A 124,080-nucleotide genomic window follows, 5' to 3' on the forward strand; every position below is an offset into this window, starting at 1 on the left:
CGGTTGTTAAGTAAGGGGAGATAACTTCAGAGTGGCGCGAAGGGCGTCTGGTCAGAGTTATTTATCAAAGATTAATTTTCATATCTGAAATGTAAGACAGATTCTTTTTATTTGTTCTAGCTCACAAAATATTCGTTTTGTTGCTGCGGGAACAAATTTTGCATTCACACGGTATATCGTTGCATGACATGATGGGAAATCTTGTATTTTCACATCGGAAAATATAGGAATATCTGTTTCACATGTAAACATATAGGAATTTTTCACATGTAAAAATATAAGAATGGAAAAAATATGAAAATTATTTTGCGAATAAGTCTTTCTATTTTACACTTAGCTATATAATAAGTTGAACTATGAGGATCATCAAACATATTACATACTCTGTGTAGGGCTATGGAGTTAAAACTAGTAAATTGTCAACAAGTCGCAACAGTATCTTAGATAATACCATTTATCAAACACATGGTCAACAAAGACATATGAAAGCTCTTCCGCTCTTCCACGTCCACTACATACCTATCGAACCCCACCCCACCCAAAGGGTTTGTGTCATAAGGAAGCAGCGACATACAAGTCATCATTTAACGTGTATACAAGTTTGCTCTTCACGCTGTCACATTATTTTAGGTTCACATGAAAGGAATCATTGTTGATTTTATAATGTTCTTTTTGTCTGTGACCGATCCGGTGACCTAAGTGGTTAGGGGCTCCGTCTCCGATGCGGGAGCTCACTGGTTCGAACCCTGGCCGAGTCATACGAAAGATTTATAAAAATAGTAATAGTAACTGCCTCGCTTGGCGCTCAGCATTAAAAGGTCAGTATTAGGACTGGTCAGTCTGGTGTCAGGAAAATGTGACAAGGGAGGACATCATGTTACGTATCTGCTGCTGCTAGACACCACTAAAAACTGCCACACTGCAGACATCGTAGCGATATCACTCAAACATTGTCAAAGCTACGTTAAAAATCCAAATCACACACCCCAAATCCAAACCTTTTGTGTCAACTTAACATTATACAATGCAACTTGTTTCAATCCAACACTGTGATGACTCCAAAAATACCATGACAATCTCACAAATTAGCATTGCGGGTTTAAAATCCGCCTCGGCTCCAGAGCCGTTCCCTTGGCAAGGCAATGGATTCTGATTGCCTCGGTACAAAATATCACTTTCATCAGTCTATCAAGCTTTTGGAAATGACGATACAATGTTAAGATCTCTTTGGATGGTAAATGGGAGTTATTTTTAATAGGAAGAGGCATTGGAAGTGACAGACAGGAGTTGCCTGGTTCTGGGAAGTATGTTGTGTGTATCTGTGTATGAGAGAGAGAGAGAGAGAGAGAGAGAGAGAGAGAGAGAGAGAGAGAGAGAGAGAGAGGAGAGAGAGAGAGAGAGAGAGAACAAAACATAATCTGATATTATCATACCATTTAGTCCGGTGGAACAAAGCCGTCAGAGACAGATATGAAACAATTGGAATTTAAGTTAAAATTTATAGCCTATAATTTCATAAAAGAGGATTGAGTATAGATCTAAAATATAATTTATATATAATTCTAAAATGTTCCTTCAAAGATTAAACCACCGTGAACAAAATATATTCCTTCATTACATTTTCTATACATACTGCATGTGTGTTGTTTGTGAGGGAAGAAACTGCATGGTAAATGGTTTCACTAACAAAAAATAAAAATTCGCAGATAGAATAGACACGAAATAGCATAAGACCAGATTAAATTTGACCAGGTTAAATCTTCATTGATATTTTAGGCATATCTTTAATTTAAAATGTCTTCATATTTTAAGCCATATCTTTAATTTAAAATGTTGTCTTCATATTTTTAGCCATATCTTTAATTTAAAATATTGTCTTCATATTTTAGCCATATCTTTAATTTTAAATCTTTTCTTCATTTTTTTAGCCATATATTTAATTTAAAATCTTGTCTTCATATTAAGATGCCAAGAATAAGTCAAGCTATGCTCATCCATTGAAATCACAGAAATCTTATTTGCGGTCTTAACTGGAATAAGTCTTTCCGGAAAATCAGAACCAGATCAACTTAATGATGTTTCAATATATATTTAAGTATATTATTAAGTAGGGCTAACCCCAAATAAGGATTCTGTTCTATTTGGGAGTTTATTAATACTCAGTGTTTTGGTCCGGAAATAATTTAATATTTTAATCAAGTTGCGTTTTGTTGGTGCAAGTGCCGAAACAAAAGTAAATATATACGTAGCATTTACGTCCGACTTCTTCAACTGAAACTTAATCTCATGGACTTGGAATCCAACTGATGCTGACTCAGCAAAAGAAATTCGCGTCCCAGCTGTAATATAACTTCACATTTTATTCAAAATTCTTGGAAAGGAGGCAGTTTAAATATACCTTCTTTCATTCTTGGAATAATTGACTAGTACACAGAATAAAAATACATAAAACCCTTCCTCGAATGCTTGGTGAGCACACAGTCCTTGAGTTGACATCTGACATAAAGGAAGTATATAGACAGCAAAAATGCGAAGTGATCAACGGTTTGAAAATGTAGGCAAGTGACTAAAGAATGGTATTTAAAGTTCAAAGGACTTCACACTTCCGGAATAGGGTCATCTGGACAAATAATCAAGGTAGGCTTGATATTTATCTACGACTTAACACAAGTTTAATTATACACTACTTAGCTTACACAGTTTTAGTATACTGGGTTCAATGATTTTATTTTATTTTTCTCATTGTTTTATGAGAATGAATGCATGAGCACTAATCGCAAAGACGACGACGGGGGTGATGGAATAAAGGGCTTTACAGAATAGCTACGTACCATTTCCTAACGTTCGGGGTGGTTTAAGGTTCTTTGTGAATTTATGTAAGTATTCGGCATTCAATTCGATCTTTTTTTAAGATGAAAAAGTAATAAAATTTGTGTGTATTCCAAAGAGTATAAAATTGCCCTTGATTATTTTTAAAATTTGATCACATCTCGTTGAAGTTGTATATCAACAGTACTCCTACGACTTTTAAAGGTCCATGCATATTGGGTTTTGTCTTGAAACGTCTTTAAATTTCACAACTGCAAATTATTGTTTTCCTTCAAAGATTCATGTTGTGGTGGGTGGGGGGTGGGGGGTCGCGGTGTTCTTTTTATGTAAGGGGTTGGTTAAAGACAGGCATTTTGTTCTGCCGGAGGTCTTGTATATTGTTTACGAAAAAATTAAAACGCATTTAACTTTTCCCGAACTGCCTTGAATTTAACAGGAAAACACAGTTCGACAACGTATTTGTTTGTGTCACGTTTCCTCTAACAGTTCGTAAATTGGCTATAGTTTTGTTTTTATTTCCGAACCGAGCTATTAATATATAAATTGCTTTAAGCAAAAGCTCTAATTGTAGGTACACACAAAACACTGACCTTGCTCATTTCAGTTAAATCATAGCAGACCACGATTCATGAACTGGTTGTTTATAGCAACGTCAATCAAAAGACACTCACATTCAGACTCTTCCTCTATATTTGACACAGGAACCTTGTCAAACTTAGTCTTTGGGAAAGAGCATCGCACTCACACTGGACGCCCTCTACAATCAACGCTTTCAAGTCGGACTAAGGCAGCCGCCGTTACACTCAATCCGAAACGATATTAAGAGAAATGAACTCTCTCTTCAAAATTTGGAATTCTGCAATAAGCCGTTAAGAAAATAGCAAGAGCTGTAAGATAATGTTCGTGAGACTCAAGTCAGATATATGATTCATAAATTATCAGATGGGGGGGGGGTGACCAGCAAAAACTGACGTCTTGTATCTTTCATCTAGAAATTAATAATTACTCTAGTGACTTGACTAGAACATTACTGTATGAAAAGTACATGAAACAAGTGTTTGCTTTCTGCATAAGGGTTGTGTTTTTGTGAGTATGAGAGAGAGTGAGAGAGAAAGAGAGACAGATATAGTGGACATACATACATACATACATACAAAATTCCTTCACTTATTCCTGTACTTATTAATTCATTCACTGAATATGAGAAAATAAATACAAAAATACAAGAAAAGATTTTTGATGTCATACAAGTTCAATGCATCAGTTATGTGGAATCAAATATTTCGTTTAATCACACATTTTATTTACATGTATATTTTTTTACGTAAATCAAACTGTCAGGAATAATGCTTGTTAATGTAAATAATATTTTTATATCTGATATTTCATTCAGATATCAAACATTGTAATCCACACACGAAAATTTCACATTTAAAAACTCATTTATACTAAATTTTACGTACAGTCGTACGGGGAGCTTCAAATGATTCTTTGAAATATCAGAGTACTGTCTTCCCCATAATACAACTGTGCATTAAAATACTTTTCAAATGCTGCATTGGAGGCCCTGAGTGGCCGAGTGGTCTAAAGCGCTCTCCGTTACGGATCACTGCCATCACACCTATGTCTGCGTCGGTTCGAGTATCGGATTCGGCTAATATGGGTATGTGAGAAAGCTTGCCAGTAGCTTCTCGTGGGTCGGTGATTCTTTCCGGGGTTTTCCCGGTTTTTTCCTCCACCATTAATACTGGCCGCCATGTATAGCCTTTCGTGTGCTGAAACATGGCGTTAACCCCTACAACAACAACAACAACAAATGCTGCATTGAATTTCTTCTTCACGAAAATCTCTTTGTTTACAAACATTTAGTTGCGCGTGCTTTTCTGACGCTTATTGGCGAATTAACTTAAATATTCGCAGCATGACCAATATTCTTTACATTATAATTTTTGATTTGTTGAAAGACAAACTTCCCTACATACAACTAATGTGACTGAAAAGTCAGTTACATTTGCAAGCTTTCTAGACAGTTGAGACTGGTTACAAACCTTATCAAAAACATGTTTCTAGACAGGTGAGACTGGTTACAAACCTTATCAAAAACATGTTTCTAGACAGTTGAGACTGGTTACAAACCTTATTAAAAACACTGTTTCTAGACAGGTGAGACTGGTTACAAACATGATCAAAGACAACTTTTTCTTCCGTACTTTGCACTTTAAGCTTATGCGTCTTTTTACCCAAACATTCAGTATTAAAGAACATCACTAATTACACACAGCAACAAAAAAAAAGGTTTTTAAGTTATAGTACATGTATCCGATGAAAGGTGTACACAGGAAATGGTTTAATAGCAACATACATACAAATGTGTCATTTATATCTCACTATTTATTCATTTCAACAGTGCACCCAAATTCGAACGTATTAGACCCAGATATACCCTTGTAGATTGCATCGACAGATCCAGGTCTAAAATTATTCATTTGAAATGAAAGAAAGGCAAACAGCGTACTTCCTACTCTGCCGACACATTGTGCGACAAGTCATCATGGGCTATGCTATTAGCAGTTGGTGTGCTATACACCAGACATACGGTTAATAAAAACACTACTATAAATCGACGATACCGTGAGTAGTTGTCTTTTCTTGTTTTCTTTTCCTGCAGTACAGCTACCTCGCATGTAAACATTGAATGTTTCACAAATATATTTATAAAATTATAAACCAATGCACAAGTATTTTATCCTTTACTTATACAGTCTTTCCTTGCATAACATTTCAACAACCACAGAACATACTGTGATACGAAAAACAACAGATATTGTAAAAGTACATAATGTGCGTTGTTTCTCTCTCTCTCTCTCTCTCTCTCTCTCTCAGACAATAAATATATTAAAGCATCTAACATAATTAAATAAATTCTAGATACAGACTAATAACATAGCAATCGTTAAATGAGCAATTTGTTCAGTGTGATAAATGCATAACAATTTATGCAAACCTTCAAATTAAATCAAGAAAGCACCGTTGCGAAAATCGAACAAACCGTAGGTTGTTTATCAATTTGAAAAACTTTAATTACTTTTGAAACAAAGGTAAATTTCTGACAGGATATTCCACAACTTTATTGACACCATATTTGTTATTCAATGTATTATTTTGAGACACAAAATAAAAAGAAAATATTGTGAATATTAGTTGTGGACACATTTTAAATTTCACAATTAATCAATGAATGGATCTTAGGTACTATCTCTTATGATCCGTTACAAAATGTAAAATATTAATGTTGATACCTCCACGAACGATGATAACGACGTCACTATAATATGTATGCTTTGCAAGGGAGACAATATGCTGAGCTTGTAGATACGGCAACAAATAAAAAAGAGAAATAGACGAAGTTTTGAGTTTCGGTTAGATTTAGTTCCCCTACAAAAGAGTGTTTGTCATTGTTTGGGTCATCGTTTCATGCATGTAGCAATTGTGTTCCATTTGACAAGACTGGACAAAGTGCATCTTGCCTGCAGTCAGTAAAATATTTGAAAAATAGTATGTTATTTTGTCAATACAACTAGGTTTATGTGTCTGTGATACTTTTCAAAAAGACATTGCTGCCTTTCCTAACTTTGGTGGAACATGAATTCAAGAGACAAAATTACAAGATATTATTACGTCATCTGAAAACTCACAACTCAAAGATAGGATAATATCATATGCAGCACACTCTATGAGCATTTTTACAAATAAGTGTGTGTGTGTGTGTGTGTTGAAATAATTTCCCAGTTGTTGTTTTCTTACCGTTAAGAGTACTTGTATACTTGTGTGCATTGCCCTGACAAAAACAACATGGTAATTCCGACAGCAACAACAAATTGTTGCAATACCATTGTGATGCTGAAGTTTATACAGCTGGCTAATATGCTGAAGTCTGCAGTTTGCTGATCGGTAAAACTTAATCCGGAGTCGATAGGCTGCCGTTATATCACTATGGTATCATTTTACATTTTAACTGAAAAGAAAATGTGATTGAACGCGAAGAGGTGAGAAACGCGATATGCTCGTCTTTTTCATCCTCTTTATCTTCGAGGTATCCTTTTGAATGAGCGCATAAATCAACCTGAGAGGACAGCGACAATGTCATTGGGGACAAACGGTGTGTGGAACACAACTTTTGTCGAGTGTTGATTTCCACCCTTTGAAATAGAAGTTCTTTGAGGCTGTACCATCCGAGAAAGTTTTGGTATATTCAGGGAAATGATGTTTATACATTACAATTTGAATCATGTTCTACGGATTTTTATAGCTGTAGAGAATACCAGCCTGGCAAAATAGACGAGTAAAGATAAGGCGCCTTTGATGTTCGTTGGTAAATCCAGATTAATTTGCTTTTCTTCACGTTCTTGACTTGGAAAACCTTTTGCTGCATATACAATGACAAGACATATCAACAATAAATAAAAATACATACGATCATACCTCTTCTTGCATAATATAACCTGTGTGCTTGATCGGATAGCTGTGTCTTTAAACCTGTGCCATCTTGGAAATTTGGCTTATTTTGTCATTTTCGTCGTTTAGCGTCAACATATTAATTAATTTCGACTAAACACAATATATTGACCCGATTTAACCCTGCTTCGACTGGCCTCATATGTAAACTGAACTACTTTTTAATAATTACCACATTGTGCTTTGATACCTTATTTACAAAGTAAATGTAAAGGACATACGCTAGATACTCAACGATTAACTTTCTCTCAAAAGAAGCTGGTCATTTCAGGCGTAACAGCGTAAACTTTTCAGTGTGATTCGCAGATATTAAACAACAAAAGATTTTTGTATGGCATACATTTGTACTAAGACACCGTCGGGGATGCAATGAATGGCGCCTGTATACTGTATAATGCAAGTGTAAAAAGTCTATGTTTTGTACCTATGCAACTTTGGGTTTAATTCCGACACAAGTGTGATTGGTCGCCGTGAATACGACACTACGCCAACATCTAAGCTGTTGAGAGATCCTGATATCTGCATAACTGACCTAGCTGTACAACTGTTGCAAAACTTCACGCAGTGTAAAGGTCAAGAAATAACTATCTGGAATTTCCATGGTATATTCACGTCTGCTGCACTTAATAGCGTTTTAAGGTGGTGGGACCCACTTAAGCAATATCGACAAGGGGGACACTGCCCCTCACCCTCATAAATCAGTTTCAGTTCACCACATTTGCTCCAATAATAATCCGGCCTTTGCTGCATTTCTTTATATATCTTATGCTAAATTTGTTCCGAATTATTATATCTTCTGAAGATAAATTTAATGATTTGTCCCATAAGAGATTTTTGTTAGAATACACGAAAAATGTTTTTCCTACGTATTTCCTGTACAGTAATTGGTCCATATAAATACTGATCCCTTTCAGCTTCCACCATTTTGCATGTTTCGTCATATTCAGCTGTGTTAGGTTTAATCCTGCAACTGTCGCCCTGATGTGTTGGTCCGAGTTGTTCTTGGTTTGAGTTGTGTCTTGTTCATGGTCCGAGTTGTTCTTTATATGTATATTTCGAAGTCGATAAACTGAAAATTAAATGTGATTATAAATAACATTTTACCACATCGTGTCACAAAATTAGCTTTTTTTTAAATTCTTTCTTGCCCATAATGACATGACTTCATTTTTACTTAACCGCAAAAATCTCATTGTGTAGATGACCAAAATACACATTTCAGTCTGAGAATCCATATCGAAAAAAGAAACGTTTATTGTACAATAGAAAAATAATATCACAGTAGAAGGTACACGTTTATAGTTTGCAATGGTTCAACTGAGTCGAGGCACCGTTCTTTTAAACTGGATAATTTTGTACATATCTGCATTTACTTTAGTTATTCTAATATACTCCCCGAGGGCGGAACAATTTCCAAAGGGGAGATGGGGTTGATTACCCTACATCACTGTTTGACTGAAAACGTTCGTACATTAAGTTGTTTCGATTTTTCGAACAGTTGTTGGATTATTCATGTACTTATTTTAGTTATTTGGAAGTACGATAATTGATATATACAGATCTATCAAACTCTTTATAACGTAGGAAAGTTTGTTTTGGGGAAAAAATTGGGGTGGGTATTAGAAGAGAGGCCTATATTAAAATAAATACTGTACGTTTATGGTCTAAAAATTGGTTTGGCCGCACCACCAGTACCACCCTCATTAACCGAGACCCCTGTCATCTAGGCGTTCGTTTCTCAGATAGCTATTTACACCTACAGTTAAATTTAAGTTAACGGTGTTGGTGTACGTTGTATTAGCAGCTCCAATCGGTTTATATAATTTTTAGTACAGGAACAAACTTAGCAGATAACGAATCAAATATGAAGAACTTATTTCTTATGATCAGTGAAATTATTAAGAAGAAATAAAATGTGTCATTGGTTTGTTGCAAACCATTGAAAATGCTCGCATGGTCAAGGTAAATCCAGACCTTCTTGACAAACGTTATATCTGTATAAGAATTCACATTCCTTTAAATCTATAAAATACATACCAAAGTGCTTCTCACAAATGCAAAGGTTTGGCTCTTTTTTCCTTGGTCTGGTTGGAACGGAAGGTGACGGATCAGGTGCACTAAGGCTATGAAGTTTTCCGTTCACACACTCGTAGACGTCGGTGTAATACAGGAAGTTTGCTAAAATAAAAAGAGGGGTGTGGATACAATTATCAATTTAGCTTCAACAATAATATATATATATATATATATATATATATATATATATATATATATATATATATATATATATATATATATATATATATATATATATTCTTTTCCTACATGTTCCCGCGTTTAACTAAATTATTCATGACCCCACTCCCGATTAGCCACGTAGGCGAAACCCCCCATCCCCAAGAGGTAAATCAAACATTCTAAGACGATCGTGTACATCTACTCCCTCAACTCCTCCCACCGTCGCGACCCAACCATCAATACCTTTTAATTTTATATTTGTCTAATCATAACAAAAACGTGGGATGAGTTGAAGAAAAAGTTTATTCCAACGCACACATTCACATACTGACGGTATTGCACAGCTCCTGATTTTCGCTAAAATGCAGATATTTTATTGACATGTCGGGTTTGTGAGGAAAATGTTCCGCCCACTGATAGACATATGGGCATGAGGAACGCTCTACTTACTGATATCTCGGATTAAAAGAATGTTCCGCCCACTAATTGGCTTGACGTATTGGAGGACAAAGCTCCACCCACAAAATCGACATTGTATTTGACGGACATATATTCGAGAATGTTATAACTGACATACCCAGCTTAAAGATTATATCGGGCAGCGATACGTAGAAATATATCATACGATGGTTGATTGACAGACACATGTTTCACCAAACCGGTTAAGTCACACGGTAACATATCGTATTTTAACAGAATGGGATTCATCAGGTACGCTGTATCGCAGAGACTAAACATTGGTTCCTTCAATTTAAAAATCATTCAGAAATGATATATTGTTGGCGGGAAGAATTTCGTTTTTATTCTTGATCTAAATGGCTAACATCTTTCAAAGTGTGCACAGTCTCTGTTCCACTTTTGGTATCATTAATCTGCTACCATTATCTTAAAGTTTGTAGGCATTTTACAAAATTCTAACAATTTTATGATGTATATTTTATTTTCTTGTCCTTCGTATTCATATTTATCTGGAAAGGATTTTAACTCATGAAATGTTTCGTTAATTTCTTGAGCTTTCAATATTTCGAACTTTACATTTTGTTATCGTAATGTAACCACTGTTGTGCTTACATTTCCTAAAGGGCTTCTGCATACATACGTACTTACCTGGAATTAATATTAAGTATCATTTTTTTTTGCCTGTAAAAATTCCTTTATTCCATCGGGTTTAAAACGCTATCAGCCTAAAACAATGAAGACCTACACTACCATTCACATAATGTCATCACTGGTGGAGATTAACAGATCTTAATTATTTTTGCGTAACTCACTGACTAAAATTTGAAAATGTTATGAAACCCAAAGCTAGTTTTATGATGTTCGCAGTTATGGAGACATTATACTTGCAGTTGCAACTTACAGCAGCAGTCACGTTTTCGTTTCTCGACATCGACTCTTGGATGTACCTTTTTGTTGCAGCATACCTTATCCCGACCGTATACTTCGAAAGCCCCCAGACTCCCACACAACCGTGAACCTGAAAAATATAAATATAATTGCAATTCATTTATTACATTTCCTCGGGGAGGAGGGTGTTCGTTTGAGACGTGTGTGTGTGTGTGTGTCTGTGTGTGTGTGTGTGTGTGTCTGTCTGTGTGTGTGTGTGTTTTAATATTTTCCTAAATTCGAATACTAGCACGATACATTGTAGCAATAGTAAAAGTACTATCAGTATTATTTGCCACATTCATTCGAAGTGAGACAAGGATATAAGTGTGATAATAAATAGAAACTGATATTCGCATAAACCCCTCAAAACATAATAGTGATTTTTAAAACTTTCATTTCATTTGAGAGAAATATTTTTCCCACGTAACTGCAATCAGTAACACTACAGATATGAAGATATAGTCGATAGCAGTGTAATATCATCAATAGCAGTGTAATAGCATCAATAGCAGTGTAACAGCATCAATAGCAGTGTAATAGCATCAATAGCAGTGTAATAGCGATTACAAAGGGCAAGTTGATGGCATTATTGTGAAAGTGGACTAATTTGCCTGATTCAAATGTACGGGATATACCCGAAACTTATGTGTAATGTCAATAGATACAGCATCAATGCTCTACGTAAGGAAAAATGCCTTTTAATTTCATTTACATAGCTCAGATAAGAAATTTGTAATAGCTTTTGCGTGCTAATATTAAAACTCTAATGTATTCATTTGACAGCGAAGGTTGAAAATCTGTCTTACATTTTCTTGGTTTTACGTAACACTACAATTAACGAAACCTTTATTGATAATTTGAAACAAACAAGGCGATGTTGTTAACTTAGTTCCAATGGCGAAATGGTCTGGGTGGAAAGACTTCATTAGGACTGGCTTCATTATCGAAAAGGGGAGAAGAATGCACTTATATTCTTTAAATGTTAGGTTTTTCGCATCGTGTTTAAGCTAGGTTGCTCCTTTCCCTCGCCTCCCACGCTGCTGTTGGGTGTTGCAATTACTTGGATTTGTGAGAAGCGAATGTAAAGAAAATCAACGGTATACGTTTATTTTGTAAATTTAAAGACTTGATCTCAGAGATAAAAAATTATGCAAACCTTAATTTACGAGCAAGACTGTCAGACGAACGGACGGAACGGACGGACTAACGGATATAAAAGTTTTCTTACAAAACACATGGAAATGATTGTACTTACCCTTTACATCACTGAGTGTGCTTATCAAAATAAGTACGACAATACGAACTACATCCAAACGGCTCATTGTTGTCTTATTTCTCAGTTGATATTAGTGGTCATTAGTCGGTCCTTATATATCCTAGTTTCAATATATACGCTATTATTTTCATTGCACACGTATTGACTTGGAATTCTGTACACCATATAAATATACCTGTACAGATTACACTCCCTTTTCATGGTAACAGGGTGAATATTTTCAACGTGAAACTTCAGCATTTTTGGACTAAAAATAGCCAAAGAATTTCCATAGAGCAGTAAAAATAGTATCAATAGCTGCCACTAAAAATAGAAAACAATGTCATTCCTCTTTGGTTTGACTTTTATAACTCATGAACGTTTTCATTTTGTCGCTTTGATGACTATCCTCGAAAGATTGAAAGAATTAAACAAAAAATATACGTATTTTATAATTTAGAGAGGTGAGGAAAACAACTACGTATTTTTATTCGTTTGTTAAATATTATCTCTTTTGTGATATATTTGTTTTGTTTATAATGTCCGTGGATAGATCTTTTCGTAAAATCCAGTACTGTCTATGCTACAATTTTGATAACGCTATCTTATTAGGGCATCTTCTGATAGCTAGCTTGACATAGACAAGTCACAAAATGACACATGCCGTAAATTTGATATTCGATGCAATACTAGATCATTATCTGTAATTATGTATATAGCAGGAGTAGTGAATGGGGATGATATATGGACAATGGGAAAATACATTACAAGACCCCTCTGGGATGATATACGGACAAGACTTTTGAGATCATCCTGGGACGATATACGGACAATGGGAATTTAACATGGGGAATATTGGGACTATATACGGACAAGCTGATTTGTTGTATAGCGATAATAGGAATGGAACACGTGAGGTGACGTCCCGGTGCTGGACATTGGTAACAATAAGGCAAGGGTTTGATCTGAAAAAGCGCTACTGTAGGTAACGACAAGTACAGTAGAGACATAAAGATAGACACGTTCACATACCATACACATACATAGATTAGTGAATATCAATCAATCACACAAACACTATACAACCAACTAAATAAAATTAGGCAAGACAATACCTTTGGAGGCAAACATAAAATATAAAATCGACTAAAAGAAATGTTTAGGCATAAGAGCAAATCAAAACTTTTCGAGTCAATGGAGTGGCCCTGAAAAGGTTTTTTGTGGGTTTTTTTGTGGTCTTGTTCTTCTAATTTATTCTTTCCTCCCCCGTCCTCTTAGTTTTGTAATTGCTGTTGTCTTCTCTTTTTCATTTTTTAATTCTCCTGTTTTTCCTTCTCATCTTCCTCTTTATTCCTTTCATTTTCTTCTTCCTTTTCTTTTTCGTTATTCCACTTTCTCATTCTCTGTATAACCTCTTGATCCTCTTTCTCCTGCTTTTCTTCTTTAAACATTGGTCTCATTTGTTCTTCAGCCTTTTTTAAATTGTACAATTCCAATTTTAAGCTGTGTGGACAACAGGCCATATTCTCGATTCTCTCTTGTAGCACATCTACCATGCCCATCGTATCCCCCACTTCCTGTAATTTCAACATCTTATCCATATGGTTGTTGGCCACATTCGTCTTTGGTTATTCCGTGTAGAATGGTGCGAATCAGTCAATCAGTCAATAAGAATTGAAGTAGCTTACGCAAACTAAGTGCTTTTGCGACTGTTTCAATCCTGATAGGCAAGATTTGTAATTGGTCGGGGCCATAGTAATGGTGCCATAACGACTCTGCTTTTATATGCGAATGTCGCATTTTTATTTGCTATTGAGCCCGGGCAAGGGAAGGGAGGAAAGAAACCCTCGGGGTGCGACAAAAGCCATCGGAAAGCCTACAATGCCAAGACCTAATTGATCAACTTTAGTCCAGTTATTCGAGTGCACAATAAAGATATTCCAACAAAATGTGGGCCCTTTGTGTAATTAACCAAATCCTACGAGTCTTAAAATTTTCTTTTTTATCATTTGTATTAGTTTGAATTTTGTGTACGCAGTGTACTTGGATTTTCTAATTGTTACCAATCAGCTAGATGTTAGTCACCGGTATTTCTTATGGGGGGAGGGTTGGGGGGGGGGGGTCACGCAGTATTTTTCAGGTTTCTAATCGTTAATTTTGAAGGTGGTATGGAAAGGATCGTATCTGGTCAGTGTGGATAGAGCTATTTCCTAAAGAGGTCTTTAATACCCAAAAGAATAACCTCATATATTATTCAGGCAGTTATGAAAGTCGTTCTTTCTTCATCCTTGGTTGTTCATCTGTCTATGGTTATGGCATCGTCCGAAGATAGATTGTTCTCGTTCGACTTCCTTGTCACTTCAGGCCTGATGATTTACGACTTTTTGTTGACTGCTGTTGTGTTCTCGTTGTTGGTTATGTTAATGCCTTATGATTTTCTAATACTTGCATTGACTGCATGATGTTTATTTGAATACCATTTGTGCCTCATATTATTGTGTGTGTGTGTGTGTGTGTGTGTGTGTGTGTGTGTGTGTGTTTTAAATTATTTTTTGTTGTTGTAAGCAATTAGTCTAAGATCATTGCTGGGTGATCATTACTTAAATTTAACGAGTGGGTGTGTTAATAGATTATTGTCTGCTTGTAACTAATTTATTTTAGTTCCGCCTTGTGCGGGGAGGGGGGGGGCCTGATGACTGGGCTTTGATCACCTTACAATGCTTAAGTGTCGAGCTTGTGTTTTGCTCAGACTGATGTTAGTGTGAGAGTGGTTAGGGTTTGTTAGATACATGCATGGATCTCAAGGAAGAGGGAGAAGAGAGATGGAAAAAAATCCCCTTCTTCTCTTTCCTCCTCTCCCACTCCTCTCTCTCTCTCTCTCTCATAACTTTTCAGTGCCTTCCCTTCTTGTTGTATTTTTATTAATTATTATTTACTATTGTATTGTTGCGTTTATTATTTATAATTGATTTTGATGTGTGGATGTGTTTTCTCCCCTGTGTTTCCGGGCACGGGGTGAGCGACGCCCCAACCCCAATGGGCTTGCGCTTAAACTATCAGCGTCGAGGTCTTGTGTGGCTGCTCTGGCCCCAGGGATCTAGCGCGGCATTCATCCTCATATGTCTAATCATTGGTTGTTGTCAGATTTTGTTATATTTGTCAATTTGTTTTAAGAACCATATTATGTTTTATACGTAGTTTCTATGTTGACATTACGTTTGATATCTAGGAAGGCCGGGTCCTTAAGAGGGTATCTGATCCTTTTTTGGTATGCCTGAAAATCAATTCTCTAGGTGTGGTATTTCGGGCACTTATTGATGACTTGTTACAGGGTCTCTGTTGCACTGAAATGTGGATAGTTCGTTTCTCTATTTGGTTCTTTGATTAGGTGTTTCCCCAAGTTGTCTTTTAGGGTTTTCCCGGTTCTTATCCCGTTAACAATCTCGAGATTAGAACTTTCCAGGTTTTTTGGTAATTTCTTGAGCTTTAAATATTTCGAACTTTACATTTTGTTGTTTCTTTATGTAACCACTGCTGTGCTGACATGTCGTAAAGGGCTTCTGCATACATACGTATTTACCTGGAATTAATATTAAGTATCATTTTTTTGCCTGTAAAAATTCCTTTATTCCATCGGGTTTAGAACGCTCTCAGCCCAGAAAACGTGATGTTTCTAGTGACCTTTTAATTTTTGCCACTGATAAAGGTGTCTGCCTTTGGTGGTGTTATTCCAAAGTTGTTTTTATTTGTTCTGTGATTTTGGTTTTGATTCGGCTATATATCTCGTGTACGATGTAATTTATGGGCTCTATTGTGTTATTCATGAGCCTGGACTTTGCGTTTAGGTCTGCTTTGTCATTTCCTGGTAAGTTGATACGTGAAGGGACCAGGACGAATCGCCTGTATGTTGCTTGGATTCTATTTCCCTAATGGTTTGTAGTGCTTCTTCAAATAGGTTCCCTCTGCTTTTAGAGATGCCCGATTCAAGGGATATGAGCGCACTTAGGGAATCGGTTATGATAACAAATTGGTCTCTCAGATAGCTATGTACACCGACAACTAAATTTAAGTTAACGGTGTTAGTGTACGTTGTATTAGCAACTCCAATCGGTTTATATAATTTTTAGTACAGGAATAAACTTAGCAGATAACGAATCAAATATGAAGACATTATATCTTATGATGAATGAAAGTATAGAGAAGAAAGACAATGTGTCATTGGTTTGTTGCAAACCATTGAAAATGCTCGTATGGTCACGGTAAATCCTGACCTTCTTGACAAACGTTATCTCTGTATAAGAGTTCACATTCCTTTAAATATATAAAATGCATACCAAAGTGCTTCTCAGACATTCTAAGGTTTGGCTCATTTTTCCTTGGTCTGGTTGGAACGGAAGGTAACGGATCAGGTGCATTAAGGCTATGTAGTTTCCCGTCCACACACTCGTAGACATCTGTATAGTACAGGACGTTTACTAAAAAAAAGAGACGATTGTGGGTACAATTATCGATTCGGCTTCAAAACATATACGTATATACATGATATTTTCCTTAATAAAGTCGATAGGACATGTTCCCGCGTTTAACTCAGTTATTCATGACCCCACTCCCGAATACCCACGTAGGCAAAACTCCCCATCCCCAGGAGGTAAATCAAACATTCTAAGACAATCGTGTGCATCCACTCCCTCAACTCCTCCCGCCGTTGCGACCCAACCATCAATACCTTCTAATTTTATATTCCATAGTGTTTGTCTATTCATAACAAAAACGAAGGATGAGTTGAAGAAAAAGCTTATTCCCACGCACACATTTACATAATGACGGTATTGCACAGCTCCTGATTTTTGCTAAAGTGCAGATATTTTATTGACATGTCGGGTTTGTAAGGAATATGTTCCGCCGACTGATAGACATATCGGCATGAAGAATGCTCTCCTTACTCATTAGATATATCGGATTAAGAGAATGTTCCGCCCACTAATTGGCTTGACGTATTGGCGGACAAAACTCCACCCACAAATCGACATTGTATTTGACTGACACATGCTCGAGAATGTTATACCCAGCTTAAAGATTATATCTGGCAGCGATACGTAGAAATATGTCATATGATGGCTGATTGACAGACACATGTCTCACCAAACCGCTTTAGTCACACGGTAACATATCGTATTTTAACAGAATGGGATTCATTAGGTACGCTGTATCGCAGAGATTAAACATTGGTTCCTTCAATTTAAAAATCATTCAGAAATGATATATAGTTGACGGGAAGAATTTAGTTTTATTCTTCATCTACATGGCTAACATATTTCAAAGTGTGCACGGTCTCTGTTCCACTTTTGGTATCATTAATCTGCTACCATTATCTTAAAGTTTGTAGGCATTTTACAAAATTCTAACAATTTTATGGTGTCTATTTTATCTTCTTGTCCTTCGTCCTCACATTTATTTGGAAAGGATTTTAACTCATGAAATTTTTCGTTAATTTCTTGAGTTTCAATATTTCGAACTTTACATTTTGTTGTCGCTATGTAACCACTGATGTGCTGACATGTCGTAAAGGGCTTCTGCATACATCCGTACTTACCTGGAATTAATATTAAGTATCATTTTTTTGCCTGTAAAAATTGCTTTATTCCATTGGGTTTAGAACGCTCTCAGCCTAAAACAGTGAAGACCTACACTGCCATTCACATAATGTTATCACTGGTGGAGGTTAAGAGATCGTAATTTGTTTTTAATACTCACTGATTAAAGTTTGAAAATGTTATGAAATCAAAAACTAGTTTTATGATGTTCGTAGTTATGGAGACATTATACTTGCAGTTGCAACTTACAGCAGCAGTCACGTTTTCGTTTGTCGACATCGACTCTTGGATATACCGTTTTGTTGCAGCATACCTTATCCCGACCGTATACTTCGAAAGCCCCCAGATTCCCACACAACCGTGAACCTGAAAAATATAAATATAATTGCAATTCATTTATTACATTTCCTCTGAGAGGAGGGTGTTCGTTTGAGACGTGTGTGTGTGTGTGTGTCTGTGTGTGTGTGTGTGTGTGTCTGTCTGTCTGTGTGTGTGTGTTTTAATATTTTCCTAAATTCGAATACTAGCACGATACATTGTAGCAATAGTAAAAGTACTATCAGTATTATTTGCCACATTCATTCGAAGTGAGACAAGGATATAAGTGTGATAATAAATAGAAACTGATATTCGCATAAACCCCTCAAAACATAATAGTGATTTTTAAAACTTTCATTTCATTTGAGAAAGAAAAGATTCACCACGTAACTGCAATCAGTAACACTACAGACATGAAGCTATAGTCCATATCAGTGTTATATCATCAATAGCAGTGTAATAGCATCAATAGCAGTGTAATAGCATCAATAGCAGTGTAATAGCATCAATAGCAGTGTAACAGCATCAATAGCAGTGTAACAGCATCAATAGCATTGTAATAGCATCAATAGCAGTGTAATAGCGATTACAAAGGGCAAGTTGATGGCATTATTGTGAAAGTGGACTAATTTGCCTGATTCAAATGTACGGGATATACCCGAAACTTACGTGTAATGTCAAAAGATACAACATCAATGCTCTACACAAGGAAAAATGCCTTTTAATTTCATTTATATAGCTCAGATAAGAAATTTGTAATAGCTTTTGCGTGCTAATATTAAAACTCTAATGTATCCATTTGACAGCGCAGGTTGAAGATCTGTCATACATTTTCTTGATTTTATGTAACACTACAATTAACGAAACCTTTATTGATAATTTGAAACAAACAAGGCGATGTTGTTAACTTAGTTCCAATGGTGAAATGGTCTGAGTGGAAAGACTTCATTAGGCCTGGCTTCATTATCGAAAAGGGGAGAAAAATGCACTTATGTTCTTTAAATGTTAGGTTTATCGCATATTGTTTAGGCTAGGTTGCTCCTTTCCCTCACCTCCCACCCGCTGTTGGGTGTTGCAATTACTGGATTTGTTAGAAGTTAATGTAAAGAAAATCAACGGTATATATTTATTTTGTAAATTTAAGGACTTGATCTCAGAGATAGAAAAATTATGCAAACCTTAATTTACGAGACAGACAGTAAGACGAACGGACGGACTAACGGATATAAAAGTTATCTTACAAAACACATGGAAGTGATTCTACTTACCCTTTACATCAATGAGTGTGCTTATCAAAATCAGTACCACATTACGAACTATATCCAAACGGCTCATTGTTGTCTTATTTCTAGGTTGATATTAGTGGTCATTAGTCGGTCCTAATATATCCTAGTTTCAATATATATATTATATTATTTTCAGTGCACACGTATTGACTTGGAATCCTGCACACCATACAAATATACCATGTAAATATACCTGTACACATTACACTCCCTTTGCATGGTTACAGAGTGAATATTTTCAACTTGAAACTTCAGCATTTTTGGACTAAAAATAGCCAAAGAATTTCCATAGAGCAGTAAAAATAGTATCAATAGCTGCCACTAAAAATAGAAAACAATGTCATTCCTCTTTGATTTGACTTTTATAGCTCGTGAACGTTTTCATTTCACCGCTTCGATGACTATCCTCGAAAGATTGAAAGAATTAAACAAAAAATATACGTATTTTATAATTTGGAGAGGTGAGGAAAACAACTACGTATTTTTATTCATTGTTAAATATTATCTCTTAGGTGATATATTCGTTTTATTTATAATGTCCGTGGATATATCTTTTCGTAAAATCCAGTACTGTCTATGCTACAATTTTGATAACGCTATCTTATTAGGGCATCTTCTGATAGGTAGCGTGACATAGACAAGTCACAAACTGACATATGCCGTAAATTTGATATTCGATGCAATACTAGAACATTATCTGTAATTATGTATATAGCAGGAGTTGTGAATGGGGACGATATATGGACAATGGGAAAATACATTACAAGACCCCTCTGGGACGATATACGCACAAGACTTTTGAGATCATACTGGGACGATATACGGACATTTTTTGTATACCAATACTAGGAATGGAACACGTGGGGTGACGTCCCGGTGCTGGACATTGGTAACAATAAGGCACGGGTTTGATCTGAATAAGCGCTACTGTAGGTAACGACAAGTACAGTAGAGACATAAAGATAGACACGTTCACATACCATACACATACATAGATTAGTGAATATCAATCAATCACACAAACACTATACAACCGACTTAAAAAAAATTAGTCAAGATAATATCTTTGGAGGCAAACATAAAATATAAAATCGACTAAAACAAATGTTTAGGCATGAGAGCAAATCAAAACTTTTCGAGGCAATGGAGTGGCCCTGAAAAGTTTTCTTGCGAGTTTTTTTTTTGTTTTTTGTCTTGTTCTTTTAATTTATTTTTTCCTCTCCCATCTTCATAGTTTTCTAATTGCTGTTTTATTCTCTTTCACATTCTTTTTATTCTCCTGTTTTTCCTTCTCATCTTCCTCTTTATTCCTTTCATTTTCTTCTTCCTTTTCTTTTTCGTTATTCCACTTTCTCATTCTCTACATATCCTCTTGATCCTCTTTCTCCTCCTTTTCTTCTTTAATCATTGGTCTCATTTGTTCTTCAGCCTTTTTTAAATTGTACAATTCCAATTTTAAACTGTGTGGACAACAGTCCATATTCTCGATTCCCTCTTGTAGCACATCTACCATGCCCATCGTATCCCCCACTTCCTGTAATTTCAACATCTCATCCGTATTGTTGTTGGCCACCTTCTTCTTTGGTTATTCCGTGTAGAATGGTGCGAATTAATCAGTCAGTCAATGCGAATTACAGTAGCTTACGCAAACTAAGTGCTTTTGCGACTGTTTGAATCCTGATGGGCAAGATTTGTAAATGGTCGGGGCCATAGTAATGGTGCCATAACGACTCTGCTTTTATATGCGAATGTCGCATTTTTATTTGCTATTGAGCCCGAGCAAGGGAAGGGAGGAAAGACACCTTCGGGGTGAGACAAACGCCATCGGAAAGCCTACAATGCCAAGACCTAATTGATCAACTTTAGTCCAGTTATTATATTGCAAAATAAAGATATACCAACAAAATGCAGGTCAGTTGTGTAATTAACCAAATCCTACGAGTCTTAAAATTTTCTTTTTTATCATTTGTATTAGTCTGAATTTTGTGTACGCAGTGTACTTTGATTTTTCTAATTGTTACCAATCAGCTAGATGTTAGTCACCGGTATTTCCTATATTGGGAGGGTTGGGGCTTGGGGGAGGGTCACGCAGTATTTTTCAGGTTTCTAATCGTTAATTTAGAAGGCGGTATGGAAAGGATCGTATCTGGTCAGTGTGGATAGAGCTATTCCCGAAAGAGGTCTTTAATACCCAAAGGAAGAACCTCATACATTATTCAGGCAGTTATGAAAGTCGTTCTTTCTTCATCCTCGGTTGTTCATTTGTCTCGGGTTGTGGCATCGCCCGAAGATTATTCTCGTTCGACTTTCTTGTTCGTTCGACTTCCTTGTCACTTCAGGCCGATGATTTGCTACTTTTTGTTGACTGATGTTGTGTTCTCGTTGTTGGTTGTGTGATGCCACTATGATTTTATTACACTTGCATGTGCCTCATTATTTTTTGTGTTTTTTAAATTATTTTTTGTTGTTGTGAGCAATTAGTCTGAGATAATTGCTGGGTGATCATTACTTAATTGTAATGTGTGGTGTGTTAATAGATATTGTCTGTAGGTAATTTATTTTAGTTCCGCCTTGTGCGGTAGTGGGGGCCTGATGACTGGGCTTTGATCACCCTACAATGCTTAAGCTTGGAAGGGGGGAGACAGTGTCGTCCTGGTGTTTCGCTCAGACCGATGTTAGTGTGAGAGTGGTTAGGGTTTGTTAGATGCATGCATGGATCACAGGGAAGAGGGAGATGAGAGGTGAAAAAATAATCCCTTTATTTTCTTTCCTCCTCTCCCCCTCCTCCCCCCTCCCTCCCATAACTCTTCAGTGCCTTGCCTTGTTGATGTATTTTTCTTTATTATTTTTTACTATTGTATTATGTTTATTATTTATAATCGATTATGGTGAGTGGGTGTGTTTTTTCACTCTTCTTCTGGGCACTGGGTGAGCGACGCCCCATCCGCAATGGACCTGCGCTTAAACTATCATCGTCGAAGTCTTGTGTGGCTGCTCTGGCTGTCACAGAATTGTAACCGAGGGGTTTTTGGACGAAATGAACAAGCCAAACACAATGTAAGAAAGATGGAAATTTATGAATGAGTTAATAATGATAAATATATGATGTAAACATATAATTGAAAATAAACAAAACAAATATTGAATAAAATGAAGTGCAGATCCAAGAACCCTCATGGACTGCACTTACCCCTTAAACAGTATGTTGTTCAACAAGAACAAAATTATAAAGATTCAAAAATAGTCTTTGAAACAACTTAAGATTCAAAATAATCTTTGACACACCTAAAGATTCAAAACAATCTTTGAAACAACTAAAGGTTCACAATAATTTTTGACACAACTAAAGATTCAAAACAATCTTATCACGACTAAGATTCACAATAATCTTATCACGACTAAGATTCACAATAATGCTATCACAACAGATAGCGTTGTTTTGGAAGCTCCAGATGACTCCATGAAACTTTAGACGGCTTCGTACAGCTTCGGACCGCTCTAGTTATATTCACTATAACCTTTCATATACATTCACGGCTACAGACACGGTCAGCTACCATAATAGACAACTACTATAAAAGTCAGCTACAAACAGTCAGAATCATCTTCAAACACAGTCAGAAACAGCTTCCAACACAGTCACAGCTTCCAACACAGACACAGCTGCCAACACAGACACAGCTGCCAACACAGACACACAGACGCACAGACGCAGCTACAGATTCACATACGCAGCTATAATAAAACCAAATGGGACATAATAGTTTATGTATAATTTCTATATATATATGATATTACTTTTAAAAATCTGCGTTGTAATAAACATTATTACGCGATAACACAGTACAAACCGAATAAGCTTCGCCTATCAAATAAATAGAATGTAAATTTAACACTTACCCTATGGCTGGAGAATAAAGGAGAGTGTATACTCCTTGACGTGATCCAAAAATGACCAGTGTGGTTTTTCGTGATTCGTCTTACTTAAATCCATAGGAGAGTGAGTACAAGTCGGGGTAGAATACCCGTGCACCTCATGTTAGTCATGATACCCGACACAAGTAATCTGTGGCTAGGTACATGTAATACAGTCGCTTACCTGGAAAAACACATTCACCCTATATAACGTTGTACGTATGTACAACGAGAAATAGTCTAATTGTTTTCAGACAAAACCAAGTTATTTCTTTGCCTAATTCTGTGACACTGGCCCCAGGGGTCGAGCGCAGCATTCATCCTCGTATGTCTATGCATTGGTTGTTGTCAGATATTGTTGTATTTGTCAATTTGTTTTAAGAACCATTTAATGTTTTATACGTAGTTTCTATGTTCACATTATGTTTGATATCTAGAAAGGCCGGGTATTTAAGAGGGGATCCGATCCTTTTTTGGTATGCTCGAAAATCATTTATCTGGGTGTGGTATTTAGGGCAATTATTGATGACGTGTTACATGGTCTCTGTTGCACTGAAATGTGGATAGTTCGTTTCTCTATTTGATTCTATTAGATTATGTATTTCCCCAAACTGTCCTTTAAGGTTTTCCAAGTTCTTATCCTATTAATGATCTTCAGGTCATAATTTTCCAGGTGTTTTGGTAATGTGATGTTTCTAGTGACCTTTTTGCTACTGATAAAGGTGTCTGCCTATGGTGGTGTTATTCCAAATTTGTTTTTATTTTTATTGTTGATTTTGATTTTGATTAGGCTATATATCTCGTATACGCTGTATTTTATGGGCTCTATTGTGTTATTCATGAGGCTGGACTTTGCGTTTAGGTCTGCTTTGTGATTCCCTTGTAAGTTCATGCGTGAATGCACCCAGAGGAAATCGACTATGTTGCTTGGATTCTATTTCCCTAATGGTTTGTAGGGATTCTTCAATTAGGTTCCCTCTGCTTTTAGATATGCCCGATTCAAGAGATTTGAGCGCGCTCGGGGAATCGGTTATGATAGTAAATTGGTGTGGATTTGGGGGTTTTATCCATTTAAGTGCCTCATTTATTGCCCAGAATTCAGCTGTGTAAATTGAACACCCATCCTGGAGCATGGCACCAAATTCGATGTGGTGTTCCGGAATCACGATTGCCGCTCCCGTATATTTAACTCTTTAAATATGGATCCCACTGTAAAGATTTTTTAAAATATATGTTGAGTGTGTTTCTTCGATGTTTTTTTGAATTCCTGTTAGTGTTCCTAGTGGGTTGTTAAGTTTGGATCCAAACTTTAGAGTGTTTAGGTTGACGTTGGGGATGTTATTTTTCCATGGTGTGGGATCATTTAGCCGGAGTTGTTCTGCTTGTATCCCCAATTTTCCTAGTTCTTCGCAGAGTATATGAATCATTTTAGCACCGGGGGTTCCGGAACTAGTTTTTTTTTACTAAATAGACTACTACACTTGGTAATCATGGCTTTAGTTGGATTGTTTTATTTTTGTGTATGGAGTTCCTGGTGGCATATACATGAGAAGGTGTTTCCTCCTTCTTAAGTGTAGGGGTAGGTACCCTATTAAAAGCTGTAATTCTTCTAGTAAAATGTTCTGCATAGCTTTAGTACTTTGTATTGAATGTTGCCAATTTGTTGAGTAAGGTCTTGTTTGCGGACGCATATATTAGGCAGCCGTAATCAAGTTTAGCCCTAATTAGTAACCTATATAGCAGTAGCGTGGTTTGTTGATTTGCTCGCCACGTTGCTCCCCTTATGTTTTTCAAGAGGTTTAAGTCTTGCTTGCATCTTTTGATTAACTTGATTATATGTGACTTCCATCTTAGATTCTCATCTAGCAGCATTCCCAAAAAAATAAGTTTATTTAACAAAGGTTATAGGGGGGTTTTGTATATATAGTTTGGTACATGTGATGTTTTTCTTGTTGGGCGGTGAGATGAGCATTCCTACCGTCTTGGTGTTAGATATTTTAAATCACCGGTTGTCTGCCCATGTACCATTCGCATTTTGACTTTGTTTTAGTTGGTTAATGGTGTTCTGGCTGGTTGGGTTTCCAGCTTTCTATATCCCACTATCATCGTCAAACTGCGATAGATCAATGAGTATGTTGCTGATACATTTTCTGAGGTCAGTGATCATGATGTTGAATAGAGTGGGGCTAATCACACTTCCCTGTGGTGTTCCAGTGTCCAAAGTATATGTTTCGGAGTGTGCGTTCCCAATTCTGGTTTTAATTTGTCTCCCCGTAAGAAAGTTTGAGATCCATCGATATTGATTAGGTTTAGAGATAACGCCTTTGGTCCAAACCAAGTCAAATACTTTTTCATGGTATAGAAATATTGCAATGAGGTACCTATCCCTTTTTCGGTTTGTGTTAAAGGCGATCGGTATGCGGTCAGATTTTTGGGGTCCTTACCTGGTTTGGGTATGGCTATAACGACGGCTTATTTCCATGATGTTGGGATACTTCCACTCTGCCATATAAGATCAATTAGATCAAGTAACATTGTCTCCATGTTTGCTGGTAGATGCTTATTTATTTCATAGCCTAATTTATCTTCGCTTGGGAATGTAGATTTTCATTAAATAATGCTTTCCCCCATTCATTTTTACTAAAGTGGTTGTTGAGTGGTGATTCGTTGTTGTCTAGTTTGTCCGTAAATAGATGTGGAAATTCGTTCTCCAGAGTTTGCCGTAGCTGTATGAATTGTGGTGAATGGTTATTGTTACTACCAGAGTTTGCAAAATGTTTTGCAAGTTGATCTGCTTTGTCTTTATTGTTGTCCGCTCCTTGTAATTTTGGTAGGGATATCGGGCCTTTTCCTTTCATTGCCTTAATTTTCGCCCATACTTGCTTAGAACTACTGAGACGATCGAGTGTGGAGCAGTATTTACGCCATGAGTTGGTTTTTGCGTCTTATATTACTGTTATTGTTATGTTTTCTTTTTGTTTGTATGTCGTAAAGTCATCGAACTTGCCCGCTGTCAGGTTTATATACCACGCAACCATCGAGATGGGTGTTTTTAGCTTCTTTTCCATTCGTCAAGAGATTTTCCAAGTACGCTCGATAAAGGTAAGTATTCATGGTGCTGCTGACCAGTTTATTATTCAGGTACAAATCCATTTCACTGAACAATGAATGCGTGAAATTATTGACGGAAGATATTGCCTCGTCGGCATCTGGATTGCTACCATCCGTATCATTCACTTTGACTTTCAAATACAGGTATCTACTGCTCAGATCGATGTAATCTTCCGGCTGTCCTTTGATTTCAAATTCGATGAGACCTGATGCCATCAAAGAGGCGATGGTATCAAATTCAACTCATTGGGATTCTTGCATCGTCATCATGGTCGGTGGCATGGTAAACAGATCAAGTTCTGACTTGTAACACTCGCAAGACTCTCGGTGCATCATTTTCTTTCTTTCTTTATCTCTGTGGTTGTGGACTCCGGTTGGGTGTAGACTCTCTGGGTCTGGGATCAGACTCACTCATGTCATCTTTAAAATCGCTAGCATGAATTTGAACCAAGGCTTCAACTACTGTGCTAGGTGATAAATCCCGTTTCTGCCTCTGACTTTCTTCTCCTTTCTCCACGAAATGATGCGATCGTTTCATCTTGACTGTGAAAAAGTCAAATGACTATATTTTCAAAGCCATGGCTCCTTATATTTTCATATCAGACTACTGTATATGTAGAGGGATAGTGTCTTCCCTTCCAGTATTTATTTCACTCTCGAACCTGCCAGAACGATGGAAGAGCAAACAGCATAAGAAATCTTTCTTCAGACATGTGTACGGACTACTCCCCCTCAAGTCAAGATATTTATATATGTGTCAGAAACAAATGCATTTGGTTACATATTGTCCAGATGTCAACAAAGCAATATATGTGTCAGAAGAGACAAAAGTCAAGATACCTTTCATCATTGTCAAGAGAAAGGACATTTGTATTCAGACTGCCCTAAGAAACAACAGGAACAAGAGGAAGAGAGGGGTTTCGAACAAGAAGGAAATGTACCCTACCAAAAGGAAGAACCCAGACACGTTAGAAAGAAAAAAAAAAGAGAAGAAAAGAAGACAAGGAATTTAAAAACAGAGAGAATTAACAAAGACATAGAAGAAGTCTATGCACTTTTTAAAGTGTTGTGTTTTGAATTGGATTGTAAACCTTTTATCAGAAATAAAAACGTAAGTACCTCTTGATTTTGATTTTTTGTAATAAGGACCTTCACTCACGTACCCATACACGTACATCACGGGACAAAAAAAAGGGGATTTTGAGTTTTAATTGATTTTGGCAAAATAAATACTATCTCTTTTCGAGAGAAGTGGGTGGCCCTGAAAAGTACCGTTTGGTTATATATATATATATATATATATATATATATATATATATATATATATATATATATATATATATATATATATATATATATATATATAACCAACTTAGGAACGGGACGCAATCAGATGTAACTATCTTAATCCTTTGTCACTGCCAAGGCCTACTTCTGGACTTGCTCCTGTCGATGATTTGGTAGAAATCACTAGGGCTGGTATCTCAGGCGTAATAACAGGGTTGAGCTGTTTGGCTCGGGAATGTCTTTTTCTTTTGGGTCGTATTAAAGAAGTCTAATACATTTGTTTCAGACTCCTTAACTCTGCCAAATGTATAAGAGTACCGTCACTGTTTGACTTTCGTTGTCGTCCTTCTCTTATACATCTTGTTTCTTCTCTGCTTCTATCTGTCGTTTCCTTCTTCTTGTCTCTTCTTCTTGCTGTAGCTGTTGAAGGAGAAAAGCTTGTTCTGGTTGTTTTTTCTCTACTGGAAGTAGGACTGTGTTGACTTTGACAGCCGCTCATATGCCATCGCTTCTCGACTCCACGGCCGGTGCACTCTAATTCATTGTCTTCTTAGTTTCTGTCAGTTTTGAAAGCTCTGTCGCACTGATTCACTGCGGAAGATGCTAGCGCATCTATATATCTATATAGGGAGTGTGATGTCACAGGCAGCTCTCTTCGGATTCAATGACAGACTCCGTATTGTGACTGAATTTTGTAACGTGTATTGGGATTGGTGAGAAAAAAACTCAATCCGTTTCGATCCGCTCTTCCAATATAAATAACTGCGGTTCTCTTCATTCTCTTCACCTGTTCTCGTTACAAGATATGGATTAACGTTGAATCATCTACCCTCGTATCGTCGATGCTGTTCCATACGGACTTACCCATGTATGTCAAATCATCATGGACAATCATCCGGATTACCGATGCGAGTGTTTGGAAAACAAGGATCTACGTGGAGGGACAAAACTGTCTGTAGAGAGTCCTCATCTACAGTCCATAAGTCAGACAAGTTTGAGGAAGAGAAGACTTATGCGATGCCCTCTGCGTTAATAGAATGGTGTTAACAACACAAAAAATTCCCTTTTCACGGCCAATCTATTGTCTCGAAAAGATTTGCTCTCTTACCTAATTTTTTTTAAAAGTCGGTTGTATAGTTGTTTGTGTGATAGATTGATGTTCAGCAATCTATGTATGTGTGTTGTATATGTCTATATCTCTACTATATTTGTCGTTACCTACAGTATCTCGTATTCCGATCAAACCCTTGCCACATATTATCAATGTCCAGTACCGTGACGTCACCTCATCGGTTCCATTCCTATTATCGCTATTCAATAACCCAACTTTCCCTTGTCCCTATACAGACCCAATATTCCCCATGTTAAATTCCCATTGTCCGTACATCGTCCCAGGGTGTGTGTCTTGTAATGTATTTTCCCATTGTTCGTATATCGTCCCCATTCACTAACAGTAAGCTCACTTTACTTATTTAAAAGAACGGCAGAAACGTACCATAATGACATATCTATAAATAGTTTCTCCTCGATTACCCAATCAATATGTCGATAAATAGAAAGGGAAATTCTATCAACCGGTTTCAGTGAAAGGATACTTGCCCAAGACCATGACAACTAGGGCAGAGTAAAGAAACAACTACAAAAACAACCAAAAGTATTTGCTTGTAAAATACGTATTTGCACGCTTAACCCACTCCTAATATTTGAGTCGCTTGACCAACTCTGTTGGTTGCGCACAAGAGCTAACGTTGGTTGCTTGTCAATTTTCTAACATACTGAGCACTGTCGCTAAAGAAATTACCGTATATACTCGCTCATAAACAAAGCACAACTTGAAACTGAACAGACCCAAAGCTACCGTCCCATTTCAGGGGTTACTAGCATATCAAAAGATCGATTTTGCACATTTCCTCAGTCCGAAACTGGCTTTTGCCAAGAAAGTATGTACATATTGAGACGTGGTTCACTTTTGGACGTAGGAACCTGCATGACACAGGGACTATTTGGTGAAGCGTATGACCCAACTAGCCGCCCGTTAATGTTAATTAGTAACAGGAGACTAACGAGTCTACTATCAGTAACCACTAGGCTGACCAGAAGGTATTTGCATATTTTTTTTACAACTTGTTTTGAATGGTTAGAAACGTGCGTTCCGTCTGCTATACCAATCTGATATACCAGTCAAAATTCGTACGAAGCATTTTCTACCTATCCCTACAAGCGATCGAAGGGCTTTAAACGGCGGCCATTAAATAAATTTATTTAATTTTGAAACAGATACATTTTAATTGAATCAGCATACTGCATATACAAATTTATACTGAAATATACTGAAATAGCATTTATTAATGCCAGTGAATACCGTCGCAACATACAGTTCCACAGTGTCACCAACGTCTGTGCATCTTACTTTGAAATCTCGAGTAAATAAGATCTCGATTTCAGAATGATGCGGAATCTCGAAATCGAGAACTTTATCAACATAAATTTTGAATTATTTGTGAAACAACATAAGAAAGAATTCAGTCCTTTTTGAGTAGTGAAATTTAAGTAAATACAAGTGACTTTTTAAAACCACTAGCCCTGGACCTGTGTTTAAAGAAATTATTTTGTGGCTCAATTGAAGATAGCCACTAAATTGCGCCATTACCCGAATTATCGCCACTTCTATATTTCAATCTGAATTTTCTTTGCAACGGTATCATAATGAAGCACCATAGTGAAGCTTTGAAGTGTTTTAAAACCAATATTTATCAGGAATGTAAATGATACACTCATAAATAATATTTGATCACCATATTGAATCCTTGAATATTATAAATGATACTTGGATAGTAATGAAACCCCAACAGACTGTGTCGTTCTACTTTGTATACCGACATCAAACATTTACATCCTTTTGCAGGAAATTGTTTTACCTGAAAACCATTATTTGTCTTAATAACGATGTGCATTATGCGGAAACAAGAAATCAATTTATTCAAATATGTTTCATATTTAAGTGTGTGTGTGTGTGTGTGATAGAGAGAGAGAGAGAGAGAGAGAGAGTTACCTTCAATATCATTGAAATTCGCCGTAATGAGGCAAATTATTAAAGCTATTTGTAGAAAGACTTCGACAGTTTCAATAATCGTTCAGGACAATTTATTGTCAGTTACTGCAACAGTCATAGACTTGGATTGTTGCAGCAATTTACAACAATATTTTACATCATAAATCACGGACACCAATTTATATACAACAAAATTCTTTCCGTGTATACGGACACTCCCTCAACCTTAGCTATATGGTATTCAATCTCTTTTAATATTTGCGGGCTGAAATCGCATATTCGTATAACTTCATATATTTTTGAAAATGTATGTTGTATAAAGGACTGTATAGGTTTAATCAAATGCTTTTACCTGTTGTGGTTCGGAAATTCAGGCCATAAACAGTCTATTAACACTAATCAATAGAACAAACAAGATACACCCTGATCTGCCGGAGTTGATGATCAATGTAAATGTTCTTTGTAGCTGGACTGGACTCTTACGCTAGTATATTCGTACTTTTGCATTTGAATATCGATAGACATCGTCAGAAACGCTACGTGATGTTGATGCTGATTACACGAATTTGGTAGAGAATCATTGGCATTGTATTAACAGAAAGCGCTGACCTTTCATATATATAGCATACTCTCCCGGTTGAATTTTCGGTTTAAGTTTACTTTATGTTTGTAAGTTCCATACACTGAGATGGATAGTATCTGAAAAATCATTAATTTCAGATATTTTTTCATTAACTGAATCCGCTTATAGCAATGGCGTCACTTACCGCTCCGGTGGCCAAGTGGTAAGAGCGTCGCCTCGGGAGCGGGAAGTCGTGGGTTCGATCCCCGGCCGCGTCATACCAAAGACTTACAAAAACGGTTCTAACAGCTGCCTCGCTAGGCGCTCAGCATTAAGAGGGTTGTGTTAGAACTGGTTGCTGGTCGGCCTGGTGTCAGGATAAAGTGACTGGGTGGGACATAATGCTACATGTCTGCGGCATGATGCCCTAGTGCTAGACATCACTATAAACTGCCACACTACACAAATCGTACTGATATGACTGAATAAATATTAAAGCTACGTTAAAAGTCCTAATCACATACACACACAATGGCATCACTAGGGTTGGTGTGACCTCCATGGAGTTTTAGCCTTGTAGGTAAATTGATATAGTACATGCAAGCTGGGCTTACGAAAAATGTTTTTGTGGTTATAACTAACTACAGGGATATTTTTTAAAATTATAAATTTCTGCTGAAACACTGCACAAAAATGTTATATACAGTCATTTTGGTATCACCTCTATGATGGTGTCACCCGCTGCGGTCCGCCCCCCCCCCCCACCCCCACCCCCATCCCGCACCCTAATAGTGACGCAACTGAGATTAGCGTCCCGGTAGTAATATTGTCCTATATTTTAACCCAGATTCTTGGAATGGTGTTCGTTAAAGGTTGATATTTCCCTTCCTGGAATACTCGGCGGGTAAACACTTGCGTCATACCTTAATTTAATACTATATAGAGGTAGTTCAGTATAAAGACGGTCAAATTGCCAAGTGATGAATGATTTGAAAATGTAGAATAGATGACCGTGAATAAAAATGCATAGTAAATTCCATGGATTATACACCTCGAGAATGGGATAGCCTGGATATAGCGGGCAAATCTTATGGATGATCAAGGTAAGATTACTATTTATGTACAACTTGACAAAATTTTAATATACACCTAGAGAACTGGATTGCCTGGATATAGCAAGCAACATCAAGACTTGGATAAAACTTACAGATGAGTAAGGTAACCATGGTAATTATCTACAACTGGACCAAAGTTGAATTATATACCACATAGCTTACACAGTTCTGTGTAATGGGTTCATTGAATTTCTAGTTATTTTATGTGAATGTATGCACGAGCACGAGGTAGAAATCCGAGGACGAGGTATTGGAATAAAGAGAATTGCAATATTAACACACAACAAATCTACAATTTCCTAATTTTTTGTTGGCTTGCTGTTCCGTGTGAATGTCTATTTGCACCAGGCTTTCAGTTCGATTTTTTAAAGACCCAGTGCCGCCGTTATGTGCAAAAACTCGTATGTGCCAAATCATCTGAATAATACAGAATCTTTAAAGATAATAGTTCTAAGCACCGTTGGGTTCCATTAAAACCAGATAATATCGACGTTTCATCAAATTATGAGCCATTTAATTTCTCCCCTGAACTGATATACCCTGCCAATTTTCACATGTGTACGAATTAATGTGATGCTGATCGGCGATATCAGTGGGTCAATCGATTTCAATCGAAAACTGGAACAAAAGATTCGATGACGTCACCATTGCAAACATAATAGGCCAACACCACGCTATATGTCGGACACAACTAGTGATCCTTATGTGATACACTAGTCTCATTTTCAGTTTGATATGAAGCAGTATTCGGCTCCGGTGGCCTAAGCGGTTAGAGCGTCCGCACTCGGATGCGGGAGGTTCGAGCCCCGGCCTAGTCATACCAAAGACTTATACAAATGGTACTAGCAGCTGCCTCGCTAGGCGCTCCGCATTAAGAGATTTATGTTAGGACTTGCATTATTCTGGAGTCAGGATAATGTCACTGGGTGGAACATAATGCTACATGTCTGCGGCATTGTGTCCCAATGATAGACGTCACTATAAACTGCCACACTGCAGATATTGTAGAGATGTGACTGAATATTTTTTAAAGGTACATTAAAAATCCAAATAAATAACTCACTCTTCTCATATCCGCATTTTGTCCGTCACATGCGAATGTTGTTATCGGGATAGCCACTGACGGAACTCGTTGAATGTAACACATAACTACTTTGGGAGTAATTCCGGAAAAGAACAGAATTACGAGCGACTTTGGTGACTAAATTAAGGGGTGGCACCTCTTAAATCTATACTGAAGATCGTTTAAACCTGACATCTTGATTATAGTATTAGGTCAGAATTGTTTTAGCAAAAGTAAAAAGATTGAAATTTAATATAAATTTCATTAAAAGTAATATTTCTTTAAATTATATTGAAAGTAATTTTCTATTAAAATATATTCAGATTAAATTCATTTATTTCGGTATTACAGTTATATACTACTTAATGAAGATTGCTCCCTTGAGCAAAAAGGAAAAACTCTCTTGCACTATACAGTTCCCTTGTATCGTAAGTCAGCAAAAACTACACCAGATTCCTAAAATTTTCTGACTAAGATATAAGCACCACGCGCAGATTTGGCAAATATTGTCTGTCTAATGACATACATAGACCCATACGATAGTCTGTAAGAAACGATGAAGCCTCACTTTGAGATTCTGGCGAATTTCAAGAACTAGACCTGTGACCATATTTGGCTGCGTCCTAAGAAACTGTATAAAAATCGAGGAGATTTGCCTACGAATTAGTCCGTTCGTCGGAATCCCAAAGAGGCCTGTATTGTTACAGGTAAGATACCGCCTGCGTACGATTTTAAAAATAAAATAGTATAAGGATTTTTAGTGTTAAAATGTTGATCTAACATTGGATTATTTTAATATTTCTTTACTATTCTTTAATATAATGTATTGGAAAGTTTAATTGTTTGAAGAACTTATATTTACTTGTACTTACATTATTGATTATAGTATTAAAAAAAACGACCTTCGCTATCAACCTCTTAGTAATAGTTAATTCAGAAATAATATACTCTTTAACGAATAGAGTCTAATATGTTGACATTTTAGATTACATTCAGTCAAATATATTTCTACTTAATGATTATGGTATTAGTCTGAAATACTGAATTTTAAATTCTTTGGCTATCGTGATTGTATTCAATATTTAATCATCTGTATTATATTCTAAAAGGCAGAAATTATACAAATGTATGATGCTGGCAAGTGAAGGAATGTCGTAGTTTTATATGTATCTCTTATATCCGTAATTTATGTTATGTAGATTGATCTTGGAGTTTAATTTTATATGTTTAGTATTTTAATAAATTTAGTCCGTTCGTCGGAATCTCAAAGGGGCTTATATCGATACGGAACCCCGTACCTTCGCTTGCCATATTCCCAGATGTAGCCATATCTACGCCGTCAAGTGACACCACTTTCAAGAGATTTTGAAATTCTTCTTCTTCTTCTTCTTCTTCTCTCTCTCTCTCTCTCTCTGGTCATAAAAAAGCATTACTAAGAGTTTATGAGACAAACAGTCTCGTAAAAATGTCAACGAACGGTTTATGTCAGAGAGCATTTTATAACAAATCTTTTCCTTCCTTACAAACTTTAATTAGTTCGAAACAATGGTGAATTTGATGAAAAACGGCGGTTTGGGGCTTTAATGGAACGAATCATTTTGTGTCTTAACTTAGATTCTGAAAATAATAAATTACCCTGATTTTCATAAAATTGATAACAACGTGTTATATCTCCATATGATTTGTACAACTTTTAAACGTTGTTGAATATTGGGTTTTGTTTTGAAACGTGCTCAAATTTAACAACTGCACAATCATTGTTTTTCTTGTATGATTTATGTTTCTGTTGTTTTCTTTTCGAACTGGGAAGGAAGTTACTTGATATTATGTACGTTTTACTTTTCAAAATTGAAAACCCATAAAATTTTACCAAAATTGCCTATAACTTAATAGTGGAGTACACAGCTCGAGAAAGGATTTATTTCTGTAAATTTTTCATGTCATTTTGCAATGAGGCTATAGTTTATTTCCGAACCCAGATATAATGTGTAAGTTCCGATATGAAAACATCATATTACATTAACCGTTGCTACTCATTTCAGTTAAATCATATTAAACATCAGTCATTATGTTTAAATGAATTGATCTTTGGCAGTGCCAGCCAATATACAAACATTCAGACTCTTTGTCTATATTTGGCATTCATACCTATCACTTTGTGATTAGTTCTCTCTCTCTCTCTCTCTCTCTCTCTCTCTGAAAGCGCTCTGTACTCAACAAGAGCTCCGCGAGGGTTGTATAGCCTGGTCTATTTTACTTGTGGCAAAAGCAGCCGCCTCTACACTCCATTTGAAACGACATTAAAAGAAACGAATGCATCCTTTAAGATTCGGCGAAATACCTGAAACGTCCATGAAATGTCTTTAAGATAATTACAAGGGTTGTACCCACCACCGAGAATGCTAGCGATATTCAAGTCACGTGAACAATTAATAAATTCCTGGATAAAAATACAAAATTGGAAACCAACAAAGATTTGTTTTATCAAGCAATTAGCAATTACACCGGTGACATGATTATAGATATATAAATGTATTTCAAACCAGTTTTAGCATTTCACATAAAAACCGTGTTGTTGTGGGTACAAGAGAAAGAGAGTATGAGAGAACATACATACATACATTACGTACGTACCTGCGTGCGTGCGTGCGTACGTACGTACATACATACAATCATTTATGTAATTATTCATTCACTGATTAAGAGAAAAGATAAAATAAAGAGAAAACAGATTTTTGACGTCATAAAAATGTAATGCGTAAGTAAAATCAAATACAAATGAAAATTTTCTTTAATCACACATTTTTTTTACTTTATGTACATGTATGCATTTTTACATAAATAAATCTGCGAAAAATAAAGTTCATATAAATATTTTGTTTCTAAATCTGATTTTGCATATTTTCATTTTTATAAACTCATTCATACAAAATGCTACTAATACCCGTAATGAATAATTCAAATGAATCTTGTTAACATTGAAAAGACAAAAAAGACTGTGTTCCTCTAAAACAATTGTGCATTACAAGCAAGTTTCAAACGCTGTAACGAATTTCTTCTTCACGAAAAGAAAATGTTTCTTTTTTATTTTGAATTCAGTGAAGAGTGCTGGTTAAAAAATGAAATCCCTAAACATGTGAATTGGAATTTGTTTCTTCAAATTGTCGTTTTTGAATTGATTCACATTATTGTTTTTTTTATCGATCCACACTATCGTTTTTTAATTGGTTCACATTATCGTTTTTGAATTTATCAAACACAGACCTTCCTACATATTTCTGTTTATGCGTTCGAAAAGTTAGTTGTATAACATGCTTTCCAGATAGTTGAGTCTGGTTATAAAATTTGGCTAAGTCATGATTCCAGACAGTTGAATCTAGGTACAAAATTTGTCAGACTTATTATTATACCATTCAATCTAGTTAAAAAATATGTCAAAGACATCTTTGAATACAGCTGAGTTTGGTTGCACAGTTTCGCTAAGTCATGTTTCTAGACTGGTTACAAACTTTGCCAAAGACATGTGTGTACTTTCTTTCTTCTTTAAAATTAAGTTGACGAATCTTTATTACTTAAGCTTTAAGAGCACTGCGAATGACAGCAAAACAGAATGGTTTTAAAGATGCAACGTTCATCTGAAACAAATTGTACAAAGAATAATAGCAACGTATGTATACCTGATATACTGAGTGAAAACCAAAGTAGTTGGGAAAATGGTAGGGATGTACAAAGCAACATATTGACAATGCAAAGTTCGCCAGCCTATTTGAATGCTAGGGGAGAAAAAGAAGCAATATTAATTGATCAAAGGAAGGCTTTTGACAAATTAGACAACTACGTGGATGCAATCCTAGAAAAAAACGTTTTCGGAGAAATATTCCGAAGTTTGACCAACATTCTGTACACAAATATCTTTTCTGAAGTACATGTAAAAGGTGCAGAAATTAATAACTCAAACTAGAAAGGCCAACTGAACAGGGATGCCCCCGCCCCCGTTGATGTCATTATAAGTAATAACAATTGAAGTTCAATGCTCCACGATTAGAAACAATGAAAATATAAAAAGGTACAAGAACACTACCTAACCTTAAAACTCTTCAACGCGAGGATGACTGCTCAGACTTTATAACCTAATTGAACTCCTTTATGCGCCCAGAATAAGGATTTCTTGACTCCAAGAAGGCATCTGGATCACAAATTAACGACGATAACACAGACATACTATTGATAGAAAACTAGCACCTAATCGCCCTGGACTCCTACCACATAAATGCATAAAGTTTTATCTTTAGACAAAATGTTAAAGGAGAGAACTATAAAAAAATATAGCGCGGAAAGTTGAAAGAAACATAGATACTTGTGCATTGAAGCCTGTAAACACAATTTAAAAAGTACGTGTTGATTTCTCTCTCTCTCTCTCTCTCTCTCTCTCTCTCTCTATATATATATATATATATATATATATATATATATATATATATAGAGAGAGAGAGAGAGAGAGAGAGAGAGAGAGAGATAGATAGATAGATAATACAACGTCAATTATTTTAAGTCCATAGAACTGGACAGTATGGTGTTACTTATAATATTATATAAAGGAAAGTCATCGATTTCATATGGCATGGGAACTACATTATCTTTGTAAGGAATATCTTTATGGGAATTCGGAAGAGGGTGAGCTTAATATATCGAATTTAATACTACTCAAAATATCAACTATAATAAACAAAATTATAAATACGAAAGACAAACCCAAACGAGGCTTTATGTACGTGTTATTTTGGTTTTACTATGAAATTTAGAGTAGGGATATACAGAACAATAACTTATCAAAATTATTAGAATCAGCAAGAACGCATAAAGATATAACGGATATTATTTTTAAATATATGGATCAAAGAACTATATAGGGTGGGAAGGGGAAGATGATAGCAAACATATATTACTATAAAACATGATTTCACACAGAAACCAGTAATCAAAGTGCAGTTTAGGAATATACAAGTTAATCGCTCGCTAGTATGGAAAATGTGGGCACAAATGAAATTAACAAAGCAACAAAGTTTAATGTTAATGTATCTTCAAGGTGTATGGGTAACGGGTGATGTTGCCCAGCGCAGGCACATCAGTGCCATACCAAACTGCCGTTTATTTTATAAAAATGCATATTTACAAAAATGCATATAATGCCCAATGTACGGCTGAACAGCTAGATAGAAACAACATCAAGAAAAAAGTATAAGAAATCAGGGACGATGGCATGATGCTACGGCAAATCTGGGTCTGTGCAGTTTGCATTTTGACTCAACTTATAAGCGAGTACATACGTTGAGTACAAAAAGGCGTACAAATGCAATGAGGGACCTCTATTTATCGGGAAGTAAGTACCATAGAGACTGAACGGCTATTTTACGTGGCTCACGCTCGTGAGACAGTGCTGCAGAGACGCCAAAGGAAACCGTTAACGTGTTACAAGGACCAACAAAACAAAAACACGTGGAGAAACACATATACATACACAGTACACTAACAAATTTTCCCTTTAACGAAAGGAGAGTATATAATTATGTGAAATGCCCTGGCAAACCTTTGGCTGCATTTCCCGAATTTGTTCTAAATTAGTATGTCTCTTGCAGACAAATGTAAGGAATTCTCCCTTGTGAGATTTTTGTCAGAATACACGAAAACCGTTTTTCCTACGTATTTCCTGTACAATGATTGGTCCATATAAATCCTGATCCGTTTCAGCTTCCGCCATTTTGCACGTTTCGGCATATTCAGCTCATTTCGGTTTAGTTCTGCAACAGTCGCCATGATGTGTTGGTCCGAGTTGCTAGTCATGTGTATCTGTCGAAGTCTATAAACTGAAAATTAAATGTGATTATCAGTAACTTTTTCCCATATCGTGTACAGAATGAACTTTTTAATGCTTTCTTGCCCTTAACGACGTGTATTTCTTTTTTACCTTACAGGCAAATATCTTAACATGTAGATGACAATAACCAAACTACGTAAAAATGGTACTAACAGCTGCCTCGTTTGTCACTCAGCATTAAGAGGTTGGTGTTAGGACTGGTCGGCCTGGTGTCAGGATAATGTGACTTGGTGGGACATCATCGTACATGTCTGCGGCATGATGCACCAAGTGCTAGACATCACTATAAACTGTCACACTGCAGACATCGTAACGATATGACTGAAAATGTGTTGAAGCTTCGTGAAAAATCCAACACACACACACAAACTAAACATTTCTTTCTGGCAGTATGTTGGTTAAGCAGAATAACATTTATATTAAAATAGAAAACTAATATCACAGAAGAAGGTACACATTTGTAGTTTATAAATGATTAGCTAGTCTCATGGCACTCTGCTTTAAACTGGATAATTTTCTACATATATTTTATACACATGTATGGTCTAAAATTGATAAGATCATGGCCGAGTCAAGCGTACCATCAGCACAGCAGTCATCGACCTAGAACAGACCTAGACTCTGTCATCTACGCGTAAGTTTCTCCAAGAGGAATTTACGGATACAACTAAATGTCATTTGACGGGGTCGGTGTACGTTGTAAACACAGCTCCAAGCTTTTTACATTTTAAGTACATGAACAACCAATAGCATCTAACGAATCATGTATAAAGACTTTATTACTTATGATGAATGTAGGTACAAGGAAGAAAAAAATATGTGTCATTGTTTTCTTCCAAAGCAATGAAAATACTCATATGGTCAAGTAAATCGAATCCGTCTTGACAAACAGTATCTCTGTATAAGAGTTCACATTACTTCAAATACATGAAATACATAAAAAGTTGCATCTCACTTAGTCTAACGTTTGGCTCCTTTGTCCTTGCTCGGGTTGGATCGGGAGGTAACGAATCAGGTGGATTAACGCTATGAAGTTTCCCATCCACGCAGGCATAGTCGTCGATGTAATACAAGATATTTGCTAAAATATAAAGAGGGGTGTTAATAAATTTATCACAATCTTATCATTCATAAACTTCGTAGGACATGTTAATGAATACTGCATGTTCCCACGATTAACTTTATTATTCATGACAACACTCCTGACTACACAACTAGGCCCAACTTTCCACACACCCAATCAAACGTTCTAAAACAATTGCGCACATATGCATCACTCCCCTTCAACACACACACACACACACACACACACACGGCTACAGCGCCATCAATACTTACTATTTTTTTATATTCCAAAGTTTTCTCTTACAATAACAAAAACCTAGGAGGACTTGAATAACAGTGGATACCCCACTAAACATGCACAAACTGGGGGTATCACACGGCCCCGACTTTTCATTTCTCTAGGGAAATGTTCCGCCCACTAATTGACGCATTGCATTTGAGGAAAATTCTGCACCAATTAACTGACATGCGGATTTGAGGATAATGCTCCACCCACTAATTGAAATCGTATCTGACTGACAAAATACATTCAAGAAAGCTGTGAAACTTCATGGAAACTACCGAGTTTCAAAGACTTGAAACTGTACATGTATGACCATATCTGTCTAGATTCCACACTCGACTGGACAAAATCAGTCCGAGTGCTAATCAATACACGAACATCAATACCACATTACACCCAACTTTGATGATCCTATTGGTCAGTGGTCCGTATGACTGTTTGTTATGCAATAGCTAATTTACATATCACCCAACCAATAGATCCAATGCTAACTCGCTGTCCTTTTCTAAGGGATGCGATACAATGGTTAAGCTCGATCGCAGAGACGAAAGCTCTACTCCTTCAATTTTAAAATCATTCTGAAAGACTCTCTGGTAGACGGAGAGAATTTCATTTCTATTCTTGATTTACATGGCTGAAAATTACTGACTGGTGCACGGTTTCCGTTTCACTTATGGCATCATTATGCTGACCATGTAAGGTATACAACTAATTAACCAAATTATTTGAAGATATTTTATTTCACAATAATTCTGCAAACATCGGTATAAAATGCATACGGTGGAAAAAATTAACTAAAAGAAGTCCCCAAAGCATAACAATCCTTGCCTCATTTCAAACAAACCTTTTTATGTACTGAATCATATGTATGTATGTATGTATGTATGTATGTATGTATGTATGTATGTATGTATGTATGTGTGTGTGTATGTATGTATGTATGTATGTATGTATGTATGCACGAATGTAAGAAGATAAGAAACATTTTGAAATATGTAAAGGTACTTAAAATCAAGAATGAGACATCGATAATTATTTAAACCAGTTGTAAATTTGCCTGATTCATTAATTAATACATTAGAAAGATTATCAAATATAACATTATAATATTTTTGAATTTTTTTAAAAGTCAAAACAACCTTTTTCTATCTGAACTTTGTTTTGGTTGTATCATGTAATATCTAATATTCTCTACGCTTCGACCTTGATAAAGGCATGTATTTTTAAAACACCTGTTTTTATTTATTATAGAGGGTTGGAAAGGGAAATAATAATAATAATAACAATAATAATGTGCAATCTTGAAGAAACTGTATGATGATGTGGTACTATAAAAATTTCATATAATTGTTGAGGGAATGCAGTTAATATAAGGGGCCCCGAGTGGCTGAGTGGTCTAAAGAGCTCACCGTTACGGATCACTACCATCTCACCCCTGTCTGTGTGAGTTCGAGTCTCGGATTCGGTCAATTTGGGTATGTGAGAAAGTTTGCCAGTAGCTTCTCGTGGGTCGGTGGTTCTTTTCGGGGTTTTCCCGGGTTCTTCCTCCACCATTAATAGTGGCCGCCATGCATAGCCAATCGTGTGCTAAAAAATGGCGTTAAACCCTACTACAGCAACAACAAGAACAACAACAGTTTATATAACAAATTTTACCATATCTTTTAAGGAATTTATATGTTTTACCTTTCTCATCAACTTTTTATGCATTTTACAGAATTGAAACATCTGTACGATTTGTATTTTATCTTCTTGTGATTCGTTTTGACATTTATTTGAGAGGGCTAAACTTATCAAAGTTTTTGTGCAATTCTTGAGCTTTACTTTTTCTTCGAACTTTACATTTAACTGCCGCCATATATCCACTGCTGGTCTGACGTCCCCAAAAGAAAAACGTTTTCGTATACACGTACTTTCTTGGAATGAATATTATGGAATTTCAGTTGGATCTTTACGTGCCTGTACAATTTCATATTCGTTTGTCTTTAGAATGCGTTCAGTACCGATCTGCGTAAACCTAGATTTATCATCCGCCAGTTTGATCAATGTTATTCAATTTTTATGATTGTAAGGACAAAGTATAAACCTCTATCTGTCGATGCATTATTTAGTGACAGATCAAATCTCGGGACGAGAAGACTTCCCAAGATTTAGATTTTTACTTCAAACTGAATCGTTAGAAAGTCACATTGATTTGCTTTCAAAATTGGTAAACACTTTTGTAAGTGTTAGGTAGCTGAAGTTGACATTTATAGTTATCACTTTCTTCAGTAGCAGATATTAAGTGGTCTTAAAAACATTTTGTAAACCCACTGACTCCATCTTGAAAATGCTATGAAATCAAGACTTTGTCATATGATGTTCGCAGTTATGGGGACAATATACTTATATACTTGCAGTTGCAACTTACAACAGCAGCCACGTCGTTTTTTGTGCTCATCCACAACTGAAAATAATTCTTTCTTGCAGCATATCTTATCCAGACCGTATGTTTCCAAAGATGCCGAATCCCCACACCACCGTAAACCTGAAGAAAAAACAAACAATTGAAATTAATGACATTTCCTCCTTAGGTCTGACCTCATTATCGAGTGGGGGAGAAGAATTAATTTGTATTCCGTACAAGTTTGGTGTTTACTATTTTTAGGGCCATGCTGCTCCTTTCTGTCTACTCCCCCACCCTGCTCTTGGTTTATGTTGGTTGGCCTTTTTTCTCGTATTATGTACAGTGTCGGAAAATAAATTGTTGAGTGTACTCGATTGTAAGTCTAGTCCAATGTCTGCAATGAGACATAATGCACCGGTAGGACTGGGTCTATTCAGCTTCTTAGGGGTAATCACTTCAACAAGGAACATAGATCCCATTATACCGGAGCATTATGTGATAGCAGGTCATCGTCTTCACTGCTTGCAGTTGCACACGAATTATCAGCGGTTACATACATCGAACTTCATTTCAACCTGGAGGGTGGGGGGAATATTCCAATTAAATAAAAATCATTTATTTTCTTCATCCAAAACTACACACTTCTGCATTTCATTCTGGATTTTCATCACATATGTGTGGTGTGAAAGCATGATGAAGGCTTGAAATAATTAAGTATAAAACCAACATTTTTAATCTAAATGATAACAAATAGAAGATATTTAATACTTAGAAAACAAAGCAAACAACAGACATTATTGTTTTACTATGTATTCCGATATCGAACATGTACATACTGTGTCGGAAATTGTTGTACCTGAAAACTATTACAATTCTATCTCTGACAGTGTACTTTATGTGAACATGCAAGATTGATTTGCAAATATTTTGCATTTTGTCAAATAGAACACGAGAGACAGAGAGAGGTACCTTTACAGCCGTGAAGATTCCACGTAATGAGACAAACTATTAACATTGCATTAAATATTAAATTGTTCAACATTTTCAATGATTATCGTCAAAGACACCCTCTTCTCAGGTAATGAACAGGCACCGTGATAAGCTGTAACTATCGTCAACACTTTATAGTATATTACACCCGAACCAATTCTATAAATAAAAAACTACAGTATTATACAGACACTCTCTCGATCGTAGCCGAATCCCTTGCTATGTGGTATCCCAGCTCTTTTAATTGTTGTAGGGTGCGGACGTATAACGACATAACTTCATAAATTTTTTAATGGTGGTTGTACAAAGCGTTTTATCTTTGTAACAAAATCGTGGTACCTATTATCACATATGGCTAAGAAATTTGGGATATGAAAATTTAGGAAATACAGAAACAGATAAAATTCACTTTTACAAAAGCATTTTCAATGTTAAGACATTAATACAATTTTGTGAAGTCAATGTGAACTTGGCAAATTTCACTGAAATATAATTTACTACCAAAAACAACTGATAATCTGCTCGTGTTAATCAGAGTAATGCAATAGTTGGTCAAAACTCTCTCTGAGCTAGTAAATTTTGATTGTTGTATCTCTCACGACAACTCAAAATAAGCATTTTGACTTTTGACATTGACTTTGAGAGGGCATAATTGATACTAAATAACCTGATACTACTGTATATTTAGGGACACTGGAAAATCTCCGCAACTAGAAACTTTTATTAACATCGTCTGGAAAATCCACATTCGTAACATTAAAATATTTCTAGATTTAGTTATGACAAACGAAATAAGCGTTTGTATAAGCGTGTATGATGTTCCGATAACATATGCCTGAACATTGGTATTGTACTCGTTTGTAAAACCTAGCTATGCATGGAATTTCAAAGAATTAAAGAAAAAAAAAAAAGAAGTCTCATGGAGGGATCATTTGTTTGTTGTAAGGGAGACAAATGGGGGGCAGAACTACCGCAGCCGGGTAGGAAACAAAGAGAAGCTGTAATACGCAAATCTCTCGAAACATTACCGTGAAAGAGAGACACCCACAAAGTTCGTGCTTGCTACAGTTGTGACTGAAGATCCCAACGACAACGGAGGAGAGGCGGAAGTACTCCCTAGTTGTTCTTTGACAAGGAAAGAAACCTACGTCGACATTGTCCTTGACGAGACGTTAACGTCAGAGCAACATAAGGAAGTGGAGTCGTTACTCAAAGACTATTCAAGCGTCTTGACAGAAAGACCTGGGAAGACGGAGTTGGAGGAGTTCACCCTGAAGTTACTAGATGTGAAGCCAATGAAGTTTAAACCATATCCGCTACCCTATGCGAAATTATAAACTGTCCGAAATGAAATTCAAGCTACGATAGACTTGGGAGTTATAAATCTAATTGAGTCGGCTTATAGCTCTCTTGTTGTTGTGGTACAGAAGAAGATGGTACCCACTTGTGTTGCGTCGATTACAGGAAGTTGAACATGATCACAGAATTCCAGGCAGAACTGTTACCTGGTCCAGAGTCCATATTAGCCGGGCTGACCAACTCGAAGTATTTATTCGAAAATAGATCTGTCAAAGGGATACTGCAAGTTCCAATCCGAAATGAAGACAGAGCAAAACATGCCTTCGCAATTCCAGATGGGACCTACCAGTGGGTAGTGATGCCATTCGGGGTCCAGAATGCACCGAATGTCTTCACGCGTATGATGCAAAAATTACTCAAACCATTAAGGGGGACTGGAGTTTCAAACTTCATTGACGATTTACTTCTAGCGATAGCAGCCGTCTCTACACTCCATTTGAAACGACATTTTAAAAAAATCAATGCATCCTTTAAGATTCAGTGAAATACCTCAAACGTCCATGAAATGTCGTTCAGAAAATTACAAAGGTTGAACTAACCACAGAGAATGCTAGCGATATTCAAGTCACGTGAACGATTAATAAATTCCTGGATAAAAATACAAAATTGGAAACCAGCAAAGATTTGTTTTATCAAGCAATTTGCAATTACACCGATGACATGATTATAGATATATAAATGTATGTCAAACCAGTTTTAGCATTTCACATAAAAAAACGTATTATTGTAGGTTTAAGAGAAAGAGAGAGCGAGAGAACATACATACATACATACACACACACACACACACACACACACACATACATATTGACATTACAAAGTTCGACAACCTATTTGAATGCATGGGGAGAAATATTAGCAATATTAATTGATCAAGAGAAAGCTTTTGACAGATTAGATTAGATTAGACAACTACGTGGACGCAATCCTCGAAAAATAGGTTTTCGGAGAAATATTCTTAAGATTGACCAACATTCTTTAGACAAATATTTTTCCTGAAGTACATGTGATTTGTGTTTTTGATTTTTAACGTAGCTTTAACAATTTTTCGGTCATATCGCTACGATCTCAGCAATGTGGCAGTTTATAGTGATGTCTAGCACTAGGGCATCATGCCGCATACATGTAGCATGATGTCCCACCTAGTCACATTATCCTGACACCAGGCCGACCAGTCCTAACACTAACCTCTTAATGCTGAACGCCAAGCGAGGCAGCTGTTAGTACCATTTTTTTAAGTCTTTGGTATGACTCGGCCGGGGATCGAACCCACGACCTCCCGCATCCGAGGCGGACGCCCTGAAGTGCGTATAAATGCTGCAGAAACTAACGAATTCAAACTAGAAAGGCCAAATGAAGAGGGATGACCCCGCCCCCGTCAATGTTATTATAAGTAATAACAATTGAAGTTCCATGCTCCACAATTAGAAACAATGAAAATAAAAAAGGGACAAGAACACAACCTAATCTTAAAACTCTTCAACGCCAGGATGACTGCTCAAACTTTATAACCTAACAGAAGTCTTTTATGCACGCAGAACAGAGATTTCTTGACTCCAGGAAGACATCTGGATCACAAATTATCGACGATAACACAGAGATATTATTGATAGTAAACTGGCACCTAATCGCCCTGGACTCCTACCACATAAATGCATAAAGTTTTATCTCTAGACAAAATGCTAAAGGAGAGAACTAAAGAAATATATTGAGAAAATTTGAAACAAAGATACTTGTGCATTGAAGCCTGTAAACACAATTTAAAAAGTACATGTTGATCGATCTCTCTCTCTCTCTCTCTCTCTCTCTCTCTCTCTATATATATATATATATATATATATATATATATATATATATATATAAGAACGTCAATTATATTAAGTAAATAAAACTAAACAGTGTGGTGCTCAAATAATATAGAAAGGAATGTTATCGATTTCATATGGCATGGGAACTACATTATCTTTGTAAGGAATATCTTTATGGGAATTCGGAAGAGGGTGAGCTTAATATATCGAATTTAATACTACTCAAAATATCAACTATAATAAACAAAATTATAAATACGAAAGACAAACCCAAACGAGGCTTTATGTACGTGTTATTTTGGTTTTACTATGAAATTTAGAGTAGGGATATACAGAACAATAACTTATCAAAATTATTAGAATCAGCAAGAACGCATAAATATATAAGGGATATTATTTTTAAATATATGGATCAAAGAACTATATAGGGTGGGGAGGGGAAGAAGATGATAGCGAACATATATTATTATAAAACTGATATCACACAGAAATCAGTATTCAAAGTGCAATTTAGGAAGATACAAGTTAACCGTAAGCTTGTATGGAAAATGTGTGCGCAAAAGAGATTTACAAAGCAACAAAGTTTAATGTTAAAGTATTGTCATGGTGTATGGATAACGGATGAAGTTACATTCACGTCATAAGGGTCATACCAAACTGCCCTTTATTTATTAAAAAAAATGCATATTTACAAAAATGCATATGATGCTCAATGTACGGCTTAACAGCTACATAGAAACAACATCAAGAAAAATTATAAGAAATTAGGGACGTACTACGATTATCAATTTCTTTACATATATAGAATAACTAATACATGGGTATATACGATAGCGGTCCATTTCGGCATAATGAACACGATCAACAGTAGTCAAGCCACCATAGCTGCACCTGGAAGAAGTGTAATTAACATACAGATTATCTAAAAGAAAACGAACAATTTCTAAACACGACCTAATTACAAAAGGACCTTCGCCAGAGGGAACCTAAAAGATTATGTATATCATGAATGTAGGTACAAAGAAGAAGAACCACTGTGTCATTGTTTTTTTTCCAAAGCATTGGAAATACTCATATGGTCAAGTAAATCTAATCCATCTTGACAAACAATATCTCTGTATAAGAGTTCACATTACTTCAAATACATAAAATACATACAAAGTTGCATCTCACTTAGTCTAACGTTTGGCTCCATTGTCCTTGTTCGGGTTGGATCGGGAGGTAACGAATCAGGAGGATTAACGCTATGAAGTTTCCCATCCACGCAGGCATAGTCGTCGATGTAATACAAGATATTTGCTAAAATATAAAGAGGGGTGTTAATAAATTTATCATCCCAATCTTATCAGGACATGTTAATGAATATTGCATGTTCCCACGTTTAACTTTGTTATTCAAGACAACACTACTGACTACCCATCTAGGCCCAACACACCCCATAGGTCAATCAAACATTCTTAAACAATCTGCACATATGCCTCACTTCCCACTCACCCCCCCCCCCCACACACACACACACAGAGACACACACACACACACAAACACTCCAGGCGACACAGCCATCAATACTTTATATGTTTATATTCCAAAGTTTTGTCTTACAATAACAAAAACGTAGGAGGACTTGAGCAACAGTCGATACCCACCTAAACATGCACAATCTGGGGGTATCACACGGCCCGGCTTTTCATTTATATAGGTATATGTTCCGCCCACTAATTGATGCATTGCATTTGAGGAAAATTCTGCACCAATTAACTGACATGCGGATAATGCTCCACCCACTAATTGAAATCGTATCTGACTGACAAAATACATTCAAGAAAGCTGTGAAACTTCATGGAAACTACCGAGTTTCAAAGACTTTAAACTGTACATGTATGATCATATCTGTCTAGATTCCACACTCGGCTGGACAAATTCAGACCAAGTGTTAATCAATATATGAACGTCAATACCACGTTACACCCAGCTTTGATGATCCTGTTGGTCAGAGGTCTATATGACTGTTTGTTATGCAATAGCTAGTTGACATACATGTTCCTCACCCAACTAATAGATCCGATGCTAACTCGCTGTCCTTCTCAACGGGATGCGATTCAACGGTTAAGCTCGAGTGCAGAGACGAAAACTCTACTCCTTCAATTTTAAAATCATTCTGAAAGGCTCTCTAGTAGACGGAGAGAATTGCATTTATATTCTGGATCTTCATGGCTGAAAAATACTGACTGGTGCACGGTTTCCGTTTCACTTAAGGCATCATTTAGTTGACCATGCAAGGTATACAACTAATTAACCAATTTAATTGAAGAAATTGTATTTGACAATAATTGTGCAAACTTCGGCAGAAAATGCATACGGAGTAGAAAATTAACTAAAGGAAGTCCCCAATGCATAATAATCCTTGCCTCATTTCAAAGAAACCGTTTTATGTACTGGATCATATGTATGTATGTATGTATGTATGTATGTATGTATGAATGCATGCATCCATGCATGCATGCGTCCATGCATGCATGCATGCATGTATGTATGTATGTATGTATGTATGTAAGAAGATAAGAAACATTTTGAGATATGTAAAGGTACTTAAAATCAAGGATGAGACATCGATAATTGTTTAAACCAGTTGTAAATTTGCCTAATTCATTAATTAACACATTAAAAAGATTTACAAATGTAACATTACATAATATCTTTGATTTTTTTAAAAAGTCAAAACTACCTTTTTGTATCTGAACTTTGTTTTGGTTGTATCATGAAATATCTAATACGCTTCGACCTTGATAAAGGCATGTTTTTTTTAACACACTGTTTTTATTTATTATATAGGGTTGGAAAGGGAAATAATAATAATAATAATGTGCAATCTTGAAGAAACTGTATGATGATGTGGTACCATAGAAATTTCATATAATTGTTGAGGGAATGCAGTTAATATAAGGGGCCCCGAGTGGCTGAGTGATCTAAAGAGCTCACCGTTACGGATCACTACCATCTCACCTCTGTCTTTGTGAGTTCGTGTCTCGGATTCGGTCAATGTGGGTATGTGAGAAAGCTTGCCAGTAGCTTCTTGTGGGTTGGTGGTTCTTTCCGGGGTTTTCCCGGGTTCTTCCTCCACCATTAATATTGGCCGCCATGTATAGCCTATCGTGTGCTAAAAAATGGCGTTAAACCCTACTACAGCAACAACAAGAACAACAACAGTTTATATAACAAATTTTTACCATATCTTTTAAGGAATTTATATGTTTTACCTTTCTCATCAACTTTTTATGCATTTTACAGAATTGTAACATCTGTACGATTTGTATTTTATCTTCTTGTGATTCTTGTTGACATTTATTGGTAAGGGCTAAACTTATCAAAGTTTTTGTGCAATTCTTGAGCTTTACTTTTTCTTCGAACTTTACATTTAACTGCCACCATATATCCAACTGCTGGTCTGACGTCCCCAAAAGAAAAACGTTTTCGTATGCACGTACTTTCTTGGAATGAATATTATGGAATTTCAGTTGGATCTTTACGTGCCTGTACAATTTCATATTCGTTTGTCTTTAGAACGCGTTCAGTACCGATCTGCGTAAACCTAGATTTATCATCCGCCAATTTGATCAATGTTATTCAATTTTTATGATTGCAAGGACAAAGTATAAACCTCTATCTGTCGATGCATTTGTTTAGTGACAGATCAAATCTCGGGACGAGAAGACTTCCCAAGATTTAGATTTTTACTTCAAACTGAATCGTTAGAAAGTCACATTGATTTGCTTTCAAAATTGGTAAACACTTTTGTAAGTGTTAGGTAGCTGAAGTTGACATTTATAGTTATCACTTTCTTCAGTAGCAGATATTAAGTGGTCTTAAAAAGTTTTTGTAAACCCATTGACTCCATCTTGAAAATGCTATGAAATCAAGACTTTGTCATATGATGTTCGCAGTTATGGGGACAATATACTTATATACTTGCAGTTGCAACTTACAACAGCAGCCACGTTGTCTTTTGTGCTCATCAAGAACTGAAAATATTTCTTTCTTGCAACATATCTTATCCAGACCGTATGTTTCCAAAGATGCCGAATCCCCACACCACCGTAAACCTGGAGAAAAAACAAACAATTGAAATTAATGACATTTCCTCCTTAGGTCTGACCTCATTATCGAGTGGGGGAGAAGAATGAATTTGTATTCCGTACAAGTTTGGTGTTTACTATTTTTAGGGCCATGCTGCTCCTTTCTCTCTACTCCCACCCTGCTGTTGGTTTATGTTGGTTGCCCTTTTTTCTCGTATTATGTACAGTGTCGGAAAATAAATTGTTGAGTGTACTCGATTGTAAGTCTAGTCCAATGTCTGCAATGAGACATAATGCACCGGTAGGACTGGGTCTATTCAGCTTCTTAGGGGTAATCACTTCAACAAGGAACATAGATCCCATTATACCGGAGCATTATGTGATAGCAGGTCATCGTCTTCACTGCTTGCAGTTGCACACGAATTATCAGCGGTTACATACATCGAACTTCATTTCTACCAGGAGGGTGAGGGGAATATTCCAATAAAAAAAATCATTTATTTTCTTCATTCAAAACAACACACTTCTGCATTTCATTCTGGATTTTCATCACATATGTGTGGTGTGAAAGCACCATGATGAAGGCTTGAAATAATTAAGTATAAAACCAACATTTTTAATCTAAATGATAACAAATAGAAGATATTTAATACTTAGAAAACAAAGCAAACAACAGACATTATTGTTTTACTATGTATTCCGATATCGAACATGTACATACTGTGTCGGAAATTGTTGTACCTGAAAACTATTACAATTCTATCTCTGACAGTGTACTTTATGTGAACATGCAAGATTGATTTGCAAATATTTTGCATTTTGTCAAATAGAACACGAGAGACAGAGAGAGGTACCTTTACAGCCGTGAAGATTCCACGTAATGAGACAAACTATTAACATTGCATTAAATATTAAATTGTTCAACATTTTCAATGATTATCGTCAAAGACACCCTCTTCTCAGGTAATGGACAGGCACAGTGATAAGCTGTAACTATCGTCAACACTTTATAGTATATTACACCCGAACCAATTCTATAAATAAAAAACTACAGTATTATACAGACACTCTCTCGATCGTAGCCGAATCCCTTGCTATGTGCTATCCCAGCTCTTTTAATTGTTGTAGGGTGCGGACGTATAACGACATAACTTCATAAATTTTTTAATGGTGGTTGTACAAAGCGTTTTATCTTTGTAACAAAATCGTGGTACCTATTATCACATATGGCTAAGAAATTTGGGATATGAAAATTTAGGAAATACAGAAACAGATAAAATTCACTTTTACAAAAGCATTTTCAATGTTAAGACATTAATACAATTTTGTGAAGTCAATGTGAACTTGGCAAATTTCGCTGAAATATAATTTACTACCAAAAACAACTGATAATCTGCTCGTGTTAATCAGAGTAATGCAATAGTTGGTCAAAACTCTCTCTGAGCTAGTAAATTTTGATTGTTGTATCTCTCACGACAACTCAAAATAAGCATTTTGACTTTTGACATTGACTTTGAGAGGGCATAATTGATACTAAATAACCTGATACTACTGTATATTTAGGGACACTGGAAAATCTCCGCAACTAGAAACTTTTATTAACATCGTCTGGAAAATCCACATTCGTAACATTAAAATATTTCTAGATTTAGTTATTACAAACGAAATAAGCGTTTGTATAAGCGTGTATGATGTTCCGATAACATATGCCTAAACATTGGTATTGTACTAGTTTGTAAAACCTAGCTATGCATGGAATTTCAAAAAATTAGAAGAAAAAAAAAAAAATTAAGTCTCATGGAGGGATCATTTGTTTGTTGTAAGGGAGACAAATGGGGGGCAGAACTACCGCAGCCGGGTAGGAAACAAAGAGAAGCTGTAATACGTAAATCTCTCGAAACATTACCGTGAAAGAGAGACACCCACAAAGTTCGTGCTTGCTACAGTTGTGACTGAAGATCCCAACGACAACGGAGGAGAGGCGGAAGTACTCCCTAGTTGTTCTTTGACAAGGAAAGAAACCTACGTCGACATTGTCCTTGACGAGACGTTAACGTCAGAGCAACATAAGGAAGTGGAGTCGGTACTCAAAGACTATTCAAGCGTCTTGACAGAAAGACCTGGGAAGACGGAGTTGGAGGAGTTCACCCTGAAGTTACTAGATGTGAAGCCAATGAAGTTAAAACCATATCCGCTACCCTATGCGAAATTATAAACTGTCCGAAATGAAATTCAAGCTACGATAGACTTGGGAGTTATAAATCTAATTGAGTCGGCTTATAGCTCTCTTGTTGTTGTGGTACAGAAGAAGATGGTACCCACATGTGTTGCGTCGATTACAGGAAGTTGAACATGATCACAGAATTCCAGGCAGAACTGTTACCTGGTCCAGAGTCCATATTAGCCGGGCTGACCAACTCGAAGTATTTATTCGAAAATAGATCTGTCAAAGGGATACTGCAAGTTCCAATCCGAAATGAAGACAGAGCAAAACATGCCTTCGCAATTCCAGATGGGACCTACCAGTGGGTAGTGATGCCATTCGGGGTCCAGAATGCACCGAATGTCTTCACGCGTATGATGCAAAAATTACTCAAACCATTAAGGGGGACTGGAGTTTCAAACTTCATTGACGATTTACTTCTAGCGATAGCAGCCGTCTCTACACTCCATTTGAAACGACATTTTAAAAAAATCAATGCATCCTTTAAGATTCAGTGAAATACCTCAAACGTCCATGAAATGTCGTTCAGAAAATTACAAAGGTTGAACTAACCACAGAGAATGCTAGCGATATTCAAGTCACGTGAACGATTAATAAATTCCTGGATAAAAATACAAAATTGGAAACCAGCAAAGATTTGTTTTATCAAGCAATTTGCAATTACACCGATGACATGATTATAGATATATAAATGTATGTCAAACCAGTTTTAGCATTTCACATAAAAAAACGTATTATTGTAGGTTTAAGAGAAAGAGAGAGCGAGAGAACATACATACATACACACACACACACATACATATTGACATTACAAAGTTCGACAACCTATTTGAATGCATGGGGAGAAATATTAGCAATATTAATTGATCAAGAGAAAGCTTTTGACAGATTAGATTAGATTAGACAACTACGTGGACGCAATCCTCGAAAAATAGGTTTTCGGAGAAATATTCTTAAGATTGACCAACATTCTATAGACAAATATTTTTCCTGAAGTACATGTGATTTGTGTTTTTGATTTTTAACGTAGCTTTAACAATTTTTCGGTCATATCGCTACGATCTCAGCAATGTGGCAGTTTATAGTGATGTCTAGCACTAGGGCATCATGCCGCATACATGTAGCATGATGTCCCACCTAGTCACATTATCCTGACACCAGGCCGACCAGTCCTAACACTAACCTCTTAATGCTGAACGCCAAGCGAGGCAGCTGTTAGTACCATTTTTGTAAGTCTTTGGTATGACTCGGCCGGGGATCAAACCCACGACCTTCCGCATCCGAGGCGGACGCCCTGAAGTGCGTATAAATGCTGCAGAAACTAACGAATTCAAACTAGAAAGGCCAAATGAAGAGGGATGACCCCGCCCCCGTCAATGTTATTATAAGTAATAACAATTGAAGTTCCATGCTCCACGATTAGAAACAATGAAAATAAAAAAGGGACAAGAACACAACATAATCTTAAAACTCTTCAACGCCAGGATGACTGCTCAAACTTTATAACCTAACAGAAGTCTTTTATGCACGCAGAACAGAGATTTCTTGACTCCAGGAAGACATCTGGATCACAAATTATCGACGATAACACAGAGATATTATTGATAGTAAACTGGCACCTAATCGCCCTGGACTCCTACCACATAAATGCATAAAGTTTTATCTCTAGACAAAATGCTAAAGGAGAGAACTAAAGAAATATATTGAGAAAATTTGAAACAAAGATACTTGTGCATTGAAGCCTGTAAACACAATTTAAAAAGTACATGTTGATCTCTCTCTCTCTCTCTCTCTCTCTCTCTATATATATATATATATATATATATATATATATATATATATATATATATATATATATATATATATATATATATATATATATTAAGAACGTCAATTATATTAAGTAAATAAAACTAAACAGTGTGGTGCTCAAATAATATAGAAAGGATTGTTATCGATTTCATATGGCATGGGAACTACATTATCTTTGTAAGGAATATCTTTATGGGAATTCGGAAGAGGGTGAGCTTAATATATCGAATTTAATACTACTCAAAATATCAACTATAATAAACAAAATTATAAATACGAAAGACAAACCCAAACGAGGCTTTATGTACGTGTTATTTTGGTTTTACTATGAAATTTAGAGTAGGGATATACAGAACAATAACTTATCAAAATTATTAGAATCAGCAAGAACGCATAAATATATAAGGGATATTATTTTTAAATATATGGATCAAAGAACTATATAGGGTGGGAAGGGGAAGAAGATGATAGCGAACATATATTATTATAAAACTGATATCACACAGAAATCAGTATTCAAAGTGCAATTTAGAAAGATACAAGTTAACCGTAAGCTTGTATGGAAAATGTGTGCGCAAAAGAGATTTACAAAGCAACAAAGTTTAATGTTAAAGTATTGTCATGGTGTATGGATAACGGATGAAGTTACATTCACGTCATAAGGGTCATACCAAACTGCCCTTTATTTATTAAAAAAAATGCATATTTACAAAAATGCATATGATGCTCAATGTACGGCTTAACAGCTACATAGAAACAACATCAAGAAAAATTATAAGAAATTAGGGACGTACCACGATTATCAATTTCTTTACATATATAGAATAACTAATACATGGGTATATACGACAGCGGTCCATTTCGGCATAATGAACACGATCAACAGTAGTCAAGCCACCATAGCTGCACCTGGAAGAAGTGTAATTAACATACAGATTATCTAAAAGAAAACGAACAATTTCTAAACACGACCTAATTACAAAAGGACCTTCGCCAGAGGGAACCTAAAAGATTATGTATATCATGAATGTAGGTACAAAGAAGAAGAACCACTGTGAGCAGCAGAGGGGGCGAATCGGACATTTTGTCCAATCGTTATTTGGCTTAATTATTACTTTCTGCACTCAACGATCTAGTGTCGTCAGCGCCTGGTAAAAAAAAAACGACGACGTCGTTGGGGGATCGTCGCGTCGTCATTTGGTTTAATTAACACCTTCTGCGCGCCGATCCCCAGCGTCGTCAGCGTCCGGTAAGCACATCGACGACCGCGTCGATGTCATCGCCCCCTCTGCTGCTAAGTGGTTATTTACAATGATCTTACAAACAGAGTGATCACTAACTCCTCCTCTTGCAGATCAATTAGGTTATTTGACTGATCGGTAATTCTAAAATTAATTCTCGTTAAAAACCGATCATGGCATCGCATATAGACCGGATTAATCGGACTCTCAACGATTAAAAATCCCGGAGGGGCTGTTGGTGAAAATGAATAAAGGATATATCCCTGTTGAGCCTGATTTGATTGCTTGGTATCCACCTGGTAACTTCCTTCGATAGCATCACACACTAGATTAATCGCTATCACCGATGCAATATTTACGTTGTATGGAGCAATATGCCTACCACCATCTCCGTTATCGTGTCTGAGGATAGTTGATGGGGGGGTGTCCGCGGGTGGATTCTCAGGCCATCCTAGTATGGTTCTTATTGAACTGTTATAAATATCAACCATATACCCCGGTGTGCTTATTTCAATCGTCGACGATAACGTCGGTTCATGAACCGTAATAGCGATTTTTGATTCCTTTCCTGTGATCGATTTTATCCTGCGTTGAAATTCTTTATTGATTTGCTCTATTTGGTATGACCCAGTTGGTATTGTAACCTCCTCCCAGTCTGGGGTCCCATCGGGTTTATTTGTCCGTGCAAAAACCAGCGAGTTATTAGGTTGTTGTCCGTTAAATGCGTCCGCTCGGATATTAGGCCAACTGTGATATACTCGCAATTTTGCCAGTGCTATTTCCTTTACTGGAACCGGTGATGGAAAGTTTACACTGAATTCGGGTTTCGTTGATGTTATCGATATCATATTTGTTTGTACCGGAGTGGTGTTCTCCACGATCCGCTGAAGTAATTGAAACCCTTCGGGGTTCAGCGACATTATTATTATTCGTTGTCTTTAGTGTCTAATTTCAACAACCAGGTGGTTCCGGCTTCCAGTTGAAAATCCTCGATTTTTGACATCGCGGAGCTATACAACTGGACCATCGTGGAGAATTCAACATCGGATACGAACAAATTATCAATCGATAACGAGATCAACCCGGATAATTTCGAGTATGCGTCGGATACTATTTGATGTTTTACTGTATACTCGTTGAGTTTTTTCTGAAAACACGATGATATCTTCCTAGTGATTGCGTTGGCAATTCCAGCAACTGTTGTCATTGCGGAGACAGCGATTGGAACAGCGATCGGGGTTATCGTGGTCACCGTGGATAAAATAACACCGGCGCCAGCTACTATACCCGACACCGAGTACACGACCGCGTCGATGGCGGTTATTTTTCTGCGGTATTTTTTTATTTTTGCACGGTATTGTTCGGAAAGCGTTTTCAAGTTCGCGGAAAATTCTTTTGCGGTATCGAATCGATATTGATGTGACGTCGGTGATACCTCTGATTCAATTTCCTTGGTGGTCATTTTTATTTTAAAAGAGCTAGTGTTTTTAATTACTTAGATTCGCTACAAATTCCACATACCATGTAATGTTTGCCCTGGTTAAATTTCCATCAACGGCATAAATTGTAAACGGTTCAGTTGCGTCCTTGTCTATAATTGTTGATATTGTATTGTTAAACCCGGATGAACTCGACGATAATATATTAAACTGCATCATTGAAACCAGTGTCAGTCGATAAATGCCCTTAACAGTTGCGGTGATATTTACTGTATTCTGTGTAAGAGTCCAATCGAATGATCCATGCCGAATTGTGTATACTGTGTTGATGATGTTCTCATGAGGGGTTTTTATTTTTTCGAGTTGCTCTGCCATTCTCGGTAGTCTGTCTTTAATCGCTTCAACATCAGTTATAACTATTCCAACTCCCCGCCAACTCGCGTCTATATTATTCTTGTTCGCTGCAACATTAGTTTTGATTATTTCTATTTCCCGTGTATTCTCGGTCATACTTTTTTTGTTCGCTGCAACATCAAGTTTGATTGTTTCTATTTCATATGTATGCACGTCCATACCTTTTTTATTCGCTGCAACATCAGTTTTAATTAATCCTATTCCCCGCCAATACGCGTCTACATTTTTTTTGTTCGCTTCAACATCAGTTTTGATTGTTCCTATTTCCTGTGTATGCGCGTCCACACCCTTTTTGTTCGCTTCAATATCAGTTTTGATTGTTCCTATTTCCTGTGTATGTGCGCTCATATTATTTATGATCGTTGTAACATCAGTTTTGATTGTTTCTATTTTCCGTCCATGCGAGTCTACATTATTTATGATCGTTGCAACATTAGCGCCGATTATTCCTATTTCCCGTTCATGCACGTCTACACTCCTTTTGTTCGTTGCAACATCAGTTTTGATTGTTTCTATTCTCTGTCCATACGCAGTGATATCATTTATAGTTATTGTAATCTCATCCGGCTTGGTATTTTTTTTACCAAAGAATTTATCAAAGTTGTCATCGATCCTGTTAACATTTTTTCGCAACGGTGGTAAATTGGCCGACATCTCCATAAGATCCGAAATAGCATTTGTTATTATTATAAAATTCGGTTCGGTTGCCGTCGGGGGCCCCCGAAAAAAACTATCGACAATGTGTCGCACATCGTCGAAATGCGTTAGCGTCGACATGAACTGTTTTTCATGCAAGTTAAATTCACTACGTAAACCTTTTAACGAATTTGACATGGTTATATAATTGTCGCCAAGTGTACTTATTTTTCCATTTATCGTCAAGATGGATTCACCCGGTTTGAGTCGTCCGTCGCTGGTATACAGCGCGATAGTGTTCTCGGCGGCATCACGCTGTCGTATTAAAACGTCATTCAGTGACACATTACCGGATTTCAATTTACCCTGGCGGTCTTGAAATACAACTATTTCGCCCGGGTCAACACTTGTTAGATTCAACATATCAGCGATTTCATCCTCAATTAGTTTTTTTATGTCGGCGGCGGCCGTTTCCGTGGATTCTTTCAGCGCCGAAACCGGTCGCCCCCAGATATCAATCATTATTATTGTAAATGTTATTCTCTAAAATCCGTTGAGCTTCTACGACCCCACTAGTGTATTCGTTTACAACCATATGAGGTGGTTTTCGCGATGATGAAATCGCCGCAAGTACGTTCAATACCTCACGGCCACATATCGGTGGGTCGCTTAATCGCTGTGTTGGCAGCGTGGAATAAAAAACCCGGGCCGAACACGCCCGGGCTGAACACGCCCGGATATACCGCATGAACTCTTTCGGCGGGGCTAACCCGTATGAATCAAAATAGACGATCGCACGCGGATCAATCGCGTATGCAACCCAATGAGTTCCCGCTCCGGAGGACCCATCGAGGTTAATTATGCCGGTTTCAATATTCCTTGGTGCCGCCGGTAATTGATCCCTCATAAAAACACCTCTGAAGTTTTTTATCGCTAGCGCGTTTGCGGCGTCTATTAAATCAAAATTAGACATTGGAGTCATAGACTCAGGAGTCATTGACTCCCGAGTTAATAAACGGTTCCCGGTAGTCTTAGACCCTTTCCCGAGTACCATGAATACGGGGTTCCCGGTAGTCTTAGACCCTTTCCGGCCACGGGTCGTTTTTTTTTGTAGCCTTTCCCGGTTGCCTTCTTTAATGCCATTCCCGCCGCGGTACCAACGGCTCCTAACGCCGCCGCCTTAGCCACTGCTGGTGCGGCCGCGGCAATCAACGCTGGAATCGCGGCTAACAGCGGAAATATCCCACCTGTCTTTTCCATGTCTTTGATCGCTGCGGCCGAGAAATCTACCTGAACACCCTTTCTGTTCTTCATCGCATTATTGAAATGTTTTATTTGACGCGCCGTCAACGATATCTTATGATTACCACCTGCCATCTGTGACGGCTTCAGCGTTATTGTGGTTCCGCATTGTTTAGCCGACTTTGATCGTAATTTCTTGACTTGACCATCAGTCAACTCTACACTGACGACACTATACGACATTTTATTGTAAACGCGTTTTGTGCTTTCAATTACATGTTTTCCACTGGCGCATCAACGATTCTCATTCGTCCGCCAGCACCTTCTAGCAGCATTGATTTATCGCTGAGGATGACAGCAATAGCTCTATAATTAGCAATAACGCCGCGAGTTACATTAGCTCGGAAGTGTATATCAACGACGGACTGTCTTGTTAAATCAAGATGTTCCAGCGAAAAGTAATAGATCGGATATAGTTCTTTGAAATCATATTGTGATATTTGCAAACCAGTGTCGACGTTTTGATCACGACTCATATATGACAGCAACCGATGGTACACACGTGCGACATGGTTTTGACCGTAATTAAGTTGTATATCCTCGGATGGTTCCTGCTGGCCGTTTATTCTCAGCGAGACGTCAGTAACGCCTAATCGATCAAATATCATATGGCTGAATAATTGATTATCAACTCTCGTCATATCCTGCAACGCAACAAATATATGACGCGGAGCCGAAATGCCTTGTTGTGATGCCAGGTTCCATGTGAATATACCATTGATATTTGATTGCTTAGTATCTGTTGTTGTTGTTAGCCAACTTAGTAATGATTTTCCTCCCTGCTCCATGAAGGATAGCAATCGTGCCTCTGTGGTAATGGATGGAGTCATTACTGGCATCCACAATAATATTTTAGTTAAAACGACTTTACCAGGGTCATTATTTGGATTTGCAGGATCCGCTGGAATTCTCCAAATTGCATTTCTATCATCACCTTTTCGCACAAGCACCACGGTATGCTTTGCTCCGTAGATAACTTTTCGCACGTTCCTACAAAATCCAAATATATGATGCAGTGGAATCGCGCATGAGAAAGATCTACGCGCCCCTGTTAACATTGATATGCGTGTTGCAGCTCCGATGTTAAAATTAGGATCGCTGTTTATAATCATATTCTCAACATCAGCATCATTGTTATTAGCATTATTTCTTGGTCGTCTTACCACAAATTGCGAGTTTCCAGCAGTGTTTCTAGTATCCTTTGCAAACATCATAGATGGACCCGCTGATCTTGTATAATCGTCTGAATATCTTGCTAGCCCGATTATTGTTGTAGCAACATCAACATCGCGTTCTATAGACTCGATCTCTCGCCCGTCAATGAGATATTTTGCGCTCTCAAACAGCGCCATTACGCCGTTATTGACTAAGCCAACTTTGGTACCATCTGGATACGGTGCTGGTACAGCAGGAGTATCGGCCTCTGTTACAAGTTCTCCTTCGATTTCAATAAACGCTTCACACGGTAAAAAATATTTACTGGTATCATGGACTTGAAGTTCAATTCGCGATCGTATGTCGGGTTGTACTGCATGATAGGAATAAAATTGATAATTACGGACAGAATCATCCTTGTGCACTGGTGCGTCCATATCAAACGCCGGGTCAGCTGTTCGTTTAAACATTTTATTTAATAATAGCTGATGCATCTAAATCATCGTCGTGGTTTTAAACCACTTCCCGCTATTATGTTTGCGATGTCATCTTGATTATTGTTTACCAACGACGCTAGTTTTTCTTCCACGGCGTTATTTATCACTTTACTGACATTCGCAGGCATCACTGTCGTTGATGGCATCACCGGTGGTTTTTGCTTTTTTCTCCTCACCAACGACATTAGTTTGTCCCGCGCGGCTGAAAGCGCCTTTCCGGCAACGTCTCCAATAGCGCTGATTCCCTTATCACGAATAACATCAATAGCCTTCATTCCTAATTGTTTGGCTAACGGCGCTACTTTTGGAGCCATTCTTGTAAATAACCCCGCAATGGTGCTACCGAGACCATCTCCATAGTACGCGCGGTAAACAGGCAATCGCGAGTTTACCACGTAGACGAGTACTGGTTTATTGTGGTTGTAGTGTATGATCATCTTTATTATAAAAACACCGGTTTTCCAATTAATCATCCACGAGTTCGTCTATGAGCGTTCGATATGCATTAATGTCCATGATACCGCCTGCAAATAAACGCTTGCAAATATCAGCGGCCTCATTGATTATTTCCGGAGAGTTATTTCCGGCTCGTTTTCCTCCAATTAGTACCTCTAGCCGTGATATATCACTGAGAACACTACCAGGGCAGGTAACGCCGTAGGATTCTTTACCAACAGAGTATCCTTTTCCTTTTTTTGGTGTTATACTCTTAACTTCCTTGTGGAATTCATCGTAATCGGGATCACCACGATGTGGTAATGCATCTTTATGTTTACTCGCTAAATACACTATTCTTGCCCAGTCTTTTAACGACTTTATATTTTTCTCGTAACCGCTATTGATATGCTTCTTATCTCGTATGCTCTTAGCAAAATTGTTGGCAGCAAAATTAATTAATTCTTCCCTGTTGCTGAAGCCTCTAATTTGATCTATTGTGCTCTTCTTGAGTACAATACGGGGTATATTCCCCTCTTTTTCTTCCGGTATTTCTTCTTCCGGTATTTCTTCTTCCGGTATTTCTTCTTCTGGTTCTTTCGCAGTAGCACCTAGTTCTTCCTCGTCGGCCATTGTAACATAAGGTTCTTGTGGTTCGGTTATAGCGAGTGGTGGTGGCCTCCGTGTTGTAGCAGCCGCTATTTTCGCAGGGAGTGTTTCTAAAGACCTTTTTGTTTGTTTTGTCTCTGCCGCTATCTTTTCAAGCGCATCGAGGACGGGTACAGTTGCCGCCGTAACATCTTTGGTCGCTTTAGTTACCGGGGCAAAGAGTTGTTCGCTTCCAACAGTAAAATCGGTTTGTAGTTGCTGCCGCGTTTGAAGTTGTTCTCGGACCCTGTCCCGTAACGGTATGAACTTTTTAAGCGCCGCTAGCCGCTCTCTGGCTAGCCGAGTAGTGAGTGATTCACCTACCATTATTGCAATTGCGAAGCAATTTCTAATTTCTCGCCGGAGTTTTCGTCTATAATCCTTCTAATGTTTTTGATCTTACTAGAAATCTCCCGGCGTCGTTCATAAACACGTCCGAGTTTTTTTTGTATTATTTCAACGGCAGTGAATAGTCCAATGAATGCATTTGCGTCATTGTGGTACAAGTTTTCATTGATCGTATGTTGTAATCGTTTTATGAAAAAATACTCGCGGGCCAGGGTAAAACGCCCCCGTTTCGACTGTTCGTTAATAATCTCATAATCGGATAATATTTTTTCACTGTCGAGACCATCAGATAATTCAATTCCTTGATTTTTTAATTTTGAAATCTCGGCTAATATATTATTGATGTCTTCGATATTCATTATTCTTATAAAACATCTTGTTTTTAAATAAAAAGAAAAATGAAACCCCGTGTATCAATTCCGAAGGTGTTTAATAATTCGTTAGACGTGACCTCGTCAGCGCCATAGGCGCCGGTGACTTCATCACTCGCTGATTTCTGTTATATATGAAAATCGAATTCTATGTCCGGTCTTTTTTGAGATCGCTGAATTCTGTATTCCTTCTGCAACAAATCGTATTGAGGCGATATAAATGTCAAAATATTTTCCTGCCTCATTCATCGACTGAAATATTTTTTCCTCGTGAGTTGTTGTATCAAATGACTTTACGGGTTTTGCTTTCTTTGGGTATTTACCGGTTTGGCCTTTTTTGGTATTCTGACTTTGCGAGATAGCTTGCAAGTTTGTAAGAGAATTATCAGTCTTATTATTATTAATATGATCAATCACAAGCCCATTTTCGATTAATCCGTTGAATGCTTCAAATACAATCCTGTGAACATAATACTTCTTTTTTCCGGCACCAAACATCAAATACCCCTGATTACTTACGGTACCAACCGGCTTCTTCAGTCTACGATTTCTAACAATGCCGTCGCGAGATGCCTCGTAATTGACGACCAGGGGATGCGGCTGAAATTCTTGGTCCATTTGTATAATAATACTACTTGTCTAATTTATTATTTGGTTTAATTATGAATCTTTCAACGTAGTCTTGGGGGGTTTTAATGACGAAATCGGCGGTGGGGTCAATGACGGCGTTTTTAATTCGCTTGTCATAATAGCGTTTTAGTTCCCTGTATCGCTTTCCGCCACAATTAATACACAACTGCGATTTTCCTCTTACACCGACGTGACAAACCAAGCACGGGAGGGGGCCAAGAGAACCATTACGAACGCTTTGTAAATGATACCCGCAGAATTCACCTCTACATGATTTATTGCACGGGGTTGTCGACCCAATCATCAACCATTTGCAGTGATTCATTATACTATATTCTTTCATTTAAATACTTGTTTTAATTATATGGATGAGTTTGAGAGATTAGCAGTAATTAAACCCTGGAAAAATATTAAGTTCAATCTCGATAGAGTCCTCAAGGACACACCAAAAGCGTTAATAAACGATAAAACCCTGTTGAATAAAATACGCGATTGTATCAATGAATTCAAACGTGATGGTGCATCTCATAGTTGGTCAACATTTCGAATTGATGGTGTTGTTGATGCTACCATGAACGACAACCGCGCAGCAATGATAATATCACAACTTGACGGTAAAAGGTATTTCTTCAGAGTAAAATTCATTGTCCGGGTGGAATCAGGCGATTGGATCATACGTGATAAATTTGAACCAGTTTTCAGCGACAAGAAAACAGTCACTGTCAGCCGCGACTCCAAGCCGGGGTTGTTAACCGGAATTGACAGACCATACTATGAACGAGCGTATCCTGAAACAGCAGTTGTTTATGGAATATACCCGTTAAATAAGAAACCTGATATCGGAAAACTGAAACCGATGAAACAGTCAACGGGGATAAATTGTGTAGCAGAACGAATAATAGAGCATTTTACAAATGCATGTCGAGGAAACAAATTGACTGATTTACGACGTAGCAAAATTAACCAGTGGGAACTAACCGTAAAAGAGCGTGGAGCGACCATCAGCGACATAGCGAGATTAGAAACGTCGTTGAGATTTCCAATAACCGTTACAACGATAACCGGTGAAGTATTATACGAATCGAAGTATAAATCGAAGGGAACCCCAATCAAAATTATCGATCATAACGAACACGCATGGACGCCCGTGATCACAATATTTCCACGGGATAGAACAGTAAAGTATATACCCGAAGAATTTTTAGGAGAAGAATTCTCCAGGGATGGTTTTCTCGCGGAGAGGAAACTATTTGATGCTATTGCCTACTTGTGTAAAAACGACCCTGTATCAGTGTGGTTACTTCGCAGCGCTGAAAACGATGCGGATACCTTTGATCAGTTTGTAAGACCAAACGGCGAATTATATCGCACTGAAGCATTTCACAACAGGATGAAAAAAACCGCTATAGAATTTGAGGAGCATGATGAACAACTGTTAACAAATTGTTTTACGATTCCATCGGTTGTAGCTCATGTTGCAGCAAGGAAAAATGCGTGGAGACCAACGCGCAAGGAATTTCTGCCGGATGTACAATCCAGTTGTTTGGAATACTATCACGGTGGACTATGGAACACTGAATACAACCGCGACGCTATGATCTCGGTTGATATGGTTGCCTGTTATCCAGCGAGTTTTCTCGGGTATGGATCCGCCGCTGAGTATTTCAAACGATTTGGACACCCCAGACATGAAATGACTCGTGTTGCTATTAATGGACCACTGCCCGATTTTGATTTAACCGGATTCGCTCGCATAGTATCATTTGAATTCGCGGCAGGACTCCATCGCTGTTGCTATATTTGGATCGGTAGACACATGTCTGAAAAGAAGTGGCTGCCAATAGCGCTGCTACGGTATATGATTGATTGTAGCATGCTAGTTTCGTTGATTGTCAGTGACGCGATTATATCATACCGGGCACAGACTGAAGTCTGGTTACCAGAACCGGAGCGTCTAGATAGCATAATTGACGAGTCCAGAAAGCGCATTGATGCCGACGAGGAATATATCATCGAATGGTCCAGGAGGATATTCAACCAACGAAACAGAGAGGCAAAAGATCTCGGTAGAAGAATAATTGGTAAGTTCACACAAGGTGGAAAAAACTGCGATTACAAACGATATTGCTCACGGCTGATTATAGATGACGCAGAATATGATTTCGTAATCAAGGACGCAGTGGCGAAAAATAGATACGTGAACTGCAAAACAGCTTTCTTGTCCAATGGAACGAGGTTGGGTACAGTTGTTACCTACAGCGATGGAGACAGCCCGGCGTATCCACATTTGAGGGCGTCTATGCTGGGTTACGCCGCTATCAATTTATTCTCGATGATAAATAGATTTCCCGACACCGCGGTTAGAGTAGCCGTTGATTCATTTTATATTGACGTAAAGTACAAAGAAAAACGTAGCCGAGTTTACTAGTCCGGACGAGAGTTGGGGTACATGGAGAATTAAAAATGAAATACGACGCGATTATTCCCCGTCAGCAGATGTCACCGTTGAGAACGACTACTTACGCGGTGATAAATTGTCAGAATGGTTTAATGCACCATCGTGTTCTGATCCAATTTGTAGACACAAGACGGTTTATTTAAGCGGCTGTGGCGGGTCAGGAAAGACGACTCGGGCAATTGAATTATTTCGAACGCGGGCAAGTATAATCGTGCTTACACCGACCCACAGACTAGCGCGAGAAATAAAACAACGAAATGTTGACGCCGTTACTTATCACAGCTTTTTTCGATACAGCGGCGGTGAGTGGACTCCTGATCGAATGGGTGAAAAATTTATTCCCGACATTATCATCTGGGATGAGATATGTACTGTTTCGTTAGATACTTTACAAATGTTTCTTGAGTGGTTGCTGCGCGCGAATACAGCGGTAATCATGTGTGGGGACCATGGCCAACCACCACCATTTGTCGGCGAGGGTCCACATGATTGGTTAAGGGGTTTTGTGGACTATTATGAAGAAACCGATACTGATTACCGAGCACTTGATGAACAACTGCGCGGGGTTAAAAAACTAATCAGATTACAGCCGGATAAAATTCAATGTGAAATAATTCGCGAGGTGATTCCGGAAACGCCGTTGAATGAATTCTGGGAAACATGGAGACCAAACGATTTGATTGTAGCGAGTAGAAAGATAGTCAGAGACACACTTCAGCGGAAGTTGTTTACGTTGCATAAGGAAAAGTTTCCAACGCGTCCAGTGCCGTTATGTTATAGACCCGCGGACACACGGCGGCAGAACATTGAAGTTGAAATTCCAGCCCCGACAGCGTCGGGGACAAAAAAACAAATTCTCGTGCTGAATGATATCGTGCTCGTTGATATCGGTGTCGTCGAGGACGCGCTACGTGCTGATAAATCCCCGTGGACGCTAGGATACGCAACAACAATACATTCCTCGCAGGGACTAACCATCACGGACACAATTGTTTGGATAGTTGATAATCGCATCGAATGGTCGAATCTAGTCTATCTTGCAGTATCCAGAGTACGAAGGATAAATCAGCTTCGAAGAATTGTTATTGACGAAGCCACCGACGAAGCCGGCGACAAAGTCACCATCGATGCAAGCGTCATTGATAGAAAACTCTCGGGTTACCGCCAACAGGATAAAAAAAAACAGCGGCGTTTTGATATTGATGCCGAATTAATAATCTCGCTACGACAACAACAGAATAATCACTGCGCGAGTTGCAATTGTATAATGAGTTGGCGTTATTCGGATAAAGACACTCGCCAATTTACCGTGGATAGGATCGATAACAGTCTCGGTCATGTCAAAAACAATGTGAGGTTGACCTGTCTTGAGTGCAATAGATGCAACGGCGCTAGTTAAGACCACGTGGGGGCAATTGAGTATCGTTAGGTATCACTTGTAGTTGCTCGCGTGTAAATCCGCGCTGAGGAGCAGTTGAATCCAGTCTATAGATCGGTGGTCTACCAGTTGATCGTGTTATCGTTGATATGTTATGTGTGGTAACACTCCAAATAGGATCAGTAGCTCTTTTTTTACCGCCTTCAAGCTCTCCTGGTTCATATAGATATCTAACAGTGACATCGCCGAGAATCGGCTTGGAAACGCTATTTATTTTTGATTTTCCGGGTATATACTCGTATTTAATCGCGTCGCTGGGCTTCATGTTGATTGCTCGGGTAATCTCGTTATTTAACGCTGCAATTACGCATGGCAACCTTTTAACCCATTCACGAGATCGTTTTTCTTGGATGAATTCCTTCGCGTATTGATATCCAAATAACCGTTCAGCGACAGTCCGATTGAATCGTTCAACAATTGCCTGATCACGATGTAGCGCAGTATGACCTCGTCGTATCGCGACGCTATGATGTTTCAGCGTTGATAAAACAGCGCCGCGAAATTCACTACCAGGATCAACTTGTAATAGATTTGGCCAGCGCAGAGGACCTCTTCGATAAATTCTTTCAAACGCAGCGGCTACTTCAGTTGCCGACTTTGTTTTTAACGGCTCCGCTTGTTTGTATCGACTCGCAACATCAACTACGGTTAGCGCGTATTTGTAACCGTTGTCATGCGGCAGAAATAGTATATCAGCCTGATGAACTTCATTAGGTACGCTGACATCAAAGCGCGAGAAGTTGATTTGTTTAGGCGGTGGTAGATAGATTTGCCATATAGCCTGTTTGGATAACCAATTAGCCGCAGTGGTCTTTGTTACCTTTGCAGCGCTTGCAAGCTTACCAATTGCGGCCTTCCCCTTCCAGTATCCTCTCGGAGAATAATAGATGGATTCCATGTTGTTATTATAAACGCTATCGTTTTCAATTACCAGCACCAGAAGCTCCGCTTCCAATCATTAATTTACCTTTCATAGCCGATTTTACCAACCATGAGGCCAATTTTTCTTTGACGGATTTATCAGGAATAGCATTTAATGCGTGAATTAATTTTACATCCGCGATATGACGCTGTTGCAGATCGCTACTTTTGTAAGCAACATCATGAGCATGACACGCCTTATCGATAGCGTTTATTGGATACTCACCGGGTTTGGGCTGATTTTGATCATCGAGTCTAATATCTAATCGTGTTCCGGGGCCACAGTAGCTATATCCTGGGAGGTGTTTTTCTCCTGGATACTTTGCCCACGGTGTTCCGGGGAGTTTTGCCAATTTGGCTGCGATGTCACCTCCTCGCTTTTTTTTAAAACATCTCCGGGTCTAATAGAAATAAATCTAAATTTCTTTGTACCGCATTGTACACACTTGCCAGTAAGGGCCGATCTGTTATTTCTTGTTGTAGCGGTTGTCATATCATTTGTGCCAGTACGTACTCTACACTTCACACAATATAGATCCATAATTTATGTATAGAGATATGAATATAATTGATTTTTCGGCGACTAAAACAAGAGAACCAGTTAAGCATGTTGCAGCGTTACCAAACTCGATCCGGATGATTATCATCGGACCATCTGGATCCGGCAAGACGCAATTGTTACTCAATTTAATAATGAGATGGATGAAGTGGGATAAGTTGTATTTGGTTGCTCCTAGCGTAGATGATCAACGATGCTACGAGGTGTTGAAAGATTTCAACGAGAATGCATCAGCGATCGCTGAAAAAAATGTTATTGAGTTTATTACAGATATCAATGATGCACCAGGTATCGATGATATTGATGGCGACGTCAACAATCTAGTCGTGTACGATGATGTTATGTTAGACAATCAAAAAAACCCAGCTAGGATATTTTCCAGAGGCAGGCATAAAAACACTGACGTGATATATGTCACTCAACGATACACTCAGATTCCAAAAGTAATCAGAGATAACTGTAATATTCTTGCTGTATTCAACGGCGTTGATACACACACGCTACGAAATATTTGGCAGACATGGTGCGGCGGTGACATGGACTTCAATGTTTTTCGAAACTTTTTTAGTCATGCTCAGTCGACCCCACATGGATTTGTAACGATAAATTTACATGACCCTCGGACACGATATCGTATCGGACTTGACCAAATATTCGGTTAGTTGTAAATAATTTTCATTGTAAATAACCACTTAGCAGCAGAGGGGGCGATGACATCGACGCGTTCGTCGATGTGCTTACCGGACGCTGACGACGCTAGGATCGGCGCGCAGAAGGTGTTAATTAAACCAAATGACGTTTGGACGATCCCCCAACGACGACGTCGTTTTTTTTTTACCAGGCGCTGACGACACCGGATCCGCTGAGTGCAGAAAGTAATAATTAAGCAAAATAACGATTGGACAAAATGTCCGATTCGCCCCCTCTGCTGCTCTGTGTCATTGTTTTTTTTCCAAAGCATTGGAAATACTCATATGGTCAAGTAAATCTAATCCATCTTGACAAACAATATCTCTGTATAAGAGTTCACATTACTTCAAATACATAAAATACATACAAAGTTGCATCTCACTTAGTCTAACGTTTGGCTCCATTGTCCTTGTTCGGGTTGGATCGGGAGGTAACGAATCAGGAGGATTAACGCTATGAAGTTTCCCATCCACGCAGGCATAGTCGTCGATGTAATACAAGATATTTGCTAAAATATAAAGAGGGGTGTTAATAAATTTATCATCCCAATCTTATCAGGACATGTTAATGAATACTGCATGTTCCCACGTTTAACTTTGTTATTCAAGACAACACTACTGACTACCCATCTAGGCCCAACACACCCCATAGGTCAATCAAACATTCTTAAACAATCTGCACATATGCCTCACTTCCCACTCACCCCCCCCACACACACACAGAGACACACACACACACAAACACTCCAGGCGACACAGCCATCAATACTTTATATGTTTATATTCCAAAGTTTTGTCTTACAATAACAAAAACGTAGGAGGACTTGAGCAACAGTCGATACCCACCTACACATGCACAATCTGGGGGTATCACACGGCCCGGCTTTTCATTTATATAGGTATATGTTCCGCCCCCTAATTGATGCATTGCATTTGAGGAAAATTCTGCACCAATTAACTGACATGCGGATAATGCTCCACCCACTAATTGAAATCGTATCTGACTGACAAAATACATTCAAGAAAGCTGTGAAACTTCATGGAAACTACCGAGTTTCAAAGACTTTAAACTGTACATGTATGATCATATCTGTCTAGATTCCACACTCGGCTGGACAAATTCAGACCAAGTGTTAATCAATATATGAACGTCAATACCACGTTACACCCAGCTTTGATGATCCTGTTGGTCAGAGGTCTATATGACTGTTTGTTATGCAATAGCTAGTTGACATACATGTTCCTCACCCAACTAATAGATCCGATGCTAACTCGCTGTCCTTCTCAACGGGATGCGATTCAACGGTTAAGCTCGAGTGCAGAGACGAAAACTCTACTCCTTCAATTTTAAAATCATTCTGAAAGGCTCTCTAGTAGACGGAGAGAATTGCATTTATATTCTGGATCTTCATGGCTGAAAAATACTGACTGGTGCACGGTTTCCGTTTCACTTAAGGCATCATTTAGTTGACCATGCAAGGTATACAACTAATTAACCAATTTAATTGAAGAAATTGTATTTGACAATAATTGTGCAAACTTCGGCAGAAAATGCATACGGAGTAGAAAATTAACTAAAGGAAGTCCCCAATGCATAATAATCCTTGCCTCATTTCAAAGAAACCGTTTTATGTACTGGATCATATGTATGTATGTATGTATGTATGTATGTATGTACGAATGCATGCATCCATGCATGCATGCGTCCATGCATGCATGCATGCATGTATGTATGTATGTATGTATGTATGTATGTAAGAAGATAAGAAACATTTTGAGATATGTAAAGGTACTTAAAATCAAGGATGAGACATCGATAATTGTTTAAACCAGTTGTAAATTTGCCTAATTCATTAATTAACACATTAAAAAGATTTACAAATGTAACATTACATAATATCTTTGATTTTTTTAAAAAGTCAAAACTACCTTTTTGTATCTGAACTTTGTTTTGGTTGTATCATGAAATATCTAATATGCTTCGACCTTGATAAAGGCATGTTTTTTTTTAACACACTGTTTTTATTTATTATATAGGGTTGGAAAGGGAAATAATAATAATAATAATGTGCAATCTTGAAGAAACTGTATGATGATGTGGTACCATAGAAATTTCATATAATTGTTGAGGGAATGCAGTTAATATAAGGGGCCCCGAGTGGCTGAGTGATCTAAAGAGCTCACCGTTACGGATCACTACCATCTCACCTCTGTCTTTGTGAGTTCGTGTCTCGGATTCGGTCAATGTGGGTATGTGAGAAAGCTTGCCAGTAGCTTCTTGTGGGTTGGTGGTTCTTTCCGGGGTTTTCCCGGGTTCTTCCTCCACCATTAATATTGGCCGCCATGTATAGCCTATCGTGTGCTAAAAAATGGCGTTAAACCCTACTACAGCAACAACAAGAACAACAACAGTTTATATAACAAATTTTTACCATATCTTTTAAGGAATTTATATGTTTTACCTTTCTCATCAACTTTTTATGCATTTTACAGAATTGTAACATCTGTACGATTTGTATTTTATCTTCTTGTGATTCTTGTTGACATTTATTGGTAAGGGCTAAACTTATCAAAGTTTTTGTGCAATTCTTGAGCTTTACTTTTTCTTCGAACTTTACATTTAACTGCCGCCATATATCCAACTGCTGGTCTGACGTCCCCAAAAGAAAAACGTTTTCGTATGCACGTACTTTCTTGGAATGAATATTATGGAATTTCAGTTGGATCTTTACGTGCCTGTACAATTTCATATTCGTTTGTCTTTAGAATGCGTTCAGTACCGATCTGCGTAAACCTAGATTTATCATCCGCCAATTTGATCAATGTTATTCAATTTTTATGATTGTAAGGACAAAGTATAAACCTCTATCTGTCGATGCATTTGTTTAGTGACAGATCAAATCTCGGGACGAGAAGACTTCCCAAGATTTAGATTTTTACTTCAAACTGAATCGTTAGAAAGTCACATTGATTTGCTTTCAAAATTGGTAAACACTTTTGTAAGTGTTAGGTAGCTGAAGTTGACATTTATAGTTATCACTTTCTTCAGTAGCAGATATTAAGTGGTCTTAAAAAGTTTTTGTAAACCCATTGACTCCATCTTGAAAATGCTATGAAATCAAGACTTTGTCATATGATGTTCGCAGTTATGGGGACAATATACTTATATACTTGCAGTTGCAACTTACAACAGCAGCCACGTTGTCTTTTGTGCTCATCAAGAACTGAAAATATTTCTTTCTTGCAGCATATCTTATCCAGACCGTATGTTTCCAAAGATGCCGAATCCCCACACCACCGTAAACCTGGAGAAAAAACAAACAATTGAAATTAATGACATTTCCTCCTTAGGTCTGACCTCATTATCGAGTAGGGGAGAAGAATGAATTTGTATTCCGTACAAGTTTGGTGTTTCACTTCTTTATTAGAGCCATGCTGCTTCTTTCTCTCTACTCCCACCCTGCTCTTGGTTTATGTTGGTTGGCCATTTTTCTCGTATTATGTACAGTGTCGGAAAATAAATTGTTGAGTGTACTCGATTGTAAGTCTAGTCCAATGTCTGCAATGAGACATAATGCACCGGTAGGACTGGGTCTATTCAGCTTCTTAGGGGTAATCACTTCAACAAGGAACATAGATCCCATTATACCGGAGCATTATGTGATAGCAGGTCATCGTCTTCACTGCTTGCAGTTGCACACGAATTATCAGCGGTTACATACATCGAACTTCATTTCTACCAGGAGGGTGAGGGGAATATTCCAATAAAAAAAATCATTTATTTTCTTCATTCAAAACTACACACTTCTGCATTTCATTCTGGATTTTCATCACGTATGTGTGGTGTGAAAGTACCATGATGAAGGCTTGAAATAATTAAGTATAAAACCAACATTTTTAATCTAAATGATAACAAATAGAAGATATTTAATACTTAGAAAACAAAGCAAACAACAGACATTATTGTTTTACTATGTATTCCGATATCGAACATGTACATACTGTGTCGGAAATTGTTGTACCTGAAAACTATTTCAATTCTATCTCTGACAGTGTACTTTATGTGAACATGCAAGATTGATTTGCAAATATTTTGCATTTTATCAAATAGAACACGAGAGACAGAGAGAGGTACCTTTACAGCCGTGAAGATTCCACGTAATGAGACAAACTATTAACATTGCATTAAATATTAAATTGTTCAACATTTTCAATGATTATCGTCAAAGACACCCTCTTCTCAGGTAATGAACAGGCACAGTGATAAGCTGTAACTATCGCCAACACTTTATAGTATATTACAACCGAACCTATTCTATAAATAAAAAACTACAGTATTATACAGACACTCCCTCGATCGTGGCCAAAACCCTTGCTATGTGGTATCCCAGCTCTTTTAATAGTTGTAGGGTGCAGACGTATAATGACATGCCTTTATAAATTTTTATAATGGTGGTTGTACAAAGCATTTTATCTTTGTAACAAAATCGCAGTGCCTATTATTACATATGGCTAAGAAATTTGGGATATGAAAATTTAGGAAATACAGAAACAGATAAAATTCACTTTTACAAAAGCATTTTCAATGTTAAGACATTAATATAAATTTGTGAAGTCAAGGTGAACTTGGCAAATTTCACTGAAATATAATTTACTGTCAAAAACAACTGATAATCTGCTCGTGTTAATCAGAGTAATGAAATAGTTGGTCAAAACGCTCTCTGAGCTAGTAAATTTTGATTGTTGTATCTCTCAAGACAACTCAAAATAAATATTTTGACTTTTGACATTGATTTTGAGAGGGCATAATTGAAAATAAATAGCCTGAGACTACTGTATATTTAAGGACACTGGAAAATCTCCGCAACTAGAAACTTTTATTAATATCGTTTGGAAAATCCACATTCATAACATTAAAATATCTCTAAATTTAGGTATGACAAAGGACATAAGCGTTTGGTATAAGCGTGTATGATGTTCCGATAACACATGCATGAACATTGGAGTTGTACTAGTTTGTAAGACCTAGCTATGCATGGAGTATCGACAGGCTAGAACAATTAAAAACACAATCCACTTAAGTGATGTAGACGAACACTAAAGGAAAGTATAGTTGGTACTGATGTAGCCAAACAGTTTCAGCACAATTTAAGGTTTATGTTATCTCGCCTTCTTAGACACTGGTCACGTGGCTACACATGAGCACAACAGAAACTACACATGCAATTAATTATACATTTATGGGATTGTTTCTGCATTTCTTCAACGTGTTATAAATATATGTCCCCAAGAATAGCGTTCTTTTATCGCATCCAATTCAAAGTTTGATGTTTACTGTACGGTCAAACTTGATTAGAACCAGAAAACATATCCTGTAAAAGAAACATATGCCACGAAAGCGATCAAAACTCTGCTACTACGAGGGAAAACAACAGGAGAAGATATAAGACACAGAAAATAGATCACTGGGGAGCAAGAGAGAGACTCAGTAGGAATATAGGGAACACCCCTCCCCACAACATTAAATAAAGGAAGAGACAGGCAACCAAATACCCCTTGAAGGGCCTCCTACATATGAGACGTAGATATAAGACACACAGAAGAATGCAATATATGTAATATAAGATCTCTGATCATTTTATGAGTGAACATAAAATAAAGAGAGAAATGCGGTCCTGGAATCTAGAAAATTGACAACAATATTGAAAATGACGACATGCGGCCCTGGAATCTAGAAAATTAACAACAATATTGTAAATGACGACATGCGGCCCTGGAATCTAGAAAATTAACAACAATATTGAAAATGACGACATGCGGCCCTGGAATCTAGAAAATTAACAACAATATTGTAAATGACGAAATGCGGCCCTGGAATCTAGAAAATTAACAACAATATTGAAAATGACGACATGCGGCCCTGGAATCTAGAAAATTAACAACAATATTGAAATAACGCTCAATATGTAGCGAATATAAAAGGAAAGCTTGTATATTTTATGGACATGGAACATTTAAATATTAGAGAGGAGTAGGATAAATTAAAAAGAACGATAAGGGAAGAAACCAAAAATACTGTAATATTAAGAAGAATAAGTTACAAAAGAAAAACGAACTTTAAATTTGATTAATAATGGGGACATAGGGCAAAAAGAGAATGGAACGAATAAATAATGAAGAAATAAAAGGAAGAAGACTAAGGCGGGGAAATATGGTGATTTATATGGAAAGGCAGAAGGCCGATATATAAAAAAGGAGATACCAAGAGGGGCGAGAAAAATATTGACGAAATAAGGCAGAGAAATGTGGCATAGAAGCGGTGCTAAGGAAAATAGTCCTTATATTCACAACAACACAGAGGAGGATGTTATCAATACATATTTAGAAAACGCTAATGTAGAAAAGATAACTACAGAACATAGGGATGAAAAAAAAGTGTTATATGGGGCAAGGTGGAAATTTATATGATTATTAATAAATTACCTAAAGGTAAATGGCCGGTGTCAGATGGTTGAACTGCGGAGTTCCTTAGGTCCTTCAAGAAAGATTTAGTACTCATACTAGAATCGTTTTATATAATCATTGTTCTACAGGAAGTAATGCTTCTATCTATGAGAGAGAGAGAGAGAGAGAGAGAGAGAGAGAGAGAGAGAGAGAAATTAATTACAATTGTCTATAAAGGAAAGGGAGATAAAGAAGATTTAAGGACATGGAGGCCATTTTCCCTCCTATATGTAGATTATAAAATATTAAGCAGACTACTAGCTCACAAGATCAAGGGGGAATGAATACAATAATAAATAGGAATCAAAATGGGGGGGGGGATACATTCAAAATACTATCTTAACTATTCAAACAACGATTTCATAAATGTATACTATTTTTAGAGGGTCTACAATCTTGACACATTTTAAGATCTATTCATCGTGATATCGAGAGACATCAGGAGGGAGTCGGGAAAGGAGAGAGAGAGAGAGAGAGAGAGAGAGAGAGAGAGAGAGAGAGAGAGAAGAAGAATGAAATAGGCGTAAGATGGAGATGCAGGTTTGAGTATAATACATCATGGCAGACATATATCCATATGGGAAACAGAAAGTATTTCATCATTGTCTCTACCACATTTACAACGTTGATATATAAATTCAAAAAGTCTTTTTAGCAATGTACAATCTGCATATCGCCCTTGCCACAGTACTGAAACTACTCTTCTAAAAGTAGTTAATGACATTATCTCTGCGTTGGATAGCGGAAAGATTACAGTCCTCACCCTCCTTGATTTGTCTGCAACATTTGACACAATATACCATGATATATTACTTCACCGTCTCCAGCATGTATTTGACATTCATGATACAGCCTTACTGTGGTTCAAGTCCTGATTGGTCAACAGGACAGAAATTGTATCTGCAAATGGAATACACTCCAGCCCAGTTGATCTATGTTGTGGTGTTGCACAGGGGTCTGTTCTTGGACCTGTTCTCTTAATTCTGTACACTCAGTCGCTCTCAAGTGTCATAGATCATCATCCGGTGTCTCACCAATTGTACGCTGATGACACCCAAATATACAAATCTAGCCAACCAGCTGAAGTTGATGCTACCATCCAAGGTGTAGAGAGGTGCATTTCTGATGTGAAATCATGGATGACATGTAACAAGCTGCAGATGAATGATGATAAAACTGAGACCATTCTGATCACAACACGAAGACTTTCTCATTCACATCCTTTACCTCAAACAATAAATATCAGCAACGCCAACATTAAATTCACACAGTCAGTACGAAACCTAGGTGTTACTCTGGACAGTACTCTCACATTGCACTAACATGTCATGAACATATGCAAGGCTGCATATCTTGAGCTGAGACGCATCAGCTCATTTCGCAGATATCTTTCAGCCGATGCCACTAAAACACTTGTGTGTTCATTAGTACTTTAAAGACTGGACTATTGTAACTCAATTCTGTCTGGTTCATCTCGATATCTACTCCAGAAACTTCAGAAAGTTCAAAACACAGCTACTCGGATCATACTTAGAGTACCACGATCAGAGCAAACCTCCCCGCTGCTCTGTACCCTACACTGGCTATCCATTCGATCCAGAATCAAACACAAAATTAGTTCTCTGTGCTACGTTTCACTGTCGGACTCTAGTCCAACATACCTCTCCGACCTCACCTATGTGTACACACCAGCCAGATACTTACGCTCCTCTTCTGACAATCGTATACTCATTATTCCCACTATGAAAACAAAGTCATATGGACAGCGTTCTTTTGCATACCAGGGCCCAGCAACGTAGAATGAATTGCCCACTGAACTTAGACACAAAGACAGTGATCACATTCAAGAGGGCTCTCAAAACTCACTTATTACGACTGCAAGAACAAACTTAAAGAGCTAATAATGTTTCCTACCTGAAATATTCTCAGCATGTTTTTTATTTTTTTAATGTTTTTCTAATTGCATGGTGTTTGTTTTTGTAATAATATTATTATATGTTTTTTATCTTATAGGTGTTGTCTAATGTTGTAAAGCGCTTAGAGCTTCTAAAGATTAGGCGCTATGCAAAGTCTCCATTATTATTATTATTATTATTATTATTATTATTATATGTTCTTTTTTAGTTTTATAAAAAAATGTTTTTTACATCTGAACAGTTTCTGTGTACCAAAAATGTATTTACTCCAGTGTCCTCCAACTGTAAGGCAGATACATGGTATCAACAACTTGTGGTGGGTTTTTTTTCCATTCTAGTTGTATACTTGGGATTCAACCGTTTCCTTTCAGATATCCAATGGATATCAGCATCGTCTTATTAGGAACAGAATTGGTCCTTTTATTTAATGTGTTGTTATTTTGGTACTGTCAATTGTAAGCAAATATGCCTTATGATTATTATTATAAAATGTCATGCAAATGCAATATTTACAAATAACATATTTTCGAGGCAGATGACGTGTTTTTTTATTGTCGTTAAACACTCTTTCAGACTGCACCAGTTGTATTGATGAGGACTGATAAGGATTTTCATGATGTTTCTTTATCCAAACCTTGTCTTTCAATTCAGGTACTTTGACATTAATTTACGAACTCCCTTGACAACTAAGGAAAGCAAAGACCACGGCGTCGTTTTGTTATAGGGAAACTGCAAATGAAAGCAAATAACGAACATTGACAAAGGTCAGCATTTTAACACCTGATATGTAGGTTTTAATGGTTAGCAAAACGATAACGTCAGTATTTTAGTGAGGAATTCTAACAACCCTACAAAACCATGTTCGTGCTTAGACAGTATTTTGAACAAAACGGCGTGCAATCTTTAATCTTTAGATATTTTATATATTGATAGCACACTAGGGTGTCTTCAAATGTATATTTTGTTATGATTGTTTTAGAACTAAGTAATCAGTGGGACACTAAACATGTTAACTGAAAGTAGATATTAATAACCAACACGAGGGAGCTAAATATAACAGGTAATTATTTACAAGTGGTATACATACATTATACATAGAATACAACAGTTGCATCAACTAGAAAGACAGACAGATGCATATGAAAATGAAAGTCAAGTTTTGCATAATTTTTGGTGCAAGCAAATTGTAAGGATGCAAATTTCTATCGATCTATGAAAAGCACATTACTTTGGGCCAAAGAACAATTAATTAAATTTATGGGGACAGGTGCTTGTTAAATTGCTATACTACAATGATTTCTAATATCTGTGTCGGGAGAAGATGTGATTCTTAATTAAGCCCTCGTTTATTTAGCAGCCAGACAGACTGTTAGGGACAGGGCTCTTCGATTTCATATCGGAACTGTTAGAATTGAAATTCTCCAGAACAGTTATTCGGGAAAGTAGGGGTCAGACTGACTCCGATTTTGGCGTCTATTTATAAAAGGCGGTAAATATATTTCATCCTGATTGGTTAATTGATTACGCTAAATAAGCGGCGTGTTTCCCATACTAATTTCTAGGTTTTACATTGCCCCCATCAAAAAAAATCGAATTAGTCTGCATTTTTCCTCCAAGAGTAAAACTATAAGGGACTCCGAGAGTAAATGTGGAAGAAATTCTCTCGTAAAACATTTATCAAAGGGGCCGGATGTCTGGAAAGTCAACGGACACAATTCTGGCGGTATAGGCGAACAAAGCTTGAAGCATGAGGGGAAATAGCTCCACTGACGTATACAGTGACGTATCCACTGACGTATCCACGTATCTACTGATACAAGTATCTACGTATATACATGCTTACGTATCCACCTACCCACACAAAGTTTGAGAGCTGGAAAGAGGCGAGACAGTAGGGAGGTTGGAGGAGAAAAACAAATAAGCGGAAGGACCGAGAGGAACAACTACCGTGACGTTGGAGTGAACTGGAATGCATAAGTTATGAAGTTATACAAGGCAATGGCTTCGATTGTTCACTCGATTATATGATGAACCAATTCTATCATTTAAACAGATCGGCTATTTATATAAAGATATTTGTGTTTGAAATTCGGTGAAAGAATTATTTAAAAAACAAGCGTATCTTGTTAATGTAATGTGTTATCACAGTTGTTTATGTAATTGATTAAATTGTTGTTTTCATATACGGGGGCTCGTATCATTCTGTTCTATATATCTGCTCAGATCTGTATTTATTCCACCTATAAGTTCCACACTTTATATTAATATTTACTCGATCCGGGCAATAACACCGAGGACGATCCAAATAAAGCGGACATCTTGTAAGAAGGCACAATCCGCCAATTAACCCACCCCCAGAAGGTGGGCTACACAAATATCGAACCAAATATTTTACCCCATTAGTCATTCCTCAAAGATCATGATGACCACTGACTGTCTCTATCTCATTCAACCGATTGATTAACCCCAAAACGTGTGATATAAGAGTGATAGCTCTCAGTCATAATAAATACGTACGAGTGATATAAGAGTATGAGTTCGCAGTCATAATACATATGTACGAGTAATATAAGAGTACAAGTTCTCCCTCGTAATATATAAGTACGAGTGATGTAAGAGTACGAGTTATCAGACATAATAAATACGTAAGAGTGATATAAGAGTACAAGTTCTCATTCATAATAAATTCGAACGAGTGATATAAGAGTGAGAGTCCTCGGTCAACATAAAATAATCAGTAATTGATTTTGCTTTAATATCTTTATGAGAATTTAAATTTAGTTGAGATCTACAAGGCATTGCTTAATAGCTAGTCTAATGTTTGTTCCCTTTTTTCATGTTCATACTTGCATTGTAGGTTCAGGTCAATCCGATTTTGGTCTAGTCTGTAAAGATGCAAAACCCCGTTTCCAACTTTTTATACAATCTTGTTCCAAGATGGCTTTTTATTCTGTAAGTGGAGCGCAATCAAAAACGGACTCTTAATTTCGGTTATCAAAGTCATGTTTAGACCTATTTACGGTCTATATGAAGTCACACCCATTGAATCCATTAAGCAGTTTTACCGTCTGGAATGTGTTGATAACATTTTTTAAAACAAACTTTACTTCGAGGAATGTAATAAGCATTTTCTAGTCCGTAGTACTTGGTCGGCTTGTTTATGTGCTATACCCATGAGTCAAAGTTTTAAGACTTTCATATTTTTGAGTTAGTAAATACTATCATTTACTTCTTTATAATATTTGTTCATAATACCGAGAATACCACTGGGTGAAGAATGAAAATATTACGACATATGGTTAATAGTGGACAAATTAAAACTTTAATAACAGATAATCAAGAGAATAATAAAAATATTAATTATAAATGGTTGCAGTTATACCAATAAAAATATTAATTATAGATGGTTACAGTTATACCAATAAAAACTGATTATGACTAAGGTGTAAAATTATGGTGCTTAATAGGGGATTTTATGTTAATTCACATCAATAAAATAAGAATAAGACGGCAAAACAGCTGAAACTCCTTTATCAGTATTTTGCCAACTTAGATTTCTCAAAGAAGGTTTCACTTTGTTACTTTCCTGTCTATATCTACCCTGCTGCGGACACATATACACACTTTCTGCTCACATGTAAGTTTAATAATTGTTTTAGACATTTGAACATTTCCATGTACCTATATATATATATATACTGACATGTTATCCAACTGTAAGGTATATAGATGGTATCGAGATATTGTGGTACGTTATGCTTGTGATTAAGTCGTTTTGTTTCTATCCAAAAATGTCAGCTGTGTCTTATTAGGAACGTACTTGATGCTCTTGTTTAATGTGTTAATATTTTTGTCCTTCCATTTTGGAGGCAGCATGCCTTTATATTGGTCTATACTGGTATATGGGTGCAATATATGCACAATAGAAACTTCCTTCAAGGCAGGAACCCTCGTGGCCGAGTGGCTGAATGCGTTGACATTTACGGATCTAATTACACATATCACCTCCGTGTGAGTTCCATTGTTTTCCTGACCAACGTGGGTATCTGGGACAAAAAGGTACCTATCTACATCCCGTGGATGGGTGGTTTTTCCCTGTTGTTACGTGTCTATGCTCTTAAAAAAAGTAACAGAAAAGAGTGACAACAAGCTTTGTAAAAGTTAACAAATAATTTACTTCCCTAGATTACAGAGTGAAAAATGAGGGAAAATAATTTAGGATATTGCGAATTAAATCCAAATTATAATCCAAGAATTAAAAACACACGTCCTATAATAAAAAGTCCTGAATGAAACTGAGACCCGAAATTGAAGGCGATGACGTGTCTGTTATGGTCAGTGGAGTGTTGATATGTCAACAGTCTCTTGTTGAATCACATAAATATTATTCCAGGTTTGAATTCAGTATAAATTCCAATGAATGTCTTTATCCAATAATTTTGTCAGAGCACTTTTGTATTTCCAGAGAAAATAATTACTTGAATTCAATAATTTGAAGAAAATAAAATTCAGTCCAAACTGGGCACAACATAATACAACTCAAAGTGCTAGATGTTAAAACACAACTGGTAAAATCTTCACAATCACAAGATAATATAGTTCTCTGCTTGACCTCACGTCACATTAGCATTTTCTAAAAACAGCCATTTTACCTAATGGAAATTAACCTTCTAGAATGGTCTAATGAGCCTTCTTTACTTACAACACAATAACCTATAACATTCAGGTGGGAGTCTCCAATACCCTGATCCTGATCAACCTATTTACCACTTCTTGTTTACCTGAATAATAATTCGGTTAATAAGCTCATACACATAGAGTATAATGAAGCTTTTTTTAGCTGTTTACATAAATGAAATTTTTTTAAAAAACAAGATCAATTAGGTCAAGCAGAAATTAACTCAATTTTGGACAACGTCAAATCCAGCAAACAATGTTACATTAACAATAGCATGTAATGAAATTAAATTGTTTTATAAAATTAGCTAACAGACAAATAATTTAAATTAAATATGCATAACAATGGTTTCCTGTGTTCTTCCTTAATCAGATATACTGGCTCACCGTGTATAACCTAGCATGTACTAAAACTGTCTTTCAACTCAACAACAGCAACTTTCTAGGCGGTTGTCGTGCACATTAATTCCTTTTAACATGCATTCACATCGCACCTGTTCTACCGGGGTTTGATCAGCGTCTTCATGAACGATTTTGTCCAAACTACATATTTTATATGTTCATTGGGTTTCTTGGATACGTGTTCTTCTCAGTTAGAACTAAGTTTTTAGTAGGAACACTTCGAAGGTAAATATGGCTGATAACTTGGTCACATACACTGTATACAACATATATAGCACAACTCCTACCTACATGAGAAGGCTTGTTTTTATTGGGGATATAATGTCACAAAATTCATCGTTGATGAAGCACATAGTAATTATATGGATATACACCGCGTGATTTTATAGTTCCACGGCCAAGTTTTAGAATCCATTCTCTCCCCCCCCCCCTCTCTCTCTCTCTCTCTCTCTCTCTCTCTCTCTCTCTCTCTCTCTCCAGCTATACACTAACGAAATAAAATATTGTACAAGTGTGATAATCGTATTGTTCATTGCACATATGATTAAATATCACATAGATACCGGTTGCATAACTGGTCTATCATCAGCATTTTGAAAGAAAGTACGAGTTTGTGACATTTTCTATAGAAACAAATCTTTCATTTTTTTGTTTGCGAAATTTTTGCAGTGTTTATAACTCATACAGAGAGGAAAATGGCAAATCTCAAAAAACTTTACGAATGTCCAATTTTTTTGCTCATTTATGCGTCATCTCAGGGACGGGGAACATGTTGCATGTATATTTCGGACCATAACTATATAGATTAATACATGTAGGGAAAGTGTCCCAATTGTATCCACACAGCATTCTACAGGGAAAGTGTTGCATGAAACACAATCGTATATACTGAATGGCTATATCTGTACTTAGGAGATTTTGTTCCCGTTTTACGCATGTTACCTGTGGGGTATGATTCATCCCTATTACCTATAAGGTATGGGTCATCGGTATTTATATTTGCAAAGTTTTAATTGATTGTTGTCAACTAATGTGCAGTACAGTTGATTTCATATCTACAGAATTAGCTAATTATGACTATTTAATATCGTAAATGTAAAATTGTAGCGTTAATTGGACCGTAAATTCTTTTCCTAAATACAATATAAATATACAACATTTTTTCTTAATCAGATATTAAAGAGTCTTCTATAATTAGTTTAATAGACGGGTCACCTATGAATTCCCAAACCGCTCGATATGCACAAAAGGACTCTGATCCCGTGGCCAAGGAACAAACCTTTCGCTTTCGTCCTTGACGTGTAGGTTGTTCAAATATAAATACTTAATGCGCTTTCGATCCCGTGTAGCACCGCATAGAACGTATATCTACACTTACTATTAAAACAACTCTCCTACTCAAGGTTCCCCCAACAGCCCGTGTCAAAGTCATTCCGACTGAATCGCAACAAATGAACAAACACATCTTGATTGCCATCTACACGACCGTTTGTCCGTCACTACTGGTGTTGGGTTGTACGTGTTGGTGTTTATCTGTACTGACTAGTATTTGTCTGCAAGCGTCGGTGTTCATCTGCAAGGTGTGAAGGTTCGAGTGTTTGTTGTGTTTTCCTTTCTAAACATCTATTTGTCTATCTATTTTGGGTTGTAATCAGTGTATTGTCCCCTCTCTTTTTCTCGTCCACTTTTGGCTAATATGGGCATCTTCCTTTTTCTGGACCAATAACCGTACTTTGTGCCCACAAATCAGAATTTGCACAATTTGGGTCGCTATGAGTACAAAGTACCCATAATGCTATGCCACATATTTAACTACTACGGAATCAATTATTTTGAGTCTACAAATGCAGTAAATAAAGCAAGAAAAACGCTTTAATAAAGTGATACATGTACTATTGTTTGCTAGCAAAATTCTTTTTATCAGCAATTCTAAACTTTATCCAAGCAATAAATGAATGAAATTCCACCTTCCCTTATTTCAACATTTCTTAAAACTTAATCGTTCTAGTATTACCCTACATGGCGGAAAATGGTTGAAAGGTCATCTGAAGAGAAGATAGCATAGATTGCAGGCCAAAAGTTTTGTTAAATATTCTTTGACATGAATTCTTCTCCTGATATGTAAAACCTATCGATCGGCGGAGACCCAAATAACACCACAGCATTCTTCAAATGTTATATAACGTGTCTGATCAAGGTGTGAACTTGGAATATAACACGCAGTGTTTGTTGGCTTTATTTTTAATTTTGAATGGAATAATGGTCCTACTGTGAGTGTCCACAATTCCTGAAGGTCTACACAAAGGTTAAATTTAAATCATGCCTACTTAACAGAAAACAATTAAAGAAATGTCGATGCACTGTTTTTCAAGTTTATGGTGGAAACAAACAATGCAAAATCTGTGTGTGTGTGTGTGTGTGTGTGTGAGAGAGAGAGAGAGAGATGTAAAATGAAAGTTAAATTTTACTGGGAGAGGCATGGGAACTCAACTCTGTGTGTGTGTGTGTGTGTGTGTGTGTGTGTGTGTGTGTCGTAAACTGTAAAACCTAAGATTAATATTAACATACCTTATCAGCTGTACCTCAGAAACCATCAGCGACACATATGAAGCAATTTTTATTTAACTTAAAATTTGATAGCGTATAATTTTATAATAGGTGTAAGTAGAGGTCCACCTAGAACAACTATGCAGTATATTACATACTAAATTGTTTGTTAGAAACTTAAGTCGTCACAAAAAGGATATTCCTTCAATATATTTGGTTTATAATACTGTACGAGCGTTTGATTGCGGGAAGAACCTAAAAGGATAATAGAATAAAAGCCTAACAATAGAGTGGAGACTAAAAATAAATTTGACTGGCTAACTCTTTATTGATACATGTTTAAATTAAATTATTATTAAAAGCAAATGTAAAGCCCTTAACTTATATACAGTCATCAAAGAATTTGTCAAAGTACGTTCACAGACTATAATCCTCGAAATCTTAAATGTGTTTTTCATTGAAATAAGTCTTTCTTAAAAAAAGAACAATCAAAACCATGACAAATAAATGATGTTCCCAATTAGTTAGGTATGTTACAAAGTAAATCTAAACCCAAGGTTTTGCTTAAACTAGGAAGTTTATTTATCCTAAGGGAATTTCAGTCTGGAGATAGTTTGAAATGGTAGTATTTGTTGGATTTTAAGTTTTTGTATTTTTATATAAAAAAGCAAGGATCTTTACGAGTATTCAATTACGACATCTTAAACTCAAACGTAACCTGAAGATTTTGTAATATCGGAGGATCGTTCGAAAATCATATCATAGTGACTCAGAGAAAGAGAATGGTGTCCCGGAAGTAATATTGTTGCACATTTTATCCTAGATTCTTGGAATAGTGTTAGTCAAAGATAGATATTTCCCTTCCTGGAATACTCGGCGAGTAAACACTTGTGTCATGCCTTAATGTAACACCTATATAGAGGTAATTCAGTATTAAGACAGCCAAATTGCCAAGTGATGAACGATTTGAAAATGTAGAGTAGATGACCGTGAATAAAAATGAATAGTAAATTCCATGGATTATACACCTCGAGAATGGGATCGCCTGTATACATTTGGCAAATCTTATGGATGATCAAGGTAAGATTACTATTTATGTACAACTTGACACAGTTTGAATATACACTACTTAGTTTACACAGCTTCAGTGTTCTGAGATCCCTTATTTTATTCTAATTGTATCATTATTTAATGATAATGGATGCACGAGAACGAGGCAGAAATCCGAGGACGTAGGTGATGGAATAAATAGCATTGCACGATATTAACATGCAACACATCGACAGTGGTCTCCCTTTTCGGTGGTTTATGGTTATGTGTGCATGCATGTTAGGTAATAGGCTTTCATTTTGATTTCTACATGGAACAACTCATGTTATCTCTTAGCTTAGATTTTGAAGAGTGATAAAGTACCAATATTGCCCAAAACTTTCATAACGTGCTGAAGTTGTATCTCAACATGATTTGTACAACTTTTCAAAGTCATTTAATATTGGGGTTTGTCCTGAAATATCCTTACATTTTTTCAATAGTGAAATAGTATAAATTGCGTTCTGACAACTTTCCATTGCAAGGATTGTTCAAGTTCATTCTAAGGAAATCATATTACACTTCAGACTGCATGTTTATACGTATTGGCTGTTAAGCATTGTCTGTCAATATACACCCATTTAGACTCATCGTCTATATTTGGTATATGTCCCTATCACTTTGTGATTTGTCGCTTGCAAAGTGAATTGCACTCCTTCTGAAGGTGTTCTGTATATAACATGGGCGCCGCAGGGTCGCAGGGCTTGATCGATTTCACGTGCGGCAAAAACAATCGCCGCTACTCTCCATCAGAAACAGTATTAAAAGAAAGAAATGCTCCCTTCAAATATGGAGAAATATCTTAAAAGTTCGTGAAAAGTCGATTAGGAATATTCGAGTCAAATCTTCGATTCATAACTTCCCGGATACAAAAATAGAAACCAGCAAATATTGATGTTGTGTATCTTTTATCTAGCAATTAGCAATTAGTCCAGTGGCTTGACTAATTGCTAAATGGTAATTAAAAATATATCAAATCAGTTGCAGCTTTCTGCATAAAACCGTATTATTGTGGGTACGAGAGAGAGCGAGAACGAGAGAACATACATACATACATACATACATACGTACGTACGTACATACATACATACATACATACATACATACATACATACATACGTACATACATACGTACATACATACATACATACATACATACATACATACATACATACATACATACATACATACATACATACATACATACGTACATACATACGTACGTACGTACGTACATACATACATACATACATACATACATACATACATACATACATACGTACATACATACATACATACATACATACATACATACATACATACATACATACATACATACATACATACGTACATACATACATACATACTCATCATTAATTCATTCACGGATTAATTAAAAACAAAGACATAGAGAACAGATTTTTAGTATCATTGAAATTAAATGTCTAAGCAAAATTAAATAAAATGAAAACTTTCTTTAATCACACCTTTAGATTTTACTTTATAAGCAGATATATACATTTTTGCATAACTGAAACCCTGCAAAAATAATGTTAGTTAATATGCATCATCTTTACTAAATCTGATACTGCATTCAAACATCAAACTTTCTCGTTCAAATAGCATCGAGACATAACCATTTCAAAATATGTTTACAATTGCTGTAATGAATTTCTTCTTGGCAGAAAGAAAATGTATAAGTTTTTAAACATTCAAGGGAGAGTGCTGATGCAATAACGAAATCCCTAAATATTTGCATGAAGATTTGTTTCTTCACATTATCGTCTCTGAATTGATTCACGTCATATTTCCGAACTGATCAAAAGACAAACTTTCCTGCATATACCTATTTTTGATTTGAAAGACTAGATACACAACAGATGAGTCTGTTTACAAACATTTTCAAAGATATGTTTCTAGACAATTAAATCTACTTACAAAATTTGTCGAAAAATGGTTTCTATCGAGTTGAATGTGGTTATAATATTTGTCAAAGACATGTATCTAGACAGCTAAGACTCATTAAAACGTTTCACAAAGACGTCTGAGTCAGATTACAAAATTTATCAAAGATATTTGTCGTGACAGATGAGTCTGGTTACAAACTTTGTCAAAGACAGATCTATTTTTCTGTTCTTTACACTTCAAGGTCAAGCAATTTTTTTACCCAAACGTTCAGAATTAAACAACACAGCAATTTGAACACAGCAAACAGGATCCAAAGAAGCAAGATTTAGCTGAAGAAAGTTGCACATAGGAAATGGTTCCATAGCAACAAACATACAAATGTGTCGTTTATATCTCACTGTATTTATTCATGTCAATAACGCACTCAAATTCGATCGTATTAGACCCAGATCTACCCTTGCAGATTGCATCTAGAGATCCAGGTCAAGATTATTCATTTGAAATGACAGAAAGAAAAACAGCGTAGATCTTTCTCTGCCGGCACATTATGCTGCAAGTAATACTTCTCTGTGCTGTTAGCAATTAGTGAGCTATACAATGCAACTACGGTTATGAAAAACAATATCAGAAATCAACGGTACTGTGAGTACTTTTCTCTTCTTTGTTGTTTCGTTTCTTCCTGTGAGACAACTACTTCAGATGGTTCGCATCCAAATTAGATTTCTAAAATCACGAACCAATGCACAAGTATTTATCCTTTTCTTCTTCAGTCTTTAATTGCAAAACATTTCAACAACCACAGCACATAATGTGATGCAAAAACAACATATATTGTATAAGTACACAATGTGCACTGTTTCTTAAATTTATCTCTCTCTCTCTCTCTCAAACAAACAATATAAAAAACAACAGATATTGCATAAGCACACAATGTGCTCTGTTTCATAAGTCTCTCTCTCTCTCTCTCTCTCTCTCTCTCCGTAAAACAATAAATATATTACATCACTTAATATAATTTCACTGACTTCAATATACAGTCTAATAACATAGTTTGAGCAGTAGTTAAATGTGTTGAAGGTTGAAGGTTGAACGCAAGGTTCAAGCTCTGTCGTACATTTTCTTGGTTTTACGTAACACTACAATTAACCAAACTTGTACTGGTAATTTGAAACAAAGAAGGTGATGTTGGTAACATAGTCCTTATGGCTCGATGAATAGTCTTCACTTAGGCATACCATCATTATCCAAGAGGGGAGACAAATGCACTTGTATTCTGTAAATTTTAGATAATTAGCATCTTATATAGAGCCAGCTTGCTCGGTTCCCTCTAGTCCAGGGGTCTCAAACACGGGGCCCGCCAAGCCGTATTATGTTACCCGTAATATGATTGGCGTCACAAGGTGTCATGAGAGGTAACAAAGATGGTACGTCCCTTGGACCACCGAAAATGTCCTCATGCGGCCCTCTGGATGGTTTGAGTTTGAGACCCCTGCTCTAGTCCTACCCTACATGTAACTACAGTGTTCTTGGACTAAATATGGCCAAAGAATGTCCCTAAAGCAGTAAAAAAAATTGTACCAATAACTGCCACTAATAGAAACATGCCATTCCTCTAATGTTGCACATGGTTTGACTTTTATAAATCGAGAATGACTTAAGCTTGCCGAATCGACAACTCTTCTCAAAGGATAGTGAGATTAATTACAAAATTTTTGCTTCGTTTTATAAATATTAAACCATTTGTTCATTATCATCACTAGTGATATAACGTTTCATTAAATCCAATAACGCCTATAGTGTAACTTTGGATAACGCTGTATTATCAGGCCATCTTCGGTAACTTTGTTTATACTGTTGGTGTAAATTCTCTAAACGAAGAAAAACGAACGAAAAGTCACTCGTTGGCATATCTGCGAAGAAGTCCTCTTCGGTTAAACAATCACTATGTCCAGAAATAGAATAGCAAATTGTGTCTACTGGTATCGGTAAATCGACACAGGAAGAAGTTCATTAAAATAATGACAATAACAAACGCCACAAAAACAGAAAACACGGCAAAGCAAAATATCGTTAAAAGCAACCAAGAAGTATGTATTTCGTCAAACGCATATTTCTACGCTTTCCTATGTTCGTCAGACACATATTTCTACGCTTACCCGTGTTGACCTCACCTCCCAATTTCTAACTTCTTGGCTAGGTCTCTGAGAATAAGGTTCTGACATAGTAGCTTCTTGCCATCGTAAATGTTCAGTATGGGAAAATATAATATCCTCTGTACTCCCTTGTAAGACGAGTCCAACTGCAGACTACACAGACTCGTATTGCGCAGGCAGATCTGGTTCTATTATGTTTGTTATGAGTAACCAGCAGAACAAAAAACATCGAATCTGATCTACTGGCGCATTACGTGATATCAGATCAAAGTCTGTGATGTTTGCAGATTTACTCGACTTTAAGCATGTATATAATATATATGTCGAAACTTATTTTCCCTGGAGAAATATTTACACCAGGTAGCGCGCTTTGTCATCTAAAACTATAGAAGTGAGACTGACGGACGGACAGACAGGGCAGATCGCAATATTCAAAACGTTTTTAAAAAGCGTGGGAATTGTAACTGTATTTACGATTACTTGAGAAACAATTAACACAAAACAGCAATAACTGAAGCATTAGTAATAATAACACTGGACAACAAATTTTTACAAAAGTCATGTTACTGAAATAAAATTAGTCAATTCTTATCAATTTTTATGTGCTGAACACGAATATGACAGTCAAATTGCAAAATTGGCTCTAGTTTTTTTGTAATCTGCAAGAAATTAATGTTTACATAACGAAATGCATTCCAATAGTAAAAGGTCAACTGTAATAGCCTACCTATAAAAAATCAAGTCATTGACTACATCTTAGATTTCTTCACCTGTCTCTTGTACAGCTGTTCGGGAGCATCTCTGAGGAGTGTCCAGCAGTAGTCAGCCAGCATTGTAGTGGACCATTTTCCCTGGTATCTTTGTTCCATTGTTGCGATATCTTGATGAAAACGTTCGCCGTGTTCATCACTAACAATACCACAGTTGCTAGGAAAGAAATCCAAATGGGAATGAAGGAAGTGAATCTTTAGAGACATATTGCAGCCAAGTTTCTTATACTTCATCAACATGTCTTCTACTAGTTCCTTATAGTTTTCTGCCCTAACATTTCCCAGGAAGTTTGTAGAAACTAGGCGAAAAGCATTCCATGCTTGTTTCGCGTCACCTTCCAGCAAGTTGTTGAACCGGTCATCTTTGAAAAGCTCTCGAATCTGAGGACCCACAAAAACTCCCTCTTTAATCTTTGCTTCGCTGAGTCGAGGGAATATTTCATGCAGGTATCGGAATGCTGGCAAAGTCCTGTCAAGGGCTTTCACGAAGTTCTTCATCAAACCTAGTTTGATGTGAAGGGGTGGTAGCAAGATTTTCTGAGCCTCAACCAGAGCTGGGTGTTGGATATTCTTCTCTCCAATGGCTACATTCTGCCTGTGAGTCCATTCCTTCCTCATGTAGTGCATTTCCCTTGCTCGGCTATCCCACTCGCATAAGAAACACATGTATTTTGTATATCCTTGCTGCAGTCCCATTAAAAGGGCAACTACCTTCAAATCACCACAGAGGTGCCAGCTGTACTTGTTATACTCAATGGAATTCAGTAGCTGCCTTAAGTTATCGTATGTCTCTTTCATGTGGACAGCATACGCTACTGGAATAGATGGAAGAATGTTTCCATTGTGCAAAAGCACAGCCTTGAGACTCAGTTTCGAAGAGTCCACAAATAGTCTCCATTCTTGTGGGTCATGAGTGATTTTTAAAGCATTCATGAGGCCCTCAATATCGGAACAGAATATCAGATTACTTTCCTTTCTGAAGAAAGGCTCCAATTGCTGGTGGCGCTTTCGATATGCAGTAATTGTGACATCTTCTTCTAGAAGATTCCATTGTTGGAGTCTTGATCCTAGCAATTCTGCCTTGTTCTTTGATAAGTCCAAATCACGAATCAGGTCATTTAGTTCTTCCTGTGTTATTCTGTGTGGGGTTGATGATGCACCACAGTGAAAATCTGGATCACTGCATGCTGATGGACCAGGAGAAGAACAGGTCGACTCACCTTTGTCTTCGTCAGATGAATCAAGAGAATATTCTGCTGGAGGTTCTGGAATAGGAAGTCCCTCACCATGTGGAACTGGTCTCAATGCAGACGGAATGTTTGGGTAGACTATTCTCGACTTCTTTCGCTTCGTTATTCCGCCGGAAAGAGGAGGAACCAAGCAGAAGTAACAGTCATTTAGGTGGTTGCTTGGCTCTCTCCACACCATTGGGACTGCAAACGGCATTGATGACCTTTTGCAATTCAACCACTGTGAAAGCTGTGTTGTACATGTAGCACAGCATATATGCGGAGCCCAAGGCTTGTCATGGTCACCAACCTTGCATCCGAAGTAAAGATGATATGCCTTCTTCACTTGAGAATTGATACTTTTCTTCTGGTTGGCAAATGTCACTTCCCCACAAATATAGCAAAAATTGTCCGCGGTATTAACACACTTTCGAGGCATTACTGTTCTTTATTGTACGTAAATGGATAAAATAATAAGTTTTATGTAACAGTAGCTTGAACTGTCTCGCACAACGTCTAAAATATTTTAAATGCTGAACCTATCTGATTGGGCTTTATATAGTACACTGCTTACGTCAGCTTCAGCAGCCGCCTGGCATTAGTATAATAGGCCTACACATGTATAGTACACTGCTGACGTCAACTTACTTCAGCAGCCGCATGGCATTAGTATTGCATTGCATCAGAAAATGATGCAATCAACTGTGGATGATGTGAGCATGATGGTATTATGCAATGTTACATCATTATTCCGGATGTTGCTGCAGTCCTACTGGAGAAATTTACACAGTGAAACATAGAAAATGAGGTATATGAATATCTTCAAAACGAGAGCCAATACAAATTTTTCACGGTTATATTCGTGTTCGGCACACCAAAATACTACAGATTAGGGCCTTTTCAAGTCAGTAATGATTTCACTGTTGACCAGTGTAATAATAATAATAATAATAATATAATCAACATTAGTTACCGAAAAGACTGATTAGCTTGATGAATTCAAAAGATGGAGACCTAATTGATCGCCCGCCCTCTTTCTCTCTCTCTCTCTCTCTCTCTCTCTCTCTCGCTATTGGCATGTTTTTAATAATAATAATAATAATAATAATAATCAGAGTGCTCGAAATATTGATTCCCTGACTCCTTCTTTTAGTTCCTTCAGTATCTTAAGTGAGTTGCCCATCGGGTTTCTCCAGTTTTGTAAAATAAAAATACCACCATGTTGATTAATTTTGCCTTGCTAAAATTTCATCAATGAAATGTATCATGTTTATTCCAGATTTGTTGAAAGACACTGACAAATTAAAAATAGTCAGGTCCCAGATGGGATCATTTCGCAGGTCACTCCCTCTTAAGACGATTATCTCCGAAGACAGAAAGAAATTCGTTTCTTAGGAGCTGCCGCGTTACTAAAGAAGACTTTGTAGGTTATGTGAATATGACCGTATTCTCTACATTGTAGTTTGGTGTTATTGTTTTTTGTTTACTTTGAACTCAGTAAATAATAATAGGCACAAGCGACTTTGCTTTGTTATGTTTCGAAGATTAAATAGTCCATCATATTTATTGGTAAAATTTCATATTTAAAAATATTGGTAGTACAAATTATATAGCGAATAACAGTCCTTTCAAATACACTGGATCCAGCAAAGGGCTGTTAAGATCGTGGTACAAATCTGACTAAGAATAGCGCAAAACTAGTGTTTACTATCCTAAGCACTTTCGATTTTTATATAGTCTTTGTGAAAGGAAAACTTACAAACAGCGACATACAGTAAATACAAGAGAAAACGTTGAGTTTACAACCCGTGTAGTTCGCTCATATTAACACGAAACTGTTAATCCGACCTTTTCAAATAATTGACCATGGCCAAATTTCCTTGCGGCACTGCATAAATTATCTTTCCGATAGGAGTCCGCCGATATATCCCAAATGACCTATCACTGAATATTACACCAACATGAATGTTTTAAGGCTCACTTACGTAGCCATTAATGTCAAACATATTGTAAATAACCTCAGTATTTTGGGGTTGTTTATGTTCGACAACAGCCATTACTAATTTCTTCTTATGTTCCGCTTCCACATCCTGGTTTACTATTTAGTAAAACAAATACTGTTCATTAGTAAGTGTAGATGCCATTCTTATACAATTCCCTTTCTTTTATGAATCGATCTAGTTCACTGCGATCTGATTGGATATAAACCGTCATGTGACATTGTTTTGGATTTTTTTACACATCAGTAAACCCTTTGTTTGCCTTGTTTCCAGGACATATTATGTGAAACTATATGTATAAGACATATTACACTGTAACAAAAAACATGCCTCCCCCTCCCGACCATCCATGATTTCCGATCAAAATTTACAACATCCTCATAAAAGTCGTCAATTGGAAATTAATATAATATAATCGCAGTTATTCGTGCACTTCAACACTCACCCCTTTTGCCAAAGAAAACATATGGCATGCTTTGCAACCCAATCTTTAGAAATTGCATTTCGCTTCGACAGTATATTCAAACAGCTGTTATTAACGGTCAGGGTCATTTGACGAGCAAGGGATCTCACTAAAATGGGTACAAGTTTGCTTTCGAAAGATTGAAATGTATAAAAATCAAGAATAAAGAATGCTAAACCATCACATGCATACGCAAGCGTAATGTTGAAAGAAATAAAACGTTGGTTTAGTCACGAACACCACCTCACTGCCACAAAGTTAAACATAATCGTATCAAGTTCCTTAGATCACTGGCATGTCGCGCATCGACACATCGACACACCACCCAATAACAGTAAGCTTAGCGAAGATGTGGATACATATTCTGGAGAAGGGCACGGGCTAATTAAAGAAAAATTCAAGCTAGCTCAAAACAGCATGCATTGTTGACGACAATCTTTGATATGATGATAAAAAGGAAGAAAATTGGAATTATACGGATCATGTAAATTGTTACACATTGATAAAACCCAGTCATGGTCCTTTAATCCTATAATAAATACCACAATTACTTGTTTAATTACTTTGCTATATCGTTACAGCTAGAATATTCATTTTAATTTTCTAATTATCATATAATTCAATTTGTGTAACGCTCATTGCTTGCATCAGATATGGAAGGATATTTATTCAACGTTAGACAGTTCATTTCTTTTGCAGAATGTTATATAGTTTGGGTTTTTTTACCCGTAAGCTTGGCAAAATTTATTCCTGTTCGAAAATCATTCCCATTTTAAGCAATTTATCAATATGATTTGACTGTGTGTTTGAAAACACATAATATCTAGTTGGTCTCATTAATAAATATGTATGATGCAATCGAAATGAAACGGCGATTTAAGGCCTCCTGCTACATTATTTACATGACCTAAGATCTACCGTTTCCTAATGCTGATATCAACCTTAGATCTGCACAGCGTCGATCATTGGGTTGTGTAAAGATCTTAAGTTTATTTTTGGAGCTAAACACACAGTCGCCTTTTGCCGTAAGATCAACGTGAACGGTGCGATTTGACGTGTAGAAGGTACCGCTGGTAACGTTGAATTGTCAACATTGACTTTGTGGATGCCTGTGCTAACCTCTTGACTGACTACAGAATCACGTTTGCTATTTTTCTGCAGTCGGGACCGACATCAACGCTGTCGTTTCCCGCATATATCAAAGGCACACACCTACCTAGTGCAATGTAGGTGGTGATAACACTTTACATGAAAAATAAGTACCCAATATAGTCTTACTGCACCAAAATATGTTCCTGACGTGTCTTAAATGTAAATCGAGAAAATAGTAGGACCAAAGTAAGATCATATTTGACACCTCAGGCACGACGGAAGTTTTTTTGCGGTTAAACGGTCATCAGGAACCTACTGAATAATGTTGGCTTCTTTATGCAGAAGATACTCCTCATATTTCACGTGCATATAACAGTTTGTAGTCATGCAGGGTCCGGATTCAAAATGTTGACACTGGTTTGCAGATTTTCCAACAAACCTTTCGTACATTGTACTTGATTTATTACTTTTCATTGGAACACTAGAAGTTTCTCAACCAATACGATGTCAACATGCATTTTCTGACAAAACTATGTTGTTGGAGACCGCAGGTGGTGGAATGAGGGTCCTTGATGCGTATGTGAAACATGCATAATAAAACTTGTTGTATTGTTAAATCATAATGTCTTATCATGAAATGAAGGTCATCCTTAGTGAAAATCTGCTGCAGAAAATAAAAGACTAGAAACAACAATTGTGGGGTGACACTGGAACTTTTTCCAACACAATTAACTTTGAAATGTCCTCATGTGGTTGACCCAAACACAAGTCGCTCTGCTTAATGCGGCCTAGCAATAACACCCCTGTGACATTAAAGTCATCCAAGTCAGAGGTAACACAAATGCAAACGGCCGATGGAATATTTTCATTCCTTGCAGTAGCAGACCCATCGGCTGTAAAAGCTGCGGCGTTAACGCCTGTCGGAACTCATCATGAATGGCGCTAATAAAAGGCTGTTGATGGTGGACCTGAAACATCCATCGACCGTAGACGTGCATGGTTAAGAAAAGAAGGAAAAGGTCTTAGGTTACCAGGATCGAATCGACTAATGCCGTTGGGGGGGGGGGAGGTCTGGAGGTACAACACGCTGAAGGTCACATATCCATTGACCAATCTTTATTTACTCTCGCAGGTAAATAATTAAAGCATTTTCGCGGTGTCTTTAATGCGAAATGAACAGGCATCGATGGTGCCACGAACACACGAACCCGGCATTGTCAACTGGTTTTAACTGAGTTGAATACGTGGTGACACCTCAGCATTGTTTGTATGTTGACTCTTATTGACTTTTGCACCACCAGATGAAGTTGCCAATTATTTAGTGAACGGCATTACACAGAAAACAACCAGTGTTTATTTCAACTATACCCTTGCAAACTCGATAAGACGGCCCTATATACGGTCAACCGGTCTTGATTTCACTTTAAAGTACATTTAATATTATGCAGATGTATATTAATGTTGATAGATGCTACTCAACCCGACGTGGTGCTGATGTAATAATAATAATAATAATAATAATTTTCCATATCTCCAAATCTTTAGAAGCTCTAAGCGCTTTACATTAGACAACACCTACAACATAAGAAACATATGTAATGATATGATTACAAAGAACAAACACCATGAAATTAGAAAACATAAAAACATGCTGAAAATATTTAAGGTAGGAAACATTCTTAGGTCTTTAAGTTTGTTCCTGCGGTCGAAATATGTGAATTTTAAGAGAACTTTTAAATGGGATCACTGTCTTTATGTCTAAGTTCAGTGGGCAATTCATTCCAAGTTGCTGGGCCCTGTTATGTAAAAGAACGTTGTCCATATGACCTCGTTTTTCATAGTGGGAATAATGAATATACGACTGTCAGAAGAGGAGCGTAAGTATCTGGCTGGTGTATACACATGGGTGAGGTCGGATAGCTATGTTCGAGTGGAGTCCGTCATTGAAACGTAGCAAAGATAACAAATTTTGTGTTTGATTCTGGATCAAATAGATAGCCAGTTTAGGATACAGAGCAGCGGGGATGTGTGCTCTGGTCGTAGTTCTCTAAGGATGATCCGAGCAGCTGTGTTTTGAACTTTTTGAAGTTTCTGGAGTAGATACTGAGATCAACCGTACATAATTGAGTTGCAATAGTCCAGTCTTGAAAGTACTAATGAACACACAAGTGTTTTAGTGGCATCAGCTGCAAGATATTTGCGAATGGAGCTGATGTGGATAGGACCAGGTTTGCCACCAATGCGGACTTGTTTGAAAGTACTAGTCTTGTTGTTGCTGACCTAGACCCAAGTGGGCTTGTTATTTTCCAAGGTCAAACTGGAAAATTACAAATGCCTGATGTTAACATTCAACATATTATTGACAATTTGTAAGACGCTCTCGCTAAGAACCTTACTGAAATGACTGAAAACGGTGGAATCAGAGACAGTGTCGTGTCGGTTACTTACATCAAAGAGTATTTTGATGATACTAATACTACAACGAAACAAGATGTGGATGAAAAAAGTCACCAAAGTGCCCGCACCGCCACACGTACTACCTTCATTGTACCGAATTATATGACAAAGAAGAAAAAGAAAAACAATTTAATAGGCAACCTTATCAAATATCAAACCGACATGTTTTCCGTTCTGGTGTAAATGGTTTTGACAGACCTAAACCTCACATTTTAAATATACGCGAGTCCGGATCATACTTGTGTATAGTAACCGGAAGTAAGTGTCGGTGGAGTTGAATGTGAATGTTTATAAATCGTAAGTGGCATCTTTGTTTTGGTTTTGTACCTGCAATATCCCAAATTCAACAGGTCGGACAGTGTTGCTATAAATTCTTACATAACACCATTTTCAGCATCATAAGTCGCTAAAGATGAAATTCAGTTCTAATGACTCAACATTTATCCTGACATGTACTTAACTGTTTTTGGCATTTGAATTTAAGATTCAATTTTTTTTTTGTGCATTATATGTGATGGGTTCTGACTGCTGTGATGAATTTGCGGAATTTACCGACGGCGTGTTACACAAATTGGAAGCAGATATCAATATTGAAAGTGATTTTGTCCCACTTGCTGATCAATATGGGGTCATCCATTTAGCACGTACGCAAAAATCTGGCATAGCGTAACCTCCCCCCCCCCCCCGGTACACATTTGTACCTTTATACACACACCCCACCTGCGTACGTACGCTTGACGCACCCCACCCCAACAATATATATAAAACGGCCTATATTTAATCCACGCAGAAACCATAAAGGATTAATGGTGTAAACTTGTTTAATAAAACAGATAGTCCACCGACGTTGAATGTCTGTCTGCATCAAAGAAAAAAGTTGTGTAACTTTAAACAGTTTGTCTAGTGACCACTAAAATTCAAACGTCGACTGAACCCAGTCGAACAAGACAATTATTATCATGGTCTCCCCTCCCCCCGTTTCCTATGCGTACATACATTATCAGTTGACACCCACCACCATACGCAAGCGTATGCATTTGGGTTTCCCCTCTCAATGCGTACGTACTAAATGGACGGCCCCATCTGCGTCTCAGCGGTGTTACCAGACCCTTGAATACATTCAAATATTATATTGTTAAAGCCCAAATAGAACTAGATAGTTGGGACCATACTAATGTACCAATGCCAACTCGAGGTCAGCTTGCAATCTTTGCATATTCAAACGCCCAAAGGTCGACTGCACCACCGGGTGTAAAAAAAACTGGGATTGCTTCTACCAAGACAAGGTGGAATTTACTACTGTATTCACCCAATTACATTCAGAAGTGAATATTTTACATCAGCATTTACTCAAGTGGGACAAAAAAGGTCTAGAATGTTATTCAGCAAGGATATACTTATCGCGTAAAAGTTATTGGACGACGACAATAACTATCTTTTTATACACCAGGCATAGCTGCAACCAGTATATCCTCTAACGATAAGCTTGATATACCTCCAGAATGTAGAATTGTTGAAAATTTACATATTCTTCAAGCAGAGATATTTTATACTTGTATGACAGGTGTGCCAGCAAAAAGGATAATTAGAAGTGCGTGTGCGTATTAATTACATCTGAGCATGATGAGTCCCGATGGGGTCTGACAGTCGTGCAATTGTTCTACACGATTGTATTATTAATAGAAGATCTATGATATACTCTCAATATTACTGGCATGGAAAAATAAAGCAAGAGCTCCGATATGAAATCACCAAGAGAACCTCGTTGATAGTGAAATACAAACTCATTTTTGGTTACATATGCTTTTTGTGGGCTTAACCTTTAGTCTTCGTGTGACAGGACTCACAAAAACTTCAACCATCGTAGTTGCACCAATCGGAATTCTTGTTATGTCTATATCGATAGTAAGCAGTGTCTCTGGTGGTGCTAGCAAATTAATTTTGATACGGTTACATTCACGAATACGCACTTACTCAGAACTTCGTTCAGCGGCAGAAAGTAGTCTCAACAAAATTTGTAAACGATTCGATGGCTATCGATGATAAAATAATTAGCATGACCGAGTTCTAGACAGAATTGGCGGAAATGGAAAATCAATGTCAACACCGAGTACAGATAAGGATAACAGAAGCTGAGTAAAAGTAAACAAATTTGTCCTAGACTGTTTTTGCCGCTTACTGCTCTGCGTCACTGCATGACTTTGGCTGCTTGCTTGGATCATTTCACATTCATGGGTTATTAATGCTAATAATCAACGGGTTTCACAATATGTGTGGCTTGATTACAAAACTGAGCGAAAGTTAAGGGGGCTAGAGGCAGTGACGTAAATAAAATTGAGAAATGCAAAACCGCCATAATGACGCTACTAAACCAAGGAAGCGATTGTATCGTCTAAAACGGGTTGCTAAGATTTAAGTTCTTTTACTTTACTTCGAGGAATTTAATAAGCAATTTTCAGCACGTAATACTTTATCGGCTTCTTTATTTGCCATACCCTTCAATCAAATTTTGATCATGTTTATAAAATTTAGTTAGTAAAAAATATATTTGATTTCTTTGCAATATGTTTGTTCATGATAATGATAATGCCACTGGATGAAGAATGTACATATCATTACAGATGGCTGCCAGTTTAAAAATGAACTTAGTTCGTTTCTATTTTAACTTTATTATGACGAAAGTGTGACATGATAATGCTTAACATGAGATTATATGTTAATTTGCATCGATAGAAAAGGGGAATATCATTACTCCTGAATATCATTATTTTACCATTTGAGATTTCTCAAAGGTTTTGATTTGATACATTTCATATCAACCTCTACTCCACTGAGAATGGACAAGCAAACTTTCTAAACACATTTAGTTTAATAATTCCTTTAGGCATTTTAACATATTGTATGGACTAAAATTAATTCACTCACTTGTCCTCCAACTGAATTGCAAATAAATGACCTCGAAAAGTTTTTAATTTGGGATCTTTCTTTTCTGATTTTATGTTTGAGGTTCAAGCGTTTTATATGAAATATCCAATTGATGTCAGTTGCGTCGTATTAAGGACAAAACTTGCACTGTTGTTTAACCTGTTGACATTTTTGTTCTTTCAGTTGTAAGCAGATATGTCTCTGTATTATTCTATATTGTCACGCTGGGGCAATATCCTTGTTTGCCGTCAGAAAGGCTTTTAGATCGAACCCGTTGACTTGTACTGGCGATTGATCAACGTGTTCCTAAATAGCTTTTCTTCCGGAACTGGTCCTGAAATTGGATTATTTGGTCCATAAATTACGAACTCCATTGACAGTAAAAGAAAACTATGTCTAAACAGTAGTTTTCATTGGTTTGGGAGGGGATCGGGAAATTTGCAAATGAATGAAAAGAACGGACATTTACAAGGGTCAGCATTTTGGAACTAGGTATGCAGGATTGGGTTGTTAGCAGAACACTGACATCAGTATTTCAGTTGTATTTTTCTATCACAATCCTACAGAGACAGCTTTATTTTCTTTCTCAAATGTCGTAGATGTTTTATATATGAATAGTACAATTGGGATTCTTTAGATATGTGTTTTTAATAACTGGTGGGACGGTAAACAAGTTAAATAGAAAGAAGATATAAATAAACGAAAACCCCATAGCTAAATATAGCTGGTGATTGTTCTGAGTTAGTACTTATATACTACTACATATAAAATATACTCCTATCTGCAAGGGGAAACACTTCTTTTTATCTCAGTATGGCACACACTACGTCGTTTGTGAAACTGATAGCAGTTGCACATATATACCTTGCGCTTCTTCATAGCTCCATAGGTAAGGTTTTGGATCCATTCATTCTCACTATCTCTCTGTCTTTCATACACAGATATACTAACACTGATTCATCAGGTAATTTATTGTGATCGTGTGAGAGTTAAATTGCTTATTACAACGCAAAACATGTTGTTGTAAGCGTATACACAACTTCCCGTTACGTAGCTGGTCTGTCAGCAATCGTTTGATAGAAGTAGGTATTTCTAACATTATCTTTTTGTGAACTTATCCAGCATTTATAACTTATGTAAAGAAGGAAATGAATTTCATGGCAAACTATCGATAAAACTTTTGTTAAAGCCAGGCGTGTCTTCGATGACCGGGATAATTTATCATTACCGTACTATATTTCGGACCATAAATATGTACAAAAAAATGATTCCATTTTAATCAAAGAAAATTATCCAATTTTAATTAGAGGTGGCGACCTACATCCCATCTGTTGTCTGACATAAATAGATTCTACGTTTTGAGCTGTATTAGTAAAGAAACTCCCGTTTGGTTCGACACGTGCAGATGTTAGGCAACCCTGCTGAGAATCAGGTTAGACTTCATAAATTGATGAATGAAATAATAATGTATTTTGGTTTTATTATATCATTGATTCTTTTCGCAAAAAAAATCTATAGGCGTGGAGTTAAAAACAAACGGAAGTGTAAACGAACCGTTTATTTCGGTGTTGATACAGTCTGTACCGTTCTATGAATATTACATTTAAAGTGTGCGCAATCTCTGCCTGCTTTTCAATATCTTAATCGATTGTTGTCAACTACTGTGCATTGCAAGTCATTCTGTGTCTATAGAGTGCAGCTAATTATTGCCTTTTGATATCCGAATTTTAAATTTATAAAGTAAAGTGCACTGTGAATTCTTTTTCTAAATGCCGTATAAAATACACAACGTTCTTTATTAAACATAGATAAAAGAGCATTCGATAATTAATTGACTAGATGGGTCTCGTGAGAATTCCCGGTACCGCTAGGAATCCCAGGTCTAATTATAGACATGAATCATTTTTATATACATACATACATACATATATATATATATATATATATATATATATATATATATATATATATATATATATATATATATATATATATATATATAACCATGCTGAGAATATTTCAGGTAGGAAACATTATTAGGTCTTTAAGTTGGTTCTTGCAGTCGAAATAAGTGAGTTTTGAGAGCCCTCTTGAATGTGATCACTGTGTCTTTGTGTCTAAGTTCACTGGGCAATTCATTCCACGTTGCTGGGCCCTGGTATGCAAAAAAAATGCTGTCCATATGACTTTGTTTTCATAGTGGGAATAATGAGTATACGATTGTCAGAAGAGGAGCGTAAGTATCTTGCTGGTATATACACATGGGTGAGGTCAGATAGGTATGTTGGGCTAGAGTCCGACAGTGAAACGTAGCACAGAAAACAAAGTTTTTGTTTGATTCTGGATCGAATGGATAGCCAGTGTAGGGTACAGAGCAGCGGGCAGGTGTGCTCTGATCGTGGTACTCTAAATATGTTCCGAGCAGCTGTGTTTTGAACGTTTTAAAGTTTCTGGAGTAGATATTGAGATGAACCAGACAGAAATGAGTTACAATAGTCCAGTCTTGAAAGTGCTAATGAACATACAAGTGTTTTAGTGGCGTCAACTGAAAGATATTTGCGAACTGAGCTAATGAGTCTCAGCTCAAGATATACAGCCTTGCATATGTTCATGGCATGTTGGTGCAATGTGAGAGTACTGTCCAGAGTAACACCTAGGTTTCGTACTGATTGTGTGAATTTAATGTTGGTGTTGCTGATATTTATTGTTTGAGGTAAAGGATGTGAATGAGAAAGTCTTTGTGTTGTGATCAGAATGGCCTCAGTTTTATCATCATTCATCTGCAGCTTGTTACATGTCATCCATGATTTCACATCAGAAATGTACCTCTCTATATTTTCACCCAGAGGCTAGTTCCCAGGTACCAGGAGAGAGAGAAAGGGGACCAATGATGGTTACATACTTGACTGAGCCTTTTAATGCCTTATAATGCCAAAAAAAGGTGTAAATATGGTTATACGGCGAGGATCTCAATAGTTTTCAAGTTATGCCTAGTAATTTAATTCGGGCGAGTACAACTATTTACACATACGAAAAAGTAGATCTTATTGCAGCGCTCTCTATTTTAGTTACTTGGATCATGTACTGGAGATAAAGATGAGACATAGTGATTATTTGTTATTTGGTGCATTTTATCTCATGTTGTTTTAATTTACATCATCTCACATTAATTGGGACTTTTTCACAGGATTTGTATGCCGTTCGTCTACAGATCCAACAAAGTACGTACAATACGATGAGGATCAGATTTGTTGTAACAGTACACTTCACAACAAGTTTGATATTGGAGGCAGGATGAGAAATTGCTGTGGTAAGTTTAGTTTGTATGTATATGTATATATATATATATATATATATATATATATATATATATATATATATATATATATATACATAAGTTTATACGTACTTGCAAACTAGTATATATATATATATATATATATATATATATATATATATATATATATATATATATATATATATATATATATATATATATATATATATATATATATGAATGCAGGTATGTAGTGTGTGTCTGTAAACTATTGATTGTTTCGTACATTATATTCTGTTTCGATACTGATGTCGACTAATAAGGTATTTACTTATATATAAATAAAAAATAACAAACGATATGTATTCCTGTAATATCCTATGCTAGTAGTCTCCACACAAATGTTTTAATAATAACTGATTTTGCCGCCACAAAAGGCGTTCATTAGACACTTGGACGTTTTTCCTTGCACAGATAGAAACAACCTCAAGTACGTCATATATTTTTATTGCAAGGGGTATATTTCAAACAACCTCAAGGACGTCATATATTTTTATTGCAAGGGGTATATTTCAAACAACCTCAAGTACGTCATATATTTTTTCTGCAAGGGGTATATTTCAAACAATCTCAAGGACGTCATATATTTTTATTGCAAGGGGTATATTTCAAACAACATCAAGTACGACATATATTTTTATTGCAAGGGGTATATTTCAAAGATATTACTAATTACACTAAGAACAAAATAGTTTCCAAGGCCTTCAGATAAAATCGCTCCGAAATTGAAATTATGAAAGATAAGGGAAAAAATTCAAATAAAAATATATCTGTATTTATCCTAGTTCAAAAATATAAACTTGGATATCATCATCCCAGATGTGTAAAATTAAATTTTAACAGAAGGATTATGACTCGGTTTTGGGAAAAGGGGGTAAGGGGTAGGGTAGGGTATTTCTCTAGAGTAATTGGTTGTATATTTAAATGAAAAGGACCTTTAAAAAAAAAACGTTTTTTTTTCCTTCATTTTAAATGTGGTGTCTGCAGGCAAACTTGACTGTACGATAACAAGTCAAGCACCAATTATGGAACCAAAACTGGAGTTTGATATTCTCAGCCAATTTTTTGTTTTATTAATTATTTCAACAAAGAAAAAATATGTATTCCTATGTATATGCAGGCTCTAAAACATTGAGTTAAAGTTAAATGCCTTCACCTTGCAATTAAAAGAAATGCTTTTGTGCTTCAATTTCCATTATTGTGCCTCATCTATTTACAGGCAACCATTTATTTTATCCTGACAAATGTAAATGTGGCGCAGATAGTCAAATGAAGTCATTATATACAGGTAAATATATTTCTCACATTCGCAGACACATTCACACCAACACGGGTCGCCCCTATTGAAAACGTCGATGCAACAGTGGCATATCCAGAAAATCACTGAAGCCCACTCAAGTAGGCAGATGGGCGTGGGGTTACCAGAACATAATTTTAACCATGTCACTATAAAGAAAAAATACTATAGAAGACGTTCAGTTTCTTTTGCGCTTTTTAATGGGGTGGGGGACTGGAGATCCAGTGGCCAGATTCCTCTGAGTCACAATCGCAAAATGTACGCATAACACAAAGACAGACTGATTGCTACTGAAAAACCAAAGACAGAATGATTGTTACAGAAATACATGATATATTTTACCGTGTGGCTTCTAACTAATTAGGTAAAATCAACAATCAATTTATTTCTCTACAATGCAAAGTTAACATTCAACAAATACGTTCAACAGTGTGAATTAAATTCCAAATAATCCTAAATTTTTTGTCATAAGCCCAAAATTATATAATTTTGCTAATGAATTCCAATGGTTTTGAATGTCCTGATATAACACAATGGTACAATCCTAAATGCCTTTTAATGAATTCAGAATAGTCCAAATTAGTGTGTTATTCCAATAGTCAATGAACACTTTAGTAATTACAATGAATATTGTAAATAAATAACTCTTCTCGAATTGTATATGACCACAACTATAAACTCTCATCGATCACAATTTAATTCACACTTACTGACCCAAAACAGGGATTCATTTTTTCTTTATGAAATCCCAGTTTATATACATTTTCACTTGATCTATATAATACGAGAAGTTGAAAAAAAATCCAACGGAAAAACTAGTCTAATTGTAAACAAGAATGGCCTTGAAATGAGATGCTAAAAAGACAATCTTTTTACAACTTACAACATTGGACGAAAGTTAGCTTTTTAAACATTAGATTTACAAACTTACAATCAGGGACAAAGCTAAGCACACACACACACACACAATATATATATATATATATATATATATATATATATATATATATATATATATATATATATATATATATATATATATATATATATATATATATATATATATATATATATATATAGAGAGAGAGAGAGAGAGAGAGAGAGAGAGAGAGAGAGAGAGCATAGTAATTTTAGCAAGGGATTTTACAACCTAAGATATATCTAATTTCTCGCTTAAATAGGGGATTAAATCTTGATTAAAGCTGTCAGCCATGCTTTTATGTAGAAAGAGCCTTAGCTGATGTGGACTTTTCCTACTTTCCAAGCAGAAAAATTTACTTATGTCTCGATCAAAGAGCAAACAAGTGGGGGGATTCTCTCTGAATTAAGTTTCATGTAGCCGTTTATATTCTACGGACAAAATAAAGAAAAATTGAATAATATTTTATTAATAATTTTCTTCGTGTCTTTCGTATTCGATGGGCTAGACACAGTTCTCGATTTATGATTATAGCAGATGTATAAATGCTGAAGATTAGCCATACCATTTAGAGATGTATTGATCGATGGACAGCAATGAGACAGAAGTATACAACCATTTTTTTACGTGTGAAATCAGTATTGCAAATATAATTATTTTTTCGGACAAATGAAGAAACGAAAATGCGCATTTTGCTTATTTAAAAAAAATATTTGGCTCTGCCGTGTTTTATCAGCTTTAAGGTACAAGCATCCAAACGAAAGAAGTGTGCAATGCAATAACGTGACATTTAATAGATGTGGGTTGTGGTAACTTCCATTTCATCACTTTCGTTATGATAAATGTTAGTTCCTATGATTGACTTTTCTCTCACTGTATAATTTTAAGATTCTTCCCTGGAGTCATGCGTGGTGATTGTCAGTGATCCAAGTCACCAAGACACTACAAAAAGTTTCCCAACTTCATCTAAGGTATGTTCTTAGTGTCAGTAGAAAAATGTCTGAGATAAAAGAAATACGTAATTGGTGCCAGATCTTGAGGTAGAAATTCCTACCGATCTAGAATTTGGTGTCAGTAGCAAATATATCTTTAAGTTATAAGCATCTACCAGGTGAAGAGTTATCACTTTTATATTGACAGTAGCAGGAGGGGTGAGCGGACCAATTGCGGTTACGTGAGCAGAGTTTCAGTCACGCGGCTTTGGCGTGCATGTCTAACAATTTTCGAACACGTGTGTGGGGATGAATCTGTGGTGTTTTCTAACCGCAATCGAGTGAATATTGCTACACGCAGTCCGAGGCCTCCACTCAGAAAAAACAAGCGCATATCAGCAATAAATGACCAATTTATAAGTTACAATATTACTACGACTGGTAAAAATCAATGTGCGTGGCTTCTCATGGAAAAAGTAACGCGATGCGGGCAATATTGTGTGAATGAATTTTGTTGGAAACACGCTGATCGTCGTCGCAATGGCGGTAGTCGTAGTCCGCGCAAACAATGTTGGGTCGGAGTGTATTATGAAAAGCGTGTGGCGATCAAAAACTACGACGGAAAACTCTTTTATAAATCCTCAAAACAGCATACCCATGCGGTTCAATCATGATTTTCTGAATTAGAGATAATAATTTCTGTGTATATAAAATGAAGATCAACAATGACATGTTCATCTTTCATTTTGTCTATATGGCATGTATAACTGAGTATTCTTGCTACATTTTACAAACCATCTTCGAAAATCTGCATGGATATTCTCAGTGTTTTTGCAATTTTCAACGTCCCACATTTTCAGCCTATATAGTAGAACAGTCGAATAGTTTTAGTTGGCAGTGTATAGGTAGGTCAAGATTCCATATACATTTTTTTAAACAAGAATAAAGTAATTTTTTGCTTTTTAGATTGTCTGCTTTGTAGCTTTGAAAAATTTTTCGGTCTTACTCAGGACAATCCCTAGATAAATAGACTCATTAACCTTTTCTAGTATCGTACCTTGATAGTTCTGTTTTCTTCGCGTTCACTTTTAATTTTCAATCTTTGCAATAATTGCTAAATGTATTGATCAAAAAAAAAATCTTGATTTGTTCGCTAAGAGAGCTGTGTCGTCTGCATACAGAAGTAAAATTATCTGGAAATATTTAGTGATTTCATCATCTGCAGTTTTTCGTTTGAGGTTATTGCAGTGTTTCGATTCAAGGCATTTTCAATGTCATTTAGAGGGGAAGAAAACGGTAATTAAGATCTACTGCACCCTAGCGAACTCTTTTCATGCAAAGAGAAAACTGAAAATATTGCCATTGAGATTTGTATGCTTGATTTGGTGTCTCGATACACATTTACCCAGAAAAGCCGTTTTTAAGATTTTAATATTCTTTATGTCTTAAAAGATATGGTCAGTAACGTAATAATCTGATCAAATTCCAATCTTGACTTCAATTAAAAACTATATATCAAAGTAATGATCATTTACTGCATTGCTGATGATTGACGTAAAAAGCTTTTCTAAGCAAATAAGTTATGTCATTAGTCTAAAATTATCTGGTTGCTTAGTGTCTACTGCTTATCATTGGTTTTTATTTTTCCGATAGTCTTTGCATGTGAAATTATTCCTGTGTTGAGTATTAACTGAAAAACGAAATATATATTTCCATACAAATAGATTCAGTAATTTAAGGCATTCATTACATACTCACCTTACTTTGGGGCTTTGAGATTCTTTAGATTTCAATTATCAATGATGACAGATGGCAACACATTATAACAGTCGTTAAATACGAGTATCTTGAGTAGAACTCGGAATTCACTCATTAACACGCGTAATATACAGTGTTGGTGCAGTTTTCTTGCCGACTGTCGAAATAAGTGTCAATTTGTTCTTTACATCATTTTGCGTACTAACGAAGGCTGAATTTAAAAAGTAGGTTCATCGGAATTTTAGAGTGAAATAAAAAATAATATATAATTTGGTTTCGGGAAACACATTAATATTTGCGGTCTTGTCGACTAAAAACACTGATGAGGAACTCTAAGGTAGAATTAATGTGTGTTTTTCTTTAAATTGTTGCATGCTATGTTCTCACTACTTAAAGAAGGAACGTTTTTATATGGTCATGTCCATCCGTCCGTATGTCTGTCTGCCCAATGCAAAATATCTTATTCAATTGGGCTAGAATAATTATATCAAAATATAGACGATCTGATTAGAACTTACGGTTACTGCAACAGTTTTTATTTTTGTTTATAAATAAATGGATAAACCAAAGAGCACGTTGTGGTAAACAAATGAAATATCATAGACTTATTTGTATCTATTTATAGATGCCCTAAAAGATTTTTAGACTAGTATAGCAGTTTACAAATTTTGCTGCATTTTGAAATGTTTCGACTTGCCGTTATGCTCTTATCTATGTCAGGTTCCAATGCAAACAACGTAAACAGTAATCGGCTGTCTGATAACGCGCTGATAGATTTGGCTCTATGTTTTTTTCTTGTGGTTACTCTTAATTTGCTGCATAGATCCAGAACCGCCAGTGCGTTACTCGACGACATATTTGGATGTATTATGTTTCCAGTTAATCCAGACTTCTAAACAAGTATAAACGGTAAATATTTTGAATTGCAGTGTTTCAACTATTTTGCTCATTTATACTCTCAAAGCTTTGTGTCGTTTTATATTTATATAGGAATATCTCTTGAAAGTAACGAAAACTTGAACAATGGGGTAAAATGACCGACAATGCATGGGCGACAGCTGATCGGTGTACATGCTGGCTTCAGTATATATACATATTTAAGTTTTGATCATTCCGTGACGCGGTTTGGCATTAGATAAATGGCATTATGCTTCCGTGTCGTGAGAATAATGTAAATATTCTTTTAGCATGTACTAAACATTTAACGCATTTTTTTATCCCTTATCCCTCTTTTCGTCAACGTTATTCCTTTTACACAGATGCCTGAAATTAATGGGGACAAAAGATGCCGGAATACTGATCAAATGTATTGCAAATATGCAGAAACTTGTTTTGATCCCTCAGAGGAATTCTGTTGCCCGGATGGAGTCTTCAGAGGAATATCAGTGTAAGTAGAAGTTGATTTTACTCAAACTGTGTGTGTGTGTGTGTGTGTGTGTGTGTGTGTGTGCGTGCGTGCGTGAAGCTTTCCAAAATAGATTATGTATAAAAGAGCATTTGTTACAAATGAAAATAATAAAGTGGGTACCTAGTTGGAGCAAAGGATCCTTCGCTGAATTTATATACTTTATTGCTTTCACATAAGAACAAGAGAACAATAGCCAAATCAACAGATGTTGTCATATGGAGGTCTCAGAAACGAGTGTCTGTGTGTACACATTTTTTGGTATGTATCGTGATATGTGTGTGCGTGTATGTGTGCGTGTTTGAGTGATCATTTCCACTTACACCACAACTAAGACCAGAACATATTATTGTTATTATTATTATTATCATTATAGTTGTCCTTCACACGACTTCAACAGCAAGTTCTGTTCTGGCAACGACCACTTTGAGGGCAAAGTATGTCCCGATAAATACAAACATGGTATGTACTGGTACTTAATTAAGCTGACGAAGACTACTAGAAGCTTGTCAATCAACTACATTGACTTGTTGAGCTAACTGATTACCGGATTTTACATTTTAAATACGCTAATGTAATGTTAGATCAATACATATGAGCATACAAGACCGAAAAGAAAAATCTGTCTTTCTCTTTAAGCTTTAAATCGGAGTTAGAATATTATATCCACGCTATCTATCTATCTATCTATCTATCTATCTATCTATCTATTGAGATAGATAGATATTAAGTTTTCGTTTTCTTAAATACTCATTATGGAATGATATTTGATATCTTTAGACATTCCAAATGACCTAAATACCTTTTTCACATTGCCTTCAGTACTTGGAGAATCTTCTTCCATAGCAAAAGATTTTTCACTTCTGAAATAGAGTCGAACGTTCTGACTTGTGTTATCATTCCAGATCCTTTACAATTATTCAATGCAAGGGAAAAACACATCACATTCATCTTTCTTAAAAACAAGGTCATTGATCATCAGATTAACTATCCACCAATTTTAGGAACCTTACCTAAACTTTTGATAAACACCTCACCCTTCATCTTCGACGATTTTCAAAGAAATATAAACTTCTGCATAGTTCACTTTAAGGTTTCGAAGAAAAGCAGTCATGCCCAACTGACCTCACAAAGTTCGTCGATACCTAGATATAGACCCATCCCTAGGATGCTGTATGATGGGCCTAAGGCAGTAAGCGATAACAGCGGGGCCCCAAGAAAACAAAATTGCATTGCGGAGAAGCACGGGGCCCAAGGCGGTTGCCTCATTCGCATTGCCATGGAGCCGGGCCTGCCTAGATAGCAACTATAGATAACCGAAATATAATGGGAGCAATTTATTTAGAATTTTTAAAAATAAAAGCTTTTGATTTAGTAGATCTTAAGATACTGATGAAAAATCTTACGGTATACAATATATCTGACAGTTCGCTTGTGTACTTTGGTTCTTCCCTAACATGAACGTAACATTGTGTTTGTGTGGCCAATGCTACATCTTTGCAACATATGAAAAGTGGAATCCCACAAGGCTCTATTCTTAGCCCATTATTCTTTCTGTTCCTTTTAATACAGTTTACAATATGAAGTTTGTAATGTTATACAGTGGTGCGAAAATAAAACAATGCAGTTAAACGTATAAAAAATAACCGTGTGACAATTGGATCAAGGCAAAGAATAAGAACATTACAGGATACTAATCTATTTTTTCACGGAATTAAATCAGATAACACAGAAAATTAAAAACTTTTAGTTGTGATTATTTAAAGGAATTTATTGTGGCAAAATCAAATAAAGCATATATCAGATATATAAACTCCAACACAAAGCCGCTAAAATTATTACCCGTCCTATCATGTATTCGTTAATTACAGTTGTTACTTTTAAATTATAAAGTAAAATACCTTTAACGCTTGAGATAAAAATCATGTCATAACATGATTCCACAGTATATCAATCATCTCCCAACTCCAGTTTCCAATAGCCACTGACGCAACCTGCGGACTAGTTCGTGCAATAATCTTCGTTTGCCTAAATTTAAAACGAATCGGTACGAAATCATATTCCGCAGTAATGTTTTGGAATACCATCGCCACTTATGTCACACAAACACAACACTATTCTTTACAAACACGCTATTCTATCGGCAATGTCCTTCACATTTCTTCTCTCTTATTTTGCCACCGCAGTAAAGAAATTGAGATACCTAACTTATTCACCACCTTCCCATCACCAAACTCTACATGCATATCATATATACGTTGTAATCTAAAGCAAGTATGTATTTGTTGTTTGTATATTTTATTATATATTTGTTTGTCAAATACTGCCGTAAGCATAGATTTTATTGAACAGATACGTTACACTGAGTTTCACCACTTTATTATTTGAGGACTTTATAAAAGATTAGTTGAATTATTCAGAACCAGATGTGTTATACTCTTAATTATTATTATCATTATTATTGTTATTATTATTATTATTATTATCACTATTATTATTATCATTATTATTATTATTATTATTATTATTATTTCAATTGTTGTAAATGTACAATCACATATAAAACCACCATTGAAAGTTTCTCTTTCCCATTAAAACCACAAATCTATTTTTGCAATATATTATCCACACTTTGATTTATCTGTCTATCTCTCGCTATTTTAATTGATCGATAGAAATCGATCGATTTTAAGTTTACATTTGCTCTCAGTGGAATAGTTAATCAACGAGTTATGACATCAACCTACATTTAAACTGTCCTAGGACCATAGCTATAAATAAATCATTATTATTATTATTATTATTATTATTATTATAAGAGGACAAAAAATAATTGCACTTTAACTACATGAATACGTATTGAATCAGTTGTGACAATAATAATTTGGATTTGGATTTGGATTTTTTTTAACGTAGCTTTAACAATTTTTCAGTCATATCGCTACGATGTCTGCAATGTGGCAGTTTATAGTGATGTCTAGCACTAGGGCATCATGTAGCATGATGTCCCACCCAGTCACATTATCCTGACACCGGGCCGAACAGTCCTAACACTATAACCTCTTAATGCTGAGCGCCAAGCGAGGCAGTTGTTAGTGTTAGGACAATAATAATAATAATAATAATAATAATATGAATAATAATAATAATAGTAATAATAATAATAATAATAATAATAATAATAATAATAATAATAATAATAATAAATAATAATAATAATAATAATAATATGAATAATAATAATAATAATAATAATAATAATAATAAATAATAATAATAATAATAATAATAATATGAATAATAATATGAATAATAATAATATGAATAATAATAAATGGCCTTCTTACTTTTTTGAAAATATAAATATATACAGCAATTTTCATCAGATCCAATTTTTGTTTTCTTCAGCTTATTCTATTGCGATTAGAGAAATCATCACCGAAGAGGGCAGTTCTAAGATGTTTTGGGCAACGGCGAGAAACATTATGCCTGACGAGTCTTGCAAACGCAGTGAACGTTTATCGAAAAAAAACCTCAAGCTAAAAATTAACATGACCAACTGTGATTTAACGGGAAGAACTTTAACAGTATTTTCAACCAAAAAACACCGATGGAATTCTGCTTCCTATATTTATTTGTATAAAGACGATTTAGTACTTAGTGGAAAGACTCGACACAAAATACTGAATAATGTATATAAGACCTGCAGTAAACCAATACTAAGTCATTCCTTTGAAGCAAAAAAAGTATCGAATTCAGGAGATACACAACACTTCCCTATCCTTCGTTCGGTAACACTACGATTTATTTTTTTCTACGGATTGCATATCATTATAAATACTCTTCAGTGAAGATAGATTACTTCTATTTGGAAACCTGAAGGTAGGCCCGATAAATGCCAGCCTTTAATGCTAGTCTCTTTCGACGGTTAACACTTACCTTTGAATGAGAATTTCTGCTTTCCTTATATCAATGCAGAACTGTAAGCAGCGCGATTGGTCTGTATATGTACATGACATACAAGAGAAAGGAGGAACACAGCTCCGGTGGCCTCATGTGTTAGAGCGTCATCATCGGATGAGGGAGGTCGCGGAAAAAAGTATCCTGGTGTCAGGATAATGTGACTGGATGGGTTGTTACATGTCTGCGGCATGATGCGACCGTGCTAGACCTCGCTATAAACTGCCACACTAAATACATCATAACGATATAACTTAAAAATTGTTAAAGCTACGTTACGATACAAATGCGAGAGAGGGAGAAAGAGAGAGAGAACCGAAAACATGTCTGGCAGCATACCTAAATGTGACATGTCACATGAAAGAAGGTTTCTTTACTGAAATCGGAATAAAAACCACCGTATTGAGGATGTTTACCCTTTCCTCAAGATTTTGTGATTCTGCTAGACAAGAATGCCAAATATATAAAATTGTGTGTATCCATCTGTCGTGTCTTGTGCACGTTATATACAAAAGGAAACAATAACTGGCGGCTGATTGCTTGATCTTCAAAAGCGTATCTCAGGACATAGGACACAATTAATTTTGCCATATATTCTCTACTTTTGTTTCTCAGTACTGACCTTTCCACAGTGTGACAATCAGTACAAATCATATGTTAACCTAAAATGCCTTCAAAGATGACTTCACTGTGAAGTTCTTGTCAAAGGTTCACCTGCATATTTTTGAGATGTTGACTGTAAATAGATCAGCATATAAACATATCACAGATTTCACTTCCAAATCATCGACAAGGCCTTATTACTCATTGTGTACTGTCGACAAAATACACACGGACAACCACGTCCTGAGCTCATATTCTCAAGAATAAACAATTATCTTTAAATCCCCACCAGAAATGCATAAATCTAACTCTTCTATCACCACAAAATTGAGAGGAAAAAATGTTCTAAAAATAGACTAGAACTACATTCGTGGGTACCGAACCGGAACTATTATTTGTGACCTGATTCCATCTAGTCTGGTTCCCTGCTTCGTGTACTCCCTGCGTTTGCACTCTGCTATACGAAGTCGGGTGAACGCCGACGCCATATTGTCACGTGATCAAAACAATTAGCCTAGTATGGAGAGATCGAGTTAATCCAACCGCGGCAAATTTATTCCTTTATTATTCTGTTTGTTAGTGACACAATGTGAACTTTACTAATACTTTCGATTTGAACTATTGTAGTCGGTATATTGTGTTCAAGCTTAACCACCAGTTCGGTCGCATAATCATTTACAAATATATTTTCTATTAGGCGAAGATGATGGAAAACAGTACACACAACACTATTTTGTTAATATCGCATATTTTACACAGCGTCGCCTGTAAAATTCTTTTTCCAATCAATTTCTTGATTAATTTTACGTCGAATTAGATATGATGTAATGTACGACAGTCTAAATATAGCCCAAGATTATGACGAAAATATCACCCATCTTTTCCGAGGGGGCGAGGATAACAATTGTTTTGCAAATATTTCACACTTTACACCATGTGATCTGAAATAGTTTTGCTGAAATAAATTCTTTCATCTCTTTTACATCGATATTGATATCTCGTTGTAGCTGACACCTCAGACTTTGCCAGCTCTTCGGATCGAAATAGCAACCTTATTCCACGAGGGGTTGTTGTTGTTGTGGGGTTTAACGCCATTTTTCAGCACACGATTGGCTATACATGGCGGCCAGTATTAATGGTGGAGGAAGAACCCGGGAAAACCCTGGAAAGAACCACTGACCCACGAGAAGCTACCGGCAAGCTTTCTCACATACCCACAGTGGCTGAATCCCAGACTCGAACCGGCGAAGACAGAGGTGAGATGGCAGTGATCCGTAACGGAGAGCGCTTTAGACCACTCGGACACTCGGGGCCCCACGGGGGGGGGGGGGTAATTATGAAGATATGTGGTCTAATAGTGTACATTCCGACTGGTTCATATACAAAAATCATTTGCATTCGATTCATTGATTCCTTTCATGTCGTTATTGATGTCAGTTGGTAGATGACGGCCTTCATTTGCCAGTGATTTAAGACCAAAATATCATCTCCTTTATACAAAAGAGGTGTGGGTGTGATGATGCTATTTTGTCAAATAAGTGTCTCTTTGACTGCATCATTGGAAAGTTCGATTTGTAATAGACTCTTTGATCAAGTGTACATTGATATTGATGTATCGTTCATGACAACCCAGATTATGACAAACAGTAAGACCAAAACTTCATTTTCTGTGAGTTGGGAGGCTTGTGTTTTGGCCAATATTGGACATTGTTTCTGACTGTCGCCTAAAATATTTCATTTGCAATTGATTCCTTAAATAAAGTGACTTAGCAACTGCCCAAGCAACTCTTCCAACTGGGGTTGGAGCTGAAATTACCATCAAATAATATTTTTGGGGGGAAAGGGACCCCAGAATTAAGTTTGCGTGGAGTAATGTTAGACTCTCTTGCTATGAACAATTTTACAATGATACTTAGATATTGTTTTACATTATATTCATTGTGCATCCTTTGGAAAGGTACATAATTTGCCTCAGCATGATACAAAATGCAATGTGCTGCTATGGATTTTTTTTAAGATTCCCCAAAACAAAACAAATTTGGTATGGTTTCAAAACCTTCTTCCTAGTATATACAGATCGATACTAGACATCCACTGTTCAGTCAGCATCAATGCAATCTACATGAATCTCATGGTTTTGTCAGGGCAAAAGAAACAGAATCATCAGTCAGATTTGACATATGTGTCAAATGGAAGCTCGGGGAATGAAATTTATTTTGAACAAGTGTTGAGGACAATCTAGTAAAATTAGCTACATGTCTCTTTTATTCCAGTAAAATGTATTCAGGTTTCATTGACATGTTTCTTTTAAGATCTGTTCAGCAATCTCTTGTTGTATTACCATAACTAAAAGACAATGATATTAATAATAATGTTAAGTGCAGAACATCAATTCTTAATGTTTTGATCAGTGATTTAATTTGCTTCCTTAGTGATTACTGTTTGTCATATTAGGTTAATAAAAATCCAAACCTTAGTATAAACCTAATATTTTGGTCAGTGTCAGTATAATGTTGCGAGATTATTAAGGGAAAAAGTTGACAGGTTGAGAAAAATTGTACTTTCCATCATTACCAAAGTAGCACATAGAAATACATGTCCTCGGTGTTTTCTTAATTTAACAAGATGTGTCTTTATGTTTAAATCAAATTACTAATAAAACACACTCAAAAGTGGTTGTTGTTTTTTGTCGTAGAGTTTAACGCCATTTTCCAGCACACTCAGAAGTGGATTAAAGCAATGACTGAACATTGTATGAAGAAATTAATATGGACAGCAATAATTCCAAGATACACTTTTTAATGTATATACATAAATATAACCCAAATAAACATGTGACTTGCTTTCACTTGTCTTTAGGATATAAGTAATTAGTGGTCTTTCAATTGTGAATCCACTACTGGGATTTTATGTGTGCATGACTTTGCATATATATATATATATATATATATATATATATATATATATATATATATATATATATATATATATATATATGCTAGTCATGGTGAATTTTAATCCATTGGTCGTCAAGAAGCCATACATTGTATAAAATGTTTTATTTCGTATATTCCAAGTCAAGAGCCATGAACTATTTGGAAAATAAAGAAAATATGTTTTCACTTCAGAGTATGTTCAAGAGATTGCTCAATCTGGGAGGGGTGGCCTTAAAGCTTAAGCTATTACATTTTAGAAAAACAATGACTTTCTCTCCAAAGTACTCGAGAAGGACCGGAAATGATATCTAACACTCGAGAGGGGCTTCAGAAAACAATGAATGATTAATGAGACAGTCCTTATGAGGTTGCTGAATTTGTATGTTATGACCTTTGTCGAAATGATGCACCTAGAAAAATGCGGCTGGTATGAGATTTGTAACAGGGGAAAATGAAATAGATGCATCATGCACATAACTTTAAAAGAATATGTAAAAACTTACGTATCTGGTAAAACTGCTTTTCACCTGACTGATGATTTAATTTAACATGTAAAAGAAAAGTTTGATATCACACCTATCATACTCAGGTACATTGCTGATTTATTTAATGTATTATTTGTAGGAAATAAAAATATATTATTTAGATCAATCAAGTAAATGTCTCACTTTTGACCATTCTTGATACAAAATCCATTTTAATTTTCTACTAACTGACCTTACCAACAGGGTTTAAGAAAGCTATACAAGAGTTCAAATTAAAAAATGACGCGAATGACACTCCTCCCTCGAATTTTGGATTTGATTTTAATTAAACAATTATTAAAGATTCGAAGACAAACTTGAACTTGCATAAGGAACATAATTATAATAAGGGTTTTGTTGATACAAAAGGGAAATGCTTACTTATTTTCAAGTCCAAAAATGACACGAATTGCTGCAGAGTTAGGGATTGTATTAAAATAATTAAAACGTTATGCCCTAACATTACACCAGCTGACGACATTATCACTATAGATGGAATGAGAAAGATTTGTGTCCTGCCTTTACCAAACCTGGCAAAACAAATTGAGAAATGTTGTGCAAGTTACTTAACTAAATCCCCACTTGTCCAACATCTTGCTTATGTGCATGTGAGGGAAATTAATATATAGTTACTGTACAGTCTCCAGTGATTAATAACTGCCTATGCAAAAGGGTAACTAGCACAAAATTGGTGGCAACATTGTGGTTGGTCCATGATGCTTTTATCTTGATAAGATGACAATACATGACACTTCAATAACTGAGAATAATGACAGATAACTGTAATGGATTCTATTCCGCTTTAATTTAAAATGGGCTGCCGCTTCTGCTATGTATTTGCCCTTATCTAACAGCTGAATGAACAATATGCAGTTCTATAACCAGTAACATTTTAAAGTTGTTGTTACAAATTAAAATTCAAAGAGCAACTGTATTCAAATCAATAGAACGTTTGACACAGACAGCAACAACAGAGAGCTTTGAAAATCCTGTGTGATGTCATATAGTTGGTTTAGGTTAGTAAGGCCATATACATAAATTTTGATGATATTGTTTAACAATGTTTCCACTTAAGGGTGTCAGTTTGACTACCAAGTATTCCAGTTCTTGGATATTCATAAGAAGCGATGATTATTGGATGCAGAAATTCCAGATTTACTGTAATATATTCGTGACCAGTTATTTGCACTATTTAATTTGGAACGCTACATTATATTTAAACATATTTATTTGAAGTCAGGATTGCATCAAACATTAAAAAACATTAGCTCACTGGAGCTATTTTACTATGTAAAAATTCCAGCAGTTGAATAACATTGTCATGTGGGAGACTATCATATGTCCACATTCTTTTCTAAACATAAATGAGTTTCATTGCTCGTATAAGTTAACATTTAAACCATGTTCGCCTTAGGGTGTGGTCCATCTTACAGGTCCTTCCAGCCCCCTATCCATTGATTGATACCCTTAGTTTTATTTGTAACGAGCCCTTGTGAGGTAAATTGACCATATACTGACAGACATAACAATTAATACACTAAACATATTTGTTTTAATACTATTAAGCGGAATGACTGCACGTTTTATGTAGTTGCCATAAGTACAGGTAAGTGTGTGTATACAGAGTTGCCTTGGCTACTTACTACCAGGTATAAATTTAGGTCTCCAATTGTGTCAGTGGATACTCTGCCACTGAGCTATAGTAGCTTATATAATGTCATATGTCTAGAATGATTTTATGCAGCAGCAATGTGTGCAAGATATTATCTGTTAAAACCAAATACAATAATAGTGTAAGAACAGTCCTCTCTAACTTGGCATACAGTTTTATCCAAAGACGGCCATTAAGAGTAAAATATTTCAAATTTTATCAATATTTGACAATTATTTAATGATACATATCTACATTTAATTTCATACTAAACTGCCAGCTCCAAAACATGCCTTCCCCACTGCCTCTACCTCTAAATAATGCATTAAGCAAGTAATGTATATGTAATAAAATGTATACCTTATAACCAAGACTGGTAAGTCAGTTTGTATAGATAATGTGCAAATATAAACAGGATAATATTGAGTCAACACTTCATTTTTAGTTGGGCTGATGAATACGTCATTAATGATTGTGCCTTCGTCACTGGCCAAGCAGGTAAAAGGAAGCAAGCATTTCACCCTGGCATGCTCTGATCTACATGAAGCTCTTGAACCTATAGAAAATCTCCATTTATGTTAAGAATTTTAAAAACAATATGCCGATGCTATATAAAAACAGAAAAGGACTACACAGATGCAAGTTATATGACTGCACATCAGAAACATACAGATAAATGCAAAAAATAAATAATCCATTTGAATTATGTTACTCTGTCATGGTCATGATTCCAGTTTTACATATCAACTTTTATGATTTTTCTTCTTTAAAGGACCCCATTATCATAATAATTATAATTCAATTGGATTATTTGGGTTTTGCATTTAACTGTATGTTTCTGATCTGCATGTTTCATGATTTCATGAAGTATCATGTTATAGTGAATAACCAGTGTAATGTTAACAGAAATACCTATTGCAGACTTCAAAAGAGTACACTTCGACTGTGACTATGGATACTTTCTACATGCATTAAATAGTCAACACTATTTGGTTTACTTAGTACTTATTAAATTCACATGTCTTACTGATGAGTTACAAATGTAAAAACCATGCGAAATAATAAAAGTAAGAATTTAGAATATCTATTTCACTACTGTATGAGATCAGAGACAAAAGTGGACATCAACACAACAAACACCTTCAACCAGGTCTTGAATCCAATCCTTGAAAAACAACATTCAAACTTTGATCAAATGAATCAGTACAGAATGTTGCTAACTGGTAGTGTAAATGCAAAGTGAATCTACACGAGCGTTTGTCCGTCACTACTGGTGTTGGGTTGTACGTGTTGGTGTTTATCTGTGCTGACGAGTGTTTGTCTACAAGTGTCTGTGTTCATCTGCAAGGTAGCCGTTGGTGTGAAGGTTCGAAGGTTTGTTGTATTTTCCTTTCTAAACATCCATTTGTCTGTCTTTTTGACTGTAATCAGTGTATTGTCCCTTCTCTTTTTCTCATTCACTTCTGGCTACTAAGGGCATCTTCCTTTTTCTGGACGAATAACTGTACTTTGTGCCCACAAATCAGAATTTACACAATTTGGGTCGCTATCGGAACAAAGTACTTATAATGCTTTCCCACATATTTAACTACTACAGAATCAATCATTTTTAGTCTACAAAGGAAGTAAATAAAAGCAAGACAAACGCTTTCATAAGGTGATACATGTACTATTGTTTGCATGCACACAAAAATTATCAGCAATTCTAAACTTTTTCCAAGCAATAAATAAATGAAATGCCACCTTCCCTTGTTTCAACATTTCTTTAAAGCTTAAACGTTCTGGAATTACCCTGCATGGCGGAAAATCGTTGAAATTTCGTCCGAAGAGAAGATATTATAGATTGCAGATCACAAGTTTTGTTAAATATTCTTTGACATGAATTCTTCTCCTGGATATGTAAAACCTATTGATTGGCGGAGACCGAAATAACATCACAGCATTCTTCAAATGTCATATAATGTGTCTGATCAAGGTGCGAACTTGGAATATAACATGCAGTGTTTGTTGGCTTTATTTTTAATTTTGAATGGAATAATGG

The 124,080-nt window shown here is 36.5% G+C and overlaps 3 protein-coding genes across 8 annotated transcripts; 1 reads left to right on the forward strand and 2 right to left on the reverse strand.

The window, feature by feature from the left end:
* The first annotated feature begins 2,480 nt into the window (after window positions 1-2,480).
* Window positions 2,481-119,603, forward strand: LOC149785935 (uncharacterized). 6 transcript variants are annotated; one of them, XM_089976175.1, is made up of 7 exons: window positions 2,481-2,637; window positions 105,905-106,027; window positions 107,274-107,342; window positions 109,159-109,241; window positions 112,220-112,347; window positions 112,742-112,827; window positions 115,774-119,603. In XM_089976175.1, exons 1-7 carry the CDS (start codon window positions 2,574-2,576, stop codon window positions 116,214-116,216), a joined length of 996 nt encoding a protein of 331 aa, XP_089832301.1. In that variant the 5' UTR covers window positions 2,481-2,573; the 3' UTR covers window positions 116,217-119,603. The 6 variants fall into 6 exon arrangements, with proteins under 6 accessions (XP_089832301.1, XP_089832302.1, XP_089832304.1 ...); XM_089976176.1 differs by lacking the exon at window positions 2,481-2,637 and adding an exon at window positions 32,299-32,454; XM_089976178.1 differs by lacking the exon at window positions 2,481-2,637 and adding an exon at window positions 79,619-79,656.
* Window positions 4,094-12,509, reverse strand: LOC149785936 (uncharacterized). Its single transcript, XM_089976181.1, has 4 exons — window positions 12,227-12,509; window positions 10,943-11,059; window positions 9,382-9,522; window positions 4,094-8,413 (listed from the first exon to the last, which is right to left on the reverse strand). Exons 1-4 carry the CDS (start codon window positions 12,291-12,293, stop codon window positions 8,049-8,051), a joined length of 690 nt encoding a protein of 229 aa, XP_089832307.1. The 5' UTR covers window positions 12,294-12,509; the 3' UTR covers window positions 4,094-8,048.
* LOC149785937 (uncharacterized) lies at window positions 38,038-77,111 on the reverse strand. Its single transcript, XM_089978067.1, has 8 exons — window positions 74,721-77,111; window positions 73,774-73,890; window positions 70,969-71,094; window positions 51,279-51,395; window positions 48,469-48,594; window positions 43,163-43,279; window positions 40,360-40,485; window positions 38,038-39,393 (listed from the first exon to the last, which is right to left on the reverse strand). Exons 1-8 carry the CDS (start codon window positions 74,791-74,793, stop codon window positions 39,143-39,145), a joined length of 1,053 nt encoding a protein of 350 aa, XP_089834193.1. The 5' UTR covers window positions 74,794-77,111; the 3' UTR covers window positions 38,038-39,142.
* Window positions 119,604-124,080: the final 4,477 nt, after the last annotated feature.

Source organism: Sinohyriopsis cumingii, chromosome 12 (assembly GCF_028554795.1).
Source record: "Sinohyriopsis cumingii isolate HCF-2022 chromosome 12, ASM2855479v2, whole genome shotgun sequence".
Taxonomy (NCBI): domain Eukaryota; kingdom Metazoa; phylum Mollusca; class Bivalvia; order Unionida; family Unionidae; genus Sinohyriopsis; species Sinohyriopsis cumingii.

Excerpts from the sequence above, each read along its gene's own strand:
- LOC149785935 (XM_089976174.1), top strand. The coding sequence starts at position 103,531 with ATGGCACACACTACGTCGTTTGTGAAACTGATAGCAGTTGCACATATA. Across the intron at positions 109,242-112,219 it reads GTTTCCCAACTTCATCTAAG|ATGCCTGAAATTAATGGGGA; the intron begins GTATGTTCTTAG and ends CCTTTTACACAG. Across the intron at positions 112,828-115,773 it reads TCCCGATAAATACAAACATG|CTTATTCTATTGCGATTAGA; the intron begins GTATGTACTGGT and ends TGTTTTCTTCAG.
- LOC149785937 (XM_089978067.1), bottom strand. The coding sequence starts at position 74,793 with ATGTTGAACAATTTAATATTTAATGCAATGTTAATAGTTTGTCTCATT. Across the intron at positions 73,891-74,720 it reads GAATCTTCACGGCTGTAAAG|GTTTACGGTGGTGTGGGGAT; the intron begins GTACCTCTCTCT and ends TTTTTTCTCCAG. Across the intron at positions 48,595-51,278 it reads AAGACAACGTGGCTGCTGTT|CAAATATCTTGTATTACATC; the intron begins GTAAGTTGCAAC and ends TTTATATTTTAG.
- LOC149785936 (XM_089976181.1), bottom strand. The coding sequence starts at position 12,293 with ATGAGCCGTTTGGATGTAGTTCGTATTGTCGTACTTATTTTGATAAGC. Across the intron at positions 11,060-12,226 it reads CACACTCAGTGATGTAAAGG|GTTCACGGTTGTGTGGGAGT; the intron begins GTAAGTACAATC and ends TATATTTTTCAG. Across the intron at positions 9,523-10,942 it reads ACGAAAACGTGACTGCTGCT|CAAACTTCCTGTATTACACC; the intron begins GTAAGTTGCAAC and ends TTTTTATTTTAG.